The sequence below is a fragment of the Chlamydotis macqueenii genome, chromosome 12, assembly GCF_036417535.1.
Source record: "Chlamydotis macqueenii isolate bChlMac1 chromosome 12, bChlMac1.mat, whole genome shotgun sequence".
Classification (NCBI taxonomy): domain Eukaryota; kingdom Metazoa; phylum Chordata; class Aves; order Otidiformes; family Otididae; genus Chlamydotis; species Chlamydotis macqueenii.
Window position 1 is genome coordinate 18,532,182 of NC_141567.1, and position 117,900 is coordinate 18,650,081.

General features: G+C 37.2%; 1 protein-coding gene across 8 annotated transcripts; it reads left to right on the plus strand.

Annotated features, from left to right (window-relative positions):
• Positions 1–8,857: 8,857 nt before the first annotated feature.
• HERC1 (HECT and RLD domain containing E3 ubiquitin protein ligase family member 1) lies at positions 8,858–110,966 on the plus strand. Of its 8 annotated transcripts, none has more exons than XM_086756857.1 (78): positions 8,859–8,992; positions 27,858–28,813; positions 30,059–30,154; positions 30,465–30,659; positions 31,629–31,940; positions 32,628–32,724; positions 34,318–34,461; positions 35,955–36,082; positions 36,957–37,101; positions 37,195–37,366; positions 38,452–38,586; positions 39,886–40,051; positions 40,619–40,744; positions 41,970–42,191; positions 43,557–43,709; positions 43,877–44,009; positions 44,551–44,742; positions 45,938–46,159; positions 47,062–47,235; positions 48,927–49,041; positions 49,136–49,256; positions 50,080–50,251; positions 52,268–52,574; positions 53,949–54,069; positions 54,349–54,400; positions 62,040–62,311; positions 62,637–62,852; positions 62,938–63,058; positions 64,024–64,261; positions 65,301–65,494; positions 67,388–67,543; positions 67,794–67,900; positions 68,146–68,256; positions 68,337–68,513; positions 69,497–69,736; positions 69,951–70,034; positions 71,145–71,665; positions 73,520–74,295; positions 75,445–75,643; positions 76,600–76,760; positions 78,348–78,464; positions 78,632–78,863; positions 80,048–80,172; positions 80,438–80,658; positions 81,844–82,112; positions 82,632–82,684; positions 83,912–84,112; positions 84,738–84,912; positions 85,624–85,894; positions 86,756–86,969; positions 87,735–87,991; positions 88,549–88,676; positions 90,480–90,607; positions 91,838–92,038; positions 92,870–93,000; positions 94,025–94,224; positions 94,655–94,769; positions 95,258–95,404; positions 96,159–96,260; positions 97,294–97,467; positions 97,795–98,088; positions 98,824–98,889; positions 99,012–99,137; positions 99,766–99,904; positions 100,372–100,553; positions 101,271–101,426; positions 101,913–102,035; positions 102,584–102,686; positions 103,375–103,544; positions 104,155–104,293; positions 104,581–104,750; positions 105,123–105,292; positions 105,503–105,668; positions 106,986–107,062; positions 107,476–107,728; positions 107,968–108,120; positions 109,099–109,404; positions 110,296–110,966. In XM_086756857.1, the coding sequence occupies exons 2-78, from the start codon at positions 27,884–27,886 to the stop codon at positions 110,479–110,481; spliced, it is 14,643 nt and encodes a 4,880-aa protein (XP_086612983.1). In that variant the 5' UTR covers positions 8,859–8,992; positions 27,858–27,883; the 3' UTR covers positions 110,482–110,966. The 8 variants fall into 8 exon arrangements, with proteins under 8 accessions (XP_086612990.1, XP_086612983.1, XP_086612989.1 ...); XM_086756863.1 differs by having other exon boundaries at positions 87,786–87,991; XM_086756859.1 differs by having other exon boundaries at positions 83,915–84,112.
• Positions 110,967–117,900: the final 6,934 nt, after the last annotated feature.

The following is a 117,900-nucleotide window of genomic DNA, read 5'->3' on the forward strand; positions in this document are numbered from 1 at the left end:
CAGCTATGTGGGACAGAAAAAAAAAAAGCCATGCTTGAACTTTACCAGTTTCTTTCTAAAAATAACAGGATGAGCAAGGGTTTTCTTGTAAAAGTAGACTATTAAGTAACATGCTGAGCTGGAACACAACCTGTGCAAGACATACTGGGATGAGATACTTATCCTATTGATACCTTGTGTTTACCTCATCTAAGAGAAGGGTGATTCCTTTGGAAAAACATTTTGACATCTCAAAGTGAAAGGTGTTGGAGGGTACTATTTGTGTTGTGGTGCTTGCTGGAAAAAAATGAATGCAAGAACAAATTGAATGAGAGGAAACAGGAAAACAATGGGAAAAGAGAAACTGCTTTTAGCCTTACAGAGTAGTCATTGATTCATGAAAGCAGAAGGATAATTCCTCATTGTACAGCTTTCAGACAACAGTTAGAATATTCACTTCCAGTTAAAGACTAGAAAAATACCAATGAACTGAGAGAAGGAAAAGACAAGTCACTTAAAAAAAAACACAAAAAAGAGTTAAGGGACTCGGGGAATAACTAATAGGAAAAGAAAAAAAAACAGTTTAGTGAATTGGTGGAATGGAGCATGAGCAAAGAAGTGACATAGCTGTCAGAGTTGGAAAAGATCGTAAACTCAGAGAAAAATTAATTGTTTCTGTAGCTCGAGTTCAGACAGAGGAATTCTGGGATGAAAACAGAGGGGTTTTCTTTCCTGAAAAAGATTTTTTGGGAAAATCTTTTCTTTTTTTTTAATCTGAGGAATGATCTCCTAGAGAAAATGGAAGAAGTCATTATTTCTAAGAATGATAATGCATTAGAATATGCTGTACAGACAAGATATTTAACAGTATCTTTCAGACCTTCAGCCTTCATGTGGCACAATTACCTGGGAGTTGTGTGTAACCATGGTGTTTCAATCTTGTTAGTTTTGAGGATAGTTTTACCATTTTTATGCCTCTATATGCTGCAAAGAAAAATAAAACCATCCTAACTATAAAGAAGGCTTCGTATTTATTAATGACTTTTATAAGATTGATGCTGTATTTTGACTTACCAAGCTAAATGCCTATTGCTGAAATAAATTATGCATAGGATCTTGCATGGAACAATTATGGTAAAGTATAGCAATATTTTGCATTTGTGCAAAAAGATTAGAGTAACTTTAAAGCAAGTTATACATCTAACTAGAGGCATTATTCTCATTTCAGAGAAGAATAAATAGGAAGGGGACTTATTCAAGGTCAGATGGACTCAATGGAAAAAAATTGGAGCTTTTTACTCAACCTAGAAGCCCTCTAGAAAAATTAATTACAGTATTACTTTTTTTTTTTCCTCCTTATGAAAATGGAGACTGGATCAGTGCTGCATAAACTGCATAAACTTTAATTTTAATCTTTATTCCTTAATTTTTTCACCTCTCTAGAATTTCCTTGAAGCGAACCAGAATACTAGTGCTTGCTAGAAACAGCTCAAGTGTTATTTTGGTGTTGAGTCCAGTTTCATGTGATGCAACTCTTCGTAAATATTAACTCGTGAAATACCGTGGCTACTCCTTTTTCGAACAACAGTGAGTTTACTGTGCATTAAGTTAATGTGTACAGGCACACATCTCTTGCGTACTATATTTGGCAGTCCTCCAGCACATCCCCCTGTGTTCTGCCAAGACTAACCAGTCTGTTTGCTTCTGTTGTTCCAGGATCATGATCGCTGGATAACCTCTTTTTTTAAATGCAAAGGGACAACTAGTCTTGTCTGTTTACATCTGCGTCCTCCAGTGGCAAGCACAAAGATAATGATAGAGCTCTGTGTTGTCTCTTTTCCACGTTTCCATCCAGCAGTCTTGGTTTGCCTTGCTCACCGAGTAGGAAAGACTATGGTGGGGAGGTGGAGGGCTGAAGCAATTGTGATAAGTACTTCTCTTTTCCTAACTGTATTGCTCTAGAGGGGTATGAAGTGGGGGGACAACTGCAGGATTGCTCAACGGTGGTTCTTAAAAGAAAGCAGAGGACCAAAACTCACTCATAAAAGGCCCTAAGAGTACCGTGAACAACTGGTAAGAGTACAGCTGGGGAGTGGCAATCCTGTGAATGGTACTTTGACCATTGGTCATTTGTTGTTTAACTCTTTCTAGTATCTTTATGCACATAACTGTCATTATGACACAATATTTAAGCTGCACTTCAGTTGTGCACTGGGTGCTATCATATTGAGCTAATGTGAATTACTAATCCTTTTGAATGTCTAACAACCTTCTTGCTACATATGCTCAAAATGTTTTGTACCCATGCATAGATTAGCTTGGAATTAGTCTTGTGCATGAATTTTAATATTACTTAGTTGTTGATGTATAATCCTGTTATTTTCCCCTTTATATTCTCATTCATTGTCTTTCAGTGCAAACCCCTCCTGTTTCCCATGTGTTTTTCCCATTTGTTCTCTGGCATGTTTCCTGTTTTTATCTGGCCAAGGGTATTTCTTAGGTGCAGAACACTGTTTGACCCAGACTGCCTTGTAATAGTTTGAAAGACTTACCAGCTAGCTAAAGAAAGGGAGAGGTGGTGATGGATTGAATCAGATCTTAAATCTGAGGTTCCTTCAGACTGGTTCCTACTCAGCGTTTCACGGCGTGCTGGGATCCAACAGTGGAAGAAGAGAATGACACAGCCACCTGCAATCCTGAGCTCTGAAAGTGCTGATTATGTGGCAGTGACGATTTGTACTGGGGTAAAAGCCAGCTGGCTGTGTGGATGTGGCTTTAGATTGCTTTCTAATAAATAACAGTTAGAACGGCTCAGCTTGGTATGAACGGGGAGTGCCATGCGGTAGAACTGTCACTCCAGAACATGAGTCAGAAGATGAAATTAGTGACTGACACAGATGCATATATTTCCATGCCTCCACACTTGGCATCCCTGCACAGGCAAAATGTTCTAATAACAGCTCCCCCCGTATACCTCAGATCCACAGGAAAAGAGCTAGTGTTGTGATGAGTAACGTATAGAAGACATAGGTGAATGGTATTTTTAGCCTAGCAATCAGTTTTTCCAGACACTTCATAGATTGGTGTAGACTGGCTTTAGTCATGTTTCTTAGTGTTTGCAACTGCTTCTTCCACACCTGATCTGTGACTGACAAAAGCTCCTTTCCTCATCTTTTAATTGGTAAACTTGCCTCTCTAAAATATTTTTCTTTTTCTTTTGCCTCATTTAAGTTGTAAACTCATTTGCCAAGAGAAGTGTCTTGCCTTTGAATGAGCCTTCACAGAGAAACGATTGTTTGAAGACCTTTCTTTATTGGGATGTGTGTACAATCCAAGACTCTTCTCATGTATTTCTGAACATTAAGAGCAGCATTTATTTGGGCAAATCTGGGTCCTGGTCTAGTTAAGTAACTGCACAGGCAGATCATTGTGATTTTGTCACAGAGAGTGACAAAGCTTTACTCACACAGCCCTAATTACAAGATGGGGGCACAAGTAGCAATTTGGTGTCTTGTATCCAATCAAGGAGCTTATGTTCAGTGTCTTTTGTTGCTGGTTTGGGCTCTGTCTTTTTTTACCACTGACCATGTATTAACTGGTGGCACAGAAACATCCAGTGTCCATTATTCTAATTGTTGTCCCATTTCTGTATAAAATGATTTCTGAGTCACATCCAAAACCATATAGACTCCTTTCATTGCCATGACAACAGCAAGGCATGCCAATGTTGGCAATGTCTCCTGGGAAAAAAAAAAGTCTGTAAAAGCAAAACATGGTTAATTGAGACATTTCATATATAAATCTGATTTTCTGTAATGATTCAAAATTATCCTGCATTGTGGAGAAGTAGTTAAGAACAAGCCCTGGATAAATAGCGTAGTGTAATACAGAATGTTTGGTCCTGTCCTAGGCACCACATTGCAAAAAAAGATCTTACAAAAATAGTGAGAGTGGAATTGGTCACAGCCCAGGTATAATGTCTGAATCGGAAGAGGACAGAGTTAAATGTGGTTCCTGAAGTAAAGGATAATTACTAACAATTTTAGAAAAAGAAAGACTTGATGTTAAAGTGCACGTTTTCTTCCATTATCATTGCCTAAGATTAAAAGTACATTTGATGGGATTACGTAACAATACATTTAAAACTAATAAATCATAGAATGGTTTCAGTTGGAAGGGACCGTTAAAGCCCATCCAGTCCAACCCCCCTGCAAGGAGCAGGGACATCTCCAACCAGATCAGGTTGCTCAGAGCCATCATGGGGCATCCACTACCTGTCTGGGCAATATTTGACAGTGTTCCACCACCCTCAGCGTAAAAAAATTTCTTATATCCAGTCTGAATCTACATTCTTTTAGTATAAAGCCATTACCCCTTGTCCTGTCATTACATGCCCTTGTCAAAAGTCCCTCTTCCAGTTTTCCTGCAGGCCCCCTTTAGGTACTGGAAGGCCGCTATAAGGTCTCTCCAGAACCTTTTCTTCTCCAGGCTGAACAGCCCCAACTCTCTCAGCCTGTCCTCATAGGAGAGCTGCTCCAGCCCTCTGATCATCTTTGTGGCCTTCTCTGGACCCTCTCCAACTGGTCCATGTCCTTCTGATGTTGGGGGCTCCAGAGCTGGACGCAGTACTGCAGGTGGGGTCTCACCAGAAGAGAGCAGAGGGGCAGAGTCCCCTCCCTTTACCTACTGGCCATTCTGGTTTTTGATGCTTTTGATTGAGTTGCCCCAATCCAGGTGCAGGACCTGACCTGCAGAACCTAAATAATGCAGCAACTCATTTAAAATCATAGAAAATAATTGACATAAAACAGGTTTTGTAGAGCTGAATGCTAGAAGAAATCTGCCTTAGTCCACGTGAAGCTGGGAAGCAGGAAAGGCAGGGGAGTGGGACTTGAGAGATCTGCAGCCATCAGGGGGTATTATTTCAGTTTTAAAAAAAAAGATGGGAGCACAGAGCTAATGGAGGTACTATGTACAGCCTCCTTTCCCTTGAAACTTGGGTAAGCGTACAGGCTTTCTCCTGGCCTCCCTCTATGCTTGAACCTAAGATGGAGACTCTATTGGAAATAGAAATTGAGTGCGAGTATCCTGCAGTCAGGGCATTACCTGCTGAACTCTAGAAATTTGTAAGTTTTGAAGACTTCTTATGCTTGCTGTTGAAGGAGAGGGGGAGGATGAATGATGTTGCCCACCAAGATGTGATTCAGGTTTTTCTGGCCTGTGTTTGGGGTTCTCTCATAAAACTCTCAACTTTTTTTTTTTTTTTTTTTTTCCCCCTTGTTAATACATAGCTGCAGATGGCTGGAGGGCTGATCTTTACTCTGACGTGTCCTCAGGGTGCCCAAAAGAGTTTCAGGAGCCTCTGCAATTTCCAAAGGATAGAACTGTATGTTTTAATTTAATGATAGTTTGGCTTTCAAATGAGGTGGCTGATTTCTAGTGACAGCCATAGGCGATGTCAGAGCAAATGTAGATCGTGTTCCCCTTATTTATATTCTTATTTTTAGACCTACTGGTACTGCTGTAGACTGGGATCCTGTTGGCTTCATTTGGGTTCTCAGGAATTTTGAAAATACTTGCCTGCTTAGTACAAGGAGATGGAATAGGCCTCCTCATCCTGCATTGCTTGCCATCCTAGGTTTTCTTTGAGTCGAGGAGATCTCGAGTGCCAGCTGGCTGTAAGTGCAGACAGTAGCTCAGGCAGTGTAGCCCCCAGGGAACGGGGGGTCCAGCTCTAAAAGAGCCCTCCTGGACTCTCAGAGAAATTGGGGAAGTCGTTTGACTTTCTAGATGTAGTTTGAGACTTATCAAAGATTGTTTTTAATATAAAATATTAACAATTGCTACCTAATAAACAAGCTTCACGTGAGAAATCAAAAAGATAAATTGCAGTGGTCCTTTGGGGGATGATGTCAGCTCTTTATGGGCTGAAAACCTTATGAAGGTTGGGTATGCTGAACTGGATATTCCTTTTTTTTTTTTTTTTTTTTTTTTGTGTTGCTTCTCTTACCCCCATCTTTAGTTGGCAGCATGCTAATTCGCAGCTGTAATAATCAGAAATTACATGGCAAAGATTTTCAAGGTGTCTTAGAGAATTAGCCACTTGGATTACAACAGTCTATATTATAGTTGTCATGTATGTTTAAAAAGATATATATTAAAAATGACAGGAAGATTTTTAATTTAGAACACTACTATTAATTTGCTTCCTTGATTCTTCTCATGTTCTTGGCACCTCGGGTCCCAGTCTGGAGATTGAATGCGTAATGTCTCCACTGTAACTTAGATTCTGAAATCAATGAGCCTCTGTGGGAACAGGCAGCTACATCTGCATATAGCCGAACTGCAAGATGAGAGTCCTAGACTCTGAGTTTTGCAAGGTGATTTGATGGGCTGTGTCAAGACTTGACAAACAAAACAAGAAAACCTTGCATCTTTATGAATGCAATATCTAAGTGTACATAACTTTAAAAACATAGAACATTTGCAAACCCAGGGAAGTCCTTGAGAATTGTACAACACTTGGTTGCTGGTGGAGCCCGCAAGCCATAAAAACCTGCAGTTAATGATAAGGTTTTTCTTCATGCTGCGGTTAACATAAGTATGTGGGTGTGGGCCATGCTGAAGAGTACTGCTTAGTGTATCTGTTTATTCTGCTTTCTGTTCTGTGGAATGGCAGATCTGTTGGACATTTCTGAATTTAATGTATTTTAATCTGTTGCATTTTTTAAGTTTATTTTTTACATAGCATGCTTTAGTTGGCATATTTTAAATACTTAAAGAATGCTTTAAAATGTTTTTGTAGCTTACCCTATTTTTGGTGATGTTTGGTCTGTTTTTTAGGTTGGGTGGGTCAAAGACTACTTTCAAAGCAAGGCATTTGGGTTTTATTCTGCTGCAAAGAATTGTGAATCCATGAATAGTCTTTTAGGAGGACAGAATAAAGAAGTATGAATAGCTGGGATCTGTCTCCAAAAGTGCCAGTGTCATTTGATCTAATTTTGGTTGGAAGTTGTGTCATGAAGTGCAACAGCCTATCCAAGGAGCTGAGCTCTACCCTTGGTAAATCCTCTAACCACTTTATACCTCAGAATAAACTATCATGGATATGTGCTTTGTGCTGAGAGGGGGCCTTATACTGAGGAGAGACAGAGTAAAGATGGGCTGTAGAGCAAGGATGTAAGGGTGGTCCATTGGTACCATGTGTCTGAGGACAGCTATCACCAGATGCCTAGGGAAGCAAAGGCAAGAGCAAGGGCATCGTAATGCATCCCCCAAATATTCTATGGCTTTAGTGATTTGCGAGTCAGGGCATTTTTCAATCAGAGATGTCTTTGGTAATCCTTCTTGTTTTTCTCCAGTCCCTTTTTGATCCCTGGTAAACTTTTGCTACATAGTGTCCTGCAGCAAGGTGTTCTACAGCATAATTATGTGTGTATGAAAGAAAAAAAATCTCTTGCTTGTTCTGAATTTGACATCTACTAGTTGCACTTGTTAGCCTCTAGCTCTTCTACTGGAAGAGATGGAAAACAATTGTTCCCTGTTCAGCTATTTCATGTCACCAATTTTTGTAAACCTTAGTTATATTCCTGCCTTAGGCTTCCTTACACAGAAGTTTTTCTCCTGCTTCTTGTCAGTTTTCCCATTTATTTAATGAAAGTCATTAACAATGTATACTCATTCAGTCATTACATCCCTACCATTAACCATTCGATGTGGGTTTAACTGAAATTTCTTATTTTGTTCCTTGCCAGTGTGGCCTCACTGATCTTACTTAGCATGTCATTGTTGCTGCCACCATCTTGGCCTGTAATTCAGTCTTGATAGTATACTTTTCCTAGAGTTTTTCCAGACTTTCAATCCCCAGTGACACTTTTACTTGTGGTTTTTTTTTTTTTTTGTTATCCTTTTCATTTTAAGCCAAAGCTTTATTTTTGCCTATACTTCTACTCGTCCACCAGTGTGACCTGTTTTGCCTTTTCTGCACGCTATCGCTGCATACAGCATGCATTTCTCTGCTTTTCACTTTACAATGCATCGGTCCGATCAGCATCCTCATCTAAATTACACACTGCATTCCTCTGACCTGTTTTTTAGATTGCTTTTATGCAAAACCAGTTGTCTGCTATTCCTCACATTTTAAGAAAACAAACATCCGTTTCGGTCATGTTTTCACTCCCCAGGCGCCAGCAGCCTGCTTCCATTTTGTGTGAGGAAAAGCCCCGCTTGCTGCACGTGCTGCCCCTGCTCCCGCCCTGCCCTATGCCAGGGGTTTGGGCCCCTCTTCCCTTCCGCACAGCGGTGGTTCGGTTCCCGGGTTCTCCATGGCTCCTGCCACAGTCAGTCCCTCACGGCCGCGGCGGGAGCCTCCTCGCCTGGCCAAGCTCCCGCAGGCTCGGCGCCCGCGGTGCAGCCCTGCTGCTGCACGCACACCTGCACCGCGGGGACTCCGCGCAGCAGCTGCCCTGCCTCTCGCTCCGGCGGGGCTGCCGCAGGCCTCCCCGGGGTGCGGTGGGTGCGTTCGCGGCCCCCCAGTCCCTCTGTTCCGGGCTCGCGTTGCAAATTGTGCAGCCAGGGAGCGGGGCCGCCGCCCCCCGCCAGGGAAGCCTTCCCCCTCGGGCGGGGGCCCGGGCCGCGCCCCTTCCCCCGCGGAGCTGGGCTGTCCGGCGGGCCGGGCCCGAGCGCGCCGCCGCAGCCCGTGGCGGTGCAGCGCCCGCGCGCGCAGAGCGGGCGGCCGCGCGCCCACCTCTTTTTCCCGCGGCGCGGCCAGCGGCCGCTCGCGGCCCCTGCGCGCGGAGGCGGGGGAGAGCGGCGGGCGCCTCGCGAGAGCCGCGCGGCAGCCCCGCGAGATCTCGCCGCCTCCCTCCTTCCCCCCCCGCCCGCGTCATGTTTTCTCTTTGACAAGCCGCCGCCGCTGCCGCAGGAAAGGACGCGGCTGCCGGCGGGGACTCGCCGCTCGCCCCAGCCTCGCGGAAGACCCGGACTAAGGTCCGCCGCCTCCCCCCGCCGCCTGGTGAGCGCTGGGCTGCGGCGGAGGCGGGGGCTGAGGAGCGCGGCCCCCGCTGGGGACGGGGGTGGGAGGCCTGGGCGAGCCGGGCGGGGGAGGGGGGGTTCTGCTCGGGGCCGCTCCCCACCTACACGAACGGCCGCCTCGCGGGGCGCGGCCGCGGGGTGGGGGGGGCAGCTGCGGCCCCGCTGCGCCCCAGCACGGCCCCCGGCCTTGTCACGCGGGGGCGGCTGCACCCCTGGGCCGCCGAGGGGTTGTTGGGGGGGCGCAGGGAGGCGAGGCCGCAGCTCTCAGCCACGGGCGTCTGGGAAAGGGGGAAGGTACAGGCGGGGATGGGGAAAAGGCGGCGGGGGGGGGCAGGTGGGGCCGGTCAGATGTCGGTGCCCTGTTGCTGAGGGTGAGTGGACGACGGGCGTCCAGGAGCCCTTCCTTTGTAGGGAGGGGTGGAGGGGGCTTTTTGTGCCTCTTCAAAGCAGTATGAACCATACAAAGTCCGCGTTGTACCTCGGCCGAGATGCTCGGAACCTGTGCTCTTCCCCTTGAGCCTCATGAGTGCGGTTGTAGCGTGGCCGGGCTTTCTTCCCCTGAGTGTTAGGTGCATCTCTGGCCGTGTGCATCCTGCGTGGATCTGGCTGGTGTCACAAAATTCGCTCTGAAATTTTTCACGTTGGCCTTTATCAACTGTGTGTGACTGTGACTGTAAGGTGTTCCCTGTATCTCCAGACCTGTCATCTGAATTGCATTGTCTCCCCATGGCTTATTTGCTGGCTCTTACTTGTAGTACTGAAAAATTGTATGTATGCTTTTACTTAGAGATTATTTATTTTATATTCTAATAAAGTTAGTTTATTTTAGAAGTTACTGTGCACAAGCTGCTTATCATGGCTTTTAGAGACGGAACCCTATTGTTATGTTCTCTCCTTTTCACAGTGTACCTAGGAGAGGTTTATGTGCAGTTGATGAAACATCTTCATCTTCTGTTGTTTTTGATCTGTTCTCCATGTCCCATATTTAAGCTGCTTGTTGCTTCAGGGACTGTTTAATTGACTGTAGCTGGGACTATGTGCTCTATATGCATATGTACACGTTACATACATATATGTACCTACACGTACACACACATACATATTGTGTCATGAGTTTGATCAGATGCATAGTTGAGCAAACTGTTCTGTGCTGCTACTTGTGTAATAAAAACTCGAAGCTATAGATTTACACATACTGAATTTAATGCTCTGTGTTAGAGGCCCTATATAAACCCTTCTCCGGGTTGCATAGGGATGTGGGACTGTGGAGGACTTGGATCTCAGAATTGAGTCTCGCATAACTGTGGAAAAATGTAATAGACATTTAATCTGGAAAGGTAGATTATATACCTGGTCAGCCTGCTGCTGCTTCCTAATATTCTAAGCAGAATCTATCAATTTTGTATGAAAGATTAAAAGCTGTACAATGTTCACGTGCTACAGGACAGGAGAAGGGCATTGCCAGTCTCCTGTATCCTTGCACTTACAAGCAATTTGTTAGGTGCCTTTATGTACAGTAGTTGTCTCTCAGAATGAAACACCTTAGGGCTCCTTGTCTCCAAGTATAAACAAACTTGTATATGTTTGAGGCTTTCTTCTCTGCTCTTGTATTTCTGTCTAAAGGAATCACGTATGTTTTGGTCATTGTCTTAACGTTAAGGATAGCTATGTTTATGTATATGAGTTGAAGGGAGAGTGGGAGTGTTGAGGTTTTTTTTCTGCAATCTGTGTAAAGGAGGTATTGATATCTAATTGTTAATTGAGAATAATAGGGATCTAAAGTCTTAGACTTATTTTTGCTGAAGGACTGCTTGGCATAGTAAGAATGTAACACTATTTTTTTAAATTCATTTGATCCTTGAACTGAGAGATCGTTTACCAGTGAAAGATTTTTCTTCTGTTATTTCAGAACTGAATTAAATGGATATTAGTTGATTAGGAAAGGAATTAAGTGGCCTGACTAAAAATCTTACTTGTTTATTTTGTCTTTAATTTGTCATTTTCAGATACCCATAATCTTCCTTTTTTTTAAGAAAACAGTGGAGGGTTATTCTGTATGTTTTAAAGTATCACTGATGACTGGAATGGGACTATTTTATGGGTGGGAAAAACCACATGTGAAATTAATCTTTGTATTTTGTAATAAAATCAAAACTATATATGTTTAAATACTTTTGTTTAAGACTTACTTTTAGTATTCCAATCTTTCTGTTTTTAATGTAATTATTCTTGTAATTAGCAGGGTGTAGAGAAGCACTTTTATCCCCATTTTAGAAATAAGTAGTGGAGACAAAAATCCTATGTATTTCAGGAAGACTTGGTGGAGCAGGCATTTTAGTTCTGGTCATAGGTTGTTATGAAGTAATTATCCCTTCAGTACAGCAGTCTTCGTTTAGATACTGTACAGATACTCAATTTTTCTCTGTTTATATAACTTGAAAGATTTTTATCTTGCACTGATATTTTTTAGTTAAATGTAGGGTGCATTTATCTATGGCTGATTTGACTTCTTGGTGTCAAAGTCGTCTTAGTGAATGGTGAATACTGTGTTAGTTTTGTTTCTTTCTCACGACTGGTTCTCAGAAGTACTCAACCTCTGAAATTGCTGGCAGGTTTTCTTTTTTTCTGTCTCCCTGTAGTGGTTGACAGTCATGTGTAACATTCAAATCTAGTAGGTGTTTTCTCTTTAAAAGCATCTAAAGTAGCCCTCAGAAAGTGAAGCTCTATGTTCCTATTGCTGCTGAAATAACTGTCGGTGTGCTGCAGCTGCTGACTGTGCATCATAGTAACGTCATAGTAACCCTTGTAATTTCTGAGGGGAAAAAAAATAAATCTGCCTGGAACCCAGTGGCTATGGAATTTCCCAATCAACAACAAGTGTAATTGTGGCCAGGTATATTCTCTGGCCTTGACTGCCTGTTGTGATTGACCTGATGTCATCAAGCTAGTTGGGAATGTGTTCAGGTGGCTCAAGAAATCATATTCTCTGCTGGAAGCTGGAATTAATTTACTCTTCAAAGGACAGTTTGAGTCCTCCTTACTAGTAATGATTTTTTTTTTGCTGTCAGCACTGCATAATACAGCAATTTCATCCTCAAACCTTTCCTTACAAATACACGAATCTATACAACAAAAGTTTCTTTTTCAGTTAGTTATACTGGGAGTACTCTGAGTCAAGAAATGCAAGAAATGGAAATGTTAACAGAAAGTGAATACTTTGCTTATTTTGCCTTTAAGTTGCAGTCTAGCTCTTGAGTGCCTGTGTTTTTCTACTCTCTGGAATAAGAAATTGCATATTAAAGCAAAAATTGATTCAATTGTGTTTTGAAGTAGAATTACCTACACCTTATTCACTGTATTCCAGAGAGAGAAGTGGTTAAAAAGCTGGCTAAAAGGGCCATCAGATAATTAGGTTGTAAGTCACCTCTTGAGGTCATGCAGTCATAAAATCATAGAATGGTTTGGGTTGGAAGGGACCTTAAAGATCATCTTGTTCCAACCCCCCTGCCCTGGACAGGGACACCTTCCGCCAGACCAGGTCACTCAAAGCCCCGTCCAACCTGGCCTTGAGCACTTCCAGGGATGGGGCATCCACAGCTTCTCTGGGCAGCCTGTTCCAGTGCCTCACTGCCCTCATTATAAAATATTTCTTCTCAATATCCAATCTAAACCTGCCTTTTTTTCGATGTAAAGCCATTGCCTCTTGTCCTGTCCCTACAGGCCCTGACGAAAAGTCTTTGTCCATTTTTCTTATATGCTCCCTTTATATATATATATATATATGTATATTTATATATATAGAAAAGCTGCAGTCCAGCTCTCTGCTTACATCAGAGCTAGCTTGAAAGATAAATGACATCACTGCTCTGGCTGAATTTTGAATTTCTGTGCATATGTTGATTTTGCAGTCTCCTATCCATTGCTGACTTTCTCAATTTAAAATAATGTTTACTAGTAAATGCATCTTAATAATTTTTCTAGTTTTTACAAGAAAATGTCTGTTCCTGTGTCTTACGGTGGTTGGAAATATTGTGACTGTGTGGTTAGTAGGTAGTACAAGTTAGTATAATTACTCTCTCTGGGGGAGTGATAGTGGTAAAACCTCACCAGGGTTTTCTGCCCTTTCTCAATGCAAGATAAGACATCCATCTTTCCTCAAATTGTTGCAATGTTTCTGATGCATGGGGATGTCTGCTTCTGGGCTCCTATTTTTACTAACTACTTTTGATAATTATGTATGTGGACTGTCTTTTATCTTCTCAGTTTTTGTTTCAATATACTTTTATACATCTGAAGAAGTAATGGACTAAATTGAATTTTGTAAGTTTCTCTGCTGAATAGTAACAATAAACTTATATTTCTCGTCTGCTTGGGTAGGTTTTGTACAGCACCCAAGAGTATAAAGGTTTACGTTCACAAACCATGATTAGGTTTTTCTTTATAAACACTTCACTTCACACTGGAAGGGAGGGATGCCATCCAGAGGCACCTTGACAGGCTGGAGAGGTGGGCCCGTGCCAACGTCATGAAGTTTAACCAGGCCAAGTGCAAGGTCCTGCACCTGGGTCATGGCAATCCCAGGCACAAATCCAGGCTGGACGGAGAATGGATTGAGAGCAGCCCTGAGGAGAAGGACTTGGGAGTGCTGGTGGACGAGAAGCTTAACATGAGTGGGCAATGCGCCCTTGCGGCCCAGAAGGCCAACCGCATCCTGGGCTGCATCAAGAGGAGCGTGGCCAGCGGGTCGAGGGAGGTGATTCTCCCCCTCTACTCTGCCCTGGTGAGACCCCACCTGGAGTACTGCGTCCAGGTCTGGAGCCCCCAACACAAGAAGGACATGGACCAGTTGGAGAAGGTCCAGAGGAGGGCCACAAAGATGATAAAAGGGCTGGAGCACCTCTCTTATGAGGACAGGGTTGTATTGGTTTCAGTAGTAGACTTGATAATGAATAAATAATCCTAAAGGGACCTAAAATCATGTAGGAAGACCAACTTTGGAAGAGTATCAGGAGGATCTCAGCGTGGCTTCCCTGGCAAATATTAGCTAAGTGGAATTTAATATTTGAAAAGAAAAGTTGGTAGTTGGCTGCAGAATTAATCTGAATGAGGATATCAGTACTTTGATTTCCAAATGTAAAGCAGAAGGCAAATACAAGGAGGAGAGAGTGAACACTGTGGCCAGTGGAGCCATGTTCATATAAATCAATTAATGTTAGTGTGTATTTCATTGTGACATTTTTCTTATGAGTGAAGAACAGTCTGCTGCAGCTGCTGTTGTTGCTTACTCTTTCTGGTTTAGTTTCTTTTTCTCTCTATCTTGCTGTTCCAGATTTGTAGGAGACCATGACTTATTTTTTCTGCATTGCTTTCCTGTCCATCTCCTATTATCTAGTACTTTTGCCTTTTTTTTTTTTTTGGCTTCTGATGTCTCTTTTTGTCTCTGTACTTTCAATTCTCTCTTAATTTGAGTAATTTCTCTGCAGTGTCAGTGTTTCCTAATTTATTGTTCTCTCGTTTTCTTTCCCATGACTGTTTTGTACAGATTCCCATTCACCTCCCATCTGTCATGACACTGCGTATAGACTAAATGTATTGGCCAAAAAGAACATTTGAGGAGCATTACCTTGCACAGTGATCTACAGTGTTTTTTGGCATGAGTGAAATCTTGAACAAATAACTCCTTTAGGCAACTCTTTTACCATTGGTTTTAACTGACATAGTTTGTCTTTGCCATCAGTTGTCGGTTTTACGTTGTTGGCCTATGACAAGACAAGATTTTAATTAATTTTGTATGTTCCTGGTTTCATAGATATGCAACCTTTTATTTACGAGAACAGGCAAGCAAATCAAACAGTTTGCTTCTATTTCAGTTGTACTTTGAGATTGTAGAACTTTAATATGGATTGCAAAAATTGCTGCATGCTAGGAGTTGATAGCATGTGAAGCATGATTCTTACTGGGGCTTTGTGCCTCCTTTGTAAGAAGTATGAAAGAGTGGCATGGTAAAAAGTTCAGGTAATATGTCATTTTATGGAATGTTAGGAACTGTTAGGACTGGAACTCAGCAAAACCAGAGAACAGTCCTCCTGTTGCACAGATTCAAGGTACGACAGTGTCTTGAATTCCACATTCAGTTCTGGAGTCATAGAAATGAACACACAGATATTTATACTGATGCTGCAGCTAGGTCATTATATCAATATAGATGATCATATAGCAATAAAGGAGCTAGGAAAGAGGCAAAGGAGCATGGTATGGGTGATTAGAGGTATGCAATGCTTTTGTGGAAAGATAGCGTCTTTGGTTTCAGTTGATACTGCAGAGGAGAAATAAAATCACATTTTTTTGTGTATCGCAGTTGTATTAGGTATTGGACAAAATATTGAGATAATAATTTAGCAGATTTAGATACAGAATAAAGACTTTAGTTTACTGTTTAGAATGTTACATTTATTTAAATTAACAAAATAATTTATAAGGGTTTGAAGTGCTTATGCTACAAAACGAAAATATTGCAACCTGATGTAGTTGAAGGGGGGCTGGTCTAGACGGCCTTTAAAGGTCCTTTCCAACCCGAACCATTCTATGATTCTAACTTGGAAGAGATTCCACTCGTATAATGGAAATGTAGTATTATCATCACAGTGGGGCAGTAGATGGAAACATATTGCATCAGATTCAGTCATATTTAAAATAAATTAACTATTCCAGACCTGTGATCAGCTATGTATACAGAACTTCTGCTTTCTTAAGAACTTCTCTGAAGTAACATCCCAGAAAAAGAAGTTTTTGAATAGTTAATCTCCCTTGCAGTGAATGAATTGAATTATATTCTTAATAAACTAGAAGAATTACATGAATATTGTGATTGTGAAATCTTTCCTGTGTTTTCTATAAGCCACAAAAAGCCTGATTTTTCTGGGCACATGCACAGAAATTATTTTTCGCTGTTGCAAACAAAGATTTAACTACTCTTAGCAATACTAGGAGCTGTAGTGTGCCCTGGCTGCCATCTGTTTAAATATTAAATTTTCTAAACCCTTTCAGAAACCACTCAGGTGACATCATGCTTAAAGTACCTGTAGCACAGTTTACTCCAGGACCGCTCATGTTGAAAATAGTAAATTAAACTGCTGTGAACTTGAGAAAGTTCATTGTCAGTGAACACTCACTGAAGAACTCTGTCCTTTAGAAAGACAGTAATCTGCTTGGGGTTTTTTGCTTATTTGTTAAAGTTTTTATCTTCTTGCACTCAGCTTAGAAAATATCTTTGCCTATCCATTGGGGAAGGGTGGTATAACATTACAGTGAGGCAGTAAATAGAATTCAGGCTTGTGAGTTTCACAACCAGTTCTTTGCATGTTCTCTAGTTATGGTGTTTCCTGCCTTTTATTTTACTGCACAGGCTTACGGCTTCTTGTGTTACAAGCTTTTGTAATTAGGTTCCCATAAAATAAAGTTAAATTTAGTCAGTATCTTACAAAGGTTGCTGAAATTGCTAATTGCAGAGAGAGAGTGAGTGAGGGAGTGTTTGTGAGGTTTATTTTTCCTCTGAGAAAACTTATTATTTTTAGGACATGTAATGTTTGCAGCTTTATAGGTTGAGTTTTTCAAAAGCTTTGCAGAAAATAAAGCTTTTGGCTGCTTTTGTAGCAGTTCTCAGAGTCTGAGCACTTAGCTTCTGTCAGAATAATTGTTTTTGTGCTTAATTTCTGCTGTAGTCAGACTAAGTTAAAGAAAAATGTGGTAGTATGTAGCTTAGTTGAATTCTGACCTTGTTAATATCTTCAGTGTGTCTGCTAGAGTCACTGATTTAAGAAAATGTATTTTCTTCATACTGGTTGAAGATGATGTATCTCGTTTTATGCATATTGAGTCTCAGATTGTGGTTCATCAAGTGGTGCTATCTTCGTGTTTCCAGAATTCAGAAACTTCTAAATCATGCTTAAATGTTTTTTTTTCATTACTTTTCTAATATATATTTTCGCTTTTCTGCAAATTAATCCTGTTTTTGCCACAGGATGTTATAACTTAACCTTTTATAACTACTAAAGTGATTTTCCAGCTCTTCCCATATATCTTCTAGCTTTTAGGGTAGACCATTCAAGCTGGTTTTAATTGGTTTATACCTAATACATTATTTATACAGGGAGTGAACAATCCTACATTTAATTCTGTTGACACTGTAGGGAGAAATAAAATTAGCTGAAGTAAAATTTAGATAGAATGTTAAATTTCCTTCTTCTGATATTCTAAGAGGTGCTCAAATCTTTCTGTAATTACAAGTGATAATATCTATGGCTTTTCTCTCTAGAAACATTGTACTAACTTACTGTTGAGTCATACTATTGCTTCCTACAACACGTAATTCTCTGCTCTTATTTTTCTGGCTGACATGCCATGCTTTTTCTGAGAAGAATATGACAGCATTTTCCAAATCTTCAAGAGACTTTTGTGTTTTGTATACATTTTTAATTGCAGGAGTTTGTGATGATGACCTGATAGTAGAATCTTCCTCAGTTGTATAAGTCATTATGAGATATTTGTGTTAAAGAGATGGACCTTCTACAAGACAGTGTTTCCAGCATTTTTGATTGTCATAAAGAAATGTTTGCAAAATATCTCTAAAATCGGGTTTTTATTTTGCAAGAATTAAAAAAAAAAAGTAAATGGAAGATTTATGCTCTGCCTTTTGTTTGAGTGCCATACTGCAAAAATGCAGTCAGGTATGCTTACTAAGAGACGTTCTATTACTATTTAATAGAAAAGTAGCAGAGGAATAGACTTTCATGAGCCATAGAAAACTTGGAAACTTGTATTTGTTGAAGAACAATTTTTGTAAGTTTGAAAATCTCTATAGACAGTGAGAAGTGGTGCCTGAAGACTTGGTTAAAATGTTACCCTTGTTTAGTGTGTCCGTTTGACTCCACTTTATGTAAGATCAGTTTTGCTTTTTATCCATGTATTATGGTATTTACTTGTTTGGACCTTGTACACAGGGAGGAAAGCACAAAATTGTAATGTAACAATTAAGCAGGAAGATTGAGGTATATACAAGCAGTGGGAAATCACTGTACTTGAAGATTTAGCTACAGTTCTGAGTTGATTGTTCAATTTTTTCCTTTTAGCAGCCTGAGCAGCAATTATATTTTCTTCCTTCTTATCTGTGGGCTTTTATTATTATTGAAATTCTTGATGGAGTACCAAAGATAACCCACATTTTGCAATGAAGTAGAACCACTATGTTGGAGATCACGATGTGCTTTTTTTTTTTTAAAAAAAAAAAAAAAAAAAGCCCTAAAATAAACTCCTCCCTTCCACACATTTAAGTGGTTTCTGTTGATAAGCTGAATACATATTGTAAGGACTGAAAAAACAAAATGCATTTTATGGGTAAACTGTACTGTTACACTCTCTACTTTTAAAAACAGTAAGATAGTATTCCTGTTTTCCACTCTTTAATGATCGTTTGTACAACCTTCTTTTAAACAAAACAAAAAACCCTCTACTTTTTCTTGCGTTGACTCTCATCTCTTTTTGCAGGAATTTAGAATTATCACTTTGGAGTTACTTAGAGCTGTTCCTTATCTTCCTGCTCTTTCCTACAGTGTGTGCTGTAACCACTTTATATAGCTTCTGTCCCATCTCCACCTTTCTTTAATTTATCACAGCAGTCTTTCTCTTAGATCTATACACAGCACCTTCTCAGTAATCTTTTTTTTTTTTTTTTTAAATAAAAGTCTAAACCCTAGAAGGGAGCTTCCTGTTTACTTTCATTAGCTGACCTTATTGTTGGCTACATGGAGGTGATTCTTGGGTGACAAATTAAAATATCTCCATGATTTCCAAGCTGACATGGAAAGGGGAGACTATGGAAGTGTCTTCTGGGACATTGTGTATAATTTCTGTCCAGGGCCAGTCTTTCCTGCTAAGCTCAGAAAAAGGACCTTTTTAACCTTATAAACTTTGACCTTCAACCCCATGCTGAAATCCTTTTAAAATTATTATTATTATTCCTCCTCTCTTGGAATATTAGGAATACTTGCTGCACTTTTCAAATTCTGAAGTCCTTTGATGGTGTTGAGAAGGTCTCTTGCTAACCTGTTTTGTAATGTTTTTTTTTTTTTTTTCCCCTCTAGTGAGTTGTTCTTTTGCCTGCATTTGAAGTTGATCAAAGCTGTCTCACTTACCTCAAAGTAAGAAGACCTAAAAACTTCTTGGTTTCTGGAAGCTGTAGTAAAAATCTGGGGAAAAAAAATTCTTAGAGATTTGGCAGTCTTCACATCTGACCAACCCAAGTGAATTTATGAGAACTCTTTAGTGTTTGCTTTGTTGCCCTTAGAAAAATCTGCATTTTCCATAGATAGTTTAGGAGTTAGTGGTTAAGTTACTTTCCAGACTCATTTTACCTTTTGTATGGCACATTATATAAACAGAAAAATACTTTTTACATAATTTTCCCTATAATTTCACTTTGATGTCAACTGTGACGTTCTGTAAGAATTACTGCACTTTTTAAAATAAATGTTACACAGAAGTTACTTGTGCTTCAGACACATATGCATGAAATATGGAAATATTTATAGTATATACTATAAATACTGAAATATATATTTGTATATATGTTAAAAAATACTGAAATATTTATAGCGGAATTCCTGTTTTGTTATATCTCCTACTCGGTTTTACATCCAGATATTGCTCATGCATCCACACAGTCAGTAACCTGGTATTGTGTATATAGAATAAACAATCTGAGATTAATTGCAAGATCAAGTTCCTCTTTCTGTTTCTGAGTGTTTAAATTGCTATGGTGACAGAGAGAAGAAAGGAACAGTATTTGTAGTTTATCACTTCATAGTTTATTTCTGTTTCATGGAAATAACTTGTAAATTTAGTTATATGCATCTCCACTCTCGTATTTTATTCTTATTTAAGATACAGAGATAGTTCTTAGTTCCTTACGAAAAAAGTAGTTTTCTTCAGTAAAAGCATTTATTTACTATTTAGACTATTTCTTTAGTGATATAAACTTAATCTTAATTGAAAGCCCATTTGTTCAGTAGTCTGTTGTACTTAATGATTACTTGCAACAGGCCTTTCACATTTGAATGGATGTGATTTATTAGTTATTTTAGACAAGCTTACATCTCAACAGTAAATGTTTTAAGTGATCTATATGAAGTCACTGGTGGTTTCGGATTGAATTAATTCCTGTTTAAGAAAACCAAAGTCTTTAATAACACAGAATATTTTAAATTCTTTAAAAATATTTGACAGGCTACTAAAGACTGCATTCTCTCCCTGAAATATGACAACATTCATCTTTTTCTCTATATTTTAACTCAAAAGGGAAGATATTAAATGTAGTAATTATTATTAGCATTTACTCTGTCTTGCTTACACACTTGCAGGCTCTTAGTTTTGTGCTTGTTTTTTTTTCCTAGATGCAGCAAACACTGTCTAAACCAAAACCCCTTTAAAATCATTGTGTAAATAAAGAGATGAACAGAAATATATGGAAAAAAAAAGGAAATTAAATTTGTTGTAAACTTTCATTCTCTCTGAGTTCTTGGCCGTGTGGAAGTGGATGCCAACCTTTAATTATTACAATTTCATAATGCTTAGAATTACTTGTAAGTTGATTTATTTGAGTTTGAAATCCAGCCTATTATCTTTTTTTTTGCTTAGTAATTATTGCAAGATGTGAAGCCTTCATCCTGAGCTTAGAATTTGAGTGATAATAGCATGAGGTAATTCATGTATTTGATGTTAGTTAGTTTGTTTACATAATGAGGAAAACTGTGGCGAGACCAGAAGAGGTAGCTGTTCTGTACGTTTTTACATTGATTATGCAGTGAGATGTAGCTTTGGAAGTTATAGGTTCATCTTTGGGTGTATTTTTAAGTGGTGAAGTGATAAAAAAGAAAAAAAAATTGTCTATGCTGCAAGTGAGTTCCATGTTTCTTATAATTTCAAGAGAGAGCTCTCTCAAGCCTATTTTCTTCTGTTACTTGACTGTTCTACTCTCCTCTTAGCTCAGGCAGCAGCCTCGCCCCCCGTATATGTTTCCCTTGTTTGGTGGGCAGAATGCCTTTTCCATCATCTTCTGTGTGACAGCATTTCTGTTTGGAACTGTCGGTAATACCGGTAGGTTTCTGAATCTTCTTCCTCGCACTTGTTAATGAAAACCACTTTCTTGGCAGGCATTAAGTTGGATAATATTCCTTATAATGTTTCTAAGGAATGCAGTTGACCTTTGACCTTGCCCTGGGTTTTGCTGAAGGTAGTCTCATGCTTGTGTCTTGACTTTACTTTCTTTCATGCTTCTTGTTTACTTGTGGTGTAACAAAGTTTCATCAGCTACACTTAGTTAGTGTTTCAATTTACTTAAATGTGTCCTTGAATTCTTTTTTTTTTTTTTTTTTTTTTTTTTTCCCCTCACAGAGTCAGCTCTTAGGTATTTCCCAGACTGGTTTCTAACTTCATGACAAAGAACTCAGAATTCTGAGTTTGCAACCAAGCTCTGAAGGCAGTCTTGGTTATATTCAGATTTATTCTACTGCAGCTTAAGTTGCTGCCACTGCTATTTTGAAAAAAAATTCTAGATCTAGGATACATAGAACTTGGTTTTTAGGGTGTGATACTTTCATTTTTTCCTAACCGTTCCCTAGAGTAAGCTTTTGATATAGATGTTAAGTTTGGTAAGAGCGTCTTGTAATCCTTGTTCAGCTATGAGTTTAAGTGCATTTTAGTTGACTTACTGATCAGCAACAGTAAAATATATGTTGGCATTTACTCCCCCAAAATGGCTATTTGCCCAAAAGGAACTGTGGCTCTAAAAGATAAGACAAATGAGTTGTGTTGCAAATTCCCACTATTTACTTTATTTATTTATTTATTTATTTATTTATTTATTTAATTTATTTATTTTTGTCAGAGGAGGATGAGAAAACAAGGAATAAGAGAAGGAAAGCTGGGCTTTTGTGGTTCATGTTTTGTTAATGTAAATAGATTTTTCTCCGGCTGCTGCTGGACAGATACGTTTTAATTTGAAGTAAAATATCAAAACTTTCTCTAATAATTCCAATTTAAAAACTTAGTTATGTATCTGGAAATTATGCAATAGGTAATGTACAAGGCACCTTCTTTGTTAAATCCTAGCTTTTTTGAACCAGTGACAGCTGTTCACTGGGAAGATTTGGAGGTTTACCACATGTAAATTATTGGCTAGTAATTTGACAGTAGCATAAGCTATTTTCAGATTGCTGAAAGGAGTAATATCTCTAACTGGAGTTCCAAAATATGAAAATATAAACGCATAACAAAATGTTACAGGGCTGTTTTTAAGAAGGAACAGTTCTAATTTTGAAAAGATCTTTTGGGGTTTGGGTTTTTTTTTGGGGTTTTTTGGGTTTTTTTTTTTTGTTTGTTTAGGGTTTTTTTTGGTTTTTGTTTTTTTTTTTTTTTTAAATAAAAATCCCAGGAAGTTCTGGGAACTTTGTATTTGGAACTTTGAAATCAAGGTGTTTAAGTGCTCCAGTGTTGAAATGCTGTTATATAGCTCTTGCCGTACATTTAGACTGGTTTAGGTTTGTGCTGCTGCTGAAAGGAAACTACTTCCTTTCTCCACTTCTTGTCACATGTTTCTGCCTTCTCTCTTTGTGATTAATCTGGTGCTTGACTGTGTGATCAGCTTGTTTAGAAAGTTGGTGGGACTACACACTGGCCCACACTGCGGAATTGGTACCTTCCACATTGTCAGCTCACTTTGTAGAGTGGTTAGGAGTAGTAAAACGTCAGTGAGTATATTCACATGGACTTTCAAAGTCAAATGTAGTTTCTTTTTGCCTGCACGTGAAAAGAAATGAGATGTTCTTACCTGTGCTCTGAAGCAATTATAAAACTTATATTTGTGGTCCTTGGGCAATGAGCTGGAGGAAGTAAACCCTACCTGTAAACTGTGCTAGCCATTGTTACCTAGTTTCTGGTTAACTTCAGTGATATGTAGTTGCTACACTTTACTCCACACAGTGACAGAGATAATTTGCATTTGTATTCAGAGAGCGTCTTCAGGATTATATCAAATCAACTTGTTTCCATCAGTGCATCCAGCTAAAGACTGCTACGCATCACATCAAACCAAATGTTGTTTTAAAGATCATAGAATCACAGAATGGTTTGGGTTGGAAGGGACCTTTAAAGGCCATCTAATCCAACCCCTGTGCAAGGAGCAGGAATGTCTCCAACCAGATCAGGTTGCTCAGAGCCCCGTCCAACCTGGCCTGGAATGTTTCCAGGGATGGGGCATCCACCACTTCCTTCTCAGGGCTGCTGTCAATCTGTTCGCTGCCCAGCCTGGATTTGTGCTTGGGATTGCACTGGCCCACGTGCGGGAACTTGCACTTGGCCTGGTTGAACTTCATTTGGTTTACATGGGCCCACTTCTCCAGCCTGTCAAGGTCCCTCTGGATGGCATCCCTTTCCTCCAGTGTGTCAACCGCACCACACAGCTTGGTGTCATTGGCGAACTTGCTGAGGGTGCACTCGATCCCACCGTCCCTGTCACTGACAGAGATGTTAAACAGGGCCAGTCCCAATATCAACCCCAGAGGAATGCCACTTGTCACTGGTCTCCACTTGGACAACGAGCTGTTGACCACAACTCTTTGCGTGCAATCACCCAGCCAGTTCCTTATCCACTGAGTCATCTGTCCGTCAAATCCAAATCTCTCCAGTTTAGAGACAAGAATGTCTTGTGAGACAGTGTCAAATGCTTTGCACAAGTCCAGGTAGATGACATCAGTTCCTTGTCCCTTGTCCAGCAATGCTGTAACCCCATCATAGAAGGCCACTAAATTGGTCATGCAAGATAGACCAACGTATTTCTTTTGAAAGTTGCAGTAGGAGACTAGGTCACTACTAAGAGCTCAGATTCAGGCTTCAGACTATTTTTAGAGATCCATGCAAGAGAGAGAGGGAAAAAAATCTGTCCATTTGGAGGAAAAGGAACAGTATTTGCACCTTTGAGATATATGAGCAAGTTTTGAAATTTTTGAATGAAGAATAGCTGGTATAAGCATAACATAAAGCAAATGAAGGAGTCTTTATTCAGGGAATTCCTTATTGTGGCTAGATCCCTATGTATTGCCTCCTGAGAAGGCCCTAACTTTGTCACTGAAGACCAGAGATCAGAAGTTTGCATTGATTGGCCTTACAGTCGCAACTCAGATCAAACAGTGGTAAACAAACCCTTCCTGACAAATGAGAAAATGTTGCCTTTTCTTTGTGAACAAGGATGGATGTAAATAATACCTATCTGTGTCACTTGGAGGCTGAGCTGTTGGTGTGTTTTGTAGGGTGAGTAAACAGAAGGTGTGTCTAGCATGAAATGCAAAGAATGCTGGCTGCCCCTGAATGGTGGTTAACCGTTGTGGCTCCATTTTTTGTTTGATAGGCATATGTAAGGACAACTGAAGTTACTTAGGTGAGGCTCACTGGGGCTGAAGTAAGGCTTTTGTTAAAGGTGCTCATCTGTTTTATAGAACATTTGTCTGGAATAAAAGCAGGTGCTTAATAGTACAGAATGTGCTTTTTTGGCTGATATATTGGCAGAAGAGCTGTAGTATAGTTCTTGGATTTTTTTTTTTTTTTTTAAGTGTGAAATGTCAAGACAGAGAGGGAACAAAGTTGCATTTGATGTTCTCCATTGCACTACAAGCATTATAGCTGTAGTAAGCACATCCTCTCACTAGGTGTCAGAGAGATTCCCTCCACCCCCCAGAGATTTATTTCTAAATTAGATCAAATAAGGCTTAGACTACCAAAGAACACAAACCTCTCCTTCAGAATATTATATAACTTTTTGGTAAAATTGTAGTACATTAAAAATTGAAGAACAGAAACTGATCGTTCAAAACCTATGTAACCCATGGCTAATTATTATAAAACAGGAGTTAAACAAATCTATTTTGTACAACAGGAGGAAAAGCATTTGTGGGTTATTTTAAATAACGCTTATTTTAAAAAGAGCAGTTTCAAAGTATTCTTTTACTTTGAAAAAGCCTCCTTACATACTAAGCTATAAATTAGCTTGACAAAATTTACACTTGACATCACTAATTCTTTTGAACAAACTGGAGTTCTAAATGCTACCAGCATTAAAATTAATAACTCAAATGTGTCTTTGGGAACAGAGTGGTTTTTATTTATTCATTTTTAAAAATTTTCTCAGACAAACCCTAGACTCAACTCGTTGTGATCAGTCTGCATTCTTGTATGTGAGTTTTTTCAAACTTGGTATTTGTGTTTGGAATTAGAGGGTTTTGTCATGTAATCAATATTTTTACTTTTGCAGTACTTGAATGTTGTATAAATGATAACTAAGGATTGCATGTAGTTCTTGTGGTTTATATTTTTGCTGTTGAGTTCAAAAGCTGTCTACTGGAAATATTGTGTTTATGAAGTTAAAAATATTAAGTAAGCCAAACAAGAATAAAAACATTATTTTATTGGAATACAGAAATTGGAGTCAGTAAAAAAATGTCCTAAATCCTCTTGCAAAGCACTGGAAATCCAACTGGCTAATCCAGCTAATTAGCATTTTACAAAATTGTGTAAAAAATGCTTCCTTTACCTAACCTTCCCTAACCATTCTGGAAATGCTTCTTAATGCTACTCGGGGTTGTATGTTCTATCATGATAACTCATGATTCTTCTGTGATTAATTAGATTCTTCTACTTTTGAATCTCCAAATAGTAGATTTTTTCCTTATGGGAGAACTTTTTGTCCATAGTTGTATAAACTTGCATGTTTTACTATTAAATTTCAGGCTATTAGTCTCACTACTTCTCACTTACATATCATTCTTCCCATGTGACATTCTCCTGTCCAGTGACAGGTGCCTCTGCACTTTGTGTTGTCATTGTTTTACCAACTCATTAATCAAAATATTATGCTGTTGGTTTCATGATAGCGAAGATCTCTTAAGACTTAACTAAAAACTAACTTGTTCTTTTTCCCTTGTTTTACTTCTGAATTTTGTCTTCCTAGCATACAGTTCTTCTGTCAACTTACATCACCTTAATTTTTGGAAATTGTTTATTACAGCATAATTTGCCTAAATAATACTGTGTGCTTTTGAATATACAAAATGCCTTTCTGATAATTTGTTTATTTATTTTTTTAAACTTACACTTTCTTTGTGAGCAGCATGGTTAAGAGGTTTGCGCTGTCTGGGTGTTGGGGTACTACAAGGCATGTGCACATTTGCCATACTGTCAGTGCCATACCTATGGTGTGTTGTCCCGAAAGAAGGACTGCATAGAGAAAATAATCTTCCAACATTATATGCTCCCTTCTGAAAATGATCAAAGGGGACTTGTTGCCATGTTCAGTTTGAAAGTTGATGCACTCGGATTAAATTTCAAAGAGATTTAATATTCTGTAATTTAAGTGTAACTTTTCCATCTGTTTGTTTATTTTAGATTTTGAATACGGATCCTGTAACTGAGGTTTTAGGCCACCTGTGTAGAACTCACTCTGCTGTGTTGTTCCAGGGAATAAGAAGGGAAAAAGGCATCTTTCCATTTGGCTAAATATGTTGACTTGAGTTCAGGCAGTGCAGAAGTCAGAAGAAAAGATGTATTCCAGGGGCTAGTGCTAGCCAAAAAAAGCTTAGTGATGTGATGAGGAGTCCCATGTTAGCCATAGGATTCCCAGGAATTTTGTAGCAATTTCATCATAATGTTTAATTGAATTTGAATCCACATAAGAGTGTCATGACTTATAGTGTGTTGGGGTTTTTTTCCTAAAATTGTCAGCAAAAAAAGATCTCTCAAATCAGTTGATGTCTTGGATTTCAAAGAATGTTGTAAGCTGTCAAGTTGGTTTGACAATCAATTTGAACTTTCCTGGTAAACCAGTGTTGTTGTGTTACTAAGTTTTCTCTTTACCTGCATATTATTAGTGATCCCTTCCTTAAAAATCTGTCCTAAAAACTTTGGATACTTTTAAAGTCATACAATATATAGTACATTAATATAACATAATACATAATTTTTGATACTGTAAATTCATGTGGAATAGTTGTAATGTGTATTCTGCTCTGAAGAGCCAATTCACTTAATGAATAGGACCTGCATAATGTTCCAGTCTAGCACTCAAGCCATCTGCCCTGGTTTCTGTTTAACATTCTGACATGGATTTTAAGGAAATCTCTAGCTTGCCTTAGAAAGGAGAAAGAGTGATTTGTGACAAAGAACTTAAAAACGTCTTTGTCAGGTTGAGCCCTTAGTTATGGCCTGAATTAGTAGTGTCATTTATTATAAAATGAAGGTTTACCCTGGTACTCCATTCACTTATACACAGTTGTGAATTATCTTGTGCGTGTTTTGAAGGCTTTCTCCTCAGTTTTGCTGTCAGTAAAGGTAATATTTTTTCTAGAGAATATTCAAAGTGTGTTTTCATTGAAACATAGCAGAATTAAATCTGCTCTGTTAATTTTTGGGCATATGGATTTAGAAAATGCAGACTTGTACTAAAATTCTTTCATCATGTTAAGGAAGTTGCATATGCACTTGTACTTATTTGTTTGAAATGAAGATAGAGATTAATCTGCAAAATGTCTTTTTTTAATATACTACTTCTAAACTATTTTGTTAGTGTTTGATCTGAAATCTGTGTTGCAGCACTTTTATGGGTGAAATGTTGGAATTTTGGTAATTCTTGGTGGTTAATCTTTTGCTACTTGCTTTCTTAAAGATTTATTAGAATTTGTCCCACTGTGAGTGAGAAGTTCTGTAGATTATATTGCATGCCTATTTACAGTTTTTTTCATCTTCAGGACTAATGGCAAAGGAGTAAACCAATATGGCAGCTATGGTCCCACCTGTGAAGCTGAAGTGGCTTGAACATCTAAACAGCTCCTGGATCACCGAAGACAGTGAATCTATTGCAACGAGGGAGGGAGTTTCTATCTTATACACCAAGTTAGTCAGCAATAAAGAAGTAGTGCCATTGCCCCAGCAGGTTCTGTGCCTCAAAGGACCTCAATTACCAGATTTTGAGCGGGAATCCCTATCTAGTGATGAACAGGACCACTACTTGGATGCTCTTCTTAGCAGCCAGCTGGCACTGGCGAAGATGGTATGCTCAGACTCTCCGTTTGCTGGAGCACTTCGAAAACGTCTCCTTGTGTTACAGCGTGTCTTCTATGCACTTTCTAATAAATACCATGATAAGGGTAAGGTGAAACAACAGCAGCACTCACCAGAAAGCAGTTCTGGATCAACAGATGTGCATTCTGTCAGTGAACGTCCTAGGTCAAGTACAGATGCGCTCATAGAAATGGGGGTTCGGACTGGATTAAGCCTGTTATTTGCACTGCTAAGACAAAGTTGGATGATGCCCGCATCAGGACCTGGCCTCAGTCTTTGCAATGATGTTATCCATACTGCAATAGAAGTTGTGAGCTCTTTACCACCTTTATCTTTAGCAAATGAAAGCAAGATTCCACCAATGGGGCTGGACTGTTTATCACAAGTAACGACATTTCTTAAAGGAGTAACAATTCCAAACTCCGGGGCAGACACTTTAGGTCGTAGATTAGCTTCTGAATTGCTTCTTGGTTTGGCTGCTCAACGAGGTTCCTTGCGATATCTTCTTGAATGGATAGAAATGGCTTTAGGTGCTTCAGCTGTAGTAAACACCATGGAGAAGACCAAGTTGCTGCAAAGTCCAGAAGGGATGATCAGCTTTGATTGCTTTATGAGTATATTAACACAGATGCGACGATCTTTGGTAGGTATTGTAGCTTTGATTTTTCTACATTGCAAGTGTCGTTGCATTCTTCACTTTAAATAGTTTCTCAACACTGAATTCCAGTTTGCTGAATAGTTTACTTAATATATTTAAAAAGGGGGGGTTTTGTGAAATATTTTTTTTTGGTGTTTCCTTTGTTACCCACCATCTCTTTCTCTTCCTCCCTGCCCACCCATTTCCTTGTAGGTAAAGGAGATGAAACAACAAAGCAATCTCTGCATTGCCACTTTTGGCATTATGTTCTACCTTCAGGAAAATAATTAATTATGTACTTGATCCACTTGCACTTTACCTTTAAAAGTTAGACAGTATGGAACTGTTTTTAAGGCTTGCTTTGCTGAATTTGCTTAGAATTCAAAGTTTTGCAGTGTGCCTTGTTCCTGTTCAAAGTTTTTTATATTGGACATTCCTGCTCTCCAGTTAAGCTAGACCTCTGCTTATACATTTTTTGAGAATCGGTAAGATTTGAGATATTTAGTATTTTTGCTATTGCTCAGAAATTAACGTGATAAGAAAATTAGCTAAGTTGTTGGAAGTATGGCACACTGCTTTGTATGGTAGGTGCTTACTTCTGGTCCTAGATGAGTATTCTTTTTAAAGCTTTGAAATCGTTGCACATCAGCAGCTGTGGCAAGCTTCTGCCTCATATACTCAGACTGAAACAGGGAAGGACTTTTTCCCTGAAGTGATCATTCTTTTCCCTCTTCTCAGGCTTGTAATGCTTGCTAATAAACATAAATTTTAAAAACTAAAATAATTTGAAGAATGGAGACCATGAGAAGAGCATGGCAGTGGCAGGATCTGAATTGGATTGAATGTCCTTATGGGCAACTTTATTTGTTCTTGGTTTTGGACTAGATGTAAAATTAGAGACCAAAATGTAGAAAATATATAAACACAAAAATAATAATAATTAATATTTTAAATTAAATAATAATCACTTTAAACACAGAACAAAACAGCATTAGAAGACATTAACTCTGAACCGAGATATTTTCACAAAAATGAATAAATAAGAATGTTTAACTAGCACTTGTCATATGGTTTTTATCCTGAGGTATATGCAGTTATCGCAGCTCAGAGGAGAAGGGTAGTTTACTTATGCTTATAGAAAGAGTTTTTAATTTTGCTTGATTGTAAGAATAAATTCATAATGTGTTTTGTGCAGGTACACTATTGCTGTATGGAAGTATTTTTCTCATAATAACATTTAAAAATTAACAGGGGTCATCTGCTGATCGAAGTCAATGGAGAGAGCCAACTAGAACGTCTGATGGCTTATGTTCTCTTTATGAGGCAGCTCTGTGTTTATTTGAAGAGGTATGTCTTGAAACGAACCTTGATGTTATGGTAATTGTAGTTTACTTCCCCCTCACACATCTGACTGCTGTGTGCGGATGGGTATGGTCTAGTCTCTACTGAGTTATTCTGGAGTACAAAAGCAATGCAAAAGAAGGTGAAAAGCTAAGATGCAGAGAAACAAAGTAATTTGGGCATGCTAATGATACGGTGATGGATGTTTTGTGCTTTAGGCAGAGAGTCATGTTGAAGGGAAATGAAAGTTACATTAAACATTGTGACTATATGGAAATAAATGAAAATGCTACAGTGTACTAAATAATTTTAATAGGTGTGTCGAATGGCATCAGACTACTCAAGAACATGTGCCAGCCCGGACAGCATTCAAACGGGTGATGCTCCTATTGTTTCTGAGACCTGTGAAGTGTATGTTTGGGGTAGCAACAGCAGTCATCAACTGGTAGAAGGAACTCAAGAGAAAATACTTCAGCCTAAGCTTGCTCCAAGTTTTTCTGACGCACAGACGGTGGGTGACATTTATAGTGGCACAGTATGTAACATTTAACAGCTTCACAGTTAGAGTATGAAATTGGAAAATAGTACTTTATTTCTAAGTGTCATATTGTAATGAAGGTATGATGCGCAGAATTACTCACAGAAGTTATTTTACTGAAAGTGTCTCGCTTGCTTTATTGATGCCTGGAAAAAACATTCAGTTTCTTTTTTAATGACGCGTGCAGACCAATATCCACATAACACAAATGATTGAATTATCTAACCTGCTATGAATTGCATTTGCTTACATGTAGTTATAGGGTTTTTCTACTGTTGTTTTAAAGGTATCTTAATTACTTAATTTTCTTTTCCATTGGTGGTTTTCACATGAAGGTTGCCGAGTTTAAAAGCCCAAACCAGGCTGGCACAGCAGCCTTAATTAGCTTTCTGAAAATCAATATACAGTATGCTTTTTCTGCCCTTAGTCACAGATTCTGCAGTTGCAACTGAGCACTTCTATTGATGTGTGACACAGAATAGAAGAGTTTGCTCTTCTGTTACTGTGTTGGCTTTGCATTGTTGACTTAAGTAAAAGCATTTTTTTGGTCACTAGACAATTTGTCCATTTTCTGAAATTGTTTTTGTTGACTTCGCTGATATATTTTATATAGCAGTGGACTGCAGGACCAGGCATCATAAAGCAAGTTTATGCATTCAAAAAACTTCGTTTTGTAGTCCATAGAAGAGATGCAAATAAATAAAATAGATTAATCACTATTTACATCCTTTACCTCGAGAAAATAGATTTAGTAATAAAATATTTTTCAAGAATTTGAATTTTACTGCTGAAGTCCAAATTCTCCTTAATTTTTACATTATGTTCTGTTAAAAGTTTATGTAAAGAAGTCTGACATCGTGTTTAAAAATAGACTTCTAGAGCTATATGTGAATTTCACATTTATCTAATCTTTTTTTGCTATTTCATCCTTTTTGTTTATAGATTGAAGCTGGACAATATTGTACTTTTGTTATTTCTACGGATGGTTCTGTTAGAGCCTGTGGTAAAGGCAGCTATGGGAGACTAGGACTGGGTGATTCCAATAATCAGTCCACATTGAAAAAATTGACTTTTGAGCCTCATAGGTCTATTAAAAAAGTATCATCTTCAAAAGGATCTGATGGTCACACATTAGCATTTACAACAGAAGGGGAAGTCTTCAGCTGGGGTGACGGTGATTATGGAAAATTGGGACATGGAAATAGTTCAACTCAGAAATATCCCAAACTTATTCAGGGTCCTCTGCAAGGAAAGGTATGTTTTGTATAGTAGAACGTTTATTTTTGTTCTGTTCAGTTGTCATATTATGTAAAGTTTGAAATATATAAGATCTTAAGAAAAAGTTCTGTTTTATCTAAACTTCTCTTTGAAGCAGGATCTGCTTTCAGCACAGCACTAAAAGTTATCGTTACCTTTAGGCATGTGATGTGGACAGTGGCATTGTCAGTAAACTTTCTCATAGTCTTAAGAGTAAAACTTGCTCATGTGCTTTTGCTGAACTGCAGTGACATTCCAGGAGATGATTGCTTTTTTTAGCTGCAATATTAGGACTCCTTATATGCAACTTTTTAGTGGCTTCATTTGGAAAGGGGCTTTGTATTGTCCTACAAGGCCTTCTCTTCCCTATCTATGTTTTAGGCAATGTTTTGAATGTCCACTGGTGCTTCTTTTTGCTGCTGTAAGACTAAGATATCATTATGTTAAATTTGCTTGATAAATAAATCCAGACCAGTTTTATATAAAACTTGACTGTGTACTAATTTCCACTTATCAAATATTAAATATAAAAATTTGCGAGGATTGATTTATGTGTGTGCTTGCTCCACACGAGTGAACAAATCGATTTACATAGACTGCTTCTGAAACTTGCCTTTCATAAGCTTTCAAACTTCCTATTGAATTTGTGTAAAAAGTTGATTTTTATTTTTGCATGTAATGTAGGTTGTTGTATGTGTATCTGCTGGATACAGACATAGCGCTGCTGTTACAGAAGATGGAGAGCTATATACCTGGGGAGAAGGAGACTTTGGAAGATTAGGTAATTTTAAATTTTCAGGAGATACTTTTGGAAGAATCCCTGGTTTTGGTAACGATACTATACATATATATACACCTTGTTTTCTTATTGTCCCCTCTAAATCCACATACATATGCACACAAGTGTGTGTATATAGGTGACTGCATTAAAACTAGTGCCGAGACTAGTTTTAATTTTACCAAGATTCTATTTTTGCTGATTTTTCTTTTCAAGAAAAGTTACCTTTATTCATTCATAAGATTATATATGATTGCCACTGCCACAACAGTAGACATTTTAAGTAAACTGGAATTCTAGGTAAACATGATCTAGTGATGGTAGGATGGTTCTTTGAGCAGTCATGAATAACTGACGAATAATATCAAGGATCTGATTCTAATGTGATACTAGTAAGGATACTTGACATTAAGTTTGCCAGAATGGCTTAATATAATTTTACCTTAATACATCTAAAAAGTTAAATTTAACTGAAATGAAAACCACAGTATTTCTGTTTGCTAGAAGTTCACTTGTCTGCTTTATCATCTTTACTGTACAGTTGGTGTGCCTAGTATAAAACCACCCTTCTCAAGCAGGTTCAGTTGAACCAACAGATTTTGCATAGGAAGTGGCTTCAAGTTGTGCTTTACTGCTGTCTTTACTTTGAATGTCATGTTTGCCAAGTAGAGGAGCGAAAGCAGGTGACTGCCAGGGACAGAGGATGAGGACAGTGTTTTGCAACTTAATCTGTTGCAGTTTTTCAAGGGAATCAGTAGAAGTGCTGAGCCTATCCTTACTGTTAAGACAACACTGGGGTAGAAGTTTAACCCATAGTTTTGAGGGAAATGTTCTTACTGAGTTTTTGGTTAATGTGGGGTTAATGTGGGGTTAATGTGGCTTTGGGGAGCTTGGAGAGTGCAATGGTGAGTTTCAGTACGCAGCTAGAAAGTAGCATTTAATTAGGTCGTAATAACTTGTTCACATTTAATCAATTTTGGATACCATGTAGTATTCTTTTCCCTCTGTTCCGCGTTTTTCTTCTGTATCTGCAGAATTTCTGTAGTTTATTAGACATGTAACTCATGCTTATTATGAAGTAGGTGATACTGGGATGTATTGGGCTTCTGCAGAAAGAACCAGTTAGAATTGTGACTGTGTAAAACTGTCTAGTTTGCTGGTTTTATGTCTGTGCAGTATGTACGCTTGTATTGACATTAGTAGGAGTGTGCCCTTACTTTAGCTTCCTTATGCTGTTCAGGCTACCTGCTGCCCAATATTAGGTAGTATAGCTACCTAATCAAGGCAGTTGTACAAGTAATTCTTTTTATTTCTTTTAAACTAGGTAGAAAATAGTCCTGTGATTTAGTGGCAGTAAAGTATGAACAAGTGTGCTGGACTATGTATTGTAAAAATGAGGTGTTTGTTAACCTTACTGCAGATCTGTTCCAAACCTTACTACAAATATTTGCAAAAAGTCTGCAGAAATTATAACTTGTGGTAATTACAATGTACATTGGTTTTGCAAAATCTTGCTGAAGTTACAAACCATAAATAGAACTTAAATCTTCAAAAAAAAGATTTTTTTTTTTTTTTTTTTCCTTTTCTCCCCTGTAGGTCATGGTGACAGCAACAGCCGCAACATTCCAACTTTAGTAAAAGATATTAGCAATGTAGGAGAGGTTTCCTGCGGTAGTTCACACACAATAGCTCTGTCCAAAGATGGGAGAACAGTATGGTCATTTGGAGGAGGAGATAATGGTATGTAAAACTAACATTTTGTTAGTAATCTTCGTCTTGTTACATCTACCTCATAGCCTCCATACTCCTTGCAGCTTGCAGTTTCAGGGTTTTTTCTTTGTCCTTTTGTAGCTATTCAAGAAAAGTATTTTAGTGAAGTCTAAATACAGTATTTGAAGTTTATCTGTAAGATTATAGACTTCAAAAATTGATTATCAGAAGGAAGATAGGTTTCACAGAGCAGAAAGCTCATTGAGTGCGTAAGCAATTCTGGAAAAAATGCTTTGCTGATAACTTTCAAATAAACTCACTTATTTGGTATGGCAATAACTGTATTCATGTACTAGGAACTGTTGCATTTAAACTGCCTCTTGGAGAAACCTGTTCCATCTCAAAAATGAAGGGCTTCTAGGCTTCATTGCCAATAGATGCTTTGTCAAAGAGTTTGTCATTCATTCTCTATTACTATATTTTGCTAAATTTGACTATGCTGCTAGATAAAAATTAAAACTCAAAATTAAAATTGCTGTATTATTGCTTCCCAGCCTAGTATGAGAAGAGAGGAAAATGCAGTCTACAGAAATCTCATAATCAAATTGGTAGTTAATAGAACTGGGTAGGAATTTGATTTTCATTCAAAAGCTAGCTGTGACACACGCATGTAGAATTGTGCCCACTCCTCTGTCTCCCTCTTTCTGTAATTTCAGTTGAAAAATCCGTTTTTAACAGGACAGGCATCTTAACCTTCAGTACTGGAATTTGCTCTTCTATTTCAGTAAATTATAAACAATTTGGTTTTTGGCTGTTAATAATGTGGTACTAAAATATTGTTGCAGGAAAGCTAAAACAACATGAATCAAAGTGTAACCTTTGTAGACGTTATTAGTTTTTGTAATGTATTTCACATTTGATTTTGATGGGGTTTTTTTGCTTCCTTTTGAGGAATATTTTTCTGTCAATACACTGACACAGTCTAGTGACAATTATCGTTTTTGAGGTCATTGATTGAAGCTGGTGAAGTTGTGAAGACAAATAGCTGTTTTCAAAAGAAACATAAAGGAGGAATAAGGGAATTGAAAGTATTAATGTTTACATGAATACACACAACTGTTAGGAAAAAATGCAGAAAAGTTGTTTTTTTCAGGTCACTTTATAAAGTAAGAGAGACAAATTTTTAAATCTTTTTTTTTCACTAAATATTAAAAGGTTTAGTGATTTGGAAGACTTCAGTAATTAAACAGTGAATGAATAGTGTGGATAAAGGCAATGAATAGTGTGGATATATGGAATTAATATTTCAAAATTTAAATGCACTACAATAAATACATATTTCCTGAAGTCTGTAATTACTGCAACTGAAAGAGAACAGATTTTATAAAAATTGTAATATATTTTAATTTTTAAAATATACTGTGATGTTTTTGGAAATCCAAAAATAATTCTTTTTCGATACTTCTTATTGTTGTAGTTTATGTGTTGAAAATACCTACCACTTGTGTTTCCTCCTTTTGTAGGCAAACTTGGTCATGGTGATACAAATAGAGTATATAAACCTAAAGTTATAGAAGCCCTGCAAGGAATGTTTATTCGAAAAGTTTGTGCTGGGAGCCAGTCTTCACTTGCCTTGACATCAACAGGGCAGGTAGGCAGAACCAAGTTTTCACTCAGATGATGAAAGCTGATGAAGATGGTGTGGGTTCATTTTTTCAGCATTTATTATTTTGACTGTTGAGAAAATATTCAATGAGTACTTAAATATTAGTAAAGTTCTGGATTAGAGATTGACTAAAGTACTGGGATCCTAATGTGCTAGAGTAATTTAAAATGTGCTGAAGATCCATGTATAAGTACACTTTTCAAGAGTCTGGCTTAGCCGTATAAAATGAATTATTTTTAGGTTAATAAGCGTAACTGCTGCAAAACCAAATTGTATTCAGGAAGCAAAGTGGGTTCTGGAAGCAAAAAGCAGTGAAATGCTTGTAATTTTTAACCCGTTAACAAACTCAGGTGGCTAAGTGACTAAGTTTTTTAAAATGTATCTGTATTTTAAAATATAGGCGTTAACTGAAAGCTTTATTTCTAATCTGAAAAATCTCGGGAGAGCTTGGAAATAAATGTTTAGGCGGTAAATGAGGACCCTTAGCGACTTGGAGTGTATACGTGTAATACGTATACAGTAAGCATTTCTACACACGTAACCTAACTGACCCCCACCCTCACCCCTCTGTGATTCAAAGGCAACGGGTTTTAAAAGTACGGATTAGGCGTGTTGAAGTTTGCTGTAGCAGTTTCTTTTCTTGCAGCAGCCTCCCCCATTGATGTGCTCTGTGGCCAGTGATCTGAGTGGCTGAGGGGAAGAAATTTAGATTATATGAAATGTATGTTAGAATCGTGAAAGTACTACGCGTGTTTTGTTGAAAGGGTAATTGCAATTACTGTGCAAATGGTTATCTGATATTTTGTTTGTTTGGTCGTCAGAAATAAGAATAAGACATTTTGTGGTTTGTTTACTCTAGGTTTATGCATGGGGCTGCGGTGCATGCCTCGGCTGTGGCTCTTCAGAGGCAACTGCTCTTAGACCCAAGCTTATTGAAGAACTGGCTGCTACAAGAATAGTTGATATTTCAATTGGTGACAGTCACTGTTTGGCACTTTCTCATGGTAAAACGAATAAGATGTGAAAATACATAATCCTTCTCTTGATCAAAAGCAATTATATCTCAGGTTTTGTTTTGCACCTTTTTATGTTTATAGATAATGAAGTTTATGCTTGGGGTAACAATTCAATGGGACAGTGTGGTCAGGGAAACTCTACTGGTCCCATTACTAAACCGAAGAAAGTAAGTGGTTTAGATGGAGTTGCAATTCAACAAATTTCAGCAGGAACGTCCCATAGCCTTGCCTGGACAGCTCTTCCAAGGGACAGGTAAGAATGACATTGGGGGACAGGTATAATTTTTATTATTTTTTTTTTTATGGAAGTCCACGTTGGGATACTTATAACTCATTCCTTAAGGTGTTAACAATGTTGTGCGTTTCAGGTATTCTGCTTGTACTGTTTTGGACTGGACAATCTTTTCTTCTCTCTTTCTCTTCTTCTCTTTCCTCCTTTTCTCTTCTTTTTTTGAACTGTTAAAGATTACAAGTGAAAATATAGCAGCAATTTGGATATCAGTTCTTTGTATATGAAGATTTCTTAACTGCTGTTAGACAAAAATTAACTCTGTTTACTAAAAATCAGTAAGTTAGGCAGTGGGAGGAGAAACAACTCTATTTTTTATTTTGTGCTATTTTTTATGGCTTTAGCAGTTTCCTTTAGTGTAACAAGAAATACCCTAAGCACAAGACTTCAGAAAATGGGAAGTTTAGACAAATTACTGGTGTGGATTTAAACATCTTAACAAATTTCTGGATGGTTACATGTTAACCTAAACTAAAACCAGGTACCTAAATAAGTAGTTTGATTATTAATATACAATAACTGAAATAATACTTACGCCATACACATAAGCAGATTTATACACACGTCAGATTTGTAGATGAACTAACACACAGGAATAGAAAAACTTACTATCTGGAAAATAATTCAGGAAGAATTTAAAATGCCCTGTTTTGAAGGGATTGATTAGATTGATTATCTTAGATAAATCAATTAAGAAACACTCAAATAGTACTAAGTTGGTACTACCCCTTTTGAACTCTCATTTCTACTAAAAACAGCTTTTGAGTACTGGTCAGCTTTTACATGAATCAGATTAAATACTTTATATTTATGGTGTTGTACATGTTTTTGTTCATAAATGTAGTCTTTGATTTGTAAAGGCCTTTTACAGAAAAGAGAGCAGAATATACCTTCAAGGATCAGAAAGTTAGTCTGCCTTGATCGTAATAGTTTGTTGTAAGAGAAAAAAAATGGTTCAGTTCAGCATGTACTCAACCTACCTAACTGTCAATTTATGAAAGCAGTTGGAATATTTTCAGTGGTTAACTTATTTTGATGTTTGGTTCCAGGCAAGTTGTGGCATGGCACAGACCCTACTGCGTAGACCTTGAAGAAAGTACCTTTTCGCATCTTCGTTCTTTTCTTGAGCACTACTGTGACAAAATTAACAGTGAAATTCCCCCTCTTCCTTTTCCTTCATCAAGGTATATACAGCATATGGATGTTACAGATTTTTATGATTTTTTTTTCTTTACAGCAGTAGTGCATGGCTTAGTCCTGATTACGCTTTAAGTCTGCTTTATTTGGTCTTGCAGATGCTGTTTATTGTTTGTATAACAGAGGAGCTTTTCAGTGCCTTCAAATGTAGCAGGATCTTTTCTCTGGAATTTACTTTAATTATGCATTGAATTAAAGATTTTCTTTCAGAGTTATCCTTTCAAACACAGTTTTCTATATAGTTGAAATGCATTTACTATTTCTGTACGTTATTTCTGCTTTGCGAGTTCTTCCTCCTGTAACCACTTTGAGTGGATACACACTGACTCTAATCTACTGATAATCTTAGGCAGAAAAAAACCTCTTCAAGTGATAATCCATCAGTTCATACATTCAGTTATTGACTAGCACATATATGATGCTCCGACCCGGGCATGTATAGTTGCCATTGTGTTTTGAGTTGGGATCAATGCTCTGAAAAAACCCTGTTTCTATGGAACACAGGATATTTTTCTACATGTGTTTTTAGCATGTGAGGGTGGACTGTTCCTTTCTTGCAACTCAAGGTCTCTGATCACCTCTGGAGAAAAAGAAATCGTTCAGAATGCATTAAAGGCTTTTTAAAGGTCATCTATGACTCTGTTGTTCAGGTTATGTCAATTAGCATAATTTTTCTGTCTGAGTGAACAAAATGAAGAAAGGCAAGTAAATTTTTTCAGGAACTGATTTGTCTTATGAAACTTTGTAATGAGATGTTATATTACCGTTACAGCAGTTTGCTTCTGGTACAGACAGAGATTAGTAGTGGGCGATTTGGGATATTTCATTATCAGTTCCATGGGCGTTTGGGTTTTTGGGGGCTTTTTTCCCCCTTTTAAGATAGGATATTCCATTAATCTTGAAAATGCAAGCTGTTTCTCTACAAATGTGAGATCCATAGACATGAAATATCTCTGAGATTTGAAATATATATGCAAGAAGCATTCTCCATGCTTTAGATTTGGGGAGCCTTTATACATTTCCACAAATTAATATTTTCTGGAAGGTGCTCCAGCAAATTAAATGCAACAAAAAGACATTTTTCTGTATTCTGGTTTTGGTGGTTGTTCTTTTAAGCAGATTGGCAGTAGGTTTTCAGAGGGGTTTCTGTAAAGCCCAGTTGTAATTCACTTATTTGATTTTGCATACCAGAAAGATGAGAGTTTAAAAACTTTGTGCACAAAGGAAGTGAAAGGAAGTAAGGCTAATAATCAGAGAGATTAACAAAGGTGTATTTCTTTTTACAGGGAACATCACAATTTTCTTAAATTGTGTTTGAAGCTGCTTTCTAATCATCTTGCACTTGCACTGGCTGGAGGTGTAGCTACTAGCATTCTTGGCCGGCAGGCTGGTCCTCTTCGAAATTTGTTGTTCAGACTGATGGACTCTTCTGTCCCTGATGAAATTCAGGAAGTAAGTATTGCTTTTTTGTTTATATGTGAAAATTGTGTTACCTTCTTGTCTTTCTTTCTTTGGCTGTGTAATTAAAGATTTCTCTAACTTTCTGAACTAGACACTCTGGTGAATATGATTCTGACTTACCAGTTTTACTCATTAAAGTTAAAAAAATTAATCCCCATCACTGTTTCATGGTATGAAAGCAGAGGAGAATGTTTGCATGAGAATTTTAAAAAGCTGCTTTTAGTTTATAACATTTTAATTATTACTGCTTATAACAATGAGCCTGAAATTTTCATGTTGTGGATTGAGTAACTGACTTACTCAAGTAACTTCTCCTAAGATGGCACTCTTACAGGAAATAGCAACTTAGAAAATTTTTTTTTGTTGTTTTGGCAATACGTTGGTCTCGTTTCACTCTTTCAGTGTTCCACATATCTTTGCATCACAGAATAAAACATTAATGGGCTATTGTGTGATAGAATTCTGATCTTAAATAAAATTTAAGTGGATTTTTTTGATGTATCATGTGATTTCCCCTGTCCCCCACCGAGAAAGTATTTTCTTCTACTCTGATTTTAGGTTGTAATTGAGACTCTGTCAGTAGGAGCAACTATGCTACTTCCTCCATTGCGAGAGAGAATGGAATTACTGCATTCTCTTCTACCCCAAGGTCCTGATAGATGGGAAAGCTTATCAAAAGGACAGGTAAGGTCAAGTAACGTTATGCCATGCTTTGAAAGCAACTCTGGTTTTGGGGGATTTTTGGGGGTTTTTTTTGGTAGATTATTTTGAACAGTGAGGTGAGCCTCATTTGTAGCATACAAGCATGTTATTGGTCAGATGCTGTACAAAGCCCAACTTAACAAAATGTATAGCCTGGCTAAATCAGAATCTAGTGAGGTAAGGAGCACTACATGTTTTCTGAAGTGAAGTTTGGCTACAAGAAGGTTAGGAATTCTGTGTTATCTAGACAAGTTTAAAGGTTAGGTATTTTTCTGTACTAGTTCGATATAACAAGTCTTGGTAACAGAAAATTAACTATTTTGTTATATAATGCTTTTCCTACATGGATTTCACCCTACTTTGCAAAGATGACTGGGATATTCCTTGGTTTTTTTCTTGAATGTAAAGAACCGAAATTAATGCAGATTAGGAGGCTTGCCCTGTATCCTGCAAATGAAAGGAAATAAATTCAAGGAACATCTGTTTCTGTCCTTGAGGGCGGTAGGAACTGAAGCTTCAGCAGTAGTCTTGTGTTAAAAAATGAGAGAAGCTATTATTCAGTTCTATGTGCATAGGATCCTGATCAAATCCTTTATTTTATAAGCTCTGGAATAGATCTGAAACTATGAAGAAGAATCTTCTGATTCAAATTTTCTAAAGTTTTCTGAAGATTAGTACCAGTACAAACTAAAACCTCTGACAATTACTAGGCTAGGGCAAGTTTAGATTTTTCAGGCATCGTAACCAGCAACAGTGGGGAATACTGAAATTGAAGGTCATTGCTGTGCATCTGCCACCTTCCTTGGTCTGATGTGTGCTTGCCATACTTTTTACTCTTTTCCTTTTCTCTACGTATAGATGAGGATAATTGTCTCTCTGTCCATCCCTGCCCCCACTCCCCCATCAGATAACTAGAACAAACTGGAGAAAGCATGTGGTCCAGTTTCTAATCTATCTCTTAATCTCTAATTTTTACTAGGTATGGTCATATTATTGCGTGTATTTATCTGTTCTCTAATACTACAAATCTGCAGAAAATACCTGTTTGGATTTTTTTTTTTTTTTTTGTAAAGTCCTCCAGCTTATTTTCATGTCTCATTAGAGTATTTTTATTGGATTAACTATGCCTGATGCTTTTTGGTTCTTAGCTCATTGTTTTGTCTTCATTAACAAAGAGTGTTTCTTGTGTCTAAACATTTCTCTTTAGAGAATGCAATTGGATATTATTCTGACGAGCTTGCAGGATCATACCCATGTAGCTTCCCTGCTTGGCTATAGCTCGCCATCTGATGCCGCAGAAACTTCCTCGTTGTGTATTAGCTATGGAAATCTCTCTGATCAGACGTACGCTGTCCAGAGCAGTCATCCAGATACTCATCTAGCCGAAATCTTAATGAAGACTCTTCTGAGAAATTTGGGATTTTATACAGTATGTATAGGCCTTTTATTTGGTGGTTTGGTTTTGTTTTGTTTTGTTTTGTTTTTAATGAAAGTGTTCAAGGCCAAATTGGGCTGGACTTTGAGCAGCCTGGTTTAGCGGAAGGTGTTCCTGCCCGTGGCAGGGGAGTTGGGACTAGATGATATTTAAGGTCCCTTGCAACACAAACCATTCTGTGATTCTAAACACAGTGCTTAGAAGGGTTAAAAGTTTTTCCCTACTTTCAGAAAATGATGCTCTCTTTGTTTATTTAAAGTAACATTGCCATATATATTTTTCCTGAAGTGGACTAAAATCAGTTAAATCATCTCTAACATTGTGGCCCTAATGTTGTTATAATGGTATTTATTGTTTAACTTGGCTTGTATCAATGTAAATGGTTTCATATTAAACCAAAGTATTTTATTACTCTGGCTTCAAAAATGTTTGGAAGATAGAATATAACACATCAAGTAAGTAGATGGTATGGATCTATTTTTGTCAGTATAATCTCAGCCACCAGAGAAAGATAGGCAGACACTAGGAACATGAATCTGTTTAATTAACTTCAGTAAGGTAACTACCTTATAACAGTTCAGCAAGTACAGGTCAGCCATCTTACTATACGTAGTGTGTCAAAGAGATTGCTGTTCTTAGCTGTATAAAAGTAGAGGCTGATGAAAAGTACAGGGGAGTGTAAAAGCAAATAACTGACTCTCTCACCTTTTAGCTCTGCTAGCCAGTTAAATATAACAGCAAAAATAAATCGGATTTTTACTTCTCTGACATAGTATCCCTATCTCCTGAGAGCGAGGGTTGGTAGCTTTTTGTTCTTTTTTCTAGACACCTCCACCAGTCATCTAGATTGAGCAATCTACTTTGTATTTTTTACTTGAAACTAACTCAGTTTTTTCAGTAGAATTCAGAATGAAATCAAGTAACCATCTGCCTTCTACTGTTTTTATTGCAGTCCAAGGTAATGCAGGGAAGGATTCCAATCTGAAACATTTTGTACATCAGCCCGCAATAAATTCTTAAAGGCTTGTTACTTACTTTAACATACTGTGATTTGGGGTTAGAGTGGGGAGTGAGTTCTTTCATCCAGTTATCCTTGGTGTGTTGAAAGAAAAATATTTCTGCTTCTGAAAATACCCTTTTTAGAATAGGAATGTTTGCTTGACAGCAATCACAATCGCTACTGTGACATTCTAAGCAATTTTAGTTTCAGGTTCGGTTATTCCATGATCCACTTGACATTATCCGATTTCTTTGCACATGGTAAAGGCAAAAAAAGCTTCTTTTTAAGGTAATAGTAATGTATTACAGCATTTGAAGACACAGTTAGTTGTTCTTTCCCCCCCCTTTTTGTCTTACTAGGACCAAGCCTTTGGAGAACTGGAAAAAAACAGTGATAAATTTTTACTGGGTACATCATCATCAGAAAACAGCCAACCTGCTCATCTTCATGAGCTTTTGTGTTCACTCCAGAAACAGTTACTGGCTTATTGCCACATCAACAGTGTTAGTGAGGTGTGTGTCCTTATTTTTGTCGTTTGGGGGGGGAAATTAATTCAGCCTTCATGAGCACCACAATGTTGCAAGATTCCTGTTGAAAGTCTTTCTGAAAGCTAAACTGATTTAAATAATGAACCCCTTAAATACATTTACAGAATTATTCTTATGTTTATGTCCTCTAGAATTCCAGCAGTGTGGCACTGCTTCACAAACACCTTCAGCTTTTATTACCTCATGCTACAGATATCTATTCCCGTTCTGCAACACTGCTTAAGGAAAGCTCTTGGAATGGTAACGTTGGGGAAAAACTGAGAGGTAAATGTTAATGGAAAAATTAGTAATGGTGGCACAATAAGCTTAGGGCAGTTACTATTTGTTTAGATTTGGATAATGGAATACTTTATTTTCCCTATATCTGCATAAAGTAGACATCCCAAGCTTCCCCCAGAGGAGGAGGTTAAGTATCTACCCAAGGACATAGCATCTGGTTCATGTTTTGGATCTAACTTTTAATATAACATTTTTCAGACAGGTAAAATATGGAGTAGAGAGGATATTGTCTCTGTGCATTATTGTTTCACTTCTGTTAGTTCTAGATTTCTCTTTTTTAAAAGTACTTTTTTTTTTAGATTACTGAAAAGTATGGAAGTAAAATATGTGGAATGGACTAATGATTATTAAACAAACCCCCCAATTCAGAATGTACAGCTAAGATATTTTGAGACAACTAGGTTTAAGACAGCTGAGATACTTTTATGCAGGTTTTTTTACTTGTTAAATTGTACTTGGAATATAATTATATTCTGAATTATATTTGTGGTTTTCTATGTTTTTTTTTTTGTTTTTTTCTCTGCAGATGTAATTTATGTATCGGCTGCTGGTAGTATGCTCTCTCAGATTGTCAACTCTTTATTGTTACTGCCAGTATCAGTGGCTCGGCCTTTGTTGAGTTACCTGCTAGATCTGTTGCCACCTTTGGATCGTCTTAATAGACTGTTACCTGCTGCAGCCCTTTTAGAAGATCAAGAATTACAGTGGCCACTTCATGGTAAGTGTAATAACTAACACGCTTTTAATCTGAAAAATAAAGAATGGCATATCACTCTTTTATAGTGGAAGTTTAACTTTCCCTGTAAAGATGGAGCTTTTTTTAGGCTAAGTATCTTGCCATATCTCCTTTTCAAATTCTTAAATGTATTAACATCCCTTGCTGTGAAGTATTTTGAGCTGCAGGCAAACTTCTTTATTCTGTCAACCTAGGATATATATTGACTTGAGTAGGAATCCAAGAGCAGTATGAGAAATACATATTGAACTGAAAATACTAAGTTTGTAATACATAAAAATACCATTCTTTATTTATAAAAGAAACACTGATTTTAGAGTTGTAGGATCACAGAGTATTTCAAATTGGAAGGAACCTGTAAGGATCATCAAATTCAACTCCCTGCTCCTCGCAGGATTACCTAAAACTAAACTGTATAACTAAGAGCAACGTCTGGATGCTCCTTGAACTCTTGACAGGCTTGCTGCTGCGACCCCTTTCTGGGGGAGCCTGTTGCAGTGACCGATCACCCTCTCAGTTAAAAGCTTTTTCCTGATGTCCAGTCTGAACTTCCTCTGATGCAGCTAATAATTTTGTTGTGATCTGTTTCCTTTCATGTCCAAATTTTACTTTTACTTTGCATTTTGTGGTGTAATAGAATTTTAACTTAAACTCATTAATTACCTGCTAAGTTCCTGAACGTGTGCCACCAGATGTTTCTGGTGCCAATGAAACAGATATGTAAAAACAGGTAAAGCAACCGAAATTTGTGATAAGAGATGCTATACTTACTTGTCATTGATTGATTTTTTTCATTAATTTTTTTGGCAAAGTTTTCTGCTTTTGCTAAGTGCTATTTCCAGTTGTATCATTTATCTATGCAGATTTATCAGAACAGGAGAAAATACATAGTGGACTAAATAGATGCTTGGGCAGAGTTTAAAAGAGCCTTTACTTCACTGAGTATGAACAGTTGTACCATGAATGGTGATGTCCTCTGCTGCTGAAATTACAGTGTTAAGCGTTCTATTTCTTCTAACTGTTGTTTCTTCAGTTTACAGGTTGTTTAGTGAGGGGCAGATCTGCTATTAACTGTGAAAAACTAAAAAGATCTGCCATTAATTTTCCTAACTTTAGAATTGTTTTTAACATCTGGGCAACAGTGATTAATTTAATAATTTGTTGCTAATACTTTTAGGTGGACCTGAATTAATTGATCCTGCTGGAGTCCCCTTACCACAGCCTGCCCAGTCTTGGGTATGGCTTGTTGATCTAGAGAGAACTGTAGCTTTGCTTATTGGGCGGTGTCTTGGCGGCATGCTTCAAGGACCTCCAGTGTCCCCCGAGGAACAAGATACAGCCTATTGGTTGAAAACTCCGCTTTTCAGTGATGGGGTGGAAATGGATATTCCTCATTTAGGTAAGCTGTTAAATGCAAACGTCTTAATTGTCATTGCAAATACTTGTGTTCAATTTTGAAATTTCTAATGATGTTTGAATAAGTCTGTGTACTTAGGGTTTGTCTTTCAGTATTCTTGTCTATTTACTTAGTAATACAAAAAGTTGGAAAATGGATATTTAAGTGTATGCTGACATTTACAAAGGCTCTTTTAAAGGCATACAGAAGGAAAACAAAATAACACAGACTTCACTGAGTTAATTTCCAATGTTTTACTCTGAGATGCTCAGCATTTAACAGACACACCAGGGATTCTGTTCTTCATATTTATTATTGAAAAATATTACCTTGTTTTCTAATAACAAAGTGGAATTTTTATTAATTAGAAATAATACTATTAACAACAATCTTCAATCCTTCTGGCTACCAGAAGTGTTAAGAGGACTCAGCATTAGTATTTCTAGTCATCCATTCCTATCTGAATAATGCACTTGCTTCCTCTTTCTCTGTGGCCTGTTCCTCTTAGTTCACATCTTCTTCTGCATCTGATTCTCAGTGTACTACTTCAAGACTTAATTACAAGACACAGTATTTCAAATGAGTCCATGTTTGAAGATACAATAATTGCATATGGTTATAAAGGCAATATATATGAATATACAATAGGCCTATGGCTATATAGTTCAGATGGAATTAATGATGCAGAGTGAGATAATTCTTCTAAATCTTTGTTTTACATAAATTGTAACTCTAAGTCACTTTATTCTTTATGTAATGTGAGTTTGTAATCAGACAATGAGATGTCTTGATTTTTATTTTTTTAAATGAAATGGAGAGTGAAGGCTGTTTTATGCTTTCAGATAGATACATGTAATCCTCAAAATTTGCAGAGTTCAACTTCTTAAGTATTTCCCTTCTGTTAGACAAATGCATGAGCTCCTTATTAGAAGTGGCCCTATCTGGAAATGAGGAACAGAAGCCATTTGATTATAAGCTGAGACCTGAGATTTCTGTTTATGTTGATTTGGCGTTGGGTTGTACAAAAGAGCCAGCAAGGAGCCTCTGGATCAGTATGCAAGACTATGCTGTTAGTAAAGGTAAGATGTTGAAAAACGTATGTGTGTGTGTGTGTGTGTGTGTGTTAAGAGCCTGCTGCATGTTTCAGCTACATGCCTAGCAGAATCTGCTGTTTTCTTTGGCAATGACTTTTAATTCTGCAACATAATAAACTTAGTTTATTGTCATGTTCCATGGTCTTTCTTTTGCTTTTCTGTTGCTTATTTTTGACATTGATTCCAGTGTTTGGCAAACATGTAGTTCAATGGTTTTTTTTTTCCCTCCAAACTGGAAAAAAGAGACTCTTGTTTGCTTACTGAGTTGCTGGTGTCTCTATTTTCCTAGTAGAGCAGGGTGAAACTTGGAATTAAAAAGAAAAATTGATGGGGAGGAAATGGGGGAAGGCAAAGTAACTGGCAAAATATGTTAGGAATGGGATGAAGGAGGGTAAGTAATCTTTTGTTTTTCAAGTCTCTTGGAGGCTGGCCTTACAGTATTAATGGTTCTTCATGCTTATTGCCTGAAGTCTGGGTTCCTACTCAAGCTTCCCAGGTCTCCTTTTGATGAAATCCACGAAGTGTTGTGGTTGTACTGTAACTCTCTACTGAATCTGGAGATAATTTTCCATAGCTCTGGCCAAGCTAGGCCAGGTGGACACAACAGAAAATTGTGCTGTGTGCCTGTTGACAGCAGCACAGAATTTTGTTGCAGAATTCCACAGAAGTAGGAATTACAGTAAAAAATGCTGGTTGTCTGTTTGCAAAATCTGAGATGATTGGGCTAATATGTATTATTTTTGTTATGAAGTTGAGTATTTTAGAAGTGCATGTATGTGCTGTTCACAATGCAAGCTGACTGAAAGTTGTCTGGTGTTGGTTAGCATAGCATCAAATGCAAAGTAATGGAACTTGCTGAGGAATAGGTGTGTTAGACTAAACTTTATGTGGCCGGGTAATTTTTTCGTGATTTCTACAGCAGTTTGCAAGGATTTGTAGATAATATTTTATTGAAAAAATATTATGAAGCTGTTTGTAAGGAAGTGGGGCAGAAATATTTTTTTTCCCCATGGAAAGTTATGGTGCCTTGTGGGGGTTGCTTGGCAATTCGGTTATTTTATGGTAGAACAATATTATTTTTGTAAGAATTTTTTCTAAAATAGGGAAAAAATACTTTGAAATGAAAAATTTAGTTTCTGAAAATACTGAACAAACATTCATTTTGAGACCTGAAAATGTCTCTTGTTAATATTAGAGTGAAGCTTGTCCCTGCATTAACAGTTGGCTTTCCTACTGGAGATAAGGCTTTTTCATCATATGTGAGTCTGCAAAATAATTCTTGAATGTGGTTTCAACCCTGTGCCAAAGAGCAGAAAGTCTCAAATATAGTGTGTTTCCAAGCAAATTCCATGTAAATCAGCAGCTCGGTGAGAAGAGCTCCACTTCAGTATCCTTGCTTGAAGGAGAGGTTGCACCCAAAGTTCAACTGTCTGAGTCTCTGGTGGCAGTTTGTTTGCCCACCCTTGACTGACTGTTAGGTACCTTTAACAGACCAAACCGCGTTTGTTTGAAGTGGTGTGTTTATGAGTTATTGATGCTAAACATTTCTTAAGCATTCAAACTACTTCTAAATTGAAAGATTTAAATGGATGAGGATTTTTTTTTTAAAAGATGTCTTTGAAAATATATTTTGTTGGAAATAGTAGCCAGTTTTGATGAATCCTTTCTATTTTCAGATTGGGATACTGCAACTTTAAGTAATGAATCACTCCTAGATACTGTGTCCAGATTTGTTCTTGCAGCTCTTCTGAAACATACAAGTTTACTTAGTCAAGCTTGTGGTGAGAGCAGGCAAGTAACTTAAAAGCTGCTTTTAAAAGCTCAACTTCAATTTTTGAAAGAAAGTCTGTATGATTTTTTTCTGTTTCGGTTCTCTTTTTTGTAGATACCAGCCTGGCAAAGCCTTGGCAGAAGTATACCGTTGTGTATATAAAGTTCGGAGTCGCTTGCTTGCCTGCAAGAATATGGAACTTATTCAGACTAGATCATCCTCAAGGGACAGATGGGTAAGACTGTAAATCTCTTTTCAGTTCATCAGGCCTTACTGTGTATTAAGAAAATATTAATGCTACTGGGAAAAAAAATAGATGTTTTGCATTTGTATAGTAGAACAGACTTAATGATAGAATGATGAGAACAAATAAGAGGCGCCAGAAAAATGGTGACCATGATCTGCTGCTACCAAGAGCACCTATTTTTTTTTGAAAGGAAGGCTGCCAGGAGAGGGCAGATGAATTATGATGGTGGGATGTGTATGTCCCAAGACTTCTAGGATTAATTACCTTCTAACGTATTCTAAAACCTCTAATGTAACTATGTTTTATATGGAAAGCTTTGCCTTCTTCAAGTTGTCTAAAGCTATTTCCTGCATTGGAATACTGTTTGTTAGGTAGTAAGTAGAATCATAGAATCATAGAATGGTTAGGGTTGGAAGGGACCTTCAAAGGTCATCTAGTCCAACCCCCCTGCAAGGAGCAGGGACATCCCTGACTAGGTCAGGTTGCTCAGAGCCTCATCCAGCCTGGCCTTGAACGTTTCCAGAGATGGGGCCTCCACCAGTATTTTACTGGTCAGCACTTACATCCTCAAATTGAAAGAAAAGCATCAACCCAGATATATCTACTCAATCAAAAAGATTTTTAAAATTCAAATTCTAAGACTATTATTCTTCTTATGCACCTCGTGCTAATTTTTGATCTTGGGATGTACATGTGTTTCATTTCATCTTTCTGATAGGAAGGAAACTTATTAAATACCTGTGTCATTTTATGTTCATCTTTCATTTTGGTGACAATCAATTTCACTGTATCTATATATTTTTTAATCAAGATGCTGGATAACCAAGAATCTGCTGATGTTGATACTCAAGAACATTCTTTTACTCGTACAATTGATGAAGAAGCAGAAATGGAGGAGCAGGCAGAACGCGACAGAGAAGAGGGACACCCAGAACAAGAAGATGAAGAGGAGGAAAGAGAACATGAAGTTATGACAGCTGGTAGTAAGTACTAATTATGCATGTCAATAATGTAATATGCTTTGGAAGGCAAAATATTTTTCTCTCAGAGGTGAAATTATTTTAAAGATTTGTTCTGCGCAAGCATTGTGAGAAGTTTATGTTTATAAAATGGTGTAGTGGTTTTACTGGGTCAGAAAAGTCTTTTGATACAAAGGAATTGTGAGCACTAGGCAAGCGAACTGCCTTTATGGGCAATTTGCAGGGCATTTGACATATTCCAAAACTTCTTATATGCACCATCTACAAGAAAAACACATTTCATATTGTTTTTACTGAACTTCTGTTCAGTAGGTCTCTGAGTTTTCGTCAGTATTTATATACAGAATTTTTGTTGTGTCTGTATGTGTTATTCTTGTATATGATAAGCTTTGAAGGGTAATGTTATTCTGAAGTTTGGAAACAAAACTGCTATTGATAACTGGGCTGACTAAATTGGAATTCTTTTGTACCTTTGAATATCTCTTCTTGAGTCTGTTAAAAACGTGGAGATTTTAGTCAAAGTTTAGCATTTGTAACACTATTTGCAATAGTTTCTCATGGGTTTTCTAAAAAACTTGTTCGATTCTTCAGAAGATAGCTTGAAAAAGGTGAACTTCCCAAACTGTTGTTGTGCTGACTTGTGCTTGTAATGAGGTTCAATGGGGTAGTTAATCCTTAATTTTTCCAATTTTAGTGAAGCAACATACAGTTACACTCAGTTGTTTTTCTGTTGTTACCCTAGTCTTCTCAAAGATGGAAATCAAGTTAGCCTTCACAAATTATTGTAGCATGTATCTAGCTTAAAAATATAACTGACTTGAAATATTTTCCATAGATACATATATATATATATTTTTTCCCAAATATTGTTCCTCCAGATACTGTTAGAATGTTTATCTTTTTTCCAGCATCTGTTGTCATTATCCATTTTGCTAACGGTGTTTATATTCCCCATTAGGGTTCCCATATTCCTCTTTGGGATCTTATAGTCCACAATGTGTGTTACACCCTCAGTTTCTATGTGATGTGTCATTACCTCCACAATGCAGTAGGCTTTCCTGAAAGTGTGCTATGGGTTTAAGTGTATATTCGTGAGATGATTTATGGTTCTAGAAGGTGTACACATGTTACCTGTTCAGTAGATACAATATACTCTTGCTGTTTGTTATGAAGTTATCCTGGGCAAATGCTCAGGGTTCTCAAATTGTACCTGGATAGGGTTTCTGGGTACAATAAAGGAAATGTATCCAGAAATATCCAGACACCCAGGGGTGTTAAGTGCACAAATAAGTAGGAAGATGATGACTCTTTTACTGGAGATCGTAAGGGAAGCTACTGACACACAGAGTTCTGTTTGTGTCCTTGGTTCCTTGCTGGCTTCTAACTATTGATATCGGTGAAGGAATTGTTTGGGTTTACCTTTGCCTTTCCAAAGGGGAACTGAATCTTTAAAATTAAAATGAGCTTTAAGTCTTTGGACAGAAATGATGTGGTCTCTCACACAGCTTCTTTAGAAGAATTTAGCACCTAAGACCACAGCAGAATTAAGCAAAGTGAAGACGAAGAATTTTGGTAGGATCTTCATTGTACAGACCAAAGCTAATAAAAGCCTGAAACTGTTTCAGTATTGAATTACAGATACACTGGTGTCTGGGATACAGATTTACGGAAGTGCTGCTTTCATATATATCTGCTGAAAGGCAAATGTGAAATAATCTTTCTCTTTGATGCTGTCCAATCAGGATTTGGGTTGCAATAAGACACCGAAAGAGTGTTTAGCGTTCTGTCAAATTGCATTGTCCTCTTCATTTTAAACTTAAAATTGTGTAGATACTTCATTTAACCTGTTTGCATGATTTCTTTTATAGCTTTGTATCATTAATGTATGCTTTTTCTGTTGGAAAAAATATTTGTTGTTCTTTGTAGTGGGGCAGTTTTTGGCCCAAGATGTAGATGAATATTCATTATATGTAGATTTGTCTAGAAGTTAACACCTTCTTTTTGTGTTGCATGTTACAGAAATATTTCAGTGTTTCCTATCAGTCCGTGAAGTAGCTCGCAGTCGGGATCGAGATAGGATGAACACTGGCACAGGGACTAGACTTGATGATCCCCCTCCTCAGTCTCAGCAGGAACGAAGAATCAGCACTGATCTGACAGAAGGTCAAGATGTATATACTGCTGCATGCAACTCTGTGATCCACAGATGTGCTTTGTTGATCTTGGGAGTAAGCCCTGTTATCGAGGAGCTCCAGAAACGAAGGGAGGATGGACAGTTACAGCAACCTCCCTCTACTGCTCCTGAGGGGACTGGGCTTATGACAAGGTGGGGTTTGCTGTCTGCTTGTTAACTCTTCTCTGCTTCCTTTATAATTGATTAAATACCTCAGTTTTCCTCTGAGGATTTTTAAAAAAAAAAAAAAAAAAAAGAATATTTTTGCCTAGAGCAATGTTATGTTTTTGTTGGGAATAGTGATTTTTGTCAGTTTTCTTTGTCCACATTAACTAAACATTAATAAGAGTTTTATTTTATGTGGACCATATTTACTTTGGGTTTAGTGATAAATAATGAAGTAATGAAGTCCAGATCATCAGAGGTACAGATAATCTGAGGTAATTGGAAAAAGTCTTCATTTTTCCTAAGATTTGTTTATGTGTTGGGATTTTTATTACCATGTTTGTATTTTCTTGAATTTAACGGTCTTATATAGTAGTGTCCAAAAAAAAAAAAGTGGGATATCTTTAAAAGCAAAAGTTTCAAAGCCTTTTGTGAAAAAAAGTGTCATTGATGATTGGGGGTTTTTTTTGTATTTTTTTTAAATTCCTAACATATTGGCATATGTAAGACACTCTTGTTGGATACAGGAGAATAACGAAGTAAAGCCATGCAGCTAATTGAATAGAAGTGTATAATTTAAATAGTAGAAGTACTAACTAATGTATTTTAACTTTCATAGCCTGAGATACTCTTGGTAACACAGTTTTATTCTAAACTTGATCCATTTAAACTTTTATTCTAGAAATCTTTGTGTGTGTGTGTATTGACACGGGAATTGTGTAGCTGGTGCTACTAGTGAATGCCTGAGCCTACTTAAGCTTCTAGTGTACAGAAACTCTGCTCTGATATTTTAAATGAAGATATTCACAGGGAGTTCAGAGGGAGATTATATATATTCAGTACCCTTTTATTCTTTTTGCGTCTTTTTGGAAATCTAGTCCCTCTAAAGCATTGGTGGCTGCTTCTGTCATTATCAAAGTGGCTTTAATCTCCAGCATATTAACTTTAGGATGCAGTTTATGGGTGGGTTTTTAACAAGTTCAGTGCTTTTTCACCCACTTACTTTGTCTCTTTTCTTGTCCTGTCAGCTCAGAAGTGTTTCTGTATACTGTATGTAATACTTACCAAGGCGCTTGAATGATAAGTCATTTGAGGTTACCATTTGTTCAGTTGACCAATAAGGACGTTAAAAAGTAACAGAGTTTACTAATACTGTTTATAAGCATAATAATTGAAGCTATCAGACCCCTTTTTTTCCTGTTTGGTGTGGTGTTGTGATGTTCTGTGATAGTCTGCTCCCAGATAAAACTGTGGTACCTGTGAAATTTGACTATCAAATGTTACTTTTGCCTAATAACAGTATTTTCTTTCTCTCTCTGTGTGTGGGTCTGTGTGCATGCATGTGTTGTGCACCTGAAGCAGGAGTGAAAGTCTTACTGCAGAAAGTCGCTCAATCCATGCAAACTCAAGCTACAGACTGATTAAATCAAGAAGTGAATCTGATTTATCTCAGCCAGAATCAGATGAGGAAGGTTATTCACTGGTAAGTAAACTAGCATTATGTCTTTAGAGATTATCAATAGTATTTAAGTGGGAAGTACATCTTAAACATTGGTTTGGTACTGTGTTTCAGCATAGAGATCTCTTCTGATAACCACCATTGTTAAGAGTAAGTAATGGTGGTAAAACACCAATTGAAATTACTATAGCTCTGTTAATTTTCACACTTTTATGGATAAGGGATGCATTTTAAATACTCAAATATTGTGCACCACATACATTCACCTAAAGAAATGAGACTTTTATCAATCTTTTAATCTAGAGTGGAAGACGAAATGTTGATTTGGATTTGGCATCATCACATAGGAAGAGGGGTAAGTTTTACTGTTTACCTAGTGAATAATGACCTGATAAATATGTTAGTATTTCTTAAGTTAAAATGTGTTTGCAATTAAATAAAGTACACAGTGGCAATCAGGATATTAAAACTGAGTATTTAAAAATAACATTTTAAATAATTATTACCTACTGGTTTTTGTGCTAATTTCTGTTGCTTTGTGGCTTGGTTATAGTATTTCCTGGGTTATAACTATTTATTCTAGTTTCTAGAATTTGAAGGAAGTGAGGATTTCTGTGAGGTCGGGTGGATTAGGAACTTTCATTCTGTTTTCACTCGCGTGACTTCATCAAGAAAAAATTGGCAGAGAAGTTCATTATCAAGGAGAACATGCTGCTCTTTTGCTAACAGTGAGCTTTTACTGTAAAATATACTTGAACAGGGAGAACTCGTATCCAGAAAATACCACTTCAATTTTTACATCCTCTCAACACCAGCTCATCTACAGAACCAAGCCACCGCTTCTTCTATTACTGCAATATAAATCAGATTTTTAGCTTTTGTACTGCTTTTCCTTGCTGCTTCATTCTGGGGAATCTCAATGAGTTTCTTCACAGAAGGTAGCAGAGGGAGCAAAGGATGTTTGTTTACACAGAGACCAAAAACTCCCACCACTCTGGATGGTGCAGAATCTCTGTTATAATCACAGCTTACGTCTGTTGTATCTGTGAAAATCTTGGGAAGAAGTTAACAAGAATTAGCTTGGGTTATGATATGGTTTAATTACAGAAGCCTTAGTACTGTTAGGTAATGTGAGAGTTCTAGTGTAGTAGCCTTCGTCATTAAGCAGAGTACTGAGAAGTTGCTTGCTTTAAAGTCTATTGAACTGTAAAGCAAACTATCAGTGGCAACACTCATTACACCTCAATTTGTAAATAATGTGGACAGGAATTCCTTGTACGTGGGTAATCAATTGAACCTGCTGAGCAAGTAAAGAAATTTAGTAGAGCTGTTCATGCTGTGACAGCAGGATGTATGTTGGCATGCTCAGCGTTAGAAGATCCGATAGCCTCAGTCAGCACTCTGATCTGCAGTGTATTCTTTGAAGCCGCCATTTTTAGCTTTGCCATTAATCTGACCCAGAACTCTGCACTCACTTTCCTCTGTATCCTAAAAGTAATCCAGGAAATCATCTTGAGTTAGATCTGAGATACACTGTATCTTATGGATTATGGTTCACGAACTGTTGGTTAGACTGATGAGGTTGTTTTGGTCACGGGCTCCAGGAAGTAAAGAACAATGCAAGAATAGACTTTAACCAACCAGTTTATAGAAGCTTTTTATTACAGAAGAAGGTTCTGCACCAGGTGTAATGCTGAGGAGGAATTACGGTAAATGCAGTTGATCTATCCAGACCTAAAGAAGCTCAAATAGCTCACTTGCAAACTGAGCACTGTCACAGCATGTACTGATATCCATTTTCTTGTACTGGAGGACTTATTTTGCTGTCTCATGGTACTTAGAGACTTTTCTCTGGTTTTGTCAACTGGAAGTTAGTCAGCATACAATAATGAAAACTTTTCTACTTGTGCTGGATGATATAAATGACAGTTTTGGTTGACACTCAATACCAGATTCATCCAGTGAATGCAGGATTCATTTACGGGGAAGCATTCCTGATACTTATATCGAAGTCAGAAAAAGATCTATGTGATCGAGTGGACGAGCTGTTTAGCTCGGTGCTATTTTAGGTTTTTAATTTCTTATGAAATGTCTGGTTTTGTGAATCCTAGTTATTTTCTAGAACTGAAGCATGCCCCAGTGTTTGGTGAGGGTGTAACTTGCAGCCATTTTGGATTGTCCACCCCTTGTAACATGGCACACTGAAGTGCTAGAGATACTGCAGTGCCTGTCAAGAATGTTTTGACTGGTAAAACGCCTTCAGTTTCATCTTTATTCTTGTGATATGCTGTGACTAATAAAGGGGACATTTATGTTCACTGTTACCTCAGCTTGAAGAATAGGAGAAGTCTGAATTCTTATAGCGTACTTGCATTATGCTGTTCTCCATCCTGAGTTGCTGGGAGGGGATTGACTTCCATGAGAATGAGCTGTCTGCATTTGAATTTGCTATGTTTGTTAACAATTGAAGGATTAGAAAAAGCCTAGTTTCTTGTTTATGGCACGTAAACTGCTACAGAAGAGGTGAGCTATAGAAGACTACAATATTGTTCCTCAAGATGTTCTCCAACTGAATTTTCAAGTGCCACCAAAGTCAGATTCCCCTGAAGCAACCAATAGACATCTTGGTGAGAAATGAACAGCACATTTTTATTTGTTAGGAGGTTTTTTTTTGAGATGTTCTTCCCATATTCATGTTTGTATCTTGTGCTCTTAAGACTTCCACATATGATCTGCTTTTGAGTGGAAGATGTGGAAGGTTTTATGTTCCTCTAAATGAAGAGAGGAGAGGAACAAAACATGTTTGCAGTAGAGATGCTAGAGAAGGTCTCTATTTTGAGTGCAGAGGATAGTCATGCGTTACAACAGAAGCATACGTGGGAAACACTTCTTGAATTACAATCAACATAATGTAAAACCACCTGTTTTTTCTTGTCTATATTTCTACAAAACAGCAGCAACCACTGTTGCTTTATAAAGGACTTACAGCTGAACTTTTCAAATTTTTATTGCATTGAATGTACAGTTGGCAGTGTTAGATGGGAAACAATAAGGGGAGTAATTCAGAAGAACCATAGGAACCACTTCTAATTTCTTTCAGTTGAAGTTTATTATTAAAAAAATTAAAACATGTTTCCTTTTATATGTGGTTTTTAGCATAATATCTTCCTGCAGTTTGCAGCATTCCCTTGAAAATATTTGTTCTTTTAAGTGTGTCTCTGTAAACTGTGTGGAGGAAGTTGATAGCAGAGATAATTGGGAAGATTTTTTCCTGAAGAAATTTCGTTCTATCATCATTGTTGTTTGTTGGGGTTTTTGTGTGTGTGTTGGCTATGCTATTTTGGAGACTTTTTCCTTTTGAAAGGACATTGTCATTAAAAAAATCTTAATATATGGACATGAGGTTCCTCCTGTCTCTTCTTAACAAGTTTAGTAGAATTTAACCACACTACCTGTTACAGAACCTTGGCCACACATACTGTTACCAGCTGAGGGTTTGTAGGGTTAATTTGTCCTCAGCCCTACTCTATGCAGAGTATTTGACCTTTGCGAAGTTGTCAAAGTGTAGTGTGTACAGGGTATAGGTGAGTGGTTCTTTTGTAACAGGCAAGAGACAAATTCTTGTGGAGTGAACTGACTTGTTTTAGAACTTCTGTTTATTGAATGCAGCAACTCATTATTGAAAATTCAGATTGCATTTCCTTATTAATTGAATGTCAGTATTGATTATAGTCTGATTTTTATGATATGAAAGCTGTTTCTATTTAGAAATTGCAATATAGAAAACTAGGAGTAGAAAAACTACTCATACAGTAAGTTGTTCCTATGGCCTTGCAGGTGAGCATGGAAGGAAAGGATTCTCTTTTTATTCAATGTCTTAGCCACTCAGTCCAATCTTTAATCTAATTACCTTCTTCCTTCGTTTATTCTGTCTGGTCAGAAATATGACTGAGGTATTCCTGCTTCAACCTGAGGATCCTTTAAGTATCTTGTTCCTTGCTATTATTTAGTTATTTCTGAATTAGTAAACTTTTCCTTCCATTCCAGCAGAAAAAGTCTTTTTCACTACTTTTGCCAGAAGGGATGATGAGCATATTATTATTTTCCCCTCCTATCTAAGCCCTCCCTCTGGGGTTTTTTAGTTGCTTACATTAATCTTTTTCAGTTGTGCAGATCCAGAGTGTGTGCCTCAAAATGTTGTACCTTTCCTGTACAGTGCCTGTGGTATACTGTGCACTGCATTAGATACTCAACAGTAAATCATAAATATAGTTAGGCAGATAAAGGAGAGTCCTCCAGTCTTGGGTCTTCTAATTTTGTATAAATCTTAATTCACTGAATTCAGTGTGCTTGTGTGTTCTGTGGTACTTTACTGGCAACTCTGAAAAAAACCAGCAGCTGAAATGAAATCCGAATTAAATTGGAATAATTTTGTGTACCTGTAATAGGTAATAATATGAGTTCTGCGTTTTGAAGTTGAAATATTGTGTTCGAGCAAGGGATGTAAATATGTCTTGGTATATGTGTATTACTGTGTTAAAGGGAATTTTTTTTTTTTCCAATCTGAAAAGAAGGTGGAGAATTTAGGAAGTCTGTTACCTGGGCTATACTAATTCAAAACAAGAGTAAATATTTTTTTAACCCAAAATTTACTGCTTGATATACTGTTGTATTGGTTGAAATGAGACTGATCATTTAAGTCTAAGTCAGAATACTGTGAGGAAGAGATTTTGTGAATGTGTTATTTTCTGTTTCAAATGTCTGCTTTTGTCTTCTGATCCTTGTGTGGTGTAGTGTATTTACTCCTTTTTGGCCAGTTGAGCCCCAGAAAAAAGAAGAGCTTCAAGCAAGTAACTGATGGCATGTTTATTTTTTTGTCTTTATAGCTTCCCTACATATTTTATGTTTTATGAAGTGTGTATTGCAGCTGTGCCACATTCATTTAGAAAATTCATTATTACAAGCTGGCTTATAAGGACAAGTAAACTTTTTTTTTAACTGTAAGCTTAAAGTTTGTTCTTATGTGCAATTCTTCATGTGATTGTAGAGGCTTATGGAAGTGCTAAGCTGCAATCAATTCTGTGTAATTGATATTACACAGAATCAAGCTAAGCTCTAATATACAACCATACTTTTGATTTTTCTATTGATATTTAACATCTTCAAGGGAAAAAAAAATACTTTGTTTTAAATTTGTGTGCCCTAATTCTTAAATGTTTTTAATTCTAAAGTGTACTGCTTTGACTTCTGACATCTCTGTTTTTAAACTCAATACTTTTAGTTATAACTTGTCTTGCTCTACATTTAATCTATATTTCATAATTGTTGGATTTTTCTCCTAATATGAAACAGTTTTAAATCATTCTTACATTTGAACATTCTTGCGTTTAATACTAAAATTATTAGCTGAGACCTCATCTGTTTTCCAAATATGAAATAGTTTAGGTTTTTATCAATATATGGTGGGGTTTATTTCTTACAAGATTTGTTGACTATTGAAACGAGATTTTCTTCTGATGTTCTGTTAATCCTTGAAAGATCTCAAGCTTATGATTTAAGACGTTGGAACTGCTTTTTGTTTCTTTATAAATCCTTTGATTCTATGCTGTGCTTCATGGTGGCATAGCGTCACGTAGGACAGGTAGAGGATAGGAAGCTAATGTCACTTTGGGATACTTTAAGCTCTCCTGCTGTTGAAAGGCCGTAAGGCTTAAGGAGGCTTTTGAAATAGTTATTGCTATGTAGGCAAAATTTTGTGGACTTGGTAATGGTTTAGCTGTGCTTCCTGTAGGAAATTTGGAGCTTCATTTATCCTCTCCCCTGGGCTCTGTTCACCATGCGTATGCTAGGAAACTCCTTCCTACATTAAAAAGTATTTCAGCACCCTTTTATTCTACTCTGTCCCATTTATCTTATGTTTCTCACCTGCCCCTTCAGCATATAACTTAGCTTTTAATAGAGAGCTTTAAAACAAGTATCATAAGATTAAGATAAAAATAAGATTAAGATAGTATCTGTCTTTCCTTTAGATTTCAATATTGTCACCAGGTATAAATTGTAAAATTGAGTAATTTATTTAAATTCTTTCATAGTGAACACAACAAAATAGATTGTTCTCTGCAAACCGGGTAGTATTGCTGTGTTACATAAACCAGCAGAAATTAGGACCATATTTTGAAAAGTATTATTTAAACTTAGTCTTTGTATTATGCAAAATAAATTTGTGTGTATATTTTTGTCAAGTAGCTAATATGATCTAAGTACTGTGATGGTTTTTTCTGAAGCCATTGCAATCTGTTAAGTAGCAAGTGTAAGGAATACCGCACAAATGCACACAAACGTTATTTACAAAAAGGGAAATGAGATGTGAACAAGTTTTCATCATTCATAGATGTGACAATTAAATTTTTGGGCGTCTAAGTGGAGTTTAACTACCTAACTTAAAAAGGAAAAGCAAAATTTCACATTATTTTGAATTTGTAAGTTGTGTGAAGGTGCAGACTGTGACATACAGATGCACACTGATTGACAGAATAATAGCATTTTGCCTTTACCACAGGAAAAGAATGGTGCAGAATAGTTGCTAGGACAGTTGTATTTAATTTAAAAACTGATGTGTCTGTCTTTGCTTGTTCCTATGAGCAGCTGCTTACAGAGCTGCTGCAGGTAGGAAGTGTTTAAAGGAGGTCCTGAAGCTGGTATCGAGCTATTACCATTGGAAATTGACCTCATTGATGAAAGAAAGCTTTGAACAGATGAATTTCTATGACTTTTGCCTGAAAATGGCTATATTTAATAATTTTTAAGACTGGTACCCGGCAGACAGATTTTTAAAAACTGAAGTGTTAATGTAGATTTGTACAAGTACTATAAATGAGTTGTGAATCTCCAAATGATATCTGTACCTTGTTGTGCACAAGAGACATTAATATTTAAAAATTTATGCAGATTATTTAAGGTAATTCAAACTAGAATTTCGAAGTTAATTTAAACATACATTAGGTTTCCATATAGGTCTTCAGACGCTATCTGTCTGTACAGATGCAAAGTTCTTTTGAGCAGACTCTGCCCTCTCGTAATACCTTTCATAGCTCCAAGTCAGCAAATGCTCCAAACAGCATGTACAAAAATAATAAAATACCACCTTCTGTGTTGATATGTGTATTTAACTAATGCATATCAATTAACTGCTGATGAAGGTATGACTTCAGTGACATAGCAGTTATTTGTGCCAGGGATAGGGTTCTAGCAAGACTCTTTTGGAAATGAGATCAAATATATGGTGATAAATAAATTCCAGCACTGCAGATTGATTACTGATGCTCATTTGAAGAAGTACATTTATTACTGATGGTAAAGTTTCAGGTAGCGTAATGACATGCTGATGTAATAGGGAATACTTGAAAATAGACTTGTGAAATTGCCAAGTAGCAAACATATAGTTCTATTTAATATATGTGTATATATTTATCTTGAATCACAGCAAAGTAAATGTTCTCTGTTAGTCTAAAATAAAAATTTTCTATTCTGCAAAAGTGAATTCTGTAAACATTTCATCCAAAATAACATTGTCATTTTTCAAAACTGTTGTTTTCTAGTTAGACCTTAAAAGAAATATCCAAAGTGCACAATTTCTGTTGTATAGCAGATCTTTTCTTTACTGTTTTATAATTTAGCTGCAAAGCATTTTTATTCAGTGTTCTAGCTTTAAGCTGAGCAGTTTGAGTGGCTTCTATCTTTTTGTTTTCTCAGTTGGCAGCGTGTTGCAAAACTGCTTAACATAATTTAAAAAAATACAGCCTTTCCTTTATGGAAATTGCTGTACATTTAAATCAAGTGTTTTGCTCGAAGTTGCTTAATGCATGGTATAATTAACATGAATATCCATTTTTCCACCTGTATGAATAGCAGCAGTTCATTTTTTACCTACTGTCAAAGAACTGGAATTTACTGGTGAACTGGAATTTATGAGACTTCATTATGTGTATCTTTAGGAGCAATACACAGTCAAGTGGAACCTTTAAGTGACTCATGGGCTCGACTAAAACACAGCAGAGATTGGTTATACACTTCCTCCTGCTCATTTGTTGAGTCTGATTTTGATCTCTCAAGATCCCTTGGAGTTCATACTTTGATTGAAAATGTTGTCAGCTTTGTAAGTGGAGATGTGGGAAACTCGCCAGGATTTAAGGAACCAGAGGAAAGTATGTCCACCAGTCCGCAAGCATCAATAATTGCAATGGAGCAGCAGCAGCAGAGGGCTGAGGTAAGTTTCAGTTTATCACCTTTTCTTAATTCTTCATACATTATGCTCATTTCATAGAATTTTTTTTAAACTTTGGCCAACTTCAGTCTATTAAGGATGTCAAGGACATTTTTCCTCTATTTTCTGTTAAAATATCTTAACTGGAAGTGGGAGATTTATGTAAATAAACTCTAAAATGAAATTTAAAGAATTCGCTTTTCAAAAAGAAAAGGTCAATGAGAAAACAGCTACCTCATTCGTTCTCACTTACAGATGAACATGATCTGCTTTCTAAGGATACTTGCTACTTCCTTAATACTATCTTTTGCCTACCCTTTCTGTTTAGCTTCGTCTGGAAGCACTTCATCAGATTTTAGTGCTTCTATCAGGGATGGAGGAAAAAGGCAGTGTGCCATTAATGGGAAGTCGTCAAGTACCAGGATTTCAGTCATCTTCATTGCTTACTTCTGTTAGACTACAGTTTCTTGCTGGCTGCTTTGGTTTGGGCACTGTAGGACATGCAGGTGCCAAAGGAGAGAGTGTAAGATTGCATCACTACCAAGTATGTACTTTAATAGTTTCTACTGTTTCAATAACTAGGTGATAAAAATGTGTCAGTCCTTAAAGTGTTTGTTTGTTTGACCCAGGATGGTATCAGAGCAGCTAAGAGAAGTATTCAAATTGAAATCCAGGTGGCTGTGCACAAAATTTACCAGCAATTATCTGCTACATTAGAAAGAGCTTTGCAAGCTAATAAGCATCACATAGGTAAGTGAAAACCAATTTACAAAATATGTCCTGTAATACACAGTACAATTGCTTATATGTTTAATGAAGCAGACTTTCATACTAGTGACCAGAATTCACTAAAGTCTCTGAGTGACTTATTTTCCCAAGAGAGAGGATATTTTTAACCTTTTTCTGTCTAAATTTTCTTCAAGCGTTAGCTCTTTTTATTTTAAGACTTGTAAGTACTGTCAGCCTTTCTGTTCCGCGTACTACAATCATCCACAGTCACCCATGTCTTCAGCACTTCAAAGTAATTCTTAGATTTTCAGATACAAGCAGTTTTCTGAAGAGATGGAAAGTCTCCAGTCTTTTTTCCTTCATTCAAGTGGACTTTCTTTAAACCCAAAACCAAAGAATAGGGCATATTGTCTGTTTTGAAGGCCTTTTCTCCTGGCCTTCTGTACCCAGATGTTACCGTGTACTTCTGTCCTTAAGGGACAGCTGGAACTCTGCACAGTGCCTTTGTACATGCACTGAGAGCTTCAGTACAGAAGAGAGTTGTATAGTTTAGTTTGTTAGTAGACCCTAATGCACATTCTTACCTGAATTCTTTTGTTGTTTCACTTACAATTATAATGGAACTGAAAAAAATTTCATGAGAATCAACTTGAAGTACAAGTAGAAAAATGTATTTCACTCAGTTATCTTTACCCTAGAGAGAATACTCTTGTTTTAGATTCCGCTTCGGAACATCTACATAACAGACTAGATCTATGTGATATTCTTCCTTAGACAACCTTAGCACAGAGGTTGTATTGAGTTGAACGGGGGGGTACAGTGGTACGTCAGAAAGACTACCTCAGAGTGTCTGACAAAGAAGGCTAACTTTTTACTTGATAATTTAATTAATTAGATTTTATTTTAAAATAATATGCTGTTTTTCTTTTTTAGTATTCTTACTCTAAACATCTTATTAATTAAAAACAACTTTGTTTTAATCTTAGAAGCACAACAACGTCTTCTGTTGGTAACAGTCTTTGCTCTAAGTGTACACTATCAGCCTGTTGATGTCTCCTTGGCCATTTCCACTGGTCTGCTGAATGTGCTGTCACAGTTGTGCGGCACAGACACCATGTTGGGACAACCACTGCAGTTGCTGCCCAAAACTGGTATTTCTCAGCTAAGCACAGCTTTGAAAGTCGCCAGTACAAGACTACTTCAGATCCTCGCTATCACCACAGGGTAAGTGTGGAATGCTCCCTTAATTTCAGAAAATGTAATCGTTAGGCTTTTTAGCGCCCTTTAAAAATAACTTTTATTTTGTGTGAACTTTCTTTAGGATGATAAATGTTATTCAGAAGTATATAAGTGAAGGAGGGGGGAAAAAGAGTGGTCACATTATTCATAAGAAAGATGCATGGAAGACTGATAAATATTGTTAAATGTCAGTGTGGAGTTTGGACCAGAATAGTTAGAACTTCATGGTCTGTAAACACTGTATCCTAGTATTCCCGATTTTCTAGTTTGGCTTTGTACCTAGACCTGTTCAGTTGATACGACAAGGCTTTTCTATTACTGTGTAAAAGTGATTTGTGTCAAAGCGAGACTGATAATGTGGTAGGACTTTTTCAGAGCAGCGCATTGTACTTCTTTCAGAATATAAAGTAATTTTCTGGGGAATATTGGTCTCTGCTAGACCAAAGAAGATTCCAAAATCCTATCAACACTTAAATATTTAGTTAAACTCAGTAAAGAAAAAAGCAGTGGAGCAAGAGCTCTATTTGGAGCAAGAGTATCATTTAATATTCAATACGTGCATCTTAATTTCAGTGTTCATACAACACATTGCGTAGCCAAATCCATTATGTAAAAAAAACCTCAATAACCCAACACCAAAAAAACCCCACACGCGCAAAAACAACACCCCATCTTTGGAAGTTGCAGTGGGATTATGTTTAATTGACTAAATTGTTCTTTTTTCCCTAGGAAGTACTGGAAATGTTTTCTTTGATTCCAAAGACTGGATAGTTTAAAAATGTCTTAAAACCAGGGTTCAAATAAGAATACTCTGCCACGCATATGGTGGAGGATGAGGAGAAGTAACCTAGTGCAATTAGAATGAATTACAATTAGTGCTGCGTTAGGCTGCATTGTCACTTACACTGAGTTTGTAGTTGTGTCCTAATATTATTGTTCCTTGGATCAGCTCTCAAATACTCACTTTTACCTTTTTTAAATTTTTTTTATTTTATTTTATTTTATTTTTTTGGTGTTTGTATAGAACCTATGCTGACAAACTGAGCCCAAAGGTGGTCCAGTCTTTGCTGGATTTATTATGCAGTCAGCTGAAGAACTTGTTGTCACAAGCTGGAGTGATGCTTATGGTTTCATTTGGAGAAGGAGAAAGTGAGGAAGATGAAGTAGAATCAAAAAAGGCAGATTCAAATGGGGATAATGAGAAGAGAGACTTTAGAGGTAATTATCTTGCGTAATTTCTATTGCAATTTTGAAATACCAGAAAATGTAATAAAAGAAGTGACTGAATGCTGAGGTCCTTACCCACTCTACTGTATTTTGATTATTGTTGGGTCATTCTTAACTCTGTAAATTGGATTAAATAAAATCATCAAATAATTTTGTTCTGCGTTCAGATTTATATAGACTTGATGCATAAATCAATTTAAAGATAGGAGCAAATTTAGAATAAAAATTAGTCCATCTGATTGAGAATTAGGAGGAGAATACTGTTTTCCTCAAAAAATGAGTTAGTAGTAGTAGTGTTTTTCATAAATGCGGTCATAGGAATGTAATGATCTGCATTTCAAACTGCGAATAAAATATAGCTTAATTCAGGGAATTGTTGCATTTGCTTTGTATTACGCAATTTTGCAGTCTGAGTGGATGAGAAGAGGTTGACCCTACCCTGTCATATCAAAAAATGTCAACAGAAGATTTTCTGAAATACTAGTATCTTCACGTAATTTGCAGTACCTTAATGAGCGTTTCGAATTTTTGTGGAAATTGTGTGTTTGAATAAATTTTTAATTGTAGCTTGGTTTTAGGTGTAGATATGTTTTTGATTGTGCTTATAACTGTCTTCACTCATAAATAATGTAGTGGCTGATGAATTCGTAAGATAGTTAATTAATTAAAAATTAGGATGTAAGGTCTTTCCAGAAACATTTTCTTGTTAAAACTGCCTTGGAATACGAACTGGGGGTGTGAGGAAGTATAGTGTTTTGCATCAGAAATCCCCATAAAGCAAAAGCATACTTAGAAACAGATGGTTACATTTTATATTACAGGGACACTTATAAATAATCAAGTGTATCGGATTTCTATGGCAAGGTTTTGGTAGTGGGAGGGGGCTGCAGGGGGGTGGCTTCTGTGAGGACAGAACCAGTTTCAGCCAGCTCCAAAACAGACCCGCTGCTGCAGTCAGTGACACTGATGGTGCCTCTGTGATGACGAATTTAAGAAAGAGTAAAAAACGTCGCACAGCAGCTGTGTGAGAGAGGAGTGGAAAGTATGTGAGAGAAACTACTTTACAGACACTAAAATTGTGAAGAAGGAGGGAAATGAGAGGGAGGTGCTCCAGGTGCTGGAACAGGAATTCCCCTACAGCTGGTGGAGAAGACCGTGGTGAAACAGGTTGTCCGTCTGCAGCCTGTGGAGGATCCCTGCCAGACCAGGTGGATACGCCTTGAAAGAAGCTGCAGCTGGTGGAGAACCCATGCAAGAACACTATTCTGGCAGGAACTGTGGCTTATGGGGCTCCCACACTGGAACACTTTTCTACTGTATCCCATAGAAAAGGATCCACAGTGCAGCAGTTCTTGAAGAACTGCAGCCCATGGGAGTGACCCATTATGGAGCAGGAGCAGTAGAGATGAAAGTGTTATGAAGTGACCACAGCCCCCTCACAACGCCCCCTGCTCTGCTCAACGGTTGGGAGGTAGATTAGGTAGGAGTGAAGTCAAGCCTGGGAAAAAGGGATGGTTGAGGGGAACGTGTTTTAATTGTCCTTGTTTCCCACTATCTGACTCTGTTTTTCGTTGGCAAGAAATAAAATTAGTCTTCTCCAAGTTTAGTCTGTTTTGCCCATGCTGGTAATTGATAAGTAATCTCACTGCCCTTATCTTGACCCACAAACTTTTAATCTTTTCTCCCCCTGTTTTGCTGAGGACCAGAAGCGGGGAGAGCAGCTTGGTGGCATCTATCAGGCAGCCAAGGTTAATAGCCAGCCATCACGTAATAATTCATCATTGCATTTTTACTTAACAGAACAGTTTATCGACAGTAACAAGGACTGCTAATAAGATTGTAATAACAAGGTAGTAAATGAAAACTTTTAATTTCACTTCCTAGCTGCCCTCCGAAAGCAACATGCAGCAGAATTGCACTTGGGAGACTTTCTTGTTTTCCTGCGTAGAGTTGTGTCTTCAAAAGCAATTCAGTCAAAAATGGCATCTCCGAAGTGGACAGAAGTGCTTCTTAACATTGCTTCTCAGAAGTGTTGTTCAGGTACGATCTTTTAAAAAGTATTCCCTGTGCACAAGTGTACACAAATGTACTTGCATTTCTGTAGTGCAGTTCGTAAAAGCAGGTCCTGTTAGAACACGTGTCACATAAAGAACAACTAAAACTAACTTCAGTACATGTACACAAGTTACACTTTGGAGAATTGTGCACTGGTGGAATGCAGCTGGCATCATAGGTGTGTGCCTGATGCAGAAATTGGTTTCGGTTTATTAACATATTGTTTGATCTTTAGGAGTTCCCTTGGTTGGCAATTTGAGGACTAGGCTTCTTGCACTTCATGTACTAGAAGCTGTATTACCTGCTTGTGAATCTGGCGTTGAAGATGATCAGATGGCTCAGGTCTTTATATTTTGTTATAACCTTTTACACTTTTTTCTTCAAAACGTCTGATTAAACTTTTATGTTTCCTAGTTTTGTTCAGAATCCAAATCAAGTGAGGCTCAGTGTAGATATTTGCTTATTTGTAGATAAGAGCACTAAATATTTTGACATTTATACCTACAAAGCAGAGTTAAGCAATATAATATCGTTTGTTGTCCTCATCTTGGATTTGAAATAATCAGAATTCTATTCCAATACACCAGGTTGTTGAACGGTTGTTCTCACTTCTGTCTGACTGCATGTGGGAGACTCCAATAGCTCAGGCTAAACATGCGATTCAAATAAAGGAGAAAGAACAGGAATTGAAGCTACAGGTAATGATGTTTTTTACTTTCTCTTGACTGAATGCAACTGGGTTGCATTTATGACAAATATTTTGTCCTGTTTCTGATAGAAGCAAGGAGAGTCTGAGGATGAAGATGAGAATCTTCCCATACAGGAAGTGTCCTTTGATCCTGAGAAAGCTCAGTGCTGCATAGTGGAGAATGGGCAGATTCTAACTCATGGAAGTGGAGGTAAAGGATATGGTTTAGCATCCACTGGAGTTACTTCTGGATGTTACCAGTGGAAGGTAGGTTGCATAAAAATGTGTTTCTTAACTTCTCTTACTTTGTTTTGGAAATATACTATGATTTGTTAACAACAGCTGCCTATGTTTTTTCCCTTATGACAACATTCTTGAGTAAATGACATTTTGGCAGTGTTAGGTTTATGGTTGGACTCAATGATCTTAAGAGTCTTTTCCAGCCTAAATGGTTCTATGATTTTCAATCCAAAGTGAAGAGTTTGTGGCTACTTTTGAGCCACTGCCATTTGGATATTTCAGAACACAGATTGTAGGTTGTGAATACGTGCTGCATATTTGTAGAGGTGATGCTACTTGTCCCTAAGATCCATGGTCAACACAAACATGCATTATCTTGCAGAAGTTACCGACTGAAATATGTAGATCTTGAATTTTTTCTTCAGAAAAACACTTCACGAAACATTTAATTTTCTTGCAAAAACACACATCAGCCTGTCTAACTGACAAGACCAGCTTTTAATACATCATCTGGAGTGATTTTTTTAGGAATACAGGTATAGATACATACACAGTTGTAGTCCTTGTTAGTACCATCTTTAAGCATATAACGCTTTTTTTTTTTTTTTTTTTAACTTTAATCTGTGTAAAGTACTGTGGATGTGAGGAATAAAGTTTATTTATTTCTGTAATATTAGTTTTTGCACTTGTAACTCAACTTCTGGATGTGTACATTTTGTGCCTGGAAAAAACCTCAACTTCTTTGTGTATTTACATACAGTTTTCTTAATTACTAGTAGGTTAAGTTTAAATGACTTGTTAAAGACTGACCTTATCCATCAAAATGTCATTTTAGAGGTAGGGCATGATTTTAGTTTATTAGCTTGCTACTTTTTATTTAGTAAAAGCTTCTGAGTAAAACAGTTAAAATGTGCATTGCACGTAATATATAAACTTTTAATTGCTTTATTGTGTGAAAATGTGTATTCTTAACTTTTTCCTTGTTTATTTGGTTTTGTTTTGCCTGCTAGTTCTACATTGTGAAGGAGAATCGAGGCAATGAAGGCACATGTGTAGGAGTTTCTCGCTGGCCAGTACATGATTTTAACCATCGCACTACCTCAGATATGTGGCTCTATAGAGCCTACAGTGGTAACCTTTATCACAATGGAGAACAAACTTTGACTCTGTCCAGCTTTACTCAAGGAGATTTCATCACATGCGTATTAGATATGGAAGCAAGAACTATTTCCTTTGGTAAAAATGGAGAGGTATTTAAAATTAATTGGTTTTTTTAGTGGTTTTTTTCAACAGTAATTTGGCATGGATGTTTTATATAAAGCTAAGCATGATCGTTAAGACGTGACAGTTTCAGTACTTACAAGGTTTATAATATAGGTTTAACTTTGTCATGTTTCGTGTTTTTTCTTTTTAGAGTGTTCTAAGTTTGGGAGTTTTTATTTTTTTTATTTTTTTTTTAACTAGGAGCCGAAACTAGCTTTTGAAGATGTGGATGCAGCAGAGTTATATCCTTGTGTTATGTTCTATAGCAGTAATCCAGGAGAAAAGGTAACTTAATGTGCATAGGTGTACTGGTTTTGGCTGGGGTAAAGTCAATATTCTTTGTAACAGCCCATATGGTGCTATGTTTTGATTCTATGACCAAAACAGTGTTGATAATGTGCAGTGTGTCAGCTGTTGCTGAACAGTGTTTACACAGCATCAAGGCTTTCTCGGTTTCTCACTCTGTCCCTCTCAGCAAGTAGGTTGGGAGTGGGCAAGAGGCTGGGACAGAGTGCAGCTGATCAGCTCACTTAAAGTGACAAAAGGAGTATTTTATACAGTACAGCATCATGTGCAGCAATAAAATTGTGGGGAATTTTGCCAGGGGGTTCGGTTCCTTGGGGACTATCTGGACATTGGTCAGCTGATAGTGAGCGATTGCATTTTGCATCGCTTGTTTTTCTTTTTTTTTTTTTTTTTTTTGTTCTGTCTTTTAAATCTCTTTTATTTATGAAACTTTCTTTATCTCAACCCATGAGTTTTCTCACTTTTGCCCTTCCGATTCTCTTCCCCATCCTTCTGGGGCAAGTGATCAAGTGGCTGTTTGGCACTTCGCTGCCGTACTAGGTTTAACCCTCAACAATAGGATAAGTTTTTCCTTTCTGTTCTGTTCTCCTCTGTGTCAGTGTTACGGATAGTGGGGGTTTTGGAGGGTGAGGGTGGTAGCTAACAAGTGCTGAGAATGTCACTGACTGCTCATTTTGGTTTATGACATTCATAGTACTACATTACTTGTACACTAACTAGACTTTCCATAAATTACTATATTGTGCAATCTGTTTTAAATTTAAAATGTATTTAATTATTTAGAAATTATTTACAGATTTAATGTTCTACACAAAAAATTGCATTCCCCAGAAACCAGGGAGAATGTAGTATTAGGAATTCCAGATAGTCTTATGTGAGAAACCACAAACTGTTGTAATTTCAGTATCCTTGAGTTTGAAGGGATGCAGGTTTTGATCAGTGTTAAGGTGGGTTTCCTAGGGATCCCAGGCAAAAAAAGACAATGCTAGTAATGTTTTCTATTCAGCAGGAGACTCCTGTATTTATAAAACAAGCTTCTTCAGGTACGTTGAGAAGATAACCTTTAAACTGTTCTCTTTAAACACTTAGGTGAAAATCTGTGATATGCAGATGCGTGGTACGCCAAGAGATTTGCTACCTGGTGACCCCATCTGTAGTCCTGTTGCTGCAGTGCTCGCAGAAGCCACTATCCAGCTCATTCGTATCCTTCATCGCACAGACCGTTGGACACACTGCATCAATAAAAAAATGATGGAAAGACTGAATAAAATCAAAACGTGTCTTAAAGAGGCAGGCCAAAAACTGAAGAAAAGTCGCTCAATTCAAAGTCGAGAAGAAAATGAAGTGAGAGAGGAGAAAGAAAATAAAGAGGAGGAGAAAAGCAAACATAGTAGACATGGTCTGGCTGACCTTTCAGAACTGCAGTTGAAGATGCTCTGTATGGAAGTGTGGCCTGTTCTAGCTGTAATTGGTGGAGTTGATGCTGGTCTTAGAGTTGGAGGTCGATGTGTACACAAGCAAACTGGACGTCATGCTACCTTGCTTGGAGTAGTGAAGGAAGGCAGTACATCTGCCAAGGTCCAGTGGGATGAAGCAGAGATTACTATCAGGTATAGTATGCTCATTTCCTACGCTTGTCACAATCTAATGGTGTTTTGTGCTTGGAAATCTTCAGAAGTAACATACATTTTACAATAGAGTCATGTTGATCAATTATTTTAAGCTTAGACTTCAAAATTTGGCTTTTTAAAACAAACAAATATAATTAGTTAAATTTTACGCTATCTAGTAATAAAATGCCTTGCATATCAAAAATATATTCTATAGTTTTGTGTTGATAAGCATCATTAGACTTCTTAGGTTTGGCCTCTAGGTTTCAGAGTTGGGATGTGACCAATTTGTCAGTTTTCCTAGATTTAAAATGAAAATTGCTTGGTTTAGAATTGGTATGTATTGACTGACTGAAATATTATTACTGTTACTACAGCTTCTTGGATATATCTGTAAAGAACACAGATTTTTACTGGGAGTTAGCGCACCCTTTGATTTTAAATGGTGAACCTGGTTCCAAAGAGAGACCTGATCAGGTTTATGAGAGTGGAGAATAGGTGTCTTAGCATTGTCATTCCCTTCCTAGGGGACTGGAAGCTGCTCTGCGGGGCTTGAGGAGTGGTTAAGATCAGGAGATGGGAGGATTCTCTCTTCTTAATGGTGGGCTGAATGATGGTGTTCAAATTAATGCTGCCTGAAAGTAGTATTTGTTCATTCTCCAACCTGCCTTAGAGAGCTAAAGGAATGCCCCTGTACTAGATATTAACACTATGGAGTTGTTCTGCAGATGATGGTGAGAATTGGGGAGGAGGCTGGAAGGAGATACTCCTTTTCCACCTATCTTGCAGATGTGCCTTTAAAGGGAAGGCACTTGGAAGGAAACTCTGAAATGAAGCTAGGGCCTTCTGTGGTGCTCTCGCAGGAATTGCCTGTGTTTTTGTGTGGAAAAGATTTGATTCACTAAATGTTTTAAACTTCTCCTGGCTGCAGTTGAACCGTAATCTTCTGGAGAAATTGAGCAGTCATTATATTTTTTGCCACCAGTTACAATTACATTCTGAAAGAACCGAGCTCAGTTCACCTTTTAGAACTGTTAAAACATTATGCTTAGTTTGTCTTTGTGCAAGGCTGTTGTCACTTTAAATAAACTGAAGCACAATTGCTTGTCCCATTTAGTTCTGGATATAAATACCTTCAAGTATGCCCGTGTGACAGTATAGCCTTCAAGTAAGTCTGCCCTTAAAATAATTTGCAGTATTATTTAAGTGAATTTTAAATATTATTTGAGGGTGGTGAGGCACTGAACAGGCTGCCCAGAGAAGCTGTGGATGCCCCATCCCTGGGAGTGTTCAAGGCCAGGCTGGATGGGGCTTTGAGTGACCTGGTCTGGTGGAAGGCGTCCCTGCCCAGCCATCAGTAATCTCCTCTTTGTAATGAATAGTTGAATAGGAATGTGAGGCCAATCAACGCTTTTCCTTAATGTCAAAAAAAGTTTAGGAGTGTTTCCTTTCTTAAGCCGAAACCAGGACACATACCTATTTGCAAATTCAGCTCAGGTATGATGATAAAATTTGGCTTAAGGTAGTTTTTCTTAGTAGAAGTCTGTTACATATTTCTAAATAATATAGCAGAAACATTTGTCAGCGCAGAATTGATAGCTTCTGTGATCCTTCTGGGTTTTAATGCTTGTTGTTGAAAACCTGTGCATGCTTTGTTGCCTTTGCTCTGATACCATATCTTCCCATTTTCTGATCATGACCTCATTTTCCCCTCTTTACATTTAATTTTTAGAATTGATTTATTTATTTTCTTAAATATATTTTACATCTTACTTTGCCTACATTATTTCCTGTACTTTCCTCCTGTCTCTCCCTCACTTGCTTTTTCCTGTGTCATTCTGATCTTTATTAAAGCTTCCCAACTTTTTGGTCGCCTAGTGATACTCCGTTGTATAATCTGGAGCCCTGCGAACCACTGGCTTTTGATGTTGCAAGATTTCGTGGGCTGACAGCTACTGTGTTGCTGGACCTTACCTATCTGACTGGTATTCATGAAGATACAGGAAAGCAAAGCACCAAGAGGCATGAGAAAAAACACAGACATGAATCTGAAGATAAAGGGGAAACGGACCAGAAAACAGAGGGTGATGTTGGATCAGATACACGATTAGGACAAAGTGCTGATGATAACAAAGGACATAGCGCTACAAGCTCTAAGTCAGAAAATGAAATTGCTTCCTTTGCTTTAGAATCATCAACACTAGGTATGGAATCCCAACACCAACCTGCTGAAGGAAGAAAAAAGAATCATGAACATACCCCAAGAAATCATGATATAGTGCAGTCAGAAATCAGAGCGGTACAGCTGTCTTATCTTTATCTTGGTGCTATGAAATCACTTAGTGTTCTTCTTAGTTGTAGTAAATATGCTGAACTACTATTAATACCAAAAGTCCTGGCAGAAAATGGTCACAACTCGGATTGTGCTAGTTCTCCAGTTGTTCATGAAGATGTTGAAATGCGTGCTGCCTTGCAGTTCCTGATGCGACACATGGTGAAACGGGCAGTCATGCGTTCACCGATTAAAAGAGCTCTAGGACTGGCAGATTTGGAGCGAGCACAAGCCATGATCTACAAATTAGTGGTTCATGGGCTACTGGAGGATCAGTTTGGTGGCAGACTTAAACAAGGTACATTTCCAAAATTACGGAAGTATAGTACTAAATTATTTTTTTATTTTTACTAAAATTAATAGTAGCAATGTAATAAATAGTAATAACGTAATCTTGTAATTTTGTAGTGGTTGTACTTTGTAAGAATCTTAGTTCCATAGAGAAATTTTACAAAGATGGTTTACTGTTTTGTAGATATAATACTGATCTTTTTGCCTTTGCCCCAATTCCTTATTTTAATAAGAAATGAATGCATATCAGTCAATCAGAAATATAAGGGTTTTTAATTTGTCTTTAGTACTTTTAAAAATTGGCAGTTCTGTATATAATTGTCAGAAGGATTTATATGTGATGTGAATATCGTAAAGTTCACTGTTGTTAAATGTGATTGTATGCAGTCATGGTAACAGGTGATGTTGAGCATGTGTATGTTCAGAGTGCAAGTAACTGGTGTTTCTGTCTGTGAAAATCTCTAAATCAGTTGTGGGATTTTGGTTTTGGGGTTTTGTTTTCTCGGGGTTTTTTCCTGAGATATTTGACACTGCGCTAACAGAAGCTGAAGAGAAATACCATTCCTTTTCTTTTTAAAAATGTGTATTACAGTCTGCATCTTCAGGGAAGCCGTTTGAACCAGTTTAAACAAATAAAAAAAATACCTAAAATATTAAAGCTAATTACTGTGCAATCTGGTTCTTTACTATCTTAGGGACTTCTTCTAAACCCAAAAAAAAAAAAACAAACCCCTTCAAAAATCTGTTACTTACACAGCTGAGTTAAAAATAACTTTATAGTAAATCAGCTCTGTTTCTGTATCTGAGACTTCTTTCCCTTTTACCTAAGAGAATAATCCTGGCTGTTACCATCGTAAATCTAAATGTCTAAATCCTAAATATCATAAAATCTAACCAAGTAAATGTCTTCTGTTATCATCTGGAAAGACTTGTTTACTATTTACCTTGTGCCGGTAAGAGCCAATAAGACTGATTTCTTTATTATAAATCCATGAGTTATTGGCAGAAGTATTTGTATTATGTGCATTTTTACTCACCTCTTTCTTTGGGGGTAATTTTAATTAATTACAGTTATTTTTGAAAGTTTAGCCACAGCTACTGTTTTGCTCTACACGATTATAGTAATGTTTCTGCAACGTCCTTTTTCCTGTTGCAGAAGTAGATCAACAAGTAGAAGAAGGTGATCAGTCTCAGCAAGCCCAAACACCAGTTACAACCAGCCCTTCTGCTTCTAGCACGACATCTTTCATGAGCAGCTCTCTGGAGGATACTACCACTGCTACTACTCCGGTGACCGATACTGAAACAGTTCCAGCTTCAGAATCACCTGGTGTTATGCCTCTCAGTCTTCTTAGGTAAAATACCTTTATTTTCAGCATATATGATTTTGTGGCTGCTAGGAACCAGTTTTGTAATTTATATACAATATATGTCTTCAGCTTTCTAAGCCTTTGAAAATGTTTATGTTTGTATTTACTGTCAAGATCTGCTGCTTCAGAGGACAGAGTTTAATTCATTACCTTGCCTTGCAGGACACTTGCTACTAGAAATAAAAAGCTATTAAGCTTTTAATATACACTGTATGTATATGTAACGTCTGCATTCTTCAAGACAGGAGAAAATACCTTCCTTGTGTTGTCCTTCAGTTGTCATGTTTATTTGATCTAGTTTAAAATATCTGAAATTCTGTATTTTTAACGAATAGTTATTGATTCTCAAAGTAGAGTAGGTCTTGGTTTGTAGGTGACATCCTGCAAGCTAGGACCTTGTTTCATCATACCCTCACATACTGGAATGGAAGTAAGATAAAGCTGGTTAATGTGCAGAGGCTAATTGTAATGTAGAAGGAAATCTGCTTTACATTGAATAGAGTAATATTCTCAGTATATTAACTCTGTTCTTAGAGATTTTGCATATATAACTGGACAAAAGTCAGATGAATGTCCTATTAGCAGGACAGTGGAAGTAAAATCCTCACCTGATATATTGGCTGGGCTGAGTTCTGAACAAAGTGGGGAAATAGGAAGAGAGTTTACTTCTCTCTTATCTCCTAGGACAACTTTTGGTCTATAAGGGTTTTTTTTAGGTACGTACTTGAGAATTTAACTTTCCAGGCAAAGGTGGTAGGAATGAGCTCTTCCAGCAGGGTTTCTGTGCCTGCCCCAATATACGTATTGTGCCTTACCCTTACAAAACTCAATTGCTGTAAAGTGTGATTTGCCAAGTGTACTCTAGTTTGATATATTTCTTGTATCAGACCTTTATCAGTTTAGCTCTTTTTAATATGAATGTATATTGTTCTTTTCTAAAGGCAAATGTTCTCCAGCTATCCTACTACAACTGTACTTCCAGCACGACGTGCTCAGACTCCCCCAATATCTTCTTTACCGACATCTCCATCAGATGAAGTTGGAAGGAGACAAAGTTTAACTTCTCCTGATTCTCAGTCTGCGAGGCCTGCCAATCGTACAGGTAAACTTGTAGTCAATATAGATAGAAATGTGGACAAGTTAGTAAATTTGCAAAAGTTTGGTGTAGTTTTTTTAAGACATTGAAAACCACCAGAATTTCTTTTTGAAGCAACCTAACATGCAAAGCATTGTTTAAAACCTTCTAATGACTATCTTAGGACAAAAAGTTGTAGACTGTCTAACTGTAGACTTTATCAAGTAAATTAAATGAGTTTTTAAAAGCTGTGGAATGTATTACAAACTACATGTGTATAAAATGAGAATGCAGTATTATTGGTAATTAGTTCAAAATGTTAATTCAATTTGGGCTTGTTTCCTTGGCTGTGTGCCTCTGTTTAGTGCACTGATTTTCTAGCTTTTGTTAGGTCATATACAACACAGAAAACAAGCATTGTGTATTTTATGGTGCATACACTAGTTTATCTCCTTCCGATTAATCTTGTTTAATGAGATAGAAAGGGTTGTCCAGCCTTCATGGGTTCCTCATGCTACTGCCTAGAGTCATGTCAAGGTAATGGGAGGCTTCCATTCATAGAAGTTTTGTGACTGCCTGCACTGTACTACTCAAAATAGAAAGTTACTCTGTTCCAGCCTACATGCAGAAAGGAATATCTAGGAGGCTGAGCAAATTGGTGCATGAGAGTCTTGAGCTTCTAAAGAGCACAAATGAGTATTGTGATAAAAAGGAGATAATTAAAAAGAAAAATAGAAGTCCATATGTATGTGTTTTGTATTAAAGGAATAGAAGCGACTGACTTAAAGTATATTCTCTAGATTTCATACTTAGTCCTCAGAAATAAAGTCCATGCTTTAAAATTCCTTTTTATTCTTGCTCTCGTATCCATGCTATTAGTTGGGTCTTCTAGTGGTTTCATTTGTTGCTTAGCAACTTGTCTGCTCAGTTCCATGTATCTTTGTTTGTGGGGTTTTTTTAACAAAATGACTTGCTTCTTTACTATCTGATACTGTCTTTGCAACAGTGTTTGTTAGTACATTGTAGATGGCTTCATTGGTCAGACCTCACTTTTATGGTAAATGATAAGGAAGCTGTGGGTTTTTGGGCAGTTACTGACATTTTTAGAGTCCCTTGAAAGACTGTGCAGAAATATAGCCATCATCTGCAAAGAGATTTTTCAGATATCTGTCACCAACTTAGTTGAGCTCTCTTTCTGTGCCTTAAGAGGAATGAGTATTGGTGTGATCTCATAACATTTGAGAATCTTGATGATTCAGACAAGGATAACTTTATCTAGTCTGCCTAAATGTAAATCAAATAGATAATTTGATAGAGTTTTAAATGGAAATAAGCTTCTTAGAAATATTTTAAAAGAAATATCCTAGTATAAAAGAAATATCATCAGTATCCTACTTGGTTAAATAGAGGCTTAAGTAATATATATGTTACCAATAAGAATGAACACTGATTTCATTACAGAAGGTATCTTACTTTGTGGAAAGTACTAGAGAGGAAAGTTCTTAAGGGCAATTATTCCCTTATTTGAAGCTAATATATCAAAGTAAGGTCTAGTAAAGTAACACTGAAGAAAGATTTCTGCACTCTACATTTAACTTTTTCTGTCTTTTTAAGCTTTATCTGATCCAAGTAGCCGACTGTCAACATCCCCTCCTCCTCCTGCCATTGCTGTTCCATTGTTAGAAATGGGGTTCTCCCTCAGGCAAATTGCAAAAGCTATGGAAGCGACAGGTAATCTATAACTATAATATCACTTGAAACTGAAAAAATAGATAAATATGAAACACTTTTTTTCCAATGGAATACATAATTTTTAGGTTCTGTGACCATTTACGGGGAAAAAAATTGATTTTTTCACCATCAATGATGTAATACAATTCTAAAGTGTGATGTTTCAGGTGCCAGAGGAGAAGCAGATGCACAGAATATCACAGTGCTGGCCATGTGGATGATAGAGCACCCTGGAAATGAAGATGATGAAGAGCCCCAGTCAGAAGGGACTGCAGATTCACGACATGGGACAATAGTCTCTGGAAGTGGTGGAAAATCTGGTGATCATTGTTATTTGCAGTCACCGGGTGATATCCCTTCTGCTGATGCTGCTGAAATGGAGGAAGGCTTTAGTGAAAGGTGAAATGTAATTTTCTTCTAATTGCTTGTAATCTGTTGCTGAAACTGAAAATCTCACAAGCTCATTGTTGCTGAGAGAACATTTCTTTGTAATGCCAATTCTGAATTTTGTTACAACATGAGTTAGAGCAAAGATGCGATTAAATAAATCAAGTGTGCATGGTGGATGTATTTTCCAGTACTGTTTGTGTGCAGCACTGGGGAAGAATGTAACTGAGCATCTTTCCTTCAGAAAAAAGGTGAATGAAAAAAATGAGGCCATATAGCTTACATTTTTCGTAAAAGACCTAGTCATAAAGCAGAATTTCACTAGAATATTTTTTTTTCTTCAGTGTATTCGTGAACAGATCATTTCCAAAGAAAAATGTAGAAAAGTAATTCTTGGTTTGTTCGGAGAGGATGAAACTGTTTACAGTTCAAAAAAGTTTACATTCTTCATCGCTTTCACAACTTTAGATCTAAGCTATCTATTAAACAAGGAGGAAAGGTGGTTGTTTTTCCTTTGTTTTGTTTTTAATCCCAAAAGTAGTGGTTGTATTTTTAAGTGACACCTATAAGGAATCATACCAGCTTTTTTGTTAATAGGGAGGATGACAATTACAAGATGTATTTTGAGAACACTTCTGTTCAGATTGAGTTCCTATTGAGATACTGATTTTTAAGTTTCCTCAGTTACTTTGTCCCAGGTTTACTGTCATTTCACTGAGAACTCGCAGGTTTCAGTTGGGAGAAATAAACTCAGGAACAAGTGTTTCTAAGTAACTTAAAGTCATGTTTTGCATAATATTTTGGGCAAAAGGGTGAATGACTGAGGCAGCAAGAACAGGAAATGTTGATGTTATTTCTTTAAAAAGGAGAGGAAACCTAGTTTGAACAGCAGTTAACATTGACAGCATAAAATGAGTGCTCTCCCAAAATTTCAGCAATGCTTAGGCGCTATGGAAGCATTGAACAGGTGTTGATGTTGTTGCGTGTAATTTGTTAGAGGTAAATCTCACAGTCAAGAAGACAGTAAATATGTGTGGCGGTGGAACTGAAAATTCTTGATTCCAAATTCCCTTTTTTCCCCTCTGTGAAAGAAAAAAATAATGCCAATCAGTATAATCTTAGTGTTTTTCCTCACTTACTGTATGTGGCTGTTTAAAACGTGGTTTGATTTACCTGTGAATTACAAATTCTTGTAGCCCTGAGAATATGGATCATGTGGATAATGCAGCTTCTGCAAGTGGGCCTCCTTCTAGAAGTCGGTCAGCTGTGACAAGAAGACACAAATTTGACTTAGCTGCTCGAACGTTGCTAGCACGTGCTGGTAAGTACACTGAAAGACTTCCAAGGTTGTTTATCCAGGAAATGAAGAGGAGAGGGTTTGGTACTTAGCGTTAAAGTTGCAAAACTCTCCTTCACATAATGTGTATCAGTGTACATTTAACTGAAGTGTTTTTTGTGGTAATAAATAGGTTATGATTAGCAGAAAAGTTAAAAACAAAGCAAAAGGAAGTTGAAAGTACAGTCATCTTTATTACATGCAAAATAAAAGTACTACTTTCCTTTTTTTCTCTCTTTCTTCACTTGAGCGGGATTATACCGCTCTGTACAGGCTCACAGGAATCAGAGTCGAAGAGAAGGGATATCTTTACAGCAAGATCCAGGGGCACTTTATGACTTCAACTTGGATGAGGAGTTGGAAATTGACCTTGATGATGAAGCAATGGAAGCTATGTTTGGGCAAGACCTGGCTAGTGATAATGATATTCTGGGAATGTGGATCCCGGAGGTATTGGATTGGCCTACCTGGGTGTGTGTGACTGCAGCGGGGGCTGCTTTGACTTACTGCTTTTTGCATGTTCGTATTTTAAAATGTAAAGTAACATGCATATGCTTATAGCCTGTTTGAAAATATCTTACTAAATACCAGCAGTGCTTAAAATCTTCTTGTATTCTACAGCTTCACTTTTAGATAAAGAGCAGTGCTTTCTTGTGCTTCTTGCTCTGCACTTCTACATGTACATGAAACATGAGAGCAGAACTAGAATAGTTGTTGTTTTGATGATATCACTTAAATCAAGTAGGTGTTCCACATTGCTCAGCTGTGTGGGATAACAAACAGTTGTAAATGTTCGTCATATTTAAAAATAATAATAGTAGTAGTAGTAGTAATAATAATAATATCATCTGATCTATAGTAACATTATTTGCACTTAAATCCATTTTTCTCTCATAATTTAGTAGTGTAATTTATTTAATTCTCTGGGAAGGATATGGTGACAGTCCTCAGTTGTTGTGTAGGCAACTAAAAATACATTTGAGGTGGAAAAAAAAAATGACAGTAGTAACTTGTTACTTTTTGGATTATCCATGTCAAATTAGGCAAGCAACCCACAAGACTAAGCTTTTGTCTCCTCATTACGGTGTTACTTGACTCTGATATGGAAACAAGTTTCAGTATGCATATTGAATTGTTCAGAGAGCTTGTTTCACTGGAGCATCACAGTGAAATTACTGACTTAGGACAGAAATGTAGTTGTAGAAAAATCAACTTTGTACTCAGACAAAACCTTGGAATTTATTGACACAAATTATAATTATTGTTGCTCAGTAAATGTAAACTCTGTTTGTTGGATCTAGTCTCAGTCAGGTTCTGATGAGAACCAGATAACTTAGCATTGAATGTAAACGAGCAGAGTTACATGTGAAAAGTTATACTGTCAAGAATTTTGAATCAGGTCTGAAATAAAATAGGAAAATCTCGTCCCCTGAAACTTTACTTCCGAATGTTTTTCCTCTTTTGAGATGGTCTGCTATTCATCACGTCATAAATTGTCTATTTCTGCTTTGCTTTTGTGCAAGTTAACCATAGAAATACCACTGTGTGTGGAACAGAAATGGACAGGAACTTCCACATAAGAATATTGGTATGTTTTGTATCTGATGTGAAGATACTTATTCTTTACAAATAACGTATGAAAATCTTACTGTGCAGCATGTTTGCGAATCTGAAGACAGAGAAGAAGTAGTGGTTTGTGAACTGTGTGAATCCAGTGTTGTAAGCTTCAATCAACACATGAAAAGAAACCACCCAGGCTGTGGTCGGAGTGCGAATCGCCAGGGCTATCGTAGCAACGGTTCTTATGTAGATGGATGGTTTGGTGGTGAATGTGGAAGCGGAAATCCTTACTATTTATTGTGCGGCGTCTGCAGAGAGAAATACTTAGCCCTGAAGAGTAAATCTAAAACGTCAACTTCTGAAAGGTACAGAAATACAAAATAGTGGAGTACTCTGTATAAAGAAAGGAAACAACTTAAAAACGTTTACCAGCATCAGCTTTTTAAGAATTTTATTGAAGAGATCAAAATTCCTAGCAGGATTTTCTTTATTTGTTTAAACTGGTGCTTCAAATCATTCTCTCTATTCAACAAATGCATATTTAGAAAAAAGATTTTCTTGAGATTTCTGTTTTTTAAATGAAAAACAAGGAATTATTTCTTGGGATGTTGCCTTTGTTGCAAGAGATATTTCAATTTTTGTCTGACCACTGCAGTATTTTTTATGGGCCTTTCTCATGTTGTTACTTCAAAATGCTTTCCCCCTTCATAGACACTTCTAGAAGCCCTTTTATTTATTTCTCTGTTACTAGCCATTTCCAGAGATCATATATACATTGACCTAACAGTAAAGTAACTTAATAGCAAAACAATTCTTAAATTATTTTGCATATATATAAAACATGAGAGCCATTCAGTTATTTTCTTTGTTATTCTTCCATACAGGTACAAAGGCCAGGCTCCTGATTTAATAGGTAAACAAGACAGTGTATACGAAGGTATGTTTTTAAGTTGATGAAGATAATAAGTACTTTGCACTGGCACAAAGTTTTATTTTTCCATAAACACACTTCCATGCAGATAAACCTGTTGTGAAACTGTGCAGGAAGGTATTCTTTAAAGTCATCTTCAGACTAGATGTAGTATTTTAATATTTTTTTGTTGTTGTTCAAACGGGAAGATTATCAGTGACATTTTTTCCCATGTCTTTCATCTAAGTAGCTGAAATGACAAATACTTGACTTTGGGTGATAAGGGGTTGTGGGTAGATACTGTATCCAGAACTGCGCATACAAAGCCTTATGTTCAAATACATTTTTTTCAGCTGCCTTTTAGAAGTGAATTAGCATAAGGTAGTCTCAAAAGTTTGCCATTAGACTTATTCTTAATTTTTCTACCTTTGTACTAGCTGAGAGCATCCTGAGGATGGCTTTCACTTGAAACAGATTGTTTCTAGTGACTGTAGAAAACCTTTCTCAGATGATTTTTTGATTCTGAGTGTTTCTGTAGCTTGTATGGTCACAGTTATATGATTTACCACATTTGTCTATTTAAGAGTAAGTTCGTCTTCAAGTAGACAAAAGGTGTTCAGGTGTTTTGTGGAGAGATTAGTAAATATAAGTTTAATTTTGTGTAAATGGTGGGGAAGTGAATCAAATGCATAACCTAATTGCAATTATAGTGCTCTTACTTCTTCTTCTTTTTTCACCGCCCCCTCCTCCCCCCAGAAAATCCTGGTTGTAGAATTATGACCTAAGAACTTGTGCATACTTTTTTGATAAATACAAAGACCAGAAAATTCTAGTATCAGTCTTTACTATTCAGTCTTTTGGAATATGCACCTCTTCTTATGATTTAAAGCACAACTGTGTGTCTACGCTTTTCACTATATTCCAGGTTTTGGAGTTATCTTGTGCTAGGTGTGATGACCTCTCACTTCTGTATTTAAAAAAAAAACAACTAGTTCAATGCTTCCAAGAATGTTCCATGAAACTTCTCTGCAGTAGAAATAAAGTTCAAATTTAACAGAGAGGAGCAAGAGTGGGAGTTTGTTTTTCTGATTTACAGTGTTGTGTCTATGTCAACATCAGAAGATGAGTTTTTAAGACTACTGTATTGCAGATTACATTCAACTTTTTATAACCTGTCTTGGTTTTTTAATTAGTTGAAATTATTTAATATTTTAGCTTTTGTAATGAGGTCTAATTGTATCTCTCCAATTCTAGAAGACTGGGATATGTTAGATGTAGATGAAGATGAAAAACTGACAGGAGAAGAGGAGTTTGAATTACTGGCTGGACCTCTTGGGTTAAATGATCGGCGTATTGTACCTGAACCTGTACAGTTCCCTGACAGTGACCCTCTCGGTGCTTCAGTTGCAATGGTGACAGCCACCAACAGTATGGAAGAAACCTTGATGCAAATAGGTAAATTTGAAATTAATTTAATTCAAAGAACAAATACCTCCCCTTTGGTGTGATTTTATAGGTGCAATGGAGAAATGTTTTGACAGTCTTTCCTGCTTCCCACCGTATGGAAGTAAAGACAGGTTTTAAGTTGTGTTTTTATTACAGAGGAGTTGGGGAGAGGAGTGTGAGGCATTTATATTGGCAGAAGGCTTGAAGCTTTGGTTTATTAGTAGAATTGTGACCATAGTCCTATAATGGTTGCCAATCGCGTGTTTTGCAGAATTCAAAGACGGATTCATGGGTTTAAGTTGGGCCTTAATGTTCCATCCTATTGAAATGTAGGACCAATATTTAAGTTTGTAAGACGCTCTAATAAAAATGTAAACAGAGGAATTAACATTAACTTGAGTATTGTCAAGTTGTGCTCGTCTGTCTTTGAAAATGAGGAATAATTACATTGTGGAGTATATTTCAGGAGTATATCTTGCTCTCAGTCATTATCACTATAGTTCTTTTTGTATGAAATGGTGAAAAATTAATGACTAATTTGCAAACATGGGCTAAATTTGCTTCTGCACTTATTACTATATGATAATGTTTTGTTTTTCTTTAAACACTAATGATAATCATCATTATCTCCAAGGCTGTCACGGCTCTATAGAAAAAAGTTCTTCTGGCAGGATAACCTTAGGAGAACAAGCAGCTGCTCTAGTAAATCCGCATGACCGTGTTATGGCTCTAAGAAGAGTGACAGCTGCCGCCCAAGTCCTCCTTGCAAGAACTATGGTTATGAGAGCTCTCTCGCTTTTGTCTGTCAGGTTTGTGGCTTCCTTGGCAACACTTCCACCTTTCCATTTGGAACCAATTATCAAGTTATGTTTGACAGGGATGCAGTTTTAAGCTATTTGGGAAAGTGATTCTCATTTTATGTACTTACATTGTACTATTAAGAGAAAAAGTTCTATTGATTTTGTTCAACAAACTTTGTTAAAGAAACTTCTGCATCTTATATGGAAAGTGAACTCCAGTAGTATCAGCCATTCAGAACATACAGATGCTGTGTTTGTCAGTGAGTTTTGTTGAAGGCAAGTATTAGAACTGAAGTAGACATTAGAGGAAAGAAGATGAAGTGCAGGATTTGATGGGATATGAGGATTTTAAAACTGGTTTTGTACAAGATACCTGTGCAGCTATGAAGACATCACAGAGATCTGACATATATGTATGCATATTGTCATAGCATAACTCTAAACATGAATTATCCGTATAAATTATCCGTATAAAGGTAAACTTGGGGATTTTTGCTAGGGGAAGTCTATAGTGTGTTTTGATATTCAGCTGAAAAGAAAAGGGGTGGGGGGGGGACTGCAGCTTCCTTTCTCTTTCTTCCCCTTCCCCCTGCATGGTAATGATGTCCAGCTAATGAAACAGGCAGTGTTTGCTAATGGTTTGGGAGTAGTTTTATCTAAACATAACATTCTTTTTAAATGTACTAAATAACCAAGAGCATATATATTCATTTTTGACAGTGGTTCCAGCTGTAGCCTGGCAGCTGGTCTTGAATCCTTGGGATTAACAGATATCAGAACTTTGGTTCGTCTAATGTGCCTTGCTGCAGCAGGGAGAGCAGGCCTCTCCACGAGTCCATCCACTGCGTCAAGTTCAACAGAGCGATCTAGAGGAATACACAGCAAAACAAGCAAGCCTATCTCTTGTCTTGCCTATCTGAGTACAGCGGTAGGCTGTTTGGCATCGAACACTCCTAGTGCTGCAAAACTGCTCGTACAGTTGTGTACACAGGTAGGACTGTTATTTCAACATAAATATTTATATTAAACTACTTATACATGAGATGAAGCAATCCATTTTGTACATACTGATATTCTGTGCTTTTATCTTCTGAACTGTGATGAGGCTGCCTTCAGTTGAAGGATCTTCTTAGAGTTCTTGTTTATGGCTTTGCACAAGGGTATGTTTTATTGTTGATAAAAATCAAGTAACTTTACTTTTTTTCTTTTTTTGCTGAGTACTCTCTTCAAGTGGAGAAAAATGGGTATGCTTTTTGTATTGATAGGGTTTTCCTGTTGAAGTTTTGGTTTTTTTAATTGAGTCAACTCCTTGTGGAGCACAGATTGTTAATATTTAGAAAGAGATCATCTACAGCTGTGGACATGCAGCAGGGTTTCATACGTATCAGGAAACTTCTAAGCAATCAGAATAATTAATTGTGTTGTTTTTCTGAGTTTGAAATATAATTGTGGAGAAATAGGAGTGTTGGATAGGATGATGGATTTTATCATGTGGTATTGCTTTTTATCCTACCACCAGGTACATAACTACATAAAAAGTTCTTCTGTAAGCTCCTTATTTCTTGCCGGTATTCTTGGTTACTTGATACTTTTTTTTTTTTTTTTTCCAAATCTCTGTATCTGCATAGTTTGTTCCATTAAGACCAGATATTCCCCAGGGCAGAAGATTTAAATTCTATATTGTATGTGATCTTTGCTTGTTAAAATAAAAGTAGTTGGGAGCTGCAAATTTCTGGGAAAAAAAATTTAAAATCTTCAAAACTCTGCATGATTTGTTGAACTAAAAATGTTTTCCAGAAATGATTTTTCTGTTTGTTGTAGTTATTTATTGTCTTTAATTATTTATTTTTAGAATTTGATTTCTGCAGCAACTGGTGTAAACTTGACAACAGTTGATGATCCAATTCAGCGAAAATTCTTGCCAAGTTTTTTAAGAGGAATTGCAGAAGAAAACAAACTTGTGACATCTCCGAATTTTGTGGTTACTCAAGCACTTGTAGCATTGTTGGCAGACAAAGGGGCCAAACTGAGGCCAAATTATGATAAAACAGAAATTGAAAAGAAAGGTAAGATATAGCTTTGTTTTTACATGTTCATTGTTAAATCTTCAGTTCTTCTTTTGTATTTAAGTAGAGGATTGCTAGAATAATGTATAAATAAATATACTCTCAAAAATGTACAAAACTTGTTCCAATCAAAGTAATCTTATGGTTCAGTACACAAATTTTACTTAGAAATATGGTCTTACTACATAATTGCATCTTTTGCCACTTAAAAAGAAATCTGAACGTGTGTGTATTGGAAGCCTAAGCTAAGACGTTCAGCCTGGGTTGTGCCACCTGGTGAGATCAAGGGGAATAAGAGCTGATAACTGCCACCAAAGTACCGTTCTGTCTGTGAGGTGGAAAGTTGTGCTGCCTCTGCTGTGAGAGGGCAGGCAGCCAAAAAGCAACTGCTGTGCCTCAGCACCAGGGTGTTGCTGTGTTCAGGGAAGGGAAAGACCTAGCAGTGACGGCGGCTTATCTCTGTCAGAGGAGGCATTGTCCCGTTTACAGAGCACTTCCTCTTTGAACAACCTTTTTCCGTATGGTGGGAATAAGGCTATTCATAATTGTATTCTTAAGGGATTTTTGTGAAACTTAAAGGGGATTATTTTTCTCTTAGTGTCAGAATAGTGTTTTTTCTAGTAATTAACATGATTGCAATGTTCTTATAAGATGTTTGTTAATATCTTTTCTTTTTTTTCTGGAAATTATGGCTAATGCTGTGTTCATTTGTGTAACTCTGTTTGGTACTCATCTAGGCATCATCTCATTGTTTTGTTTAAGCAGGTTTAATTGCCCATTTGTATGCCCATCCTTCCTATGATCCTTCTGCTGTAGGCCCTCTGGAGCTGGCTAATGCACTAGCAGCTTGCTGCCTCTCTTCAAGGTTATCCTCACAACATAGGCAGTGGGCTGCTCAGCAGCTGGTGCGAACTCTCGCAGCACATGATCGAGATAATCAAACTATTCCTCAGACCCTCGCTGATATGGGGGGAGACTTACGAAAATGTTCTTTCATAAAATTAGAGGCTCATCAGAACAAGGTAAGCATGATTTCTCCCCAAATTGCATGATTTTTAGTACTTTCTTTTGCAGAATATAGAAAAAGTAAAATACTATTATTTTACAAATATACTGACTGAAATGATTTCCCACAAGAAGTAATTTTTCAGTTATTGCTTGAGGGTACTTCTGATGCAGAAAAAAACTTAGCTTCTTTGAAACTTGCATTAAAGGGGGCCTGAAAGTCCCCTGTCTCACAGTACACGAAGTCAGCAGAATCACCCTAAATCTTTTCTAAGAGTAGATCTTAATTTGCATTAATTTTTCTGTCATAGTAGTTAACATCTTGTCCAGTATTCTGTGCAATAATGGCCTGTGGAGCATGGATCTGAACAAAGTGTAGCATCCTAATAAAGCATACTTAATTACAGTACACAATACTGTAAAAGTATAAAAATGTATCTTGATTGTTACAGTGTATTTCAATAATGTAGCTAATGCTCTGTCCCATTGATTAATGTTTGCTTGATGTTAGTGAACAAACATAGCTAAGCTTCAGATGTCAGTTCCAGTTTTTAACCTTGATTACTATTTGTAGGTCATGACATGTGTTTGGTGCAATAAAAAGGGACTTTTGGCCACTAGTGGAAATGATGGCACCATAAGAGTGTGGAACGTTACAAAGAAGCAGTATTCATTGCAACAAACGTGTGTGCTCAACAAGCTGTAAGTTGATGCTTTACAGTAGTCGGATGTTTAATTTAAGCTGTAATTGTGCACGATAATGAAAAGAGCCAGCCCTGCAATATCTCCAGCTGACATTATCTCATTTTTTCTCTGGGACTGTTGCTGTGTTTATGGCATGCAAAGTAAATTAAATTGCTTAAAACTGAAAACAGAACTTAAATATCAAGCTGATGAGAGTTGTTGTAAAGAGATAGTGTTAAAACTGTTTAAAAGTATTCTTAATTCATGTAACAAGAAATGAGTAAAATAAAAATTGTAAGATACTGCCATATAAAGAAAATATTACTGTCCCTTCAGAGGATTCCAGTGGACGGATCCAAAGTAGAACATGGTCATTACGAGTGTAGTCAATTTGGGCAAGTGTGAGAAAAGCATTTGTGACTTCTGGGATTTGGGAACTGATCATAATGCTTCCTAATGAGAGTGCTTAATGAGAAGTACTGTTTTATCATTTAGATGTGTCCAAAAAAGAAGAAAGAAAGAGGAAAGATTAATATCTAGTTCTTTAGTGCAGCTTAGATGATTTTGACTCAGGAGAATAAAGAAACAATAGTGACCTAGAAGGTTGTTTCCTTATGGACTCTCAGTGGTTGTTTTAGTTCTTGTTTGCTCTCTGCTGTTAGACGCTGCCTCAGAAGGAATAAACGTAATGACATAACTTGACTTGGGAAGATAGTGTTGAGAGCAGCAGCTTCTTTTAACAGAGATCTTCCAGTATTCATGTGATAGAAAAGTGCTGCCTGTACGGTAGATTCAGAATTCAGTCCTTTCACGGGCTTCATTGCTGACAATCTCAATAATGACTTTAAATACACATGCAACACAATTGTAATTGTATTCTTTATTGCAGTGGGTAAGTGCCAGTTCATCTTTAAAGGTACAATTATTTTTTTTTAGCCCCTAGAGATGAGCAGATGGAAAGGCATTATCCCTTCTTTTTGATAGAATTATGTCCTTTTTCTGTGAGAATACTTTTTTTTTTTTCTGAGTTTGGAGGAACATTATTTAAATGCTACTAGATTATTCCATGATACAATATTACTGCAACCTTTTATGTTAATATTGCTGTATGTGTTAAATTAGTAAGTTAATATTGATAGTAATGGTTACAACATCCTATTGCCTGCTTTATTTACAAATTAAATATCTTCTGCTTGATCAGGAACACACCAAACATATGCCTTCTGTATCTTCAAAAATACACAGCTGATGCACTGTTCGGCCTACAGGATGCATCTTGGCGATATTGTAGCCTTAATTTCCCTGTTACTAAAATCAGTAAAAACTGCCTGCTGAATGTGACCTTAAGGGCAATAAAACATACCAGTGATCTTGTTACAGTTAGCCAAAGCAAACTTTAAAATAGAATTTTAGAACAGTGTAGCAACATTGTAACAGGAGGAAGAGTTTAAACTAGCATTAACAGCAAGATGTACCTCTCTTTCAAACAGAACAGCTGTTCTGTTTCATTTCATGACTTCCCAGAAAGTTTTACCCTCACCAAAGATGCTAACTTTGATATATAAATAGGTAAAGTTAATTAAACTTATTTTTGTGTTTGAAACAAATTTTCTTACTGTGGAAATAACTGGTATCTCATTCTGTAATTTAAAGTTGTTTTAAATAGAATATATAACTATAAGCAGAAAAATTTATTATGTAAATCTGCAATGATGGCAGGAGGACTCTAGATTTTAACTCTGATATTTAACGAATTCTATGTTTTCATGCCTGCCTAAAGGAAATATCCTTTTTAAATTGCATTATTTTATTTTATTGTAGGGAAGGTGATTCTGAAGAAAGTCTGGGGTCACCTAGCGACCTTAGTTTGTCTCTGGTCTGTTGGAGCATCAGTGGCAAGTACCTGGCTGGAGCTACGGAAAAGATGGTGAACATATGGCAAGTCAATGGTATGCGTTTAATGATCTGTGAACACTTTATGATAGAACATATTTCTAGGGGAGCTGCTAGGTTATTGAATATTTCTTTACCAAAGTATTTAACTGTGTGTGCTCTCCAATTTAAAAGCCTACCACCTTCCCATAGTATCTTGTAATCCTAATTAGAGGAAGGCACTAACCACAAATGGATGTGTGATTTACAATTAATTCAGTAGAATGTGAGTCCTCACTGAATCAGAAGTGTTTAGGTGTGAGCCTTGATCACTCTTAGCCATTTTTGTCTGTAAATACTGTCTTCCTGTAGCCAGCAAGAATTACCTTTCTACATGCAAGAGGGAGAATGTGAAAATTGACTGAAAGATGTAGGAGATTGCTAGAGTGATCAGCTAGATGGAATGTTTTCTATTAAGAGCAGAATGACTGAGCTTGGTTTATTTATTTGAACAAAAGAATCTTAGGAGGAAGAAGTTTAGAAATAAACACATTAGGAAAATAAACTTTAAGAGAAGCCCAGGGACAAAAAGCAGCTATGTAAGCAAGTGGATAGTGTTGATATAAGAAGACATGTAAATAAATTGACCTTGAGTAATTTCAAGAAAGTTTCTAGTGTTCAAAAGATTGTGATCTCATACTTAATAAGGAGAAATGACAACTGAGGAAGAAATACTATAAAAGTAATTAGATACTTTTATGAGATTGCATTGTAATAGAGGGGACTGAACTTGATCCAGGAAAGGCCCTTTCCAGTTCTGTGATTCAGTTTATGAGCATCTTTAAGTGGATTCTCTTATGTTTCTGCTGTTATTTGTGCTGCAATTGACTAATCCAGCATAATACCTTTAGAAATCTTGTGAGAGGAAGACTGTTACTTTCTCATTTGTAATCTCTGAAACTTCATTCTGGTTTGGTACACTTGTGAAAATCACCAGATGCACTGCCGATGTTGATGGACAGTCCACAGGAAAATTATAAATTTACTGAATACAGAAGAATTTAGCTTTCTTCCTTAACAAAACTATCCGACTTGACTGATAATTGAGATTTGTTAGCTAGATTTTGTGTCTGTGTAGATTAGTGGACCATTGCTTCATAGTCTTTTAATTTACATGAATTTGTAGTATGTCCTAGTTCTAAATAAGATCTCTTGATATTTTCCCACGGAAAGTATTCTTGTTGTTTTCTTTTCTAGTGAAGTAGTTTTAAGATGAAGTAGTTCTAAAAGACTTTTTGGGCTTCTAGGAGGAAAAGGATTATTAGATCTTCAGCCTCACTGGGTATCTGCTCTAGCGTGGCCAGAGGAAGGGCCAGCTGCAGCGTGGACAGGAGACGCTCCAGAGTTGTTATTAATTGGTCGTATGGATGGATCTCTTGGTCTTCTTGAAGTTGTAGATATTTCAACCATGCACCGGCTAGAACTGGAACACTGCTACAGAAAGGATGGTAGGTGACTGTATCAGTATTTGAGCAGAAATTAAAATTATTAATCTCCCCTCCTTTTATTTTTTATTAAGCAAGTATATATTCTCATTTTTTAAATTATTGTTCGTGGGATATGACTTCTGGTACCTTATCTGCAAGTATTATTCACTTGGTGGTAGTGAGAGGAGAAAAGTCTGTGGGATCTCCATCTGCCCCCGGATTCCCCTACAGCAGAGGCAAACAGTTTGTAGCAACCTAGTCAACTGCTGAGATTCCTTGCCATTGTGTAAAATCAATATAGATTCACTGCAGCGTCTGCGCTGTCTACAGGTAGCCTGTAGTCAGTATCATTTGAATTACTGAATTATTGCCATTTTTCCTTTGTAGTTCCAATCTCAGAGGACATCAAGTAGCACATCTTTGGTAGCATTGTGGGGTTTTGCATACTGCTTCTTCAGGAAATTTGCAGGTTTTTTTGCAGAATCTATGCGCTAAGAAAGGCTCAATTTGATTTCAATGCTTTTCTTAGAAGCATCACTATCTCAGAGACATGTATAGGATTCAACCTACTTTTTTCTATTCACTGTCGTTGTTCTTTTCGCCATATCAGGAATATAAATTCAATTGTTTTACTAGAAGAAGAATTAAAAAACTATTGCAAAATAATCTCAACAGCTAGTATCTTTACCATACAAAATCAAGAAAACTTTCAGAACAAAAGTATGTTGAGTAACCTTAGTGGGGGAAATTGTTTTGCACTTGGTATTTTAGACAATTGCACTGCAAAAACCTCTTTGTCAGGAGTGAAGTTCAATTTAGTGTAATTAATTTTTGTGCTGTCTGTTTACGTAGTGTCTGTCACATGCCTTGCCTGGTTCAGTGAAGACAGACCATTTGCAGTTGGTTATTCAGATGGAAAATTGCTAATAGGAACAAAGGAACCACTCGAAAAAGGAGGAATCGTTCTAGTTGATGCACATAAGGTAGCGTTTGTCTTTTTAAAAACTAATGTATAATTTTTGTAGGTAAAGATCTGTTTAGGCTATTTTCTTCTATTTGAAAGCTATTTATGAAGTTAATGGAAGATTATTTTAAGAACATATACCTATTTTTGAAACTCATATTAAACACAGTGTATTTTAAAGGAACAGTCTACCAAACAAAAAAAACCAATTGCCTTTTTTGCTATTAGAGATTGTGAAATGTATGTACATTCTGTGACAGGAGTGTATTAAGGACACAGTTGTGCATGTCTGGATTTAAAATACTGTAGTTCTTTAATTTGTAAAAGTGCTCATAATAAATTTTAGTTTTGGTTATGTCACGTGTTTTTGTAAAGCTTAAGTTCCTGTGCGGTTTTTCTAAATAGGCAGCCACAAAGGTTTAGAACCTTCGCTTGGTTAGTTTGTAATCATAAGTCATTAATTAATAGTCCATAAATGATTTGTCAGGCTAAGAGGAAAATTCCTCAAGTGTAGGTGTAGTTAAAGCATCTTGAGTGCTTCCATGAACTGGTGTTGGTATTTGAAGCATGGTAGTTACGGAAGAGAGCATGCTGTGACAATAAAACTATACTTGCCTTTTCCACTATGGGCTTTTCTCCTTTCCTACCTCAGTTAGAATCAAAACTACATCTGTCCTATTGCCCAATATGTTTATGAACCATGTGCTATTAAGGTAATTCATCCTACAATTTCATAATATAAAAAAGAAGGAAAAAATGTCTACGTTGTTGGGCAGGGGGTGGGGAAATCAAGAAAGGTGTGCAATGAAAAGAGGACTTACTTTTCCTGTGCTTTACCTTGAGTTTTTCTCAGGAACCTAGGATTTTATTTTGATTCCGTAGTTCTGAAAAGTGTCATTATGATTTCATAATTGCAACTCACTATCTCTGTAAAAAATGTTCTTTGTTATTAATAATTAAATGTTACATTAGCTGTGAGAGTTAAATTTTCTCTGTTCTTACTGGGTTACTTCATACTGGTTTCATTTTTAAATATCCAATAGGATATGATTGTTAGTATGAAGTGGGATCCAACCGGTAAGATTCTCCTGACATGTGCCAAAGAAGAAACAGTGAAGCTCTGGGGATACATGGGAGGATGCTGGAGACGCCTGCATTCACTGTCCCATCCAGCTCTTGTGAATGGCATCGCCTGGTGTGCCCTTCCAGGGAAAGGACCCAAGTTGCAGCTTTTACTAGCTACGTATGTAACTTTTAAAATTGTTTCTATGGCTCTTCCGGATGTCTTTTCTACCAGTCTTTAGTGTCCAGAGCAAAGAATAAGTTTCTCTTCTTTTTTAAAATAACATTCATTCAGTAAGCCAGTTGCTGTGAGATTCAGATTGAAAGCGTGGCTCTGGTCATGTTACCAGCTGTTTTCTCTATGCCATGAGATCTGTGTATGGTGGTCCTGCTTGAAATTTTTTTACTTAATCCAAATATTTTTTTCTGACAATATGTTAGTAAAAACTGAAAAGCTGCAGGGAGGAAGAAGACGAAAAAATGCATTTATCCATTGAGAGCATGCCTTTCCATTTTAGATTAATTGATACAATATAATTTTATAGGAAAGTGGTGAAAACTACTGATATTTAAAATTAATTTATTTTTCTAATTGATCCTGACTTTTTTAGAGGATGCCACAATGGTTTGGTGTGTGTCTGGACTGTTCCCCAGGACATATTAATCACATTGCAGTCCAGTTCAGCTTGCTCAGAAGGATGGTGGGACCAAGAAACAAGTGCCAAGGTAAAAAGAGTAAACTTGGTGTTTAAGAAATTCTCTTTGCTCGTTCTGAAATTGGGGGAGGAGAAGAATCTGAGTGAGTTACTGAAATCTCCACGTTTACTGAGAGGAGATATTAGCTAAAAAAAGTTTAGCTTGCATTTGTGTATGTAGGCATTTTCAGAACAGGAAATTAAAAACCAGAGGTTTAATTTAATTTTATTTGGCTAAAGATTATATTTTGTCTGTTTTCATTTTTTGTAGTTGATAAATTTATACTAAAAAGTAATAATTTAATTTTTTTTCTAGATAAAATTAACTCCAGATTAATTTTGCCTATGCAAATTGGTCTTTAATGCCGATGGCATTTTGTAAGGAAAGAAAAGATGATAATGTGATTAAGATATTTTTATAAATATTAACATAGTACTGATTTTTATTGTTATCTGATGGAAATTATCCTGTCTGTACGGATGATCAGCATAGTTCCATAACCATGAAATAATTTGCAGGATGGATACAGAAAAGCAGTGGAAGTCAAGTGTGTCTTTCAACTGAGAGGGCATATTACTCCTGTTCGGACTGTTGCCTTCAGTCCTGATGGATTGGCATTAGTATCTGGTGGACTTGGTGGTCTCATGAATATTTGGTCTTTACGGGTAAGATCATCTTTGCCATGGCATGATTCTTTTTTCAGTCTGAGTGTCTAAAATGCTCAAGACATCAGACTACTCCCCCTCCCCGCAGTGCATTAGAAGCATGGAATAGAATCATAGAATGGTTAGGGTTGGAAGGGACCTTCAAAGGTCATCCAGTCCAACCCCCCTGCAAGGAGCAGGGACATCCCTGACTAGATCAGGTTGCTCAGAGCCTCATCCAACCTGGCCTTGAATGTTTCCAGGGATGGGGCTTCCACGACCTCTCTGGGCAACCTGTTCCAGTGTTAATAAATAAAATAATGGTATAAAATTATAGATAATAGATAATAATAAAATGTAAATTGAAATTGTACTTAACATTTGAATGGTTTTATGGTTCTACTATTGATGCATTCTGTAGGTTTGATCATGTTAGTTAGACTTTGCACAACTAGCTACTCTCTTTATAGTTGAGAATAGTATTCTTACTTTGAGAACTTTTCCAAGAGTCAAATAAAGCGGATTATTAAATGCTTCTGAATCTTTAATTACGGTATCTCCTTAATACAAAAAAAATGCTAGGGTTTGGGGGGTTCTTTCGTTTTTGTTTTGGTTTTGGTTGTTGTTTTTTTTTTCTTTTAGTATAAACATTGAAATAGTTGTTGAACAGCTTGGGAGAATATCCCAAGGATATTCCCTTAGGAATGTGATTGTATGTATTTAAAGAGAAAAGTAGCTGTGTACACACACTGACTCAAAACACTTCTTTCCTTAGGATGGCTCAGTGTTACAGAGTGTTGTCATAGGTTCTGGAGCTATTCAGACTGCCGTGTGGATACCTGAAGTTGGAGTAGCTGTTTGCTCTAACAGATCAAAGGTGACACCATGTGTTAAAGTAACGTTCTTTCAAATTTTTTACTAGGAAAAAATGCCATTTGTCTGTCTGTATTTTTCCTTTCTTTTTCTTTTTTTTTGTTGTCTTTTTATTTTTAGAAATATCCAGATAGAAACATCTATCTAACTCTGTTATATTTTCAAGACACATTGTTTTGGCTTTCAAGTATCACCTGACCCTACGAAGACTGAGTTTTCTTAATAGTATCCCATGTTCAATTTGAGAGGACAGGGTGGAATCCTTCTGAGCCAGTGGCAATAAAGGGTGCTGCACACCGGTTACATCAGCTTATCTGTTTAATGGCAACAGCCGTAAATGGACAACAAAAATAGGCGGAAGTCAGATGATTTCTTCTTTATGTAGCATAAAGAAATATTTCCTTTTCCGCAGCAAATAAGATACCTCAGTGATCTAACTTAATCTAAAGCAACCTCAACGTCAGAAATTTTTAACAAGCAGCAGAATTTACTTCTATGTTTGCTGTGTCAGGAACTGCTGGCATCAGAACAGAAGTTTCATAGCAGTTGATTATTCCAAAAGATTATATTCTTTGTGAATGAAGATAAATATGGCACACGTTATGACTCCTGTTAGTAGAGTCATGCTGCATGTGGTTCTAAGTATTTTGGGATTCTGTGAAAGTATTTTCTAAATTCAGACCAAATATTGAAGGTCATATTACCAGGCAGATCCTAAACTAAGGTTACACCTAAAGTAAATCCCGAACTAAGTTTCCAGCATTCACTGTAATGAGCTCTGCTTATTACCATGTTTGCAGTCTTCTTTGGAATGATAATCGTAGTGTTGCCAGGGGAATGTGAAGAAATGGCAAGTGGATGGCTACTCTGTAGCATTTGTCAGCAGATTATTCACCAACAGAGACAAAAACGTTCAAGCTTGTATGTTTTCTGGCCCCTATGGAAACTAAGATGATTGGTGGTAAACCAATGGAGTTGAATAATCCTGTTTTATGACTTCTAAATTTCTAATGTGTCTTATGGCTGCTGTTAAACAGGATGTGTTGGTGGTGAACTGTACGTCAGAGTGGATATCTTCCAATCACGTCCTTGCAACCTGTAGGACTGCACTGAAACAGCAAGGAGTTCTAGGATTAAATATGGCTCCGTGCATGCGAGCTTTCTTGGAACGTTTGCCAATAATGCTTCAAGAACAGTATGCTTATGAAAAGGTAAGAGCAACGAACATGTTAAATGTGAACATTTAAAATTCGTGTCTGACATGAGGTCACTGTTTGAATCTCAACTGGTTTCAGTCTTTTACAACAGAGAACCCAGAAGGCTTTCCTACATCCTATTGGCAAATGTCTTTTGGTATTCTCAAAGCTAGTAATCTTCTAATTTGGGAATATTTACAGTATTAGAAAAACTCTGATACAGCATGGAGGAAAGTATTTTTCTACAGAACTGTCTTTGAAGGACTCCTGTTTCTGGATTGATTAATATATATTTCTAACTTTGCGTGTTCAATTTCTCTCTCCCACTCCCCTCACCTTTAGCCCCATGTTGTTTGTGGAGACCAGCTTGTTCATAGTCCTTACATGCAGTGCTTGGCATCGCTGGCCGTGGGCCTTCACCTGGATCAGCTCTTGTGCAATCCCCCAGTACCACCTCATCACCAGAACTGCCTCCCTGATCCTTCAGCCTGGAATCCTACAGAATGGGCCTGGCTGGAGTGCTTCTCTACTACCATAAAGGCTGCTGAAGCCCTGGCCAAAGGAGCACAATTCCCAGAATCATTTACTGTCCCAGACCTGGAGCCTGTTCCAGAGGATGAGCTTACTTTCCTGATGGTAAAATGTGCTGTATTGTGTCAACAGCGAAGCATGTTGTTATTGAGCATATGGTATCATGCAATTAATGTTTCTGAACTGTAAAATTTGTATTCATTAACATAAGCACCAGCAATAAGTGTAAGCTTATTTTTTAATTAACTAATTTTAATATACTGTAAAGATTGCTCACCCTCTGTGCATGTAATGAATACAAGTCAGCTGCATGTTAAGAAACAAAACAACCCAAAACTGTGACAGGAATTTTCATATGTGATAGAGGCAAGAAATTTACAGCTTTATAATGCTATTTTTAAAGTAACATTTTGGCACATTTCTACACCAAATTATTTTGCTGGTGTCAATTGTCTTTATGACTTGTTAAGATATGTAAACCAAAATAGAAATTTTGAATTAAGAATTTTTTATCAGCAAGCATATAACATTTTAAGCCCTAAGCATCAGTAAATAGGAAAAGACTACTTCATCATAAATTTTGTTTTCCTGTTTTTGATTTGGATAGCAAGTCATGGATAACAGTGTCATTGCTTGATAGGTGTAGTAAGGACATAAACTTGGCCTATGGACAAAAATAATGTATTTGAGTCTACACACATTCATTCTTACTGCTGTGCCACCTAGAATAATTTGAATGTCAATATTCATCTTGGTTAGAAAGAAAAATCTGTATTACCTAACAGAAAATAATGTGCATCTCTTGAGCTGAATGTGGTAACTGTGGCTTTTGTTGTGTAGGATAACAGTAAATGGATCAATGGTATGGATGAGCAAATAATGTCTTGGGCAACATCAAGACCAGAGGTTAGTAAAATTGATGGTTTGGGGTTTGTTTTTTTTTGTTTTGTTTTTTTTTGTTTTTTTTTAAACATTGTAAGCTGTTGAAAGTACTCTTGTCCTAAAGCATTTTTCATGCTATTCCATAGGACTGGCACTTGGGAGGCAAATGTGACGTGTATCTCTGGGGAGCAGGAAGACATGGACAGTTAGCAGAAGCTGGTAGAAATGTCATGATACCAGTAGCAGCACCTTCATTCTCTCAGGCTCAGCAGGTGATCACTTAAAAACAGACATAATTTAATGATTTACTATGTATTGTTTGTACAGTTTGTCAAAATCTCTCTCTGAATATCTTTTCAATTTGTTGGTTTAATTGACTATAATGTACCCCCAGAACATGTGTTTTCACTGAAGAGGAAGCCTTAATTATTTGACAAGTTCAAACCAAGAAGCCACTGAAATCTGACAAAACAAAATTATTTCTTATGAGCATGATTTGAAAATACTTGCACAGCTTTACATAATACACGTGCCAGTTTTGTTTTCTGAAAGAGCATTGATATTCAGGATGGAAACATCAAAACTAAATCTCAAGTAGGAATATATTGTGACTTTCCTCACTTTAAAAAGGTTTGCCAAAACTAGTAGCAATTTTCAATGAAGTAATTTTTATTATGATATGATCGGATAACAGAACTCCATTAAACATGGGGTGAGTGAAGTCTTATGTTACAAGGGTTGTCACAAAGGTATTTGCAGTGTGACAGAAGAATCTGTCGTCTTGGTATAATTACAAAGAAAAAAATTAAAAAGGAGATTGTACAACGTAATAAAAGTATCGCAGCGTTACTGCATCTAACATAAAAATCATCAAAACTCCTTTGTGTCTTTCTAAACTAGGTTGTTTGTGGTCAGAATTGTACTTTTGTCATTCAAGCTAATGGCACAGTTTTGGCTTGTGGAGAAGGGAGCTATGGGCGACTGGGACAAGGAAATTCTGATGATCTTCATGTGCTAACAGTCATTTCAGCACTGCAAGGTATAATTGTTGGGTTTGAAATCAGTTGATAGAGCACAGATGAGCATTTTGGTGGTTATTACAATTATTTGTGTTGATGCTATTTTTGCAAATTTACACATTAAAATATTGTAGTCTTCAATTTAAAAATTGAACAAATGTACTAGATGTTCATTTTTCCTTAAGATTTAAGTAGTAATTTATTAAAATTACTTGATTTTAAGAAGGCTTAAAGGAAAAGTGTTTGCTCCAGATAGGAACATTTCATTTCAAAACTCATGGCAGGCCAGAGGCGTAGGTTGTTGATGAGAAGATGAAGGTTTTGTTCAAAATAAAAATAAATAAATTGCTATAACAATAAAATTGTTATGGTGGTTGGTTCCTTTCCCTAGACTTAACTGGCTCCCGCTAGGCCACTTGGATAAATGTGTGTTAAGGTTTTATTTATTATTTATTCTGAACTTTTTTTTCTCATTTTTCATTAACAGGCTTTGTTGTAACACAGCTGGTGACCTCTTGTGGATCTGATGGGCATTCCATGGCTTTAACAGAAAGTGGGGAAGTCTTTAGCTGGGGAGATGGAGATTATGGCAAACTGGGACATGGAAATAGTGACAGACAGCGCAGGCCTAGACAAATAGAGGCTCTGCAAGGAGAAGAAGTGGTGCAGGTTCCAATTTTTTTTTTTTTCTCCCAGAAACTGCAAGTGTGATAACCTAGTGCTAGGGATGTTACAGAACCATTGTCAGTCTTGACAGTTTGAATTCATGAAAACAGGAAACTTTTCACTTCTCTGAGCATTATGAACCAAGGTGATAATTTCCAGTTGAAGGATGTTTAACACTACAGAGCTCAGTGTTGATTTGTGATGTTAATTGACAGTTGTTACTGGAGAAGACTGAAAATTAGAAAGAGCAGGGAAGAGAGGATTGGTCAAAAGATTGTCAGAATACAGACATGATTTCAAAGTTTCCCTTGGTCTTTGTCAGGTGACTTTGACCTACAAAACTATTCACTGAGACCACCTCCTAAGTACTACATGTGCATTATAACGATGCACAAAAACATATTTGGCTTTGGGAGTTTCTTTATAAAAATATAAAATATTCATACAACAAAAGCAATCAATTTGCAGAAAACGGTAGTTGGGAAAATAAATGAATAAATAAAACACCTGAAAGCTTTTCTTCATGCATGTATCTGATTGAGAAGAATAAGAGATAGATTGCTAGAGAAATCATTAATACTAAAATATCTGTATTTTTGCTCTTTATAAAGTAAATATAGTTTACGGGAAGAAAAGGTATTACATATTTACATGTCATAGCTAATAGAGTTTTCCCCTTAAATTTAAAACGTGTAAAAAATGTGTTTATTTTGCTTTCAGATGTCATGTGGCTTCAAACACTCAGCTGTGGTGACAGCAGATGGCAAACTTTTTACATTTGGAAATGGCGATTATGGTCGATTAGGACTTGGAAATACTTCCAATAAGAAACTTCCAGAAAGAGTGACAGCGCTGGAAGGTTACCAGATTGGACAGGCATGATTTATCTAAAACTAGCAATGTATCTTTGTTTAAAGCTGATCTTTTCAACATATCTAAGTGTTCTCATTTTTTTTTTAACCTTGGCTTTTGTTTTGATTATGATGACAGAATTTGACTATGCATAATTTTTTTACTTTCCTGACTTTGATCCTCTTTCTGTAAAACTGCCTGTGTTTTTTAACATTCTAACATTTCAAGATTTAGACATTTTTAAGCATGAATTCATGCTCTATTTGATATTCTTAAACAATGAGCACGTGTAGTATAATACTATCCTTTGGTTCTAGGAGCTGAAAGGAAGCAAATACCTTTGGTCCTAAATGTCTTTAAAACAGTGTAATAAGCAATGGAAGTTTTAATGGTTTTAAAAGGATACTTACTTTTTAAAACACAATTTTTCTTCTCTTAAAGGTAGTTGGGGTGTTTGAGTTAGTAGTAAGTTAGCAAAAACTGTGGTAATAACATATTTCTTTCAACCAGGTGGCCTGTGGACTCAATCATACTGTGGCTGTGTCAACAGATGGCTCAATGGTTTGGGCTTTTGGCGATGGAGATTATGGTAAACTTGGTTTGGGAAATTCCACTGCAAAATCCTCACCGCAGGTTAGAATTCGCATAGATTTTTGGTGTTGTTAAATGTGTAATTTTCAGAAGTTTAAGTATTCATAACATCTACTATATTGTTCTAATACAATGTAGCGTAAATAATTGTGATAATAGTTATGCTGAGCCTGATACTTTAAAGGATTTAACGAAAATAATAGTGACCTTATCTCAGTGGCAGTACAGATTGTGAAAATTTTAGGTTAAAGAAGAGGGCTTTCTTATTTTAAAATTTTGGAGGAGGAGTGTTTACACACTCATCTACTTCCTCCCATTGCCACTCCTTCCTCACTTCCAGTAAAAAAAGGTATTTGGAATCATTGTACATATAATAAACTGTTAGTTCCATTAAAGAAAAAGGGAAAACTGTGTCTGTTTTCTGTATTAATTTACAAGCATTAATTAAAGTAATCCTACAATGTATACATTGCACAGTGGAAATTATAAAAATTCTTTTTGGAAGCAGGAACTACAGATGAAATTCATATTTGCTCTCTGTTTATATCCTCATAATACTGTAGCTCTTTCTCCTTTCCCTTACCCCTTAGAAAGTGGATATTCTGTGTGGAATTGGAATAAAAAAAGTTGCCTGTGGAACCCAGTTCTCTGTTGCACTGACGAAAGATGGTCATGTGTATACTTTTGGACAAGGTAGGACAATCTGGTATTTGGACCTTTCCATCTATCAGTTGGCGTGTACTGCAAATGAAAAGCCAGAATATTAAGACATATTTATAAGACTGAACCAACGCTGCTTTTCAGATCTGTGCTAACCTAATCTGAATTTTAGAACTTCAACAATGCAATTTTAACATATGCCTAAAATCCAGATTTGTGGCTCTATGTAGTTTGATCTCAGGATAGCCTTTCAGTTTACAAATTTACTTTTTGAAGGCTATTTTCCTAAAAGTTGATTGAATTTCACATGTCCAAAATACTGAGTTACTTAAAAGTTTACTTTGTCTAATAAAGCATCTGTCTATACAAGTTGTTTAAAAATCTGGACAGGAGAATTTCCAAGTGCACTGAATTAAACGTGTTTAAACTTCTTAAGTCAGTTCATTCATATGTATTAAAAAACCATAAATTTGGATCTCAAAGTCTTGTTTTAATAGAACCTGATCTCATTTGAGACTTAAAATGAAAATAGGGCTTTTGCAATATTAGTGAGTGCTGTTTTGTAAGAAACACACACTAGATTTCTCTCTAACCAATTGCAGTTGTCTCCCAGTTCCAAGAGTAAGTAGAATTGCTTTTTGTCCCTCCCTGACTTCTACCTGCAAGTAAAATTAACTTTTTAATGTTCTTTACATATATAGACATGTGCTTGCAATTTTAGATCGCCTGATAGGTTTACCAGAAGGTCGCGCTCGAAATCACAACAGACCCCAACAAGTTCCGGTACTGTCAGGAATCTTCATTGAGGACATAGCTGTCGGAGCAGAGCATACGCTGGCCTTGTCATCTACAGGGGACGTGTACGCTTGGGGTAGCAACTCTGAGGGACAGGTATGTACTATTCCCTCTTTATTTTTAACCTTTATAAGAGTATAATTGTACTTTACAGATGTGATTGAAATATCTTTATTTTAGTGGGGAAAACAGCTTTTATTTTTGTTCCATTTCCCCTCCTCAGCCATAACAACGTTTTAGGCATTTGCATTATTTTCTTTTTTATTTCCTTTGCTCTTACATGGTAGAGGTTTGAGAAAGTACTGAAAACATTCTATCTGAATTGTTCTCATCAAAGCTTTTGTAAAAAATTACAGATTTTTGTCTAATACTTGAGCTATCTTCAGTTTTTTCAACATAGTAAAATTTATGGTTGATGTCAATGAGATTTGTGAATCTTTTGGTGCTTAAAAATTTCTAGCTATTTTAAGGTCTCTGACACTTAAATCTGCTACTCACATTGAGTACAGATGCAATATTCTGTCAAAAAGGTAAATGCTAGCATCATAAAAGATATGTACAGTAAATATTTTTATCCCAGTAAAAATGCACTATGTAAATACCATTTTTTACCATTTGCTGTGAATTTTTGCTTAGAGAGTTTTAGAAATATCATGACAGTTGTTGATTCTTCTTTGTCCCTTTCACATCTGCTATAAATTGTCAGCTTGGACTGGGCCATACCAACCATGTCAGAGAACCAACCCTAATAACAGTCCTGCAAGGAAAGAATGTTCGGCAGATTTCAGCAGGACGTTGCCATAGTGCTGCCTGGACAGCTCCGCCTGTCCCACCGAGAGCTCCAGGTACAGAACTGAGGTTGTTTGTACGGTCGTTTGATTTAGTCTTTATGTTTGCTGGGGGATGAGTGCAGAAAGAACTTCTAAATATTTGAGACAAAATTTGGTTTGTTTTATACCCACGCAGGTTTTCAAATTATCTTAGTCTCTTAATTTTGCTACTGTCGTCGTTTAACTCCAGTAGGCAGCTAAGCACCACATAGGCTACTGCAGAGGAAATAAACTCTATCCCAGCCAAAAGTAGTACAGCTACCCTTTCTGAAATAATGCATTTTTTCCTCTTTCTGTGGTAGGCGTTTCAGTGCCTTTACAGCTTGGTTTGCCTGATGCCGTTCCACCACAGTACGGGGCACTGAAAGAAGTGAGCATTCATACAGTAAGAGCAAGGCTCAGACTGCTGTACCATTTTTCTGACCTCATGTACTCTTCATGGAGATTACTTAACCTCAGTCCCAATAACCAGGTAAAATACCACAGCCTAGCTGTGTTCTGTTAAGCCGTGTCGCTAGAGAGTTTTTGACCAGATCGATATGGATCTTAGTCATAGGTTCTATAGGTCTTTTGTAATAAATAAAAAAAAAAACCAAACATAAATCCAGATTAAACCAAACTTCGTCAAAATATTCTTACACATTTTTGCTTATGCTAACCTTGACATGTCAATGTTTCAGTTTCCAAAAGCTTACTAGCCTCAAAGCTAAAACCAAAAAGTGATAAACTGTCTATTTCCTGAAACATTGAAATGCTAATGATTACTATGAAGGTTTTTTACTCTGTAAAGAATGGAATTAATATCCTTTATTAATATGTTTATTCTCATACTGCTTTATTGCAGAACAGTACATCTCATTACAATGCTGGAACGTGGGGAATAGTTCAAGGACAGCTAAGGCCCTTGCTAGCCCCACGCGTATACACGCTCCCCATGGTACGCTCTATAGGGAAAACTATGGTTCAGGGGAAAAACTATGGGCCACAGATCACTGTGAAAAGGATATCAACCAGGTCAGTATTGTTTGCACAGGGCATTGTGTTAGACCTCAAACAAATACTGATATTCATACTTTTTCCATAATGTTTGCCATACTGAGGTCTCTCTGTACAACTTTGCTAATTGAGTGACTTCAGTAGCCTGTACATGTTTATGGGTTACGTTGTATGACTGTGTCTTTTTTTTTTTCTTTTTTTTTTTTCTTTTTTTTTTTTTTATTAAAGAGGTCGGAAATGCAAGCCAATTTTTGTACAGATAGCAAGACAAGTGGTAAAGCTGAATGCATCAGACCTTCGCCTACCTTCCCGTGCCTGGAAAGTGAAACTGGTTGGAGAAGGAGCTGATGATGCAGGTGGAGTGTTTGATGACACTATTACAGAAATGTGTCAGGTATGAGAAGTCCGTTAGTTCAAAATTTCTGGGTAGAGGTTTTGTTCTCTCTCGTCTCTTAGTATTTTTCCGATACCTTCTTGCAGCATAGCAAATACTTGTTCTTCGATCCTGAGGCACAACACTAGTGCTGCCCACTTAGGGATGTCTCTGAGGATAAAGAAATCTTCCTAGATTGTGGCAAGGAGATGCAGAAGGCCATGCTATAACTGGTGTTACAGTAGGCCCCCTGGAATTCTGAGATGGGCCCCCACACATTATGGGAGCATTTTGCAGCCCCCATTTCTGTCCAGCCAATACCTTCTGTGAGAGAAGCTGTACGGTATTCCCTCATTACAGTGCATTCCCTGCATGCAATACAGAACCATCCCAGGCACGTGTTTCTTACATACCTGAAGATAGGTGTCACCTCTCAGATTCAGTGCTGGAAAGGAGATCGATAGCAGAAAGTGCACATTTTTGCCTGTCTGTCACCAGGATATCGTTGCTGTTGTCAGCATAACTGTCTTTTCAGATTCCCCTGGACACTGAAGGCTTTGGCCTACCGGGACTAAGATAAAGCTGGTCAATGCTAATGTGTCCTGCTTGTAGCTTTAAAGATGTGTCTCAGCCCTGTGATACAACTGTGATTGTAGCCAGGAGAAGGATTCAAGACAGTGCTGACTAGAGAAGTTTGGCGGTTGCTTTCAGGAGCCTCAAACCCCAAGGAATGAGGGTTAGTGAGGATAATTAGTGTATCTGCTTAGTCTGAGACAGCTATGGACAGAGCTCAGACTGGCATTGGAGTTAGAGTTAGGATACAGGATGGAAGAAGCTGAAGAACTCCATTTATTAATGGAATTTCTGAAGCCTGTAAGACTAAGTAGGGTTGACTCAGGTAAGGACTCAGGTGTAGTTTTAGGCGTTCTTTCCTAGACAGTTTACATTAGATACAAGGTGTGATGAGGGTTCAGAACAAAACTAATTGAAAAATTTGCTTCATTTTTGGTTCTTGAAAAAGCTGTACCAGTAGCGTGTATAGCTTATGGCTTCTGATTATTTCTGAAACAGGTACCAGGAATGTATCACAAAGCAGGCACAGCTAAATAACCATTATAGTCTGACATAAGGGTAGGTCTTGAAATAAAGATGGTTTTGTTAGCAAAAATCATCCCCACCATATTTAGTTTCTCTTAAATGTTTCACCTTAGTTTGTAAGAAGTAATCAACAGTATCATGGAGTATTCTGTCTTGTAATTCTATTATGTTGTAATATTTCTGTAATAGGTTTGTTATCCCTGTGTCTAAGAAGGCTTTTTTTTGTTGTTGATTTTTAAGGAACTGGAAACTGGGATAGTAGACCTGCTTATTCCTTCCCCCAATGCTACAGCTGAAGTAGGCTACAATAGGGATAGGTAAGTTGTACAGGATTTGCTTTTATTGCAGATATTAGCGGGTGAAACTTAAAATCTTCTAGTAACTGTTTTATACCAAATGATGAGACTTCATTACAGTTTCTAGTAAATTTTTCCTTCAGGTTATAATGTTACTTTATGGTGGAGGGCGTGGTTTTAACATGACCTTGCTGATTGCTGATGGCATAATTCAGAGTAATGTCAACAACCCCAGCCTTTGTGGTCAGCATTAGTTCTGCCTATCTCGGCCTCCATTGTTTTAACAGCCAAAGATGACAGTAATCTTACTTGGACACCCGTTGCTGATGATTGTGTTGGCAGTGACCGTGCTTAGAAATGTTTTGTCTTTTACTTCTAATGAAGTAGCATCAAAATGATACTAGAGTATTTTCCCCGATTCTTTGTTCTTTCAGGTTTCTCTTTAACCCTTCAGCGTGTTTAGATGAACATCTGATGCAGTTTAAGTTCTTGGGCATTCTTATGGGTGTAGCTATTCGTACAAAAAAGCCATTAGATCTTCATTTGGCTCCAATGGTCTGGAAGCAACTTTGTTGTATCCCACTCATCTTGGAGGATTTGGAGGAGGTAGATCTGCTCTATGTGCAGACCCTCAACAGCATTCTTCACATTGAAGACAGTGGGATTACTGAAGAAAATTTCCATGAGGTAAGATATGAAAGTTGGAGCTTTTAGGTTTATTCTGAAAGCCATTACTTTATCAGGTTGACCTTAACTTCAGTATCTAGATAATTCAGTGTCTCTGTTACTGGGATATCAAGCACTTCATATGGATTTGGAATAGTTTGTGATCTTACTATAGCCCTAGGTGTCTGATAGTAAAATATTTAAACTTAGATCAGTAGAGTGACTTACACTGAACATACTTCTCCTGTTTTGCATAACAGATGATTCCTTTAGATTCTTTTGTTGGCCAAAGTGCTGATGGTAAAATGGTTCCCATAATCCCTGGAGGGAACAGTATCCCACTTACCTTTTCAAACAGGAAAGAATATGTGGAGAGGGCAATTGAGTACAGACTCCATGAAATGGACCGTCAGGTAAGAGTCTCATTGTGACCCTGTCCCCGCTGTTAATGTGAGCTGTGTTTTTGCCTTATGCAAATTTCCATTACAGTTTATTAGGGAATAAGAAAAGCTTGGCTTTCTGCATCTCACCTGGGTCCCTGTGGCTTTTTTTACCCCCACAAACTGTTCTGGAGTTTTGTTTTAAATGAGTCCTGTTTTTCTTAGTAATTGCTCAATTGACAAAAGAGCTTTAGAAATCAGAACTTGTCTTTCACTAGAGTAGCCCCACTGCAACTGTCAGCTCCACAGGAGAAAATAACTTGGGATCGTGCGTGCTGTGCCCTGTAATTAGACATTGCAGCAACATAGACGAGCTAAAGAAAATAAAGGAAATATTATTGACATTTGTTTAACTTAAAACTACTTCTCTTCTGCTTTAGCACAGAAACTACAAATATTAATTACCAATTTGCCCACTTTGGTGTATTTTGTCATTTGTATAGTGAAGCTTGGGAAAGCAGTATACTAAGTACATGGTAGGAAAACTCTTTCCCTTTTTCTCAAGATACAGATGCACACATGATATTATCTGCATTAGAAAAGGAAGTTTCTTATCAGAGGTACCAAATCCTAAGTCTTGTAGTACTGACTTCTTAGAAATATGACTTTGTGCCAGCTCAGATGTGTGGGATATATGCAGTTTTTTGGTTTAGCCATTGTCATTCGTGCTGCTAAATTGTACTTTTTAAAGTTCTTCTGTTTTGTATCAGAATATGTTCTTTAATGTGCAATTACAACTAAAAATACCTGTAATATTCTCCAGGATTTCTGAGAGAGGATACAGCCCTTGCAGGGGATGCATGTCTGGGAGATTGTATTTAGCAGATGTTCTGTAATTCCGTCTCTTTATCTCATTTCTCAGTCAATAAGTTACTTTTGCTTTTGGATGGTGGAGTAGGGGGCAGAGGTAGACAATTGCACTTCAAATGTCTCTTCTTTTTTGGGCAATAGGTGGCTGCCGTAAGAGAAGGAATGTCTTGGATTGTTCCAGTTCCTTTGTTGTCTCTTCTGACTGCTAAGCAGTTGGAACAAATGGTCTGTGGAATGCCAGAAATATCAGTTGAAGTTCTGAAGAAAGTTGTGCGATACAGAGAAGTTGATGAGCAGCACCAGCTAGTACAGTGGTTCTGGCATACCCTTGAAGAGTTTTCAAATGAGGAGAGAGTCCTTTTCATGAGGTTTGTGTCAGGAAGATCTCGATTGCCGGCCAACACAGCTGATATCTCTCAGCGATTCCAAATAATGAAGGTTGATAGGGTAAGATGCTGTTTTCATTGGGGATTTTTTTGTTGGGTTTTTTTTTTTTTAAATTCCTGTCTTGTGTAATATGTCCTTTGTCAATAGGAGACAGGTTTCCATAATTGTAAATTTACAGAGAAAGTATGGGATGGGATAAGCTCTGAGCTATTAAAACCAATCATTTTAATCGTGTAGAAGCACATACACTACATGAATTGCATCTTAATTCATTTGGTGCGTTTACTATAGTTACTATAGTTATGTGATTGGAGCTCAAGACAAGCTCTTGAGCAAGAAACAAACCTTCAGGTATTGTAGCCTGTCCACAGTAATTTTCTGTTCCAATCCCTTTTTTCATTTGGTAATTTTCACCCTTTTTGAAAGTTTTAAACCTGTGTAAGTGGCAACGTGTGACCACTAGTTAACTCTTAACCTCTTGAAGCCACTGTAATGAGTTTACAGTACATTACTTTACATACAGGATGCATTTGTTTGGCTTTACCTTAGCTTTTTGTGCAGTGAAAGCAGATTCTCTGTGAATTGACTGTCAGGTGTGTCTCACATTGCCGCATGTTAAGGCACACTGCAGTATGTAATTTGAATGCTGCTTGATATCTCCCAGTGGGCTGCTGAACAGTGCAGTCAAATTTTCAAGTAGTTGAATTCCACTAGTGGGTTGAATTATTTGCAGAGCAGCTGTTGCAGCAGTGGTTTTGCACATACTTAAGGATGAAAGAAGTGATGTAAACAAGGGAGGCTGCTCTGCTTCTTAAAAGGGATTTTGAGACAGAATGTGAAAATGCTGAATGATAGAGGCAAGGAAGGGAGGGAGCAATGAAATATGGATATGTTGCATTTTTTGCTTCATTCACAACTTAACAGTGTCCCACCTTTTATCCATTTCCACAGCCTTACGACAGCTTGCCTACCTCACAGACTTGTTTCTTTCAACTGAGGCTCCCACCTTACTCCAGTCAACTAATCATGGCAGAGCGTTTGCGCTATGCAATCAATAATTGCAGGTCTATAGACATGGACAATTATATGCTCTCCCGGAATGTGGACAATGCAGAGGGCTCAGACACAGATTATTAATATTCTGTGAACAAAATAATTTTCCTTTTACTACAAATAGTGCCCTAAGTCCAATTCATTGTTGACATAATTTTACAGTAACCATAGATGTTTTAGGAGCATAAAAACAGATTTAATAGACAGTGGCCACATTTTAGTTACTCTAAATGTAACAAAAAATTAGATGTTTTTATTTTTTTGTGATTGTAAAAAAAAAGAAAAAAGGAAAAAGAAAACAAAAAAGTATGATCAGTAAGTTTTTTCCTCCTTTTTTGGTCACTTTTGATAAGTTTGCATGGAGACATTTTGGTGCATTTTTGTTGGGAATAGTACATTTGTAAGCCCTCCCAGTGAACATGAAGAGTTGTACATTGTGTATAATTGTTCATTAGCAAGGACAGTTTTACATGAATATTCACATATTTATTTTGTTTTAATTTGAATTGCCTGTGCAGGGTTCCTTATGCAGAAAGAAATAAAGCAAATTCAAGAACTGGTTGCTTGTATGCATTTGTGAACTGTGCTTGGTTTACTCAAGTCTTCATACTTTTCTATTTTGTCTTAGGAAATTATAGCATTACAGTGTTTAGACAGGATGCGGCATTTGGAGCGAGTGAAAATGTTTATCGTCGATGCAGCTGATGTGTAGTACTGTGCTCTTCATTCTTAATGTCTGTGAGGGACTGGCTTTTTCGGGTATACCGCTATTTATTCCTCGTACTTCAATACAAGTTGATGTTGTACTTGGTTCCTTCTTGATTTGCATTTAAACATTTTTCTCCTCTGGGGCAGCAGTTGTTCACAATAATAACGTACTGCCACCTTGACTCAGAAACCTTTACATCTTCTGTCAAAACAAATAAAAATAAAAATTAACAGCTCCCCCCCCCCCCCCCCAAACCCCAACCCCCTACCTTTTAAATACAGATTTTTATGTAATTGATTCCTGAAAAAAAAATTAAAATGAAAGTGACAGGGTAGCAGTTAAGGATATGGATATTATATGCAGTCTTAGTTTATGCCTTTGATTTTAGTGAATTTCATGTCTTTGGTCTCATTTCGTTGCAGCCTGGATCAGAAAAGTGTAGCTTACACTGTACTGTTTCTGTTTGGCTAGAACAGTAAGGTACTCTGCAAAGAAATTTTTGGTTTATGTCTTAGGGAAGTGCTGAAGAACAGATAATTCCCCAGTGTCTCTGTCAAAAACATTATTTATGTCAAATCACAAATGCTGCTTGGTGTTCAGGAGCAGGATTTACCTGGGCTGGGGAAAAAGGATGGAGTCTGAGTTCGCCCTTCCTCATTCTCACTGGACTCCTTGGTAAGGATGCCGTGGGGCCTCTGGAGAAGAGGATAGAAATTCCTATTGTTTTCCCTCGTGTGATTGTTGTACATTAGCAGGGATTGACAGGGAAACTTCCCGGTTATCCGAGACTGAACTGGTATATTGCAGCCAGCTAATAGTGGTCAAAGGGCTGACTTGCTAAGCTGTAAGAATTCCAAATCTGGGTTTTGTCTGGTGAAGTTATTTTGGTTTCGCTATTTGTTGGGTCATGGAAGAGGCAGAAGGTTCTTGAGCTATGACCAAGAACCAGACTGCAACATGGACCATCTAGAAGTGGGGCTTTCAGCAGTTTTGAGAGGAGAGACTCAGGGCTCTGAAATAATGCAGACATAGTTTCCTGCTGCGTTATTTGTTATGGTTCTAAACAGGACTGAGATTTTGGTGTCCCATCTCTGTGTTGTGGGGGACTATATTAATGTCTTGGTCTAAATTTATAGGTGTAATACATAAAAAATACAAGGTTACGAATAAAAGGGAAACTGCTATATGAAGTCCTGTATTATTGCCTACTAGACTTCATTTATGTGTCTGAATTAGTGCTACTGGTTTGTCAGTCAGTTTCAGCTGGGCACAGAAAATAATAAACTGTGCCGGATACAACTTTGTATGGACTGTGCGGTTGGCTTCTTGGAGAATGAGGGTGTTTGGGGAGGCAGTTTACAGTAAAGTGAGAGAGAATGTTGATATTGGTAAATATTTCTTTTTATTAAAGGATTGTGCTTGATTGCTTTAATTGAAACTTTTAAAATTCATTGTGCTTGTCCTTTCAATAGTCTTAGCATCATTAAAATTATCAAGCACTTAATTATTTTTATTTTATCCTACCGTTTGTTTTCACCATAATTACATTGTGCATACATTCCTTTTAACCTGCTGACTGACACTTTTCTGTTGCTGGGGATCTGAGTGAGGCTGGAATCATGTTCAGGTTTTTGCATAATGCTTTTTATACACAATTGCACGCGTAGATAAAGAATGCACAGCACTTGAGTATGTCCTACTACTGGAGACCATCTGAGAATGTTCTAACCTTCTGTCAGTTTAAGGGTATTTTACATATGCAAACCTCTCCCTACATGGAAAGGAGAATAAATCTTACCAGTGCATGTCTGTGTTCTGTAGTATAAGTAGGTCATATATGCAGTTATTTAAAGAAAAAAAATACGCAACTCAATTTTGTAACAAACCTTCCAGTGGCAGCGTTGTTGCGCTAGGCAGAGTTGGCTGTAGCAAGGTGGACTGCAAGCAGTTTCCAAATGGCATGGCTCGTTTCCTTGCCACCTTCCGCATTGGATAAGACGTACGTGTGTGACTGAAGCAGGGAGTATCAGAGGTAAGAGCAGGTGTGTGACAATGTCTTTATCTAGACCCTTTTCAAATTAATATGAGATATGGAGGCACAGTAAACTTAGAAGTGTTACATTCTAAACACAACTAAAGAAAAACAGCTTGAAAAGCTTTAGCCACAAAAGTAACGTGCTGGGTAGGTATTCTATAGAAAGCCACCTAGATGCCAAAAGCCTGTGTCTCGTGTTGAACATGACCACTATTTGCTGCTGCTTATTTTTTGCTGTACACGAGTAGTACCGAACCTTTTCCTTACACTTTAACTCTCAAGAAGCACTCACTCTCAGGTTTATAAGGCTGTTGATTCTTGAAGCCCATCTTTTCTGTTTTGTATTTTGTTTTTACTATGGGATTAGATAATTTATTCTCTACCACCTCTGGTATTTCCAATCGCTTTTTCCGACTTTTTTTTTTTTTCCTTTTCCTTTCCCACCTAGGAAGTACATCTCTAGGCTTCTGAGCTGTCAGGCTGTGGGACAGCTGGACAGCCCTTTGAAACAGGCAGGCACACTACAGCAGAGAGATGAGCAGCCAGTCCCCAAGACGTAGAGGTAGGACAGTTACTTTAACTGGGTGAAGCCTCACTCTTTCTGGAGCTAGGGGTGGTAGTGTTGGTTCATCTGACAGAGCTGGAATTGAGTGGTAGGTGGAATGCGTGTCTGTCGTGCTTAGAGGGGACTGGTAAGAGCAGAATGTGTTCTCAAACAGTAGCATTCTCCAGAGAAGAGCTGAACAAGTGATGTCAGGCCTGGAAGTTTGATTTAGATTTAGCCCTTTTGACTGGGTGATCAAGTTTAACGGCAGAAAATTACCAGTGCTGGTAAGTAAGGAATTTTACTGTGCTGCAGGACTTTGTTTAGTTTCCTTTTACTTTATTGCCAGGCTGGGCTATTTTACCACAAAGAAAATACGAAGAATCTTCTGGATGTTGCTTTTCCCCTGTTGTTTAGGAAAAGGCACAAACTTTTGGTAACGAAGTCGTTTGCCACTTGCATCTGATAACCTGATGCAGCTTCCATGTAGGCATCTTGGCTTATGTCACCTTTCTTTTAGTACTTCCATAAAATGACAGATAACAAGGCTTTCTCCCTCCATACCTGGTAACTTAGAGTTAGGGTGAAGAGTGAAAAATGTTTCAGTGATGTTAAGAGCACACTGATTAATTCAAATGGCTTGGAACTAAAGAAAACTGTTAACATGCTTCCATCCTTGCATAATGCCTGAAGTAAAATGAAATCATTATATAGTCAACTTTCAAATTGGATTGCTAAGCAAGAAAGTTTGTTACTGATGCTGAAAAAAAATTTATCAAAACAACTGTGTTGAAATTCTACCATGTCATGAACAAATACCCCTCATTCAAGAAGGGGAAGAGCAAAGTAATACAACTTTGAGCATTTGTACACTGGCAAAGAAACCAAGTGGGAGCGTTCCAAGGCCCTTTTTAGCTCTGTAAAGTGAAAAACCACACCACTGCTGTGTGTGTCCCCCCCCGACCCCATACCCCCACCCCCCCGCCCCCGCTGAAAACAGTCCTGATAGAAAACTGACAAAAAGGAGTAAATAATACATAGACATGTGCAAACTTGCTTTCATGTCTTGTAGCTACCTGAAAATCTCTTAGGTGTGACATCTGCAGAGACGTATCTTTCATCAGAGTGCTCAGAGAGCTGGCATCAGGAACAGGTCTTTGGTTACTAATGGGACCGTACAGAATTCCTGCCTTGTTTTGGCTTGTCAGCAATATGTGAACCTGCTGTTTCTTCCATGCAAGAATTTTGTATCCAAGGTAAGAATTGTGTCAACATCCCAGTTTCCACATCACAGTAAGTTTGTTCAGCCCAGCAATCTCCTTTCCAAGTTGTAAATGCTTTTTTAGGATTGCTTTTCATCCTTCCTGTCTGTGCTTCCAGTTTTGTTCCTGACTTTGTAGTGCATAAGGGTCCTACTTAGATTTTAGGAATGAGTTAATGAAATACCAGAATACTGTAGTGGCATGCCATTAAATATCTCTAAGTTGTTAAGATGCAATAATTAAATTATTTGTCTTTTGGGCGAATGTTTCTTACAGATACTCATACTGATCAAGTATTTCTGGAGAATTTCAGCTCTGTTTGACATAAGTTTCTGTAAAGCTGTGATTTACTTCTTAGTTCAGCCAGATTAGAGTACCAAAGGATATCTGTGGATCAATTAATCAGGATGGAAAGGAGGAGTAAGTATATTAACTTCTGTTGAGAGCTGTAAAGTCCTCTTTCCATTTCTGATGCACCACATAAAGAATGTTTTCAGGAGTTCATAGCTCATCAGTTCTTGCAGAGGAAAGAATAAGCCCTAGGAATGTAGTCTGTTAATTTCTGCTGAGATTGTCTGAGACTTACCTTCCTAGAGAAACTGACTGGAAATACAATTTTACAGTACTACTCTTCCAGTAAAAATTTACTTCAAGTGGCGTTTTGATAGCATGTTTCCTTTCTTTCTGTTCAAATATGAATGAAAGATGATATATCAGTTGAAATAAATCCTTCTTTCAATACCTGAGGCATCAGAGCCAAGGGCTCTGTTACGACAGCCTAAGCAGTTTCTCCATATGGCTTTAATAAGAGAAGCAGCAGTATTGTAAAAAGGATACAGCCAGAAATCAGAAAATCAAACCAGTTATTCCTGTGTAATTGAGGCCTAACTTCAGAACTTGTTTCTGGGGGGAAAAGCTCTGCTTTACTTCAACAGCAGTTTTTCACACATTCATTTTCTTTCAGAGAGGTACTACAGTCACGCTGTTCTCTAAATTTAAAAACATGTATCCTGTTAGGTGTTTGTGACAACCTCTTGTAATTTGTTAAACAGCAATTTAAGAAGTCACAAATTCTATTTTTTAGAGGAAAAGCAAGTTCTTGTAGTCTTCTAGTTATATGAAAAGATTAAAATGCAAAAAGTAGTACGTTTGCAAAGCTATACCTGTAGGTACAACTGTTAACATGCAACAAAACTATCAGATTATTTTAAACCATAACAGTTTTGATATACTTGAGTTCCAGTGATGCAGGATCTACTTCATGTAGAGAAAACCTAGCAAATTCCATCAGTGTTTTGTTATGAGTGCAGAAAGAGTAACTGTCTACAACTGCAGAACCCCTCATGTAAAAGAGAAACAGAGTTGCTATGGTGTATGCACATGGACTGCTGTAGTGACAAAGTCTTAAATAATTATTATGTAATGGAACAGAAATGTTGACACATTATTAATGAGACAAAACAGTATTCCCAAGAGTTAAATTGAATTTGCTTTAATTTTAAGGACATGCAGTCTCAGGTATTCCTACTCTGTTTAAGGTTTTATTTTAAAATGGAATCTTAACTGCTGAAGGCTTCAGTGTGATTTAAGCTGGAACCATTCAAGATGCACAGAGTTTGTCATACTGGTCTGTACGTAGCCTTCTGTTTGACATTCAGGCTGAACTGACATCTGCTCCTCTACGGGAAATGAAGTTATCGATAGCCAGATTTCACCATCTCATTCTTTGTAAGCGTAAACTTCTTCAGTGGATTATATTGAAGGGGAGAGAGGTTTAAGGTAAATACAAGCTCAGCTGCAGAGTCAGCAAGAATGGCAAGAAAGATGATATGTTATGGCGTGCTCTCGAGGAGTCAGAATTCTGAGTTCATGTCAAAATTGCTGAACCAAATGGAAAATAATGGAAAGCAGAATTTGAGGATGTGCTCCCTCACAGAGTAGAGCACAGGGTTTGAGACAGGGTGCTTTTTAAAAAAAGCATGCTGTAGTTTAAACAAAAATCTGAGTAATTCAAACTAGATGATCACAGTGATTTTTCTGTATTGTTGTACCAAGACAGAGTCAACAAGTAAAACTTCTGACAGGTAACTGCAGCACAGTTGACACAGTAAGGTGGCACTCAGAATTGTTTGCCTTTCCTCAGCCAAAAATCTGTAAGTGTGTAAAGAGTCTTGGACTGTGATGTTAGCAGTTCCGAGTGCTCAATGCCATGACCAAGTCCCAGTGTGTTGTATCAAGGCAAATTTTATACAGCAGAATAAAACTTTGTCGATTTTTGGTGTAGACGATGTCATAGCAACCCTTCATAAAAAAAAAAGTTTCACTTCCCTGTAGCAGAGCAGCAGGCAGGAAAGTGCCAGCCTTGTGTTTTGGATGAAAACAGCCATTTGTTTTGTACTCTGCAGTGAGAACAGGTGTTTATACAGCTCTCTGCTGTGGTGTGCTCCTAATTTAGCATTTAAAGCTACAAGTTGTAAGTCACTGTCTTCTTCCTGTAGGTTAGTTCTGTAAACTAGCATTTGTTCATATTGTGCTTCCTTTAATGTCAACTTTAAAAAATAACTTGGTGTTTCTTGTCAAAGTACATTATGCAAGGGGCAAACTGTGTTTTGCACACATTGCCATGCGTCGCTCATTTAACAAATAAGCTGACAAATCAGCTACAAATGTTAATCACCGAGGAAGTGATGGTTGTCAGATATTCTGCTTTTGCTAGAAAGATCTTACATGGCGTGGTTATCCCCCTTAGCGGACGGAATGACCATATGGATCTGTCCTTCAACAAAAAGTTGTTAATCACTCTTTCCCTGAAATTTGTGTGAATTGTACAATTACTCAAACTCTATCTGGTGCGGCTTTATGCCCTTTCCCATTACGTAAGGAGTTTAGAAAGCAAGGGGTTCCACTTCAGACCTTGCGACTCAACAGGAGGCTCCTCCTTATTCTTTGTATT

Excerpts from the sequence above, each read along its gene's own strand:
- HERC1 (XM_086756857.1), top strand. The coding sequence starts at position 27,884 with ATGGCAGCTATGGTCCCACCTGTGAAGCTGAAGTGGCTTGAACATCTA. Across the intron at positions 84,113-84,737 it reads AGAAACCTTGATGCAAATAG|GCTGTCACGGCTCTATAGAA; the intron begins GTAAATTTGAAA and ends ATTATCTCCAAG. Across the intron at positions 104,294-104,580 it reads TGTCCCACCGAGAGCTCCAG|GCGTTTCAGTGCCTTTACAG; the intron begins GTACAGAACTGA and ends TTTCTGTGGTAG.